This window comes from Zalophus californianus, chromosome 8 (genome assembly GCF_009762305.2).
Source record: "Zalophus californianus isolate mZalCal1 chromosome 8, mZalCal1.pri.v2, whole genome shotgun sequence".
In the NCBI taxonomy this organism is placed as follows: Eukaryota; Metazoa; Chordata; class Mammalia; order Carnivora; family Otariidae; genus Zalophus; species Zalophus californianus.
Window position 1 is genome coordinate 128,661,818 of NC_045602.1, and position 141,468 is coordinate 128,803,285.

Genomic DNA, 141,468 nt, shown 5'->3' on the forward strand with positions numbered 1-141,468 from the left:
TCCCACTCCTCCTTCCCTAGAGCTCCAGATCTGACTCAGCTCACCATTCCCCATGCCAAGAGTGGGGCCTACACACACACAGGAAGCATGGGAATGTTTTTTAATGGATCATCTTCAGCAGTGGTTACCCAGTGTGTTTACCACAAGCAATTATTGAGGGGAGTGTCCTAGTTTGGTTTGTCTAGACATGGGAGTGGAGAATTCAGACACCCAAGAAAGAGAAGTCAATGTAGGTGTGTTGCCTGTCAATAGATCTTAATTAAAATGATATATATTAATATATGTACGATATATATGTATTTATATAACACATAAAATCTATAATATATTACATATTATCATACCTATAAAATCTGTGTGGAGAGCATAAAAATTCTTTTTTTTTTTAATTTTGTACTTAAATTCAATTTAGTTAACAGTGTATTATTAGTTTCAGGTGTAGAATTTAGTGATTCATCAGTGAGCATAAAAATTCTTAAATTCATAGATTTCAGAGCCCTGGAATCTATATGGTATCAACTTGTTCAGAGTTTCACTTATAAACTATATTTTCAGAGTACATGCTTTTGGTTAAAATATAATAGGAAGAAAGTTATTTTTGGCATTTTCTATTATGCAAAATGTTAATGCTTATGTTTGTCAAAGGTATTCTTTCATTTCCTATGCATTCAGTCTTCTACAGTTATCTAAAAAACAAAAATGAATATAGAATTTAAAGAATATAAATAATAAGATTGCTATATAGATATCAATATTTATACTCTAATAACAAAAAATTTAACTTTTCCATTTCTCCCTGTACCTTAAAAAAATTATTCATTAATTAGATGATGAAATAAATCTCTGTGAAGTCATGGGGTGCCTGGGTGGCTCAGTCAGTTAAGTGTGTGCCTTCGGCTCAGCTCGGGTCATGATCTCAGGATCCCAGAATAGAGCCCTGCATCCGGCTCCCTAGTTGGTGGAAGTCTGCTTCTCCTTCTCCCTCTGTCCCTACTCCCTGCTCATGTTATCTCTCTCTCTCTCAAATAAATAAAATCTTTAAAAGAAAAAAAAAAAATCTCTGTGAAGTCATAAAAGCAGAAAAATGTTAGTTTATATCTCCTGGCAAAAATATAACAAAATTGGAAAGGGATACAAAATTTACATAAACACTCAATAAGTAGGAAGTTCTAAAACATTCCCTAAGTAAATCCTGTCTCAAAGCAGAAATTATGGGGGTGCCTGGATGGCTCAGTCAGTAGAGCATGTGAACCTTGGTCCTGGGGTCATGAGTTCAAGCCCCACATTGGTCATAGAGATTACTTAAAAAAAAAAAAAAAAAGAAAGAAAGAAAGGAAAGGAAAGGAAAAAAACATAATGAGAGCATCATGGGTCAAAACTCATGAGATATCCTCAAAGTATGTTGTCAAGCAGGTCATCCCTGTGGTCAGCTTGAGTTTTAAACCCACTGGGGAGCTATGTTTAGAACACACACTTCAGACTTGCCCCACCCACTGGGTGAGGGAGTGGGAGTGGGAGCATTTATCCTCCACTTGCACCGATCATTGGTTGAGGGCTCTTCTGGGAGCATTCACTCCCTAGCACAGCCAGCTTGTGCTGTGTTGAGAGGAAGCCCGTGGGCAGCAGTAGGATCCTCCAAGAAGTTATGAGCAGTCATCAGCAGAGTCTATTATGGGAGAGATCCAAAAAGAAACTCAGATTCCCAAGCCCCTCACCTGAGATCCAGGAGGTCAGAGATAGGCCTGGAATCTGTATTTTTTCACAAACTCTCTGAGAAGTAGCTGTTGCACCCGATTCCACTGAATTCTACAAGCCCAACCTTTTCATTTCTGCCTAGTAATTCTAGTGCCTGTTACCTGCTATGTGGCCAGGGCCAGATTAAAATATTAAAGTTCATAGGCATTGAAAAATTACCCCCAACTCATACATAAATCCATGTGAAACAATACTAAACAGTAAACAGAAATGGAAGATCAACAGAGGTTTTCTTTTTCCCATGGTGTGTTAAGCAGAATAATGGCCTCCCAAAGATGTCCATGTGCTAATCCCTGGATTCTGTAATAGGTTATGTTACAATGACAAGGGGGAATTAAGGTTGCTCATCAGTTGACCTTGAGGGATGGGGGGATCATTCTGGATTATCCAGATGGGCTCAATGTAATCACAAAGCTTCTTGTCAAGGAAAGAAGGAAGGAGAGTCAGAGCCAGAGAAGATGAAATGACCAAAGCAGTGGTTGGAGTGATGCCATCGTTGGCTTTGAAGATGGTGGAAGGGGCCACAAGGTATGGGTTGGGGGCAGCCTCTAGAAGCTGGAAAAGGCAAGAAAGCAGATTCTCCCGTAGTGCCTCTAGAAGGAATGCAGCCCTGCCAACATCTTGAGTTTAGCCCCATAATACTTCTAACCTACAGAACACAAAAATAATAAATTTGTATCGTTTTAGGAAAATTCCCTCCAATATGTCTCTTAATATATATCTCCTACCGGTTCTTCTTCTCTGATTGAACCCTGACTCACATACATAGTAACCGCTTTGATTCCCTTTTAAAAATATATGAAATATCAAATTCATTAAAAGTTTTCATTGGAGCCCCTGTTTTGTTGACAGCTTGAGCGTTTTCTAAGCTCTGGGAAAAGAGTGATGAACAAGACATTAAGTTTCCACACCTGTAAAACTGGGCTAATCAGAGTACCTCCTGGGGTTATTACACAGATTAAATAAGTCACTGGGCATAATGGGCTTGGAGCAATGCCTGGTACAGAGTAAGGGTTCAAGAAATGTTCGGGGGTAGCTAGGTGGCGCAGTCAGTTAAGCACCAACCCTTGGTTTGGGCTCAGGTCATGACCTCGGGGTCGTAGGATTGAGCCCGGTGTCATGCTCCATGCTCAGCACAGGGTCTGCTTGTCCCTCTCCCTCTCCCTTTCCTCCCCCCACCTCATGCTCATGCTCATGCTTTCTCTCTAAAATAAATAAAATCTTAAAAAAGAAAAAAAGAAAAAGAAATGTTAGAAGAGGTAAGGAATGGAAGAAAAGCAGAAGAGAGAGACAATCTCCCTGCTTCCAGGGGGCTTAGATCTGACGGGAGGAAACAGGATGATAAACTTAGAAAGGAAAAAAAAAAAAAAAAAAGGAAGGAAAGTAGAGAGGGAGAAAAGAAGGGGAAAAAATACCCAACCATGATAAGTGCCTTAGAAACACTTAGTTTAACACTTCCTCCCCGGGGTCCGCAGCCCCCCGGGGGGCAAATCCAGCCTACCACCTGCTATCAAATGGCCTGTGAGCTAGGAATAGTTTCTATGTTTTCAAATGGTTGAAAACAAGTATTACAAAAATGACAAGAAACTCAAATCTCAATATCCATAAAGTTTTATGGGAACAAAGTCACTCTTATTTAAATCATCTGAGTTTTCCCACTGCAACAGCAGAGTTGAATTGTTGCAACAGAGATCGGAATGCCCACAAAACCTAAAATATTTACAGTTTGGCTCTTTACAGAAAAAGCATGCTGGCCCTTGCTTTAGACTGAGTGAGTGAGTGGTCAGGGAGGTCCTTCCTGAGGAGGTGACATTTAAGCTGAGACCGGGATGGCAAGAAAGAGGAAGGTTGGGGGTAGGAGGGCAGAAAGAACAGAAAACTAAGGTAAAAGCTTCTCTCTAATCCTATAACAGCCTTCCAAAGAGGGGCTCTGTCAAAAGCGATGATGGGACTCAGGTTCTGAAGGTGCAGTGGTGCCCCAGGGTCACAGAGCCATGGATCCTGAGTTGGGATAGGGAACCAGGCCTGCATGCCCTGTTCCAGCCTCTTTTCGGCCTGGCACGGCACAGGAGCCTAGGAACTGCACGTTGAATGGTTTTATTTGCCTTCCTGGGGGTAATGACCGGGGATTTTAGATTTGTTCCCAGGAATAGGTGAGAAGGGCCTGGGATTTGCCCTCAGGCCTAAGGGCAGGTGTTCTGTGGACTCCTGCTTGGCAGCAGGCCTATGACTATCATGAAACAGGCCCTGATAACAGGATCTATGGCAAGGGCAGTGGGTGAAATGCCAGGTAGAATGGGGCGACCCTCAGAGAAGCCAGGAAGTGGCTTTCATCCTGAGGAGCCCACAACTGGCAGCTTGATAGAAAAAGTCCTACCCCCAGCTCCCAGCGGCCCGACTCCAGCCAGGATCTTCTGAGGCTGGAAGGAGACTGACTCAGACAGAACCCCACTCCCAAGCTTCTACGAGCCAGTTCATCTCTGCCAGGCTCTGTGATAAAGGAGAGAAGTAGGCTGTTGGCCCCACTTTAGAGCCAGAGAAATTGAGGCCATGTTGAGAACAACAGGGGGTACTTGGTAAAAACACAAACTCCACGCCTGAATCCTGGCCTCAACATTTTCCAGTGTGTGATTTCAGGCAAATGGCTTAACTTCTCTGTGCTTCAGTTTATAGATATGATAGTATCTGCCAAAAAAAAAAGTAAGGAATTAAGGAAACAAAAGTTCAGCACCACACCTACAGGAAGAACTCAATAAACATTGGCTGACCCTAAACACATTCTCTGTTAGCTTTGACAACAGCCCTAAGAGATTCTAGAGTGGCAGAGGATTCTGGGTATGAGCCAGACAGATCTGTTCTCCACCCAGTTCTTCAGGGCCAAAACCTTGAACTCATCCTTGACCCTTCTCTTTCCTTTACACACCACAGTCCCTCAGAAAATCCTGCCTTCAATATATACCCAGAAGCCAATCATTCCTGTCATCTTCATGATATCACCTTAATCCAAACTGCCATCAGTTCTCACCCAGATTACTGCAAAAGCCTCCTAGCTGGTCATGGGGCTGCCGACCGCCCAACTCTCCCCAAGCAAGCAAAGGGGTCTTGATAAAAAGTCAGGTCGGAGGACTCCTCTTCTCAAAACCCTGTGTTTCCTAACATGTCTAGCTTTAACTCACTCCTTTATTTATTCAATGATCATTTATTATTGAGTATCTACTATGTGCTATGTGCTGCTCTAGACACTGGAGATAAAACAGAACAAAACAGACAAAAACCTCTGCAGTCAGAAAGTTTACATCCTTCTGAAGGGAGGACAGTAAGCAAATGTAGAAGTAAAACAGATAATATGTTAGGTGTTATGGAGAAAAATAACTCAGGGAAGGTTTTGGATTTTATTTTTATTTTTTATTTAAAGATTTGTATTTATTTATTTGAGAGAGAGAGAGAGAGCACTGGGAGAGGGGCAGACCCCCGCACTGGGCAGGGAGCCTGCCATGAGGCTTGATCCCAGGACCCTGGGATCATGACCTGAGCCAAAGGCAGACACTTAACCAACTGAACCACCTAGGCGCCCGAGGTTTTAGATTTTAAACAGGGTGGTCAGTGAAGGCGTAATGAACAAGGTAAGAGTTAAATAAAAAGTCCCAAAGTGGGAGAAGGTGAGATCCAAGGGGCAACTCACAAGTGGAGTATTCTAGACAAAGCCCTGAGCAGTACAGAGGTGGAAGTGTTCCTGGTGTGTTTCACGCACACAGGGGAAGCCACTGTGACCACAGCGAAAAATGTGCAGGAGCGGGAGAGTGGATTGACCTCAGAGGGGTCAAGGGGGCCGGGTTGTTGAGTCTTGTGGGTTCTCCAAGTCTTTTTTTTTTCTTTTTTTTTCTTTGAGATTAGAAGCCAGTGGAGGTTTTATTTTTTTATTGTTATTATTAGTTTTTTTTTAAGATTTTATTTATTTATTCATGAGAGACAGAGAGAGAGAGAGAGGCAGAGGGAGAAGCAGGATCCCCTCTGAGCAGGGAGCCTGATGCGGGACTCGATCCCAGGACCCTGGGATCATGACCTGAGCTGAAGGCAGACGCTTAACCATCTGAGCCACCCAGGCGCCCGTTATTATTAGTTTTAAAGATTTCTTTTATTTCAGAGATCATGAGGGGAAAGGATGGGAGGGGCAGAAGGAGAAGCCGACTCCCTGCTGAGCCAGGAGCCCCAGGACTATGCGGGGCTCGATTCCAGGACCCTGGGATCATGACCTGAGCTGAAGGCAGACGCTTAACCCGTTTAACCACTGAGCCACCCAGGTGCCCCCCACCCCCCCAGTGGAGGTTTTAATTTAAGTAGGGGAATGACTAGAGTTTTAAAGGATCACTGTGCTGGGCACCTGGCTGCCTCAGTCTGAAGAGCATGCGACTCCTGATCTCAGGGTCTTGAGTTCAAGCCCCATGTTGGGTGTAGAGATTACTTAAATAGATAAAAAACTTTTAAGTTTTTTTAAATTTTTTTTTAAGGATCACTGGGCTCCCCTGTGTGAAAGATCACAGGAAACATCAGCAGAGCCTGTGAGACAGTTTATGGTGTAGGCAGCTACAATAGCTGTTTGAGGTATGATGGCTTGGACCAGGAAGGAGGTAGCAACAGCAGAGGTGATGTCAAACCCACACACCTTACACAAGGTTAGGAGCCCTCCTTATGGGGTCTCCCTTACCCCTACAAGCCTTGTTCCTTCCTGGATCCCAAACCCCACAGACCACGACTAGGCACATACAGGTGTCTAACGAGTATTGGTTGACTACACAGACGAATGAATGAATGATCCAGGCCTAGGTCATCATCACCACCTATTTTATTATCTTTTAAAGATTTATTTTAGAGAAAGAGAGCATGAGCAGGGGGAAGGGCATAAGGAGAGAAGCAGATTCCCAGCTAAATGCAGAGGAGGGCGCGGGGGGGGGGGGGGTGGGCTGGATCTCATGACCCTGAGATCATGACCTGAGCGGAAATCAAGAGTCTAAGGCTTAGCTGACTGAGCCACCCAGGTGCCCCTCATCATCACCTATTTTAATGATAGGCATATAGTCAGAAGTCAGTAAATGCTTACAAATAGAATACTGCACAATTCTGCAAGGCCAGGTGTCTAGTCCTCTTCACAGGGAGGAAAACTGGGGCTGAGACTGGGGACGTGTCCCCTGGGGTCCCTCTACACAGCCTAGGCTAGAAGCTTCCTTCCCAACTTTCCGTGTCAAGTCCTGGACACTGGGCGGAGAGCGTCTGCTCTCAGGGTGAGTCACAGTGACCTCACGGGAGTTCCCCTCAAACCTTCCCCGCCCCGGGCTGGAGAAAAGCCAAAACTCCATAGGGCCAGGAGGTCACCAAGCCCAAGCCGGTCAGGTGTCCTAAAAGTGCCCTGGCCGGGTCCTCCCCCGTTCAGCCCACAGAGACGAAGAGACAGAAGGGCCGCTTGCTCACGGCTGAGGCCCCGCCCCCCGCTTGTCGGCCGGCCCGCTCCTCCAGCGGAAGCCGGAAGCAAAAGCAGTCCCTGCTAGCCCCCGGCTCCGAACTCGGTGGTCTTGGAGGCTCCGCAAGATGTGGGAGAAGATGGCGGAAGAGGAGTGAGTGGGCTTTTCCCGGGCGGCGGAGGCGGCAGGGCTGGGCCCCGGCGGGTGACAGCGAGAGCCTCAGGCCTCCCTCTGGCCCTGAAAGGCGGAGCTCCTTGTGGCTCTTGGCCAGGACTGACCATGCCGGCGCCAGCGAGGAGGGCGGGAGGGACGGGCCTGGGCGCAGCCCGGCCCTGCAGCCTCCTAAGGTCAGATTCTCGTCTAGGGAACCGGCAGGCCGGGGCAGGCATCGAAAGCCGTCCGGCGGAAACCGAAACCCCAATTCCACTTTCCCATTTTTCGGTCTTATGATCAGGGAGAGCTCCGCCGCCTCCTCCAGGAAGTCCCCCCCCCCCCCCCACTGTAACGGTCGTTTTTCGCATCTGTTTCCTCCACGGAGTTTCATTCATTCGTTAACTGTTGGCCATTTACTCTATTCCAGGCCCTGGGCACATAGTAGTGAAGGAGGCCGACCAGGAGCCGCCCTCAGGTAGTTTCCATTCTAGTGGGGAAAGACCCTAAGTAGGCAAGATGATTTCAGAGTGCTAAAAGAAAACGGAAGTGTTAGGATGGGAGAGTCCGTCTAGGAAGAAGTGACGTGCCCGCTGAAACTAATGAGAAGGAGGGATAGGAGAGAGAACAAGCAAATGCAAAAGGCTGGAAGCAAGAAGGAGCTTAGTGTCTTTGAGGGACAGAAGGAAAGGCAGGATGGCTGGAATGTAAAGAGCGAAGGGGCTAGCTGTACAAGATGAGATGAGGGGCGGGGGTGGGCGTCCTGTGTCCCCCAGGTACTTAGCCGGAAGGACCACTCTTTAGTCCGTCTCCGTATCTGCCGGGCACAACCTATTGCATGTTGTAGATGCCGTATCTATGTGAACCGGTTTGTAAAAATTAAAAAGGAATCCCCGTGGTTGAAATCTGACCCCCTCACCTGACATCTTTTCAGATATGTCTCTTGGCTGGCTGGGTGGTCATTTCATTTCGTCTGCTTATTTATTCAGCATATGCTCTATTGCAGACACCAAACTGGGCCTCAGCAACGCAAAGCAAAAGAGGTGGTATGGCCCAGTGATTTCAAGTTTGGTCTCAAACTTGGTTAGCTGAGATATTGGCCAGGTTATGCAACCTATCTGAGCTTCAGTTATTCATGGGTAAAAAAGGGAAAGGAATAGTCCCCACCTCAGGCCTGGTATGCCTATTAAATGAGAGGTTGTATGTTATATAATCCCTGGAGTGAAGCATTTACTCAATAAACATGAGCTGTTACAATCACAATTGCAATGATAGCACTAGTTTACAGTCTGACCCCAAAGTGAGGAGAGAGCGCTGGTGAAGGACATAAGAGGTGGGGTGGGTGCAGTATTACAGAGGAGGTTACATTTGAGCCTTTAGAAATCTGAGGATTTTATAAAGCAGGGTGGGCTGTTCCAACCAGATCAACAATTGGGTAAATTCAGGTGGCTTCTTCAACTTGCTGCTATAATTCAAGGAAAAGAATGTAAACAGGAGAAATAAAGGCGCCAAGTAAATAACAGTGGATCTTGGAACGTGATGAGACTTCAGTTTGTCTCCATTTAAATCCCCCATTAAATGCCAAAGAGCAGGCAGCATTTTGTTTCTGCACTGGCCCTGATACCCCCTTGTTCCTGTCCTCTGAGTGGCTGTGTTCAGAGCACCTGAAACCACTGGTACTCTCCTGCTGTGGCAGGCAGGAATTTTCTGAATCAGTTTCTCTCTGAGGCCTGCCAGTGGTTATAAGACTTGTGAATCCCATCATCCTCTGTGCCAGGTGCTCCTTCTGTTTGTGTATGTGTGTTGATACTCAGGCCCTTTTCCCTTTATCTAATCCTGCTGCTTTTTATGTCCAACAGGTTCCCTAACACAACTCACGAAGGTTTCAATGTCACCCTTCACACTACCCTGGTTGTCACCACGAAACTGGTGCTCCCGACCCCTGCCAAGCCCATTCTCCCTGTGCAAACGGGGGAGCAGGCTCAGCAGGAGGAACAGTCAAGCGGCATGACCATCTTCTTCAGCCTCCTTGTCTTAGGTGAATGTGGAGACACCCTCATTTGCCATCTTGAGTGTCTGTGTGTGCTGTCTATAAGGCCAACCCTGTCTAAGCCACCATTTACTTGATGTCAAGTCTTCCTTTCATTTGGTTTGATGTCAAACACTGAGGGACAATGATCAGTTCATAAGAGGCACTCCTTTTTCTATAAAATCATCGAGCCTAGCAATTTTGAAGTGCTCTTTATATAATATCTTAGATGTCATTTGAAAGAAAGAAGGGATTTTTGACCTAGAAAGAACCTTGAACGTCTTCTAGTTTAATGGATTTCAAACACGTGTGTGTGTGTGTGTGTAGGTGTGTGTGTGTGTGTGTGTGTGTGTGTGTGTGTGTGTGTGTGTGTGTAGGTGTGTAGGTGGTGGTGGGAGCAGGAGGTGGGCTGAGTCAAATAGGAGGGCATCTGACTTTCTGACCAGAGCAGCATTTTGTCTCCTGTTAGGCTTCTGTGTAAATTTTATTTAATTAAAGGTTTTGTTGCTGAGTAAAAGATCAGACACCCCTTTCCTTACCCTCTGTCTCCCATTAACCGTGGTTATGACTTTTACCATGTCTGTATACCACCTATGTTGTTGTTTACTTATGTAATGTTTTTCTTTGAACAGATTCACTCTCAAAAGTCTCGTTTTGTTCAACCTCCTCCAGTCATGGGTGAGAAAATTTAGGCCTAGAGAGATCAAGCAATTGACATGCCTGGTTTCTGGAAGACCAGAGATTAATATTTGGGTTGCCAGACATCAGTCGAGAAGTTTAGGTAAAATGCAATAACTTAGATGCCTCCTAGAGACTGTAGACAACTGTTTTAGACCAAAAAACAAAACAAAACAAAAAGTCGAAACTGCACAACCACTTTGGACCAGCTGACAAAGGAAGAAATAACTTCAAATTTGACCCAAATCCAAACTCTTACTGGATGAGTAAAGTTGGCATAGTTACATTTTCCAGTTTTCTTTTCATGATACTGAGCCGTATTTCTAATTAGATTAGGTCTTTTCAGAGGAATGGGAACTACAACCTGATTGAAAGGCACGAAGCATTTCGCTGATGTCATTGAGGACTTTTTTGAAAACTGGAACTTCTTTCACATTTATATTCAGATTCTGTTAATGGTCAAATAATTTTAATAACCTAATCATTTGATTTAAAATCCCAGGACTCAGCCTTATCTCTCTCAGATCCTAAAAAACTTTTAAATTGGGGGCACCTAGGTGGCTCAGTTGGTTGAACATCCGACCCTTGGTCTCAGGTCTTGAGCTCATGGCTGTGAATTTGAGCCCTGTGCCGGGTTCCGTGCTAGTCGAGTAGCCTGCTTAAAAAACAAAACAGAACAAAAAAACCCATACAACTTTTAAATCGAATACTGCAAAAGTACACAAACCACAAGCGTGCAGTGTCCTATATGGACCTGATATGCTCAAGTAATTGTGTACCTTGTGAATGTAGTTGAATTCTGCTCCTAGGGGATTATTCCGACAAAGACTCTTTTGTTTTTCCTTTTTCCTCTGTGATAGTAGTTGAATATAAACAAAGCAGTTCTTTTCTTGATTAAGAAGTCTTTAGTACCTGACTCCTTAATCCTGAAGGACCAGTATTATTAGCCTTTTTACATTGTTGTCAGCTTGATAAGGTAGACAGCATACAAGACAGGCCTGGAAGAAAACTTTTGTTTTGTAGTCACTTTGTTTCATGGGAAGATAATAAGGCTAAGTCAGACTTTCCAAAGTAATTTTCAGGGTGTGGGGCATTGTAGGTTAGTTTGTGCCAGAAACCACAAAACAGGTTGTTATAGCGCTTTTTAATCCTGGCAAGACCCTGCGCAGTGGTAACAGATCTTTGGGGCCAGAAAGGTCTGAGCTGTATTTATTAGTGCTATATATTTTACTTGGATCGTCTTTTCAAACAGTTCATAAACCTAGAGTCACACTAGTGTCAGGTGGGTTTTGTTTTCGCCTCATCAGACTGTTGGCAGTCTACAAATCAGTATCTCCGCTTTATATGTGTAGGTCAGCATGCAGTAGCAGAATGGAATGCTTTCTTTTTCAATAAATTTGAAGACATTTTTGCTCCTTTCTTGTATGTTATCAACAGTATATTTTATATCTTAGATGTCCAAACAATATACATCTGATAAGGTTAAAAAAAATTACAGTTAATAAGTATCTTGCTAACTCACTAAATACATGAACTGCAGTGAATTGAGGGAAATACTAGTCCATAGTTTATTCTAGACTTCAGGAACTCCTAACCTGGGACACATTTAATCACTTTTGTTTACTGTTTCATTTTTTTTTTTTTTTTTAAGATTTTTATTTATTTGACAGGGAGAAAGACAGCCAGAGAGGGAACACAAGCAGGGGGAGTGGGCAGAGGGAGAAGCAGGCTTACCACAGAGCAGGGAACCTGATGCAGGGCTCCATCCCAGGACCCTGGGATCATGACCTGAGCCGAAGGCAGACACTTAACGACTGAGCCACCCAGGCGCCCCTACTATTTTATTTTTTTTAAGATTTTTTATTGGGGCGCCTGGGTGGCTCAGCCGGTTGGGCGTCTGCCTTTGGCTCAGGTCATGATCTTAGGGTCCTGGAATCGAGCCCAATGTCAGGTTCCCTGCTCAGCGGGGAGCCTGCTTCTCCCTCTCCCTCTGCCTGCTACTCCCCCTGCTTGTTTTCTCTGTCTCTTTATTATTTCAGAGAGAGCACAGAGAGGGGAGGGGCAGAGGGAGAGGGACAAGCAGACTCCCCACTAAGCAGGGAACTCAATGCGGGGCTCAATCCCGGGACCCATGAGATCATGACCTGGGCCGAAGTCAGACACTTAACTGAGCCCCTCAGTTACTGCTTTTGTTTACTATTTTAGTCAAGTCAAATGAAAGTGTAACTTTTATGTCCTATAAGCTTGTGAAAAGATTTCAGTGTATTCCCCTTTTTTGAGGAGGGATGCCAAAACTCTTGTTACTTTTGACTTTAGAAGCTTGAAATCAGTTGATTTACACTTAACCGTTGATGATCTTTGACTCTGCAGAAACAATGGTGAGTCATTTTTTTTGACTTACATTAGAGTTAACAGTTAGCATCATTTGACACATTTTATGGGCCATTAAATTTATGGAGTTATTAAAATTGATATGCCTATGTTTTAATATAGTTTCCATAATTATTACTTCGGCCATGAACATTTAGAAGTATATTAACTTGGAGCGTACCTATCCTCCTTACCACACAGAAGTTTTTGCCCTTCTTTTTTTCCAAGTATACTTGAAAACATGTACTTGTTGGTGTATAGGCGCATATACGTTCATAAGCACATTCACACGTATAAGCACATCTAGCTTGGATTTTGTTTTAATATAAATAGGATCCTATAACTTGCTTTTTCATCTCACAGAATGTCTTGGAGGTCTTTTTCTGTTACTACTCTTTTTTGTATCTACTTCATCTTTTTTCTTTTTTTTTTTAAGATTTTATTTATTTCAGAGAGAGAATGAGAGATAGAAAGCACGAGAGGGAAGAGGGTCAGAGGGAGAAGCAGACTCCCTGCTGAGCAGGAAGCCCGATGTGGGACTCGTTCCCGGGACTCCAGGATCATGACCTGAGCCGAAGGCAGTCGCTTAACCAACTGAGCCACCCAGGCGCCCCATCTTTTTTTCTTTTAAAGAATGTATATTTGTTAAAAGAAACAAAATATATCCCATTTTAACCATTTTACAGTGTATGATTCAGTGGCATTTAGTACACTCACGATGTTGTGCAACCACCACCATTATCTAGTTCCAGAATGTTCTCATCACCCCAAAGGGAGACCCAGTACCCTTTAAAAGCTGTCACTCCCCATCCTCCCCTACCCACAGTCTCTAGTAAACACTATTTTGCTTTCTATTCCTAGGAATTTGCCTACTCCATTTCAGGCAAATAGCATCATACAATATGTGACCTTTTATATCTGGCTTTTTTCAGTTAGCATTGTATCTTCAAGGTTCATCCGTGTTGTAGCGTGTGTTAGAACTGCGTTAATTATTATGGGTGAATAATAATCCACTGTAGATACAGCACATCATGTGTATCCACTCATCAGTTGATGGACATTTGGCTTGTTTCTACGTTTTGGCTATTGTGAATAGTGCTGCCGTCGACATTTGTGAGAAAAGTCAGACGTTATTCTTATTTTGGCGACTGAGGAACAAAGGCAGTTGGGAGGGAGGTGGTGGGTGCCTGTGATTAAGGGCCCAGGGTTGGAATTGGGCTCAACCCTGCAGCACCCACCAGTGATGTGAGATTATGATAATAATTAGTTAAGAGGGGTGTTGGGGGTCAAATGAGACAGTGTTTGGGAAGTGCTCAGTGCACCACCTGGCTCATGGGGAGCCCTCTCCCAGTGGGAGCCCTAGTACCTAGCTGAGGGGCAGGCACCCCATCTTTTGGTCTCTGATGTTCTCATCACCAGACCAAAATATTTACTTTGTCCCCTTTGTATAAGACTCTCACTTCCTTCTCTATTCCAAGAGAACCTATCACATGGAGGCAAAATACATTGTGTCAGCATCTTCTGTTGCAGTTATATTTGCATAAAAGTGGTTTCGTTGACTTCCTTCTCACCATTTCAGGTTTCCCAGTTGATTATTTCAAAAAAAGTTGAAGACGTCTCAGAATCAGATTGATTCAAAAAATGATTGTATGAGGCTTAACAGGTTAGAAAAACATTAGATGTCTGTTGCTCTTTCAGTAAACCCTGGAACACAAACTAGTCCAGGCATATAAAGAAATATGGAGACAATGTTATAAACACTGTGAGTCTGTTTCCGGGTTAAGAAATAAGAGCTTGAAAATATAACTGCAGTTTATTATGTCATTGTCCCTTGTACATTTTCCTGGCAGCACCCCCAGAAGTAACCATGGCTTTGAACTTGGTGTTTATTATTTGAAATTGTGCCATTTTAATAATGTCTTATTTTTTCCCCACAGCTATCTGCATCATATTGGTGCATTTACTGATCCGATACAGATTACATTTCTTGCCAGAGAGTGTTGCTGTTGTTTCTTTAGGTAAGTGCTTATCAGTGATCCTATAAGAAAAGCAGTAACAATAACTTTTTTTTTTTAGTGTCTTCTTAGTGCCAGGAACCACATGAGATGTGGTACGTTCCTGATTTCATTTAAGCCTCACTGCCACTTGCCATGAGGGTGTTATGATCCCATTTTACAGATGAGGACACTGTGGCTTCAGAGACGGGCGATGACCTCCTAGAGATCACATAGATGCCCCTCTGTATAACTTGAAGGCCTTTCTGCTTCTAGAACTACCCTTGGGGCACATTGACCTCTGTTACCAGGCTGTGCAGACACCCAACTCAACTAAGGCGAGTAATTGACACTTAATTCATAGGGTCACTGAATTTTATAGCCAGAAGGGACTCTCACTTTAGGTCTAGGAGTAGGAATGGCTCACTTCCATGTCAGTCAGATCTAAAGTCTTCAGGAGCATTCCATTCTACCTCACTTAATTTCTCTCTTGTTTCCTGCGGCAGTTAATCGTTAAGATAGTTAGCCTCTGTATGTCAACTATAATTCAATAATAAAGAATAAAAGAAAAGATAATTAGCCTCTGTTTAGAGGGAATGAATCGGTGTAATAACAGATGCGAGCTCACATGACAGTTAATTGAAATGGTTAATGAAGGAAGGTATAGGGACCTTATTTTTCAGTAAGTAGTAAAATCAAGACTAAAATGTGGGTGGGAAGGGCGCCTGGGTGGCTCAGTCGTTAAGCATCTGCCTTCGGCTCAGGTCATGATCCCAGGGTCCTGGGATCGAGTCCCACATTGGGTTCCCTGCTCGACAGGAAGACTGCTTCTCCCTCTCCCACTCCCCCTGCTTGTGTCCCTCTCTCGCTATCTCTCTCTCTGTCAAATAAATAAATGAAATCTTTAAAAAAATAAAATAAAACGGGGGGGTGCTTAAGGCATAGTATATAAGCTTTCGCTAAGATCAGCTAAGGCGTTCATGAGTTTATGAAATTGTAGTTACTTTTATTAGATTCCACTTGTCTACTAATGATATTTAATTTTTCCTTATCATTGATGGTCTGTAAGTTAATTTTCTTTGCCTTATAGGTCTTGTTTAGCATATGTAGTAGTACTTTTACAGTATAGCGATGGTTTAGGTTAGCTTTGGAGATGAACATTCAGACTTTGATTCACCTCCTCCTGTACCATCTGCATTCCTACTACCCTGGTTCAGCCCCTCCTGTGTTTTCCCTGGGCCTCACGTTACTACTAAGTGTCAGGTTCTCGCCTGTGAGCTTTTGCATTGCCACCTCATGTAAACCTCATAACCCACCAGTGATGCCACATCTTAAGGAGCTACACCACTGGATAGTACTGATCTTCAGTGAAGAGTTGGAAAACAATTTTTCTCAGAGTTCCCGTTCTTTATTTAGCAGGCTCTAGAGTGGCACATCCTGGTAGATTCGAACAACCTTAGCTAACGAGATAGTCTTTGAGCTCTAAGCATGGGATGATCATTTATTAACATCCCTTTCCTGCTATCAGGCATACTAAAAATAACCTACACAACTAATACCTATTCTGGGACATTCAGTAAAGACTTAAAACATGACTCCAAGGAATGTACAGTTTTGCGGTCAGTTTTCATAGTTTCTTAGAATAAGAACGGTAGTTGGTGTGTATTTAGGTATTCCGTGTGCACATGGAAACGATAGTTCTTATAATTTGGTTTGGAATGTCATGTTCTTCGCTCTGAATGTTTGGGTAACTGCTTGTGTTAGGAGTTACAGCAGACATTGTTTGTTGCCTGCCCAAGGGCCTTTCCCCCTTCTTCCTTGAAAATAGAACCCTAATTTTGATTTTATTTATTTATTTTTTAAAGATTTTATTTACTTATTTGACAGAAATTGATAGCGAGAGCAGGAACACAAGCAGGGGGAGTGGGAGAGGGAGAAGCAGGCTTCCAGCCAAGCAGGGAGCCTGATGTGGGGCTCGATCCCAGGACCCTTGGATCATGACCTGAGCCAAAGGCGGATGCTTAATGACTGAGTTACCCAGGTGCCCTGCTAATTTTGATTTTAAATTTGAAATAACATATCAAAAGGTATCTTGCCACAGTTGCACTCAAAGAAGTCGGGCTCCTCCACGTCAAGACTGGTCTTTATGCCATCATGATAATTCCACTCTGCCATTGATTGGTTGAACGGGGTGAAGGCAGCAAGGCAGTATGAAACCCCGTTCTGGCCTGTGAGACCACGGAGAAGGGCTGAGGTGCACGGCACTCTATCCTCTCTGATAAAAAAAAAAAACTCCCCTACCTTTGATGCTGTCCTGTGAGGATGTGATGCCTGGAGAACTTGTGGACGTCTTGTGATCACTGTGGCTCAGACACAAAAGCCAGAATGCTAAGGATCGCCAAGGGGACAGATGGGAAACCCGGATTCTTGACTGCGTTGTTGGTTTTGTTGAATTGATAGTTCTAAAGCTGCCTGTTATATGAAATAACAAACATCTGTGGTTGAAGCCATTTTTGGGCAGGTGTTCTTTTACTTGCAGCTAAAAGCATCTTAACTGATACAGGACTCTTTTCACTTAAGCAAGAAAATCAGTTAAAATTGATTCAAAGCAAACACATTGGTGGGGGTGGAGTTGTACACCCATTGGCCCATGGAACCGAGAAAGCTACGGGGGGCTCTAACTTCAGACTTAGCTGGATCAAGTCTCCTAGACTCCGTTTTTCTTCATTTCTCAACAGTGCTTCCCTTTGTTTTGGCTTCACTCTCAGGCAGGCTCTCTCCTGAACCTTTCCAGCTTCAGGTGTACTATCCTTACAGTAGCAATCACAGAGGGAAGAGTGACCTCCTCTTCTCCCTGTTTCCACCAGAAGTTGTAGGATGAACTCTGACCTCATGGCCTCCCCAGCCTGGACAGGCAGTGGAATGGTGTTGGGGATTGGCCAAGGCTCTCCATCTACAGGGTTAATTTCTTCACTGATGTAGCAGAAATAACTAGCCTGTACAGCCAGGTCATGGGAGGGTTGATGGAGAGTAAGTCTTGCTTTCAAAACTTCCGTTAGCTAACTCAGGTGATTGGAATGCTAAGAGCAGTTCCAGGGAGAGTGGCAGAGTCCAGAAAGTATTTTTTATTATGTTAGAGGACATTTGGTTAGAATTTGGAAATGTTGACAAAGCTATCAAAATAGTCCTGTATTTCATAAAGCTATGTAAATTGAAGGAGAACTTTTTTTCTCTTACTGGAGCAAAGTGTAACAAAATATTGATATATCCACCATTTCAAGAGTTTCCAAGTTTTGTGCCAACAAAGAATCTAGATGAAGCTGCCAGAGAAAATGGGGTTTTCCTTCTTTCAGGGATAAACTCTCCTGGCCTACCTCTTCTAGCCCAGAGTTGCTTTTCAGTTTGCCGTCATTTAGAGACACGCTTGGCCTTTGATGTTAAACATTCAGAGTTCCTAAGAAATTATTGGTATAGAAAAGGACTATCTGCCCTTTAAAAGCACATTTTCCCCCTCCTATTTTATTGTGTTTTCAGATGAATCTCCAGACTTTTCTCATTCTTTTATAAAAAAGTATCAACATGAAATTTTAAAAGATATTTTCTTGACCCTTCAAAGCTTTTGGATACTTTCTATACTTATGGAATTCTGTAGCTTAGGCCTTTGAAAAAAATTTTTTTTCTCTTTTTTGCACAGAGAGCTATACAGAAACAGAAAAATCCTTTTCATTGACAATTTCAGCTATTTTTATTATGCTTCCTTCTCTTCCAGACCACATGTAGGCATATACATGGAGATTAGATGACTTTACTTGGTTTGAGTTTATATCATTTTTTGTGTTCTTTCGTTTTTACTACTCCTTCCGTATATTAAGTTCATATATTTACTTTTGTTGGTGCTGGTTCACTATATATTTTGGGCTGAAATTTATAAGGTTTAAAAATGAAATAATTGTACTGCCTACTACCCACTGTTGTATGTAGCAAAACAGGAGATTTCTCTCCTCCCCTCCCCTCAGTCATACTTTATTTTAGAGAGAAAAGTCAGAAGGGGTTAAGTAAGTACTGGAAATTTGCCCTATCCGATGCCAGTACTACCAATTAGACAACCCAGATTTGATTGCATCACTGACTAGGGTGCACACAGGAGTGCTCCCTTGTCATAACCTTCTTAATCTGTGCCTTTAGTTTTATAAACTCATTCTTGTTTTGACTAAAGGATTTTAATTTTTTTAATTTAGTGCTCTTTGTGTCATTGGGGGTTTTAAGTGGAAAGTGATGAAAAAATCACTTGGTTCCTGAGTTATTGACGAAAAGTAATTCAGGAAAAAACAGATGTAGTAATGATATTCTAATTGTACTTAAGTTCTAAAAAAAATTTTTCTTTTTTTTTTTTTTTTAGACAAAGTGAGAATCCTAGCTGTAACCATAACAGCTTCTGTTCCTTTTTAGACTATTAAAGTCTAACTAATGCTGACACAGCTTACAGTGTCTCACGAGGAACTCTCTCTGAATCTGAGGTGCTTTGATTTTTCTTTTTCTTTTTTTTTTTTAAGATTTTGTTATTTGAGAGAGAGAATGAGAGAGAGAGCGAGCACATGAGAGAGGGAGAGTCAGAGGGAGAAGCAGACTGAGCAGGGAGCCCGATGCGGTACTCGATCCCAAGACTCCAGGATCATGACCTGAGCTGAAGGCAGTCGCTCAACCAACTGAGCCACCCAGGCACCCCTGCTTTGATTTTTCTTAGAGAAGAAATAGGCATTCGTTTGTTGGTGTTAAGAGTAGCTGTCTTAGAGGCAGAGGCCAAAATTGGTTGTCAAATTGACAAAATGATCACATTAGACTCAGGATTTTCGAGGCCGTCGCATTCCAAGGAAGGGTGCTAGCGCAGACTCTTAGTTCCTGGACACAGGTCAGAGGTGATGAGGTCTCCTTGGAACACCTGTTGCTCTTTTACTGCTGTGAACTCAATGTGTGCTCGGTGTGGAATAACTTCCTCCTTTTTCCTGGAGTCTTGCTTGGATTTCCCTAGTTTTATGATCATCTTCTCTTAGTTGAGCATTTTATCATCCGTAGGTTGGATTTCATATTTAAATCTCCTAGTTATGCCAGAGTAGGGAGATAGGCTAAATTTTAAAACATGAAATGTTATTAAATAATTGTATTCTGACATCTGCATTTTGGGTTGATTTCTTGAATTTCCTCTCTCACCACTTAAATGTTCTCCTCTGTGGTGGAAAAAGGAATAATGTGAGCTACTTTTTTTTTTTTAAAGATTTTCTTTGTTTATTTGAGGGAGCGAGAGCGCACGAGAGGGGGGAGGGTCAAAGAGAGAAGCAGACTCCCCGCCGAGCAGGGAGCCCGATGCGGGACTCGATCCCGGGACTCCAGGATCATGACCTGAGCCGAAGGCAGTCACTTAACCAACTGAGCCACCCAGGCGCCCTAATGTGAGCTACTTTAAAACAAAACATATAAAACAGGCTTTCCCCAGAAAACAAACAGCGCTGAGGTATGGATTCCCATCTTTTAGTTAGAGTATCTTTGAGGTATCTGCTTTCAAATAGGTGGCAGAATCAAGGATTGGATTTTCAAAATTACCTTATGATAATATAACTTGATTCTATAATTACAGCTGCCAAAATGTGCTAAAAATATTTTCAAAACAATCATTTGTGGGTAAAAGAGTATTACATAATTATATTCCTTTTTGCTTCATTATATAGTAGCAGGCCTGTCTCCTCATGACGAACAGGGTCAGTTATCCCTGCCAGTATGGTAACCTGTTTCTAGGCCTGCTGGTCTTTTGGCTCAAGGAGCCCAAAGGGACCAGGCAGCAGCCACTGTAACTCTTACTATGTGAACCCTGGGGTAATGTCACCTTCTGGGAGCCAGGACCTTTCGACCCCCTGAGCCTGAAGTTGCAGCCTAAGGAAGCAGAAGTTCCCCAAGTAGGGATCGCTGGTCCCAGATGAGTCCCTGAGAATGATGTTGAGTGGGGCCACTCCTACTTTTACCCATTGTGTGTTGTCTGTACCCATGCTTACCCCTGCGGATGTACCGCCCTATAATGGCCATTGGTGTTTTGTTTTGTTTAAGATTTTTATTAGAGAGAGCGATCACGTGCGCATAAAGGGGGGAGTGAGGGAGAGGCAGATGGAGAGGGAGAAGCAGACTCCCTGCTGAGCAGGGAGCCCCATGCGGGCTCCATCCCAGGACCCTGGGATCACAACCTGAGCCAAAGGCAGACGCTTAACCAACTGGGCCACCCAGGTGCCTCTGGCTATTGGTTTAAGGAGTAAATTGCATCCTTGGGGGGAGCTCCATTCTTCATAGCATGTCCTCTCCAAGTTGGTGCCTCAGCTTCTCTGAGACCCTCTTACCACTCTGGCTGGCCAGCAGCTTCTGCATGGGGTGGTATGTGGTATAGGACCATGTGGAGTCCGTGGTCACATGCCCACTGCTGCCCCTTCTTTGCCATAAAGGGAGTCTCTTAGTTTGAAAGTGGATCAGGCACTTGTGGGCCCTGGACAGTGGCACTAGCCAAAAGACATACAGCCAGCACACGCGTCAGTCTCAGTCAGGATGAACTACCGCCCTTTCCATTGATGTAATGGAGTTGCCATCCTGTAGCTAGCTGGTCTTCACAAGGGATGGAACCACATCAGGTGATAGGTGTTGGTCTCTGTGGCTGTCCAGTGCTCCACTCGGCAATGGCAGTAGCTCGCACAGCCATGGTGTGAGGGGTTCATGCTGTCGAGCCCCTGCCCAGCTCCCGTCTCTGCCACCATATCTTCTGTGTTCACGAGCCCATTGCACAAACACTGACGTGGCTGAGCCGAGAGGCGGGCTGAATCCTCCATGAACCAAGCTTGGGTTTTTCCTCTTGTCAGCTGGTCATGAAGAACTCCCAACGAGGCGGTATGTAAGGCCATATGTAGGAACCGAGAGAGGTGTTGACATAACAGCCATAGCGGGCACAGAGGCCTGGGGCGCCTGTTCACGCCTGTGTCCTCTAGGCCCACCCAAGCCTGATCTGCAATGTAACACTTTCATCTTACAATGCATTGCTGCTGGGCCCACCTGGCCTTAGAGCTGGGTAGATATGGCAACCTCTCTTAGAAAGGACAGTTCTGAGCACATGAGCACTTGATGTCCTATGCTCAGATACTCTGTCTCTACCAGGGCCCCAGAGCATGCCAGGAGCTCTTTGGGTTTTTATCCTCAGGTGTTTTTCAAATGGTGTATAGTTTCTCTGCTGCAAATGGCAAGACCTTGCTCCAGAACCCCAGAGATCTATGCTGAGCAGCCCTCCTATTGCAGCTTGCCTGAGACATCACACACCATCCCTTTCTACCATAGATACTTCTACTACTGTGTGGTCTTCCACTTGGTACGGCAGAAGCAGCAAAGCTGCTTGAACTGCAGCCCGACCTGCTGCAGGGCCCTTTCTTCTGGGCCCCGCTCAAAACTTTCAGCCTCCTAAACCAGCAAATGGATTGAAGTAGTTTTCTTCAAACCTGGAGGAGGCCTACCAGGCCTTGCGCTTCTTTCTCAGTGGTGGGAGGCGGAACGTGCTTTGCTTGAAGGCATGTTCTGTCATGCTGCAGACCACTTGACCCCTAACAGCTTCCCTGGTGGGCAGGTCCCTGAAACTTTCTATCCTCTGAAGCCTCTGTGTCTCACCAAGACATTGACTCGCCACTTCTTGTCATATCAGATTAACATGATATCCACAGTCTAGTGGACCAATGTGTTGTCCCGGGGAATGTCCATATGGCCTGGGTCCTTTGGGACTAGGTTATGACAGAAAGCAGGAATTAACAGAAGGCGTTTGACTTATTTGGAGCTTCTTTGTAATCTCTAAATAGCCTGGGGAGCTCTGTATTCCAGCAAGGAGGTGGGGGCACTTCTCCCAGCCCAGAGGGTCCACAGGAATCTGGAGGTTCAAGGTGTTCGTGTACATCTCCCCAAGATAACTCCCCCACGTCTCAGAGTCCCACTTCTTCCTTAGCAGGCCTGGCAGGAGAAGGTATAGATGGACCTTCTTGAGTTCAACTTTCTCGGAAGATCTGCCCCTCTGGCGGTTAAGTCCCATGCCTGCTCTTCAGCTCTAGAAGCCCTCCAGCTGCAGGTGATGGGGGTCTACTTACATGTTGCCAAGGAAGCCCTATGACTCTCACCCTTTGCTTTTAGGTTGGTGATTGCCTGAGCCTGGTCATTTTCTCTTTCCAAACATCAGTGGCCCCCGGCAAGCACCACACAATTCCACTGTTCTTGTTTCCCCCACCCCTCTCCAACCCTGCAGATACTGCCTGAGCCACTGCCTCCCACCCATGTGCCCACCTGGCTGGCCACAAGGGAGTTCTAGCAGTCCAGGGCAGTCCCAGGTGAGTGACTGCCAGGACTTTACCACCACGCTGGGGTCCTCATTGCTCACTGGCTGCTGCGTAATCCAACCCCAGAAGCACAGCACCTTTCGAATTTGCTTCCTGGAACCACTCCACTCCTGGAACCAGTGGTCTTAAGCTGGCTGCCTAAAAGCAGAGTCTGAGATGGTTGGGGAACAGATAATTTATGGAGGGGTGCTCTTTATGAATAAATCTGTGAGGAAGGGAGGAAGCCAGACTAGGGGAGGAGAAAGAGCCAAACACCGGGCTGGATCTCAGTTTCAGCCCAGCCAGGGCCTCACTAGGAAGACAATGGAGCAAGAACCCATGCTGTGGTTGTCCCTTTTTAAAGCCAGGGGTTGGACTCCTAATGCCGGCTCAGTGAGTCATTGGCTGTGAACTGGTGCAGAGCGGGCACAACTTCCTGATAAGTGCCTTTGGGCAGCTGAGGGCACTTCCCTGGAGTAGGGGACAGCTGTGAGCACTTAGCAGCCAGCGTTCTCAGCAGCTCACACAGATGGGCCCAGTGAAGGGAGCTGGGCACGCGTCACGGCGTGAGAATGAAAAATGCCTGTAACCTTGACCCAACAATCCCTCTTTCAAGGGTTTTTGCTCTGGATGCCCCCACCCATGGGGAATCGTATTTATTTAGATGGGAATGGCAGTGATAGCAAAAGCCTAGAAAAAAGCCCAGAGACTCAAATTTTCAGAGTATTCTTCTACCTTTTAAGTTTTGAACCATGTGCATCTGTTATATAATCAAATAAAGATAAAATCATTCTTAAACAATTCTGGATCTGCTATTATTCACTAGGTAAGTGATGCTGGGCCTTAGCCTCGGTTTCCTTATTTATAAAGTGTAGTCAACAGGACCTTCACTTCCTAGAGTTGCAGATATCGAGCAGGGTAATACATAGAATTCGTTTAGTATAATGTCTACCTGCTAAGTAATCACTAACTGTTAGCTGGGGCTATTAATATTATCATCTATATTATTATTATTTTTAAGATTTTATTTATTTATTTGAGAGAGAGAGAATGAGAGACAGAGCATGAGAGGGAAGAGATTCAGAGGGAGAAGCAGACTCCCTGCTCAGCAGGGAGCCGGATGTGGGACTCGATCCCGGGACTCCAGGATCATGACCTGAGCCAAAGGCAGTCGCTTAACCAACTGAGCCACCCAGGCGCCCCTATCATCTATATTATTATGGTTTATTGCCTTGCAGGGTAGTTGTGAGAATGAACAAAGATGTGTATATTTTATACATCAGCACAGTGCCTGGACATAAGGGGTGTGTGTATTTTTAACACGGGGCAAATAAATATATATGTACATATGTATCTTTTTTAAGGGAATTAAGATCATGTTCTACATACTGTTTGGCAACCTGATTATCATCCGTAAGACATCTTAAGCATTTTTTCTGTAACATTAATTATCAGGAACATTGCACAGTGATGGTGGTAGAGCAGCAATGCACCCTGGGAGAGATGAGGGTCCTCAGGCTGTAACAGCTGTGCAGACAGGCTGGGGCAGTGCAGTCTGCCTGTCTTAGCATCATGAAGTGGTAGGATGTCCAGTGTCACTTGGTGGCCCTGAGCCATCAGACAGGCCACGTCAACTCTGAGCCTTCCTACCTGAAGTATTCTCTTGAGGATTAGAAATAATTTAAAGTGACAAATCCTGGGAGAAGGGGCTCAACAAATAAATATTAATTGTTCCCGATGTTTTGAATTAATCCAGTGGTGTCCATGGTGAGGTGTGTGCACCAAGATCCATTGGGGGCAGAAGGAAATGTCAGAACTTGAGTTTCTGTTTATTTTTTTTTTTTAAGATTTTATTTATTTATTTGACAGAGAGCGCGAAAGAGCACAAGCAGGGGGAGCAGCAGAGGGAGAGGAAGAAGCAGGCCCCCTTCCGAGCAGGGAGCCTGATGCGGGACTCGATCCCAGGACCCTGGGATCATGACCTGAGCCGAAGGCAGATGCTTAACCATCTGAGCCACCCAGGCGCCCAAGTTTCTATTTATTTTTAATCTCCCTCTTTTACAGTCTCTATTTTGTGTGTACATTTTAAATATATTAATACAGTAGTGCTGTCTTTTAATAAGATAAAAATTTGTAACTCGAAAGTACATGCTTATATTCTTTTTACTGGTAAGAATGTACAAAATTGTATCTAATAGGGCTTTATTTCCATCTGGTGGTTAGTTGTGTGGTATGAATTCCTCCTGTAGAGTAGATTGATTTGACCTAACTTGGAACCTTAGTCTCAAAAGGAAAAGCAGTAGCTTGCCAGTCTCACACTGCATGATATTTAGTCCTAGGATATCTAGAAAGGATTGCTCAAGTAATAATAGTAACAGTAGGAATAGTAACATCACATCGTATTCTACAAAGCTTTCTAGTGCCTCATAAATAATAATATAGAAACAAGCTTAGGCAATAGAATAATTATGATTATAATCAATAGGTATAATAATAGATAATTATAAATAATGATTTTCAAATGCAGCTGCTTCACATGTAATCACAAAAGCATTAACCGTGGTATTATACATTTACAAGGGAAAGAGAAAGTTGAGGTTTTAGTAGAGCAGGAAAACACTAGCTTTAAAAATGAAATCTGAAACCATGAAAAGAGGTTCCGCGTCCCTAGTAATCAGGAATGATTACTGAATGCAGATTAGCTGCAAATGCAAAGTGAAGCAAAGTACAACTTCTTGCCCATCATATGGGGCAGAAATGTTAGTCTGATGATTATCCAGGGTTGGTGAGGATGTGGGAGTGCTCTGGGGCAGCAGTATAACTCGGTGCAACCACTTTGGAGAACAGTTTGGCAGCATTCTCAAGAGAGAAAAATGTTCATGCTGTTCACTGTCTCTGGATATGCCCTCAGGAAACACTCTTACACAAAGAGACGAGAACCAGCATGTTCATTGCAGGACCGCTGTTAACAGCAAACGGTTGGAGACAGCTATCATTTGCGGAACGGTTAAAAAAACTGTGACTTTTTATTTTTTTTTATTTTTATTTTTTTAAAAGTTTTTATTTATTTATTTGAGAGAGAGTGAGAGAGAGAGAGCCCAAGAGGGGGTAGGGTCAGAGGGAGAAGCAGACCCCCCGCTGAGCGGGGAGCCCGATGCAGGGCTCGATCCCTGGACTCCAGGATCATGACCTGAGCCAAAGGCAGTCGCTTAACCAACTGAGCCACCCAGGCGCCCAAAACTGTGACTTTTTAAAAAAATTAAAGTATAATTCACATACCATAAACTTCACAGTTTTAAGGTGTACAATTCAGTGCTTTTCAGTATATTCACAGGACTGTGCAACCATCACCACTATCTAATTACAGAACATTTTCATCACTGCAAAAAGAAACCTCTACCTATTAGCAGTCACTCCCCATTCCCTCCTTCCCCCCTCCCTTGGCAACCACCAACCTACTTCCTGTCTCCGTAGACTTGCCTATTACATACATTTTGTATAAATGGAATTGTACAATCTGCGGCCTTTTTTTATAACAGATTTATTAAGATATAATTCATATATGGGCGCCTGGGTGGCTCAGTTGGTTAAGCGACTGCCTTCGGCTCAGGTCATGATCCCGGAGTCCCGGGATCGAGTCCCACATCGGGCTCCCTGCTCAGTAAGGGAGCCTGCTTCTCCTTCTGACCCTCCCCCCTCTCATGTACTCTCTCTCTCTCATTCTCTCTCAAATAAATAAATACATCTTAAAAAAAAAAAAGATATAATTCATATATGATACAAGTTATCCATTTTAAATGTACTATTCAGTGGGTTTTAGTATATTCAGAGTTGTACAACTATCACAACAGTCGATTTTATTAGAAAATTTTCATCACCCCAAAAAGGAACCCCATTCCCTTGAGCTGTCACCCCCCCAAACCCCTCCTCCCCAGTCCAAGGCAACCATTTCTGTCTCTATAGATTTGCCTCTCCTGCATGTTTTGTACAAATGGGTCACAAAATAGGTGTCTTTTGTGCCTGGCTCCTTTCACTCAACACGTTTTCAAGAGTCATCCACGTTGAGGCATAGATCAGTGCCCCGTTTTTTTTAATTGCCAGGTATTATTCCATTGTGTGAATGTACACTTTGTTTCTCCATTCATCAGTTGATGAACATTTGCGTTGCTCCCACCTTTGGACTACTGTGAATAATGCTGCTAATGAACACCCATATACAAATTTCTGTTATGAGCGTTTGTTTTCTGTGCTGGGTCATATGGTAACTCTCTTTTACTTTTTCAGGAACTGCTAAACAGTTTTCTCACAGTGACTGCATGCATTCCCACCAGCAATGTATGAATAAGGGCTCCTGTTTCTCCATACCCTTGCCCCACTTGCTTTCCTGTCTTTTTATGCTAGCCGTCCTAGGGAGTGTGAAGAGCTATCTCATTGTGGTTTTGATTTGCATTCCCCTAATGATGTTAAGCATCTTTTCATGTGCTTGTTGGCCATTGGTATATCTTCTCTGGGGAAATATCTATTCAATGTGTGGCATTTTTATGCTATGCTGCAGAGCTGTTCAAAGGAATGAGGCAGATCTATATGTAATAATCGCTGAGTGCGTCTCCCAAGATTTAACACTGAGCAAAATAGCAAGTAGTAGAATGATGCATTACCGTACTGTAAATTTTATATAAACACACACTCAGGACGGTGTGGCTAAACATAAACATGTAAGAGGATAGAGAATGATCTGGTAGAATATTTCCCAAACTTAAAAAGATGGTTGGTAACCCCGGGGCAGGAAGAGAAAGAACTAAGGTGGGAGTGGGGGGTGGGATCTCATCAAAAGGGACTTTTGTCGTATTTATAACATTTTACAAAGTACTCACGAGCTATTTGATTAATAAAAAATTGTATTAAAAAGTCCTCAAAATGTATACACCATTTGAAAAGATAAGAAGAGAGAAGCAACTGGGGAACCCTATCTGGAGAGGTTAGAATCGGTGCTTTCATGCCACCTGGCAAGTGAATGGACAACTTCTTTTCCGAAAATAGGTTCATTGACTCTTTACAGCCCAACTCTATTTTGTCTTGGTCTCTTTTTCAAAGTAATCTTATTATTGTTTTAATAATATGTAACAGTTCAAATAGTACTTTGAACTGTTTATAAAGTTTATAAAGGTTTATAAAGTTAAACTTATCTCCTCACCTGAAACGCCCTTCCCCACAGAAGTGAGTCTTCCGTGCACTTCCTTTTCCCGATAAACTTCTCTTCTAGTATCGTCTCCTCGCCCCACCCAACAAAGTGTGTTTCTTCGGCTTTCTGCCTTTCTGGCTTTCTGTTGTCGATGGGGAGAAGCTCCTTCCTCTGTGGTGGGGAGGGAAGGCTTTGTCTTTAAGAGTCTATGACCGTGGTCCTCAGGCTTGCTTTGTATAACCCCCTACAGAGATTGTGATTTAGTAGGTCTGGAGTGCTGCTGGGGTGTCTTTATTTTTATGAAAAGCTCCCATGGTGATTCTGATGAGTCAACAGGGTTAAAAATCATTTATCTAGTGAGTAACAGAGCCATCATAAACTGTCCTCGTGATGCTTCTTTGAGAATTATTTTTGGTAGGTTCTTTATGAGAGAGTAATGAGCCTGTCAGCCTTAAGGAAACATGCCTGAACTCAGATGGTCTGTTTTGTTCCAGGAATTTCACAGAATTTTTACTTTAGGTTATTTTTAGCATTGAGGTTTTATCTCCAACTGAATACTCTGCATAGAGCTGCCATCTGAATCTAAGAAAGCGATCTTGGATTCTTTTTTGAAAATGGTAAGATTATGCAGTATAGGGCAAACTTAGCTCGTGGGCTTTCTGTCATTTCACATTGAAGATGGGCAGATGTAGCAAAACTGACAGGTGTTAAATCTTCTGTGCCCAGCAGACTATCCTTGGGTCTTGTTTTGTCAAGCTTTTTGTTTCCTAGCCGCACCCCACCCCATTGTTGTTGACTTTATTATAGTATGCTTGCCTGAGATGCAACTCAAAACTTCACATTGGTTTCCATTATTAGGTTTTCAGACATAAAACTTGCAGAAATCCATAAAAGCCATTTAAAGACATAGTTTCTCTGGAATAATAAACCTGAGTAATCTTTCTCATATCTTAAATTATGTTCAATTTTATATTTTCTCTTCTAGGTATTCTCATGGGAGCAGTTATAAAAATTATAGAGTTCAAAAAATTGGCAAATTGGAAGGTAGGTTTTCCCACCTGTTGATTTTTGAACATACTTAAAATTTTTATTGGTTGTCCTTAATTTTATAACACTGATGGTTAGTTATGGTGGCTTATCATTACTTGACTCTCAGTGAAGTTTATATTGTCCCATTAATTTTTTAACATTCTACTGGATTAGGGTTGATATCTTTACATCTGACTTTTTTGAAAAAAACGTAAGTCTCACACTGCTTCAAGTTAACCCGGGAGCACTCAGTGTCATGTTTTGTTATTTATTTTAATTTGTATAATCTTAGAATAACCTGCTGCTGTCTGGGGGGAAGTCTCTAATTAGCATTAAACGTCAATCAGTGGTTATTGCTGACAGCTGAAGATAAAACGGATTTGTCCAGCACCGTAGAACTTACAGAATGCTTTCTACACTGTAGCTCATGTTGTCGTCATGAAAACCACATGAGGTAGATTGACCACATATTATCATCACTGTGTTTTTACAGATGAAGAAAGTGACCACAGAGAGGTTGAGACATGTCCAACATCACAGAGCTAGGAAGTGGCTGAGTTGAGCCTTAGGGCCAGATGGGCTGGCCCTGTGTATTCTGTATTCTCTCCACCATACACCATGCTGTCCTCAGTGTGTGGGTGTTCTTACCCTTGTGTTCATATAGTAGTCCTCATGTGGGCATCATCTTGTGGTACAAGGACTAACCGAAACTCAAATTTCAACTTAAACTTGTGCATCCTTGGGGCGCCTGGGTGGCTCAGTCGTTGAGCGTCTGCCTTCGGCTCAGGTCATGATCCCAAGGTCCTGGGATCGAGCCCCGCATCGGGCTCCCTGCTCAGCGGGAAGCCTGCTTCTCCCTCTCCCGCTCCCCCGCTTGTGTTTCCTCTCTCGCTGTCTCTCTCTCTCTCTCTCTGTCAAATAAATAAATTTAAAAAAAAACACACACACAAAAAAACTTATGCATCCATATTGAGTACAGAGATTTTAAAAGTGTGTAACAAAATTGATTGTGTAGAGGGCAGTAAGGTTCATTTCAAAATATTAAAGAATATTTTGTAGCTATAATTTAGCACATTCAAACCCCTCTTATCTTGATTCAGCTCCTGGGTGCTAGGATTAATTTACCTAGGAAACTGTAGAGTGTAAAATTGGCAAAACAAGCCACATGGTCTGACCTAAAACACAATTTGAACTGTTATACTTAATATTCAGGAAATATTGTACATATTAAATGAATTCTCAAAATACACGTTGAGCTCCTCCTATGATAGACCTCCCCTTAGCTGGGGAAGGGACGGGGCAGGCCCCACTGGAGCACATTGTGAATGATCTCTCTGGCCTACTACAACTGGTTAAATTTCATCACCCTCACAGTGGCTAGGTTGTAGGGCAGGGGACACAGACTGTAACCCTTTCTCTATTCCTGCATACAGCCTGATGTGTAGATAAAGCCTGCTAACACATTTTGATTTAAATCAAAATTTAACTGATCCAATTTAAAATCAGTCACTCAAAATTGGACCTGATTTTTAACAATTAAAAATTGTTTTATTTTAAAATATTGTAAATCTATATAAAATGCTGGAAATTTCACATAAAAACCTGAACTTCTAGCTTCCCTTGAAGAAACAGAAACTCTGTTAACATCAGGCCCACGTGCCGCCCCACAGAGATTCAGCAGCTGCTCCTTGGGGGAATGCTGTGTGGCCCGGGGAGCCTGTGAGTTGGTGACCCTTGTTCTGAGCAGTGGGAGCCTAGGGGTGGGGCGGGGAGGTTGTCCTCCAAGTTTTGTATGCTTCAATTTTGTTGAATTTATTTTTCAGTGGACGTTCCTTTCCAAGTTAAATAACAGTAGTATATTTAATGATACAGGCAAGTGAAGCAGAGTTGGGTGGTGAATGTAATTAAGCGCCCAAAGAGCCGTCCAGGCGATCTGGGCTTGACCTCAGAAGAAGGGGGCGGTTTCTAGGCCAGGATACTTGGGCCAGGCTTCCTGGAGGAACAGGTGTTTGTGGAAAGCTGAAGCCGAAAGCAGGACACCTGTTTGGAAACTGGGTGCTGCGGGAAGCAAGAGGAGATCAGAAAAAACAAGGAGCCTGGTGTTCTTTCCGTGCAGTTCTGCTGCCAGACTGTCCCCCTGGGCCTGCCTTCCACCTGTATTGTCATATACTTATGTATTTATTTCTTGAAGCAAGTTGCTTTTTTATGTATATATATTTTTTGTAGCAGTTTTTTTTTTTAAAGGCTTTGGTTGTGGTAAAACATAAAATGTATCATTTTAGCTATTTTTAGGTCTATATTTCAGTGGCTAACTACATCTAACTACATTCACAATGGTGTATAATCATCACATTATCTATTTCCAGAACTGTTTTATCATCCCAGACAGAAGCTCTGCCTAGTAAACTACTCCCCAGTCCCCCCTCCCCACAGTCTATTCTGCCTTTTTTTTTTTTTAGTATTGTCTGTTTTTCAGTAGCCCCCTATTCTACTTTGTATCTTTATGAATTTACCTATTTTAGGTACCTGATGTAAGTGGAAACATTTGTCCTTTTGTGTCTGGTTTATTTTACTCAGCGTGATGTTTTTAAGGTTCATTCATACTGTAGCATGTGTCAGAATTTCCTTCCTTTTGTGGCTGAATAATACTCTTTTGTAGGTATATACCACACTTTGTTTATCCATTCATCTGTTGATGGACCATTTCTACCTTTTGGCTATTGTGGATAATGCTGCTGTGAACACTGGTATATATACTATAGATGTTCATTTTAAAGGAGACATTATAATACCAGGTTATAATACTGTGGGAAACCAATACTGTTTTTATAAATAAATATGATAAAACAAAGTAGTGCAGAGGCCTCCTGAAGCCTCTGAGGTCAAGCTTGTTCTGTTGAAAAGGGAGATCAGCACATTGAAGAGAGGCTTTATACGCCCTCACGCCAGCCTGCAGTGTCTTTGACTTAATTGGGACTGGAAAAGAATCAACGGGGGCTGACTTTCTCAATCTGGGGCATCAGTGGTAAATGACATACTGCTCATGTACCATCTAAAATCACTCATACCATTTTGGGGACGATGTTGCCAGAAGGAACCTAGGATCTTTCTGTAACCCTACTCACTCACTCTAAGGTGAGACATTTCATTTCCTGTGGCTGCCGCAGCAAATTACCAAAACTGGGGGGCTTAAGACCACAGAGATTATTCTTCCATAGTTCTAGAGGCCAGAAATCTGAAATGAAGGTGTTGGCAGGGCCATGTTCCCTCTGGGGAGCAAATCCAGGCTCTAGGGGAGAATCCATCATTGGCTTTTGCTGGTTTTGATGGTCCCAGGTGTTGGTTGGCAATGGCAGTGCAACCCCTTTCTCATCTCTGTCTTCACATGTCCTCCTTCGCCGTGTGTGTCCTTTCCTGTCTCTTGTAAGGACACTGTCATTGGGTTTAGGGCCCACCCTGTTCTAGTATGTTCTCATCTGGATTCTTACATTACACCTTAATTACATCTGTGAAGACCCTGTTTTCACAGTAGGTCACATCTGGGGTTCCAGGTGGACATGAATTAAGCCTGGAGAACACCATGCAACCCGCTACAGGTGGGTTCTCTTTCTTCTCAGGGTGGGGTGGGGGCTTAGTTTCTGAAACCCCCAAAGAATCTATACAGCAGTCCCACTGCACAGATCCTGAGAATAGGTTGCCCCACAAAATAGAGATCGGCCCATTTCTTTTCACATGGTCCCAGTCTGAGTCATGAGCTTGTTGCATGGGCAGTTATTTTAAGATTTAATAAGGCATTTTCAGAAGTCATCATTTGCTTTCTATTTTGAGCCTTTGAATGTTATTTTAGTCTTTATGGTAACAGCTGTACATTTGTAAGAATACACTTAGCCATTCTTTTGAATAGGGATTTTGACAAGAAATCTGACTGTCAAGACTGTGGCATGAAAACTTTCATATGAAAAAGGGCCTAATTAATACTGCAGTTACTAAGTAGGCTTTGTATTACATGCGGCCATTTTGGATTTGAGGACCAATATGAATTTCCCCCCCGTACCTCAACAATTAGAGGTATTAATATACAAAATGAAATTATTATGTCATCCCTCTAAAGATGGCCATATTCTGGCATGGCAAGGGGCTTGCTTGATAGCCATGTCCCAAGTCACAAGGGCATCAGATGGAGAGTATTCCATCATAGTCCCAGATTTAGGAAAATGGCACAGTTGTCTGTGACAGGCAGAGAAAAGGCAGGGCTGTTTTAAACATGTATAGGGTTTACTCTTCCTCCAAGTGGATTGTTTTAGGGCTTACTGTTACTTTTTCCCAGAGAATTTCAATTTGTGGGCTTATTGTTGAAAGTGTCCTATTTTAATTGAAATGTTTTCTGTATTAAAATTAACTTTCTTTCCTTAGTAAAGAATGAAAACCAGGGGCACCTGGGTGGCTCAGTCAGTTAAGCATCCGACTCTTGATTTCGGCTCAGGTCGTGAGATTAAGCCCTACGTCGGGCTCCGTGCTGGGTGTGGAGCCTGCTTAAGATTCTCTTTCTCCCTCTCTCTCTACCCCTCCCCCCTCCCTTTCTATAAAAATTAAAAAAAAAATAAGAGCATATACTGTGTGTTTGGAAGCAGTTCATCCTGTTTCTTATGCTGGTCACCTTTTAAAATCACTTGTCCTACATTTTTTAATGCAGGTTTTATTACGTTTTTTGGTTTCTTCTGCTGCTTGGTTTTATCATCAGGTACTCTTTTAAACATTGCATGTTTCCACTGGGCCTAAGAGAACAATTAATTACTTTTGGCTCTTCACCGATGGATTTATTTCTTAACTACACAAATTTCCATGCTTCTGAAAATACCCATTTTATATTTACAGGAAGAAGAAATGTTTCGTCCAAATATGTTTTTCCTCCTCTTGCTTCCTCCTATTATATTTGAGTCAGGATATTCATTACACAAGGTAAGACTCAGGCATGCATTGGTGCTTTTGGTCTAGGTGGCTGCCCATGTTGGTAAGGCAGGCTTCCGAAAAACTTGGGTGTTGACCTAGCAGTGGAGGCTCTGCGCCGACACCCCGGGGGTGCACGTAGAAGCTGGACTGCACTGCCAGACTTAGGGAGAGGAGCAGACATACCTGGTTTCAGGCAGTGTGGCTTATTAACTAGTGTTTTCCGTAGAGGGTTGTTCTGCCTAGGAAGTGATGGCCAGAGTGATTTTAAGTGGTGTACAGACGATTCATTGATTCCTCTTGTTGGACACAGACTGACACATGTAGGAGCACAGACTGTCCTGGGACGGCAGGGACATGTGCCTCAGGCCTTTTGATTCTCTCAGCTCACCATGTCAGGCCTTTCTCCTCCCTTAGGCCTCTGCCTCCTTCAGTGGGTCCCCTCTCAGTGTTTTGTCCTGGGCCTCAGCTCCCAGCTGATAGCCCCTCACCCCCAGTCTCCCTTTCTTCCTGCCCTTTCCCTGGCCCAGCTTCTCCTTACCAGACTGGAGCCTCATGCTTGTTCCCAGTCCCCCAGCTCCTTCTGGCCCATCACCTAGTCCCACAGTTACTCTGCCTATTCCTGGCTCCTCAGCTTGGAGAGTGGCCTCACTGGCCCCTGCTCACTTCCCTGCTCTGCCCCAGCATTTCTGGTCTCTTTCCTCCAGCTTCCAGTGAGACCCTTTCTGCCTGGGCAGGAGCTTCTCACTTTTAAGCCAGTTTGTATGTATGTGTGTGTGTTTTGGGGCGAGGAGGGTTGGGGATGTCTTTTTCTTGTCCATGAGTTTTCTTTAAGTGTATTTTAAGTTTTAAAATAAAAAGGTGGGGCGCCTGGGTGGCTCAGATGGTTGAGTGTCTGCCTTCGGCTTGGGTCATGATCTCCAGGTCCTGGGATCAAGCCCCACCTTGGGCTCCCTGCTCAGCTGGGAGTCTCCTTCTCCCTCTGCCTCTCCCCCTGTCTTGTGCTCTCTCTGTCTGACATTCTCTCTCAAATAAATAAGTCTTAAGAAAAATAAAACAAAAAGGTGATTCAACTTAAAATATTTGTAATACAGCAGTTATTTTGTGAATGTGATTAAAAATTGTGAAGGTTAGAAGGTGTGGTCTAGCCTCAGAGAGAGGAAAGAGCCTGGACTTTCAGAGAGATGTAGGTCTAATCATGCGCTGCCCCCTACAGGTGTCTTTTGGGTAAAGTAAAAAATTAAAAACAAAACAAAAAACCCTGAAAATCCTACCTCTCAGGTTGTTTGAAGGTTTGCACTAGATGAAAGAATGTTTGCAAAGCATCACCCACCACACTAAATAATTGGTGGTCCTTCTTGTTATTATCTATTATTAATATGACCAGTGTTGTTTTTAATAGCTTATTAAGCTTGAGAGTTAAATTTGTCATGAGAGTTTTGGTCAGAACATACTAATTAAATCTTTAATTTTCCACCTTGATACTAAAGCATAAATATTCTAAAATGTTCAGTCCAGATTTTGTTTAAGCTGTTATTTTATTGTGCATCTATTCAAAGAAAAAGTGAAAAGGAAGTTTAATGTAAAAAAAAATTCCCAAGTCTTATAAATTATTACTGACCTCAGATAATTTAAAAAGAAACAGGCAGGAAGGAATTAAAAGTCAATGTCTTTCACTCCTTCATTTTATAAACAGATACTAAACTATAAGTAGATTGTGAAAATATTTCAAAACAGTGCTGAGATTGATTCAGTTTTTATTTAAAAATATGACACTTTGATTATTGTATTAGAGCATATAGAATTTTTATTTTCTAATTTTTTGGAGGGAGGAGAGAGAAACTTGTTCCAAAATTTGAGGAAAATAATAATTTCTTAGAAAAACATATGTTTGAAGATGGCTTTCCAGCAGAAAACGTGACAGTTTATGTGAAAGGGACTAATGTGAGTTAGAAATGTGAATGCAAAGACTTCTGTCCACTTCTTACCCTCCCCAAAGAAGACAGGAAGTCAACTCTGGGTGTCTTTAATATTGCTGTATTTGTTGATGTAAATTTGGACTTGGAATACAAATTTCAGTAAGATTACCATCCATTAATATGCATTAAATAGGCAACTATTGGTTCTTTAAAATTATTAATGTAATATAAAGAATAGGCCATTAGTTATGTCAAAGAGAGAGAAATTTGCTTTATGTAACAAAGGGAAGTTCTTGAATGTGGTAACTTGAATTTGGGTAAATTTTCAACATCCAGATTAATATTAACCAACTCCATAAATTATATCAGCATTAGATTCTTACAAACAGATCAAGACTTAATTTAATTTTTTTTTTTTAAGATTTTATTTATTCATTTGACAGAGACACAGCAAGAGAGGGAACACAAGCAGGGGGAGTGGGAGAGGAAGAAGCAGGCTTCCCACCGAGCAGGGAGCCCGATGCGGGGCTCGATCCCAGCACCCTGGGATCATGACCTGAGCCGAAGGCAGGTGCTTAACGACAGAGCCACCCAGGCGCCCCTAATTTAATCTATTTTAACAACAAAATAAATCAACTCTTTGCAAAGAAAAGCTCATAGATGAAAGCCTTTAGTTTAGAAAAAAACCAAATAATTGTGTTTGCCCTGAGTTATTTTAAAGTTCTTTGTGTGTGGAAGATTGATATACCAAAGTAATTGAATGTCACGTTATGGGCAGCCAAATCAGATTGCAATGAATGAAGCAAAGCAGCCCCCTGAAGGAGATGGGCTTGGTGGGGCCGCCAGTGTTGAGCTGAGGACACGCTTTTGAAGTGAGCTTTAAAATAGCACTTTCCGGGGCACCTGGCCAGCTCAGTGGAAAGAGTATCTGACTCTTGGTTTCAGCTTGGGTCGTGATCTTGGGGTCTTGAGTTCGAACCCCGGGTCTGGCTCCACTCTCAGTGCAGATTCTGCTTGAGATTCTCTCTCCCTCTCCCTCTGCCCCTCCCGCCGCTTGTGCGTGCATGCCCTCTTTCTCTCTCTCTCTCAAATAAATAAATAAATCTTCAAAAAATAAAATATCAGTTCCTGGGGTATCCGGCTGGTTCAGTCAATAGAGCATGCTACTCTTGATCTCAGGTTTGTGAGTTTGAGCGCCATGTTGGGTTTAGAGATTACTAAAAATAAATAAACTTAAAAAATATATATAGCATAAAATAGCAGTTCCTGTTGTCTATAGCTTGTTAGTTAAGAGAAAAGATGGATTTCCTTGTCTATGCTCACAATTAAGTGTCAAGGGTCCTTGGTGTTGTTCCTAAGTGGAGCCCACAGGATTCTAATAAATAGCTTTTTAAAAATTTTATGGAAATATGAAAGATGTTGCCATAGTACTAGGACTCAAGTATTTTCTCTTAAATGCTGTGAAGTATAGATGGAAATATATTTTATCTGTCATACTTGATGAAGATACTAACAGAGTAAAATAAAATTATTTTTTAAAGATTTTATTTATTTGAGAGAGAGAGAGAGAGAATGAGCAGGAAGAGGGATGGGGAGGAGGAAGAAGCAAGCTCCTCGCTGAGCTGGGAGCCCAACATGGGACTCAATCCCAGGACCCTGAGATCATGACGAGCCGAAAGCAGATGCTTAACCGACTGAGCCACCCAGGTGCCCCTAGAGTAAAATAAAAGTATTTGAAAGTCCTGCACAGCAAACAGGATTTTCTGATTATCTAACCTATTATCTTGACCTTCTTTATAATAATGCACCTTTTCTGGGGCTCCTGGCTGGCTCAGTCAGTGCGGCATGTGACTCTCGATCTCAGGGTTGTGAGTTCAAGCCCCACGTTGGGTATAGAGATTGCATAAAGTCTTTAAAAGAAATTATGTACCTCTTTTTAATTAAATAAAAAATTACAGTTGTGTAAGCGTTGGACTTTGATCAGACATGAAACACGATTAATTCCTTCAGTACCTATTCATTGGGCATCTTCCATCTGATGGGCATTACACCAGTAACTGTGTTATATAAAAGCAGACGAGGTCCTTGTGTGTGTGTGTGTGTCCCTGACCTTGTGCCCCCCACCACCACCACCATTGAGCACATAGCTTAGTGGGAAGGACAGACATCAAATAGTTATATAAATGAATGTAAGCTTTCAGCCCTGTCATGTGCTACCAGGAGAAGGTTATTGTGCATTGAGAGCATAGAATAGGGTCTGACCTGGCTAAGGGATGAGAGCAGGCTTCCCTCAGGAAGAGCCAAACCACCTAAGATCTTAGGACGATTCAAGTTCACCAAGCAAGGGGGAAGAAAGAATGGTCCAAGCCCAGGGAGCATGAAATGTTCGAAGAACCAAAAGCTACCAGTTTGACTAGAACCCAGAAAACAAAGGGGAGGTTAGAGGCCTTCACAGGGGTCCAACCATCCAGTGTTTGGTTGGGTTTTATCTGCGTTCCCAGTGGAAGTGGGGGGTCATAGTGAAGACAGCACAAACCAGGTGGGTAGTCTTTTGCAGAGAATCAAGTGTGTGCAGAGGGCCAGGTGGGGGGTGCGTGCCTTCACTGATTGGACCAGCTTCCCTAAGCAGTTCTCTTATTCTGCTTTTTCCAACAGGGTAACTTCTTTCAAAATATTGGTTCCATCACCCTGTTTGCTGTCTTTGGTACGGCAATTTCCGCTTTTGTAGTAGGTGGAGGAATTTATTTTCTGGGTCAGGTAAGAAAAACATCTTCGAAAAATTCTGAAAATCTTACATTCTTAGAGCTAGTGCAGGGAGGTGGGGTAGGGACACTTCGTGGGGCCTGGGTTTCACATTCAAGGTAAATGCTGTCCTGGAAGGAAATCCAAACTCCTACGAGGAACCGTAAAGGCATGCTGAAGTTGTTTCTAAGTGTCCTCGAAGAGCGTTGGTGTCTGGAATTGAGTGAATCTTCTTCATAATCCCCGAAAGTTTTTGATCTTATTTGCAAACCAATAATTTCTTAAGACAGAATACTAAAAATAAAGCAGGATATATACCCCCAAGGTCTTCAGATTAAAACAGTATCAGTTGTGTTATCAAGCAGACTGAGTCAGGATTAACCACTGTTTCTTAGCAAAAATTTGCATTTTAAAAATCAAACTTGATTCTGAATATGTTCACTCAATTCTAAGCTGTCCATCCATAGAATTATATACTTTGGATTTTCCACCATTGCTAAACCAGTTCCCAGTGTTCTGTACTTTGAGTTCAAATTAATTTGAATTAATTTAAACCAAATCTACCCAGAAAGGTAATATCTATAGTTTTGCATTCTGCATGTCTATGCATGCCATAGTTCTTTTCCTTTATGGGCACTTGCCCCGGTTCTGTAAACTAATAAGTTTGAGATTCAGGCCTCTGGGTGACTGGCAGGCTTCTCGTGTGTGTGTCAGACGTGTTTGCTTCTATGGGCAGCTGTCGGCCAAAGCCCACTGCATTTGATTGTCACTTGGACTGCCGCCTCGGTGGCACCAGGATAAATCTGTCTGTCGTGCACCCTTCTTCACTGCACAGCTTCTAGCATCAAATGGGAATGAACTTAAGAAAACCATACCTAATTTGGCTTGAAAAATGTAGCATTCTGTTCCATACTTTTGTTGTATAATGATTGAATGCATGCTTAAACTAAAACTTAGGAGTTTTCTTTATTTTTCAAGTGGTTTGGGGACTGAAGATTAATGTCCTTATTAGTTACTAATAAAACACTAATGGACATTTTAATCTTCTTGGCTGTTCTCCAGGGGTTTTTTTTTTGTGTCTGTGTGTTTGTGTGTTTTATTTTACAGGCTGATGTAATCTCTAAACTCAACATGACAGACAGGTAAATCTTTAATACTGTCACACCATGTGACTACTTTTCAGACTGGGGATAGTTTTCTCCACATTGATTCCTGGGTGTGGTGTTTCTCTATTCTGTCTCTCTTTTTGCTTTGCTGATGATTTCTGCTGAATTAACTTGTGGCTCTGAAATGAATCAAAACTATATTGTGGGATTTCGAAGATCTCTAGTCAGAGCATTGCTGATTGAAAGACCTGATTTAGTTTAAACTTTGGAGAGAATGACTCTGGTCAGTTAACCACACACTGCATCTTTTATTATCCAGAATCATCTTCAGCTAATTTCTGAGTCTTTTCAGTGGCCACAATGAAAAGTTGTCCTCTTGATAGATTAGGGATGGAGTGGGAAGTGAGGTGTACAGAATCTTCACTCTGGGCTTCCCCTGAAGCAGGCATGGGGTAGGGTGGGGGAAGCAGGCAGGGCCAAGGGCTCTACTGTGGATATCTTGCTCAGTCTGAAGCTACTCGAGTGAGCACTCCGAGCTGCTATCTCAGAACCCAGGCCAGCAACCTAGGCCGCAGTCTCCTGGATAGTACCAGATCTAGTGCTAAACAAGTGCACAAGCAGAGTGCAGCCTGGTTTCCCCTCTCTGAGAAGTCCAGAACGTGTGCAGCCTTGATCCGTGTTCCTTCACCATCGGCGCTTGCTTCTGTGGCCTGGCCAGGGGCTAGAAAGCAAGGCGAGCTCTGGGCCCCGGGTCTCTCCCGTCAGGCCGGCCAGAGCTTTCGGCCTTCAGCAACTTGGGGGCTAGAATCTTGAAGCCCTTTTCATGGGAAATGTGCCTCTGCTACCAGCCAGTCCAATCCCATCTTTCCACCAGGAACATAAATTTTGGAGTTTTTGCTGTAAGGTAGTCCTGATATATAAACAAGTAGCGAAAGTCACATTCCTATTCCATAAGGAGCTGGAGATAAAGCAGAACCGAGGCCCCGCGTTTTGCAGGTATTTGCAAGTGTAAAGAAACGTCCCATACCCAGTCACGTAAAGGAAGATGTCACAGCATTCAGTCCTTCAACCTGTTTTGGGCCAACTGGTTAGAGATACAGAAAATGCTGGATAAATTCTTGTGGACTTGAATCGAACCAGTGTTTATTGGGATGTTTAGGGAGAGAGGAGTAAAAGAATTGTCCCTTAGACAAGCAGGATAGGAGCCAGGTAGGGCCTCTCGCTCTGTGTGCAGACACTTCCTTTCCTGTTAGAAAGGGACCACCCCCTCACAGGGAGTGCTCTGGGGAAATGAGCCAGCAGTCACAAACACACACAGCCACAGAGCCTGGCCGAGCACTTACCAGAGGGCACTGCCCTTTGCGTCTCGGGGTGACCACAGTGGTGACCGGAAGAGTGCACCCTGTCTGAAGGGGACTTCTCAGCTCCACCTAATAATCACTATGTGGGAATATGGGCCCCGAATTACTAAATATTAAAAGAACATTGGGGGGCACCTGGGTGGTTCAGTCGGTTAAACATCTGCTTTTGGCTCAGGTCAGGATCCTCTGGGTCCTGGGATCAAGCCCCGCATCAGGCTCCCTGCTCAGCGGGGAGTCTGCTTCTCCCTCTGCCCCTCCTCTCCCCCTGTCCGTGCTCTCTCTCTCTCTCAAATGAATAAATAAAATCTTTAAAAAAATTTTTTTTTCCGCAAGAGGCCAGGTTTCTAGATTTTAATGGTGAATTTTTCTATTTTTTTTTTAAGATTTTATTTATTTGAGAGAGAGAGAGCATGACAGAGAGAGAGCATGAGCAGGGCGGGGGCAGAGGGAGAGGGAGAAGCAGACTGCCCACTGAACAGGGAGCCCGACATGGGGCTCGATCCCAGGACCCTGAAGGCAGACGCTTAACCGACTGAGCCACCCAGGCGCCCTTGAATTTTCTAGTTTTTAAATGTTGACAAGTGAGTCCGTTTTTCGCCATGTAGGTCAAACCTAAGACCCACAGACCGCTGCACAATAGAAAACATAAAAATAACTTTGTTGCACAGAAGATTTTATCGCGGCCATGGTTCTGTTGGAGAGAGATGTCACTGGTGGGTTCACCTGAGTTATTTCCCCACGCTGGTCTGCTTCCTTTTCACTTGTTGATGTTGCAATCTTTGGAGATGGTAGAATAAATCAGGAAAACACGTTTTTAAGGTGAACTTCTAGCCTCTGGCCTTTTAAAGACCCAGCCACGCAAGTGGGAAGGGGAGCACTGACAGCGCGAGGACGTGACCCCTGAGACTCCGAGCTCTTGATGAGTCGGGTCGTTCATCCGTCAGACCTTTCATGCTCGCTGCCAGGAAGGCTCTGCCCTAATAGAGATCCCTGACCCAAGCTAAATGTGTGCTGTGATTTGTGCAAATCATTTCCCCCCAACTTTTTATTATGAAAACTTCAAACATACAGAAAAGGCAAAGCTTATACAGCGGCTACCCAAATGACCACCACCTGGGTTCTGCGATTACTGTTTCACTGTATTGGCTTTTTTTTTTTTAATTGAAATTCAATTAGCCAACATACAGTACATCATTATCCTGTAGTTTTTGCTTTAACCCAGATCTTTCCATTCATCCATCCCTCTGTCCATTCATCAGTCTGTCTTCTAGTTCCTGCTCTGGTTTCAGTTCAGGTTGCTACAGGGACCATGACAAAGGACATCAGTCAGGCCCATTCTGGCACAAATGAAACCCAACACAAGTAGTTTTGGTTGTGGGGTGGGGGGGGTGGGGAGGGGAGGTTGTTGGCTCAGAAGTGAAGCGTTCCGGAATGACAGCTCCCAGCATGACAGCCCCCGGGGCCCACGCTGCCCAAGAATCTCTCCTCTTGTTGCATCTCTCTGTGCAGTCTTCCCGACTGGCTTCATCCTCGGGCACGCTTGCCCCACACTGGCAGCACCGCCGGCTCTGGGCTCACGGCACCCGCACGTCAGCTATCTATGCCAGAAGGGCCAATTGAATTCCCGAGGACCTGGCGAAATGCCTGGTGAGGGCCCTCTTTGACCAAAGTTGGGTCTCCTGCCCACTTCTAGAGCCCCATGCAACTCTGGGGGGGGGAGGGGAGGTGTGGCTTCCCAAAGGAAAATTGGGGTGCTGTTCCCAAAACGAGGGGTGTGGATGCGGAGCAGAGAGAACTGTGGCTGTCTGCTCTGCCACCCTGTCCTCGGGAATGGAGCCGCGCAAAGTCAGCACCCCACACACAAGCCACTAAGGGCTCCCCGGTTCCTCCTCCCTCGCCTCTCTCTTTTTGGACATTCAGAAAATGCTTTTTAGACATTGTTTTTCCTTGAGGCCCCTGGTGTTTTGCCCCGGGCTGAGGAGAGTGGGAATTAAAGACAAGGAGAAAAGACAAGCTCTGTGTCCAGGGTGCAGCAGGAGGGCCTCGAGGCCCGCTGCCAGCAAAACAGGGCCCCCCAGGTTGGCAGTCCCTCGGTAGTGTTACCGTTCCTTCTCTCCCTCGCCTTCCTCCTCCCCCCACCCTCCTGCCAGCCTTCCACAAATGCCTCTGGGCCAAGCTCAGGACGGATCCTGGGAATATACGCATGACTAAAACGTAGTGCCCGCTCCCTGGGCACTCACAGTGAGGGCGAGAGGCAGGTGACCTGCGACCACTTGTAAGGACAGGGCGGGTGTAGAACTGAGCTCTGAACTGAGACTGTCTTTTGGGGTCTGCTCCTCAGCTTGCGATCCAGAGGCTGTCCTTGAGGTGAGCAGGCTATCTTGCATGGGTTCACATTAATCAAACACAGGGAGCTGCCCTGGAGACCAGAATGCCAGATTATTGACTTAGAGGGTGAACTGTAGCGGGCAAGGCAACCAGGCATCTCCTCCTACTAGCTCTGTTCTCCCTGAGCCCAGACTCACACGATTGTGCAGGGCTGCTGGGGATGGTCCCGTGGACAGAGCCCACCCCCGCCCGGGCAGGAGCACTGACTCTGAGCGAGACGGCCTGTGTTTGGATCCTGGCTCTGCCACTTCTTAGCTGTCTGACCTTCAACAAGTTACTTAACCTCACTGTCCCTCAGTTTTCTTAATGTGATCGGGGTGGTAACAGTAGCACCCCACGTGGGTGCTGTGTGGAGTAATGAGCTACTACACGTAAAGTGCTCAGAACCGTGCCTGGGACGTGGTAAGTGCCATATAAATGTTGGCTCTCATTATTGGCCTCAGTGCCTGAAACATTTTGGGCAATTAATACCTCTTTCTTGGAGGGAATGACGCCTTCCTGGGCACTGGTAGGGGAAGCTGCTGGCCTGTGGGGGGGTTGTCTAGCACCCACGCCACCCACGTCCTTAAAGCACACCAGAGTTGCTGCTGACTGTTGGCACTTTCTGAGACGTCGCAAATCTAAATGGAGGCTACGGCGAGTCGCAGGTGGCACTCTGGTGGCAAGGGGAGAAGCTCCCCCTTGAGCCATCACAGTTCCAGCTGCTCTGACAAAGAAGGCTGGCATGTCTAATGTATTTTAAGCAAAAGTCTCCCCTCCCTCATTGGTCAAATAAAGTGTTGGGACTCACGGTGGAAAACCAGGCCATTTCCATCAACCCGCCTGTGGAGCGGGCCTTGCCCTCCCTCACCACGGTCCACCAGCACGTACCGTAAGCAAGAGAAGAGACACGGTCTCCTGCCCATACGTACACACAGTTCCAGCGTGTACGAACGTGTCAGACCACACGCAGTCTCTGGCTCTGCTGTTTTACTGTGTGGGCCAGGCGATAAGCATCGCAGAGTGACCCCTTCCTTTTCTCTCTTCCTTACAGCTTTGCGTTCGGCTCCCTGATTTCTGCCGTCGACCCGGTGGCCACTATTGCTATTTTCAACGCGCTTCACGTGGACCCGGTGCTCAACATGCTGGTTTTTGGAGAGAGTATTCTCAATGACGCAGTCTCCATTGTCCTGACCAAGTGAGTGTCCTTTCTTCAAGGCCAGCACTTAAAGGTCCTGGTATCAGAGGGACAGATGTTCCCGGGTGGCTGCAGGGACGGCTGCTTGTCCTCTGGGCGGCCGGGTCATGCGCTTCTCCGTCTTTTGTCCTGACAAGCCCTGACGCTGCACCCCAGCGATGCTGTCAAGGCCTGGGCTGATCAGAGGCAAGCCCGCCCTTTAGGACCTACCTTTCAGCAGTGGTTTCAAGTCCAGCTTCTTGTCCACGTCACTGGGGATGCTTATTAACCAGAGCAGTCCCAGGCCCCACCCTCTCAGCTTCTGATTCATGAGGTTCTTCATTAGCTCCTCAAATGAGGAGGGAGCAGCTGGTTGAGGGATGGGTGTGTGGACAGCTTTGGTGCATACGAAAGCAGTAGACAGAGGCCCTGCTCTCCCACGGAGGGGCTGTCGCCCAGCACCTTCCTTTCCACAGCTGTAGAATAAGCCAGCGATACTAACGGGTCCCAGCTGGATATGATATTGTGTGAAAGCTGCTTTGGACCCTGTAAATCTCTTTCAGATGCTCATCGGTATCACTGCCCTTGTTGATAGGATCTGAGAAATGATAGATGAATCCTAAAATGTCAAGAAGCCTTGAGAAAAAGAAATGAATCTAAGGTCATCTCAAATGCATCTGTCTAACGCGGGCTGTTTCCTTGAACTCTGTCTTTTGTGGTGCTCATTAGCATGTATAGGCAGGAGATCCAAACAGTTTTAGCAAAACCAGAGAAGGCACAGACAGTCAAAGCAGTGGGAGGAAAGAGCTCTGGACAGTGTTTCACAAATGAGCTAAGAGAATCTTCGGAGCCGACCTGTGTTCTGCTGAAGAATAGACTTTCCATCATCTGAATACTGACTTGTTTCCTTTGTTGGGGGATTCCTGGCTAAGCATAGCCACTCTGTAGTGGTAGGCATTTTCTTAAAAGCTTTATTATAGACTACATTCAGAATCTTCATGTTGGAGTAAAACAATGTTTTATAGTGGAGGGAACCCAGATTTTGGAAATCAGGCTGACCTGGGTTCAAGTCCCAGTGATGCCACGTACAGCTGTGCGATCCTGGGTTCGCTCCTTTACCTCTCTGAGCCACATGTTTCTCAGCAGTAAAGTGAGGGTGATAATGCCTCAGCCTAGGATTGGATTTGAGGATTGAATAACTACGATAATGTATGAGAAGCATCGGACATTAGTTAATGTTAGTTCCTTTCTTCTTCTACGCCTGTCCCCCAGTTACTGTTTCCTGTGTTTGTTCTAGTTTTGTCCTACTTTTGCAGAGAGAACTTTAATGTTGCTTAATTGCAAGAGGTGATTAGCAGACCTTAAAACAAAAATACTTTAAAATACTTTTGTTATTCTAAAAGTAATACATATATTCTTCATATAAAATTTAGAAAACACAGAGAGAGAGAGAGAGAGAGAGTACATGCATTATTACTACCCGGAGATAATTACAGTTAACAATTTGGAAGTATACATATGTTTTATTTAGCTGGGCTTATACCCCATATACTGTATTATAACTCTTCCATTGAGCAGAGTTGAAAAATAATCTTCCATAACCTCATTTTACTGGTTACAGAGTATTCCTTTCTGTGAGCTTACTGTGATCTGTTTAGCAAGTTCCTCACTATTGGCTTTTTCACGTTTCTCTTGGCAAAAATTTCTATAGCTTTATTAGGCAATTATCATACATCATGCTGTAAGACCTTTTTAAAAATCTGATGGCAATATTTTTTCTTACTTAAGATCTACCCTGAAAGACTTTTTGCTTTCGGGTTTTGACTTTTGTCTCTTGTCCTGGTGCTGCACGTATTGAACATTTGTGATAAAGAATTTTGTCCAAATTGGTGGTGACATCATGAGTTATTTTTATCCATCAGGAGCTCAACTCAACTGCTTTGTCTCTAATTTATTTTGTTTTTAAAAATCTGTCAGCAGTAGGACCTTTTCTGAGCTTCTCCAGGACTCTTTGCCACAAGAAGGTTAAAGATGAGGAGCTATTTTCTTTTGAAAATGAGAAAAGATAGTCACTGTAAACAGCCAAAGTTTCTTCCTGGAAAAGTGCTGCTTTTGAAGGCCAAGATCGCCTGTGATGACAGTTCCCAAAACTGGATCTGTGGGCCGCATGCATATGTAGTGTCCAACCCCCACCTCCACCACTGCTCGTCTACAGGCTGGGGTGGGGCATGATCAAGACTGGCTGTCCACCTTCAGCATCTGGCGAGGGCCCTCCACGTGCCAGACATCACTCAGAGACCAGCTGGACTTGCCAAGGTCAGTCCAAGGTGGGAGAAGGGTGCCCCCAGAGGGCTGAGCGCAGTGCCTGGAGTACAGGAGGGAGACAGCCGCTCTGAGGGATTGGAGTGAGGCTTCTCAGCCAAGCTGTCTTGTGAGACGGTAGGCGTTTGCAGGTTGGAGAGACAGAGGGGGCATGGTAGGCCTGCCTCTTTTGGGGGGCGGGGGAGCAGTATAGGAGGGGGCTGTTGTCAGCCTTCCTTGGTTATTAGGTAGACTCACATCTTGTTTGAGAGTCTACTTCATAAATGATCGCTCCCAAAGCGACCCGACACATTTATCTTTGCAGCTGAATGTGTGAATGAATTATACCCCTTTTTTGATGTTTTCATTTTCGTAAGTGCCAGAAAGCTATCTTCTGTTTCTTCATTAACTTTAATTAAATTAGTTTTAGCTTTGCTTTGTTAGTAGGACAATTTATTCTTATAATAACTGCTATAGAGGAAACCTCTTTTGTCCTCTTGAGCTGCAGTGTAAGCTTATGAAATGGATCCTGAAGCAGCATTTCCTCATGTTCTTTTAAGTGTGAGAAACAAAAAATGTTGAAATTGACCAGGCCAGAAAGAGTCCAGATTCTACTTTCAGTTATCTTGAGTTCAGAAACTGTTGGCCTCTGTCCTGGGTCTGCTGTCAGCCCTTGATGCGACCTCACCAGTCAGTCACTTCCATGGGGCCTCTGCGTGAAAAGAAAGCAGTGGCCCCAACCGGTGGACCAGCCGTGGTGGCTTTAAGGGGTGGGGGCTGGGCACTGTGTGCAGGCAGCCTGCAGATCCATTTGGGAACTGTGGGTAAGCTTAGCCTTCAAAAACACTTGCCCAATGCGAACCCTTATTGGCTCACCGCACTCCCCAAGGTGGGGTGTTAACCTGTGGTCTGCTGGAAAAGTAGGGGATGTAGGAGGTTGTGCATTCAGGTGAGTTTGGAAAACTTCTATGTGAAAAAAGATAGATTTCTTTTTTTGCAGGACTTTTCAGAACGTTTATTATGTTACACTGTGCTGTGAATCGCCCCTGAAAACTTCCAAACTCAAAACTTGGTTATTTGACCAAGCAACCCTTTTGTCAGAGATTGTCCTGCTTTAAAATGATACCAATTCATGAAACGCTGATTAATGAAGCTAAATATTTCTATTGACAATTCTTTGTTTTGTTTACTGATTCAGCAAAAATTTACCGAGTATCTTTGTATACTAGGCTCTGCCTTAGGCCCTGGATGTGTAGCAGTGAACAAGGTGGACACAGGCATGGTCCTCATGAATGACTCATGAGTTGGCACATGCTGTGAAGAAGTCAGGTACCAGGAGAGAGTAGACTATGTGAAGGGGTCAGGGCAGGTGTCCCTGAGGAAGTGACACTGACCCTGGGTTCTGAGGAACAAACTGGGGAGTTAGCTGGGGCCAGGGAGCAGTGAAAGATGACCTACAGAGGGGTGCCCATGACAGTGGAGCCCTTCCTGAATGAGGAGGAGAGAGGGTCACAAGGTATGGCGGACAGAGGGGTCAGGTGTTGCTTTGGCTGGGCTTCCCCCTGAAAAGCAGTAAGAAATTGTTGATAGGTTTGGACAGGCCAGTAACCCGATCAGATTGTGCATTTTATTTTATTTTATTTTAAAGATTTTATTTATGTAACAGAGAGAGAGAGACAGAGAGAGAGGGAACACAAGCAGTGGGAGTGGGAGAGGGAGGAGCAGGGAGCCCGATGCAGGGCTTGATCCCAGGACCCTGAGATCATGACCTGAGCCGAAGGCAGTCGCTTAACCAACTGAGCCACCCAGGCGCCCCAGATTGTGCATTTTAAAGGGATCATCCAGGCCAGTGAGTGGAAGGAAGACAAGGATGTTTGGAAAGAGCGATGAGGCATAAGATCCGGGACAGAGGATGGTAAGGAGAGAGAGGGAGAGAAGTAGATGGATTTGAGAGGTAGTCTGAAGGTAGAATCCGTTAGCAGGAGGATCTTTAATGAGAATCACTCCATTGTCATCGTGTAATGGTTTTCCCTTGGGGGATGAAACCATTAATTGAATTTAATGGCTTCTGACATTTTATTTTGTGTTGTTATCCTGGAAGGAAAGTTCTTTCAGTTCTTCTTCCTAATGCCTCCTAAATCTACTCTCTCAGCCCTTACCCAGTAACATTTCTTCTTTAGGGTTGCTCCATTCTCAAATTTTCTGCCATTGCTTCAATTCCAGGTTTTATCACAGGATCCTCCCCCCTGCCCCCTACTCCCGACTGGAAGCACTCCCCGTGGTTCCCTGGGGCCTTCGGGGTGAAATACCACCTCCTTAGCTTGGTTCATTGCCTTTCACAGGTCCGCCATGGCGGCTGGTCTTGCCTTTCCTCTTGCCACTGTTCTCCGCACCAGAGCCTCCACCCCATCCCATTCCTGGGTTCTAGCCATGCTAAGCTACGTAACTGAATGCTCCCAGAATGTGCTCGGCATTCTTGGGCTCCCTGCCTCTGCATGTGCTATTCCCTCTGCCTGTGCTGTTCCCTCTGCCTGTGCTGTTCCCTCTGCCTGGGACACTTCCCCTCATTTCTTCACCTGTTAACTCTTCTTTTTCTAAATCTGAACCCAGCCCACATGTCAGGAGGAACCTTCCTTGACCACCACCGGGCTGAGTTAGATGCCCACCCTGTGTTTCTGCAGCCCTTTGCCTTACCCCGAGGTGGTCATTTGCTCTCACCTTGTTTGTCTTCCTTCCCAGACAGAAGGAGCCCTTGCAGGGCAGGGACTCTGCTCTCCTCTCTGAATCCGCCCCCCTCCAAAAGCTAACACAGTAGGTGTTAGTTCACAAAGTAGGTGAACAAGTAAGTGACCTAACCCAACGATGGAAGGAATAAAGGACCACATAAGCAAAAAAAAAAAAAAAAATCAGTTTTGAGTTTTAGTTGATTTCTGATAACTTTGTCTATAACATTTTAACTTCTTTCTGTTTTTCTTTTATTTCCTAGCACAGCTGAAGGCTTAACGAGGAAAAATATGTCAGATGTCAGTGGGTGGCAAACATTTTTACAAGCCCTTGGCTACTTCCTCAAAATGTTCTTTGGCTCAGCGGCACTCGGCACCCTCACTGGCTTAATCTCTGCATTAATATCCTTTTAATATGTTGAAGACACATGGCTGAGAAGATTTTCTTAATTATATTCTCCAACCATTTTCCCCTCTTCCTTAAGGGGCCAGTTTTAGTCTAAGGCTGCGTTTGAAGAAGGACCTTTATGTAGTTTTGGTTTGAGGAGCACTTTCACTGAAACCCAAGGACTTTTAGATGTGACGTGTGCAATTTAGGATGTCATTTTTCAGAGCGTCATGGTCACGCACACCATTGGCTCTCAGATCCCACCGTTGGGGGAGCTTCTCACTTGAGAAGATTTTCAGGTTCCCCTGTCTCACTTTTCACAGTCAGAAAACTGGAAATTAATTTCCTCTTAATGACCAAATTGAGAAAGTCTTTACCCCACTGAAAGTGTTTATCTGGGGGACCAGTAAAGAGACTTTCAAAATGAGTCCATCCAAGGTATCCACGCTGATTGCACTGCTCAACGGCCCATACGCTTTTCTCGTCAAGGAGGAACGAGGCTTGTGAGGGCCAATGACACCTTCATTGCTGTAGAAAATTTGTCATGTTTAAAATAGGAACAGGCACCAGACCGTTTTCTGTGGGAGCCCAAGCCTGTGTCTCAGGGAGTTGGCCACCTGGCCCTCCTCCACGAGCAGTTTGTTCCACAGATGGCCGGAAGAGCCACCCTTGCCTGTGACGGGCGTGCTCGTCTGCCGTCCTGTTGAATTTTCCCTTCACCTCCTTTGTCCAGAAGTCTAGAGGCTCTGTTGTTGGCTGACAGCTTCTCATATTGTAGCAATAAACAGAGTGGGAAAGAAAACTTTTCCGAGTTCAGTATTTACCTCCATATTTATCTTTCTCTTGGGGGAGAGGGGATGGAGAAACATTGGCTGTAAGGAAGCCAAGTCGCTGGGCACTGCGAGCCCCAGCATGGGCGTGTGGGCTGTATTTGAATAGAGAGAAGATTCTCCTTTCATAGGAGCATGAGTTTGGAGATCTCCAGGAATATGAAAGGAGGTCCTTCAGTGGGGCACTTTACCCCAGAGTTCTGCACACCCCGTTAGCTGTCTCATCTGATGTTGGAGGAAGCGGGGGCGGAAAGAGTGACACGGCCTTGGAAGGGACCCGGCAGCATGGGCTGTCCTCCGGCTGGCTGTGGCCCCAGCTTTGCCCCCGCAGCCCCGGCACGTTACCAGCCTTCCCAGTCAGCGTTTTTAAGTGAGTTGACTTGGGTGGATTTTAATTTTTCGCCTACTATTTGTCTCAGGAATTTACAGTTGTTAGTGTTTTGTCAGATTCCCTTTCTTAAAACAGCAGTCTCCCTGCAAAGAAAAAGAAAACAACAATGGATCTTCACATGTTACCCTGGGATGTTCCAAAGCCTTTCGGATCCATTGCCTACCGTATGTATTTGGAAGGCAGCAGTTTTGTGACTTTTCTGCATCTCCCATCAACTGTCCCTTGGTTCTTTTTCCTTGACAACTGTTATTTACGTGCTAAAGCATATTGACTTGAGGAAAACGCCTTCCTTGGAGTTTGGCATGATGATCATTTTTGCTTATCTTCCTTATGGGCTTGCAGAAGGAATCTCACTCTCGGGTAAGTGACAGAAACATTAACTTCTGGGGTTGATGGCACGTTGTCTTGCCTTTTGAAAGAGGTTATGTCATTGGGGTCACTTTCAATCACAAGAGACCGTCACAACTCAGAAGAGCTTAAGCAACAAAGGGGATTTACTGGCCCTTTAGGGATACCTCTGAATTTAGACCTGGCTGGATTCAGGGGCTCAAGTATTGTCATGGTTACATTTTCTCTTCGCCCACCCCCCTGTAGCAGAGATCAAAATATCACTTCCAGTGTTGTCTCTTTCCCAGAACAAGGCCTAAAAGGGCCTCCTTCACTCAGAGGATGGGGTCAGACCGCCAAGGGGGGTCAGTCCCCTGGCCTGGCCCTGGGCCGTGACCCCCATTGATCTGCATTCTGTCACGATAGTTTTGCCTACAAATGAAATCACATAGTACATAGACTTTTGTGTCTCCTTTCTTTTAGTTACCATAATGTTGTCGAGAGACATCCATGTTTTTGCACGTGTCAGTACTTTATACATTCTTACTGCACCACATTTTATTCGTTCATTTGAAGGACATTTGGGTTTTTCCAGATTTTAGCTATGAATATGTGTGCATATTTTCATTTATCTTGGGTAAATACCTAAGAGTGAGGTTGCTGGGTCATATGGTAAGTATATATTTATTAGAAACTGCCAAGTGTTTTCCAAAATGACTGGGCCATTTTGCATCCCCACCAGAATGCATGAGACAGTTCTAGCTGCTTCCTTTCCTCATCAACACTTATTTTAATTTTTAAAGGTTTAGCCATTCTCCTAGGTGTGTGGCAATTTGATTTTGATGTACTTTGGTACAGTTCTCTTTATAGTCCACTTGGGGTTCATTGAGCTTCTTGGGTTTATAATTTATGAGGTTATAGCTTTTCACCAAATTGGGGAAATTTTTACCCATTTCTTTAAACACTTTTTTCTGTTCTCCCATCTCTTCTTCTGTTGGGACTCCAGTTACTGAAATTATGATTGACAGCATTCTATCATCCCGTAATACACTTTGCCTTTTTAAATTTTTTCCATCTTTTTTTTTTTCTGTCTCTGCTTTACTTTGGCTCATTTCTCTTGCTCTGACTTTATGTTCACGGATCTTTTCTTCTGCCATGCCCACTCGCCTGTTAGTCCCATCCAGCTTATTTTCCACTTCAAGTGTGTATTATTCGTCCATGGGAGTTCCCTTTAGGCCATTTTTATATCATCCATTTCTCTCCTTACCGTGTTCATGGTTGTCTCTACATTCTTGAGCATCTGGAACATGTTTATAACAGCAGCTCTAACATCCTTATTTGCTAATTCCATCATCTCCGTCAGTTCTAGGTCTTTTTCTGTCAGTTCACTTTTCTTTTGTTCATAGGCCCTATTTTCCTGCCCTTTGCTCGCCTATTAATTTTTCATTGAATGCCAGTCATTGTAAACTTCATTATGTTGTTGAGTACTGGCTTTTATTATATTCTTCATAGAATTTTGGATTTTCTTCTGTCGTGTATCCAAGTTTCTTGGCATCAGTTTAATCCTTTTGAGGTTTACTCTCAGACTTTGTCAGCAGGTCTGGAGTAGCCCTAGGAAGTAATGCAGTGCCCTTCCAAGGACTCTACCTCCTGTCTGCTGCTGTATTACAAGGTCACCCCACTCTGGCCTGTGGGAACACAAACTTCCCAGCCCTGTGTCTGCTTCGGGAATTGTTGGCCTGTTCCTTATTAGTAATCGTCTCCCTAGCCTCTTAGGATCTCACCCCACACGTGTACAGATCAGCACAATGCAAGATTCAAGGGGACACTGTGGTAGCTCTCCAGAGCTCTCTTTCTGTGCAGCCCCCCTTCTCTGGCATTCTGGCTGCTTCAGGTCCCTCGGCTGTCATCTGTCTCCTCTTCTCAGCTAGACTTGACTCTGCTGGGCTGGGGTTTGGAGTTCCCCTCCCTAAGCCTCAGCCCGGAAGCTCTGTCTGAGCAGTAAGCTAGGCCGGGGCCTGGAGCAGGAGTGGCCGCTTTGTTTCCTTTCTGTCAGGAATGTTTCCCTTCTGACAGCCCTACCCTGCAGTACCCAGCGTCAGAGGGAAGTTTCGTTTCATATCTTCGATCAGGTTTTCTAGTTGTTTATGGCAGGATAGCAGTTTGCAGAGCAAAGTGGAAGTCCCCAGTGGTTTGCAATGACTCTGTTGAGCAGAATTCTCCTTCCCCGCAGATGGTTCTCTAGAATTACACGCGGGTACTCGGTGAGCAGATCCTGCCAAGGAGGAAGCAGAGAGGACTCTGGCCATGTTCACTGGAGAACTCTCTGTAAACGTCATGGTTTTGTTTGTTCTTAATTTGATTTGTTCCCAAGCCAGTTCTCTTGGATAATTTCATCCCAGTATCTGCCATCAAGTTCCTTCTCTTATCTTTCCTGAATTTTGGCACTTACATAAACATTACCTTTGAGTCATTTGGCTCTAGCCTGGCTATTTTTACCTCTGTTTTTCTAAATTGTTCCCCACCCCTTTGAGATGAACACTGAGTACCTGGTGGCAAAGATACATTTCATGCATCCATTTGGAATTTGTGATTAAAACCAGGGAGTGTTTTTCTTGTCTTCAGAGCAGCAGTGTTTTCTGTTTGTAGGGTTTCACTTCTTTGAGGGCCTTTGCTAAACATGCCAGTGGACAGTGAGGCCAAAGACAGCACATGCGAGCCAAGAGCATGCTCGGCCACCTCTGGGCAGTTGGCTGGGCTCTGCCCATGTTTGTCTTTGGGATATTTGTCACACAGGGTTTTCAGACAAGGGTAGGATAGTGCTGGGGTGTTGGAGGACCTTCGAGTCCCGCTGTGAGAGTACAGCGGGAAAGGTGGTGTTTGCTACCCCCCTTCCTTTTCCTGCTGTACTTTTCCTGTCGCAAAGGACTGAGTGAGCAGTTACCAAGAACATGGGGCAGGGTGCTGTCCTCCGAATCACGTGTTTAGGACACAGCGGTTAAGGACGCCGGACAGACCAGGGTTTGAATCCCTGCCCCGCCTCTCATTAGCTGTGTGACCTCACACAGTTGACTTAACCACTCTGAGCATCCACTTCCTTCTTATGAAATAGACGTTTAAAAGGGCCACCCCAGGGCCGGTGGTTGAGGGTTAAAGGGAACGATGCGAGTAAGAGTCCTGACAGAGGCATGCTGGGGTGACACGTCCTGCTGGCCCTAACACGCCCAACATGTATTAACAACACCCCCTTTCACTCACAGACATCCTGGTTTCAACAGCAAATTAAATAGTCCCCCTAATTATGAGTTAGTAAGTGTTAGCTATTCTCAGAATCTTTGTTCGAATTCTGTCCGTGTTAACTGGTCTTTTCACTGAGGCCAGTTTCAAGGGCCACTTTGCCCTCTGGCTCTGAAGATTCAGGGTTGACTAGACCCCACCTTTGCCAATTCAGCCAACAGTGGGCTGAGGGAGGGCGATTGGGGCAGAGCGACACACTGTCATGTTGAGTCACAGAGGATGGGACGTAACCTCTGTGTCAGGTGGGGGAGATGCGGGCCAAAGGTAGAGCTTGGTCTGCAGCTCTCCCGAGCTCAGGGGCACAGCCAGGGGTTCCTTTGCAGCCCTGACTGTGGGAGAAAACCTGCAAGCCACTAATGCTAGGAAAGATGAAGTACATTTGGGTCGGTTCTCAGTATGGAATTCTGTGCAGCCACCGAATAAATGAATTTGACCTATTTGTGCTGCCATGGAAAGAACTCTTAAGATATATTGCCAAATTTTAAGGAAAAAAAAAAAACTGGAAAACCATTTATTCATCCATTCAGCAAATACTTACTAAATGTCTACCCTGTGCCAAGAACTGTCCTTGGTACTGGGGCTGTCCTTAGTAAACAAGACCAGATGAGGTTCCCACCTGCCAAAGAAAGATGGCAAGCAAGTAAGCAAACACACACGGTAATTTCAGGTAGTGAAGAAGTGACAGGAAGGAGAGAAATCAGAGCAATGTGACAGTGGCATGGGGGCAGATGCATCATGCAGTAGGGGGTCAAGAAGGTCTCCCCAAACAGGTGGTGCCTGAGCTAAGACCTGTGTGGTGAGAAGGAGCCAGCCAACGGAGGACCTGAGGCAGCAGTGCTGAGCAGTGCTCGGTGTCCAGATCGCCGTGAGGGAGCTTGGCACACTCCAGGAAGAGCAAGAAGGCCAGTGTGGCTAGGACAGAGGGGCAGGGGCCCCGGTCGGCAGGGTTCTATAGGCCCAGGAAGGAATTGGGTTTCTGTTACATGTGCAAAGGTAGGTTAAGTGTTTGAGGCCCTTTAAAAATCCCTCTGCTGGTAATCCATGCTGCATACATAATGTGATCCTCCTATTTTGTGCTTTTTAAAGGCAGATGAGCTTTGTTATAGCTTGGGCAAAGAACTGGCGGCCTATATGGGGAACTGTTAATAGTAAGTAGTTCCCTTGGGGCAAGGCAGTGTGAATGGAGAGTCTCTGACTCTATACCTCTGAGTCTGGGTGTTTTATAGCAAAATAGTTTTATTTTAAGGTAATTAACAAAACTAACTGTGGTTTGATCCAGCCTTCGGGAAGTTCATCATATTTTACCCACAGTAAGGTGCAATACAGTGGAAGTTATACCACAATAGACACCCTTCACCTGCCTTTGGACTTGAGTCTCTATTCATCATCATTGTTTGTAACATTTAAAATAGTGGATTTAACTGAAACTAGAAATGGATTTCCTCCCTTCCTCCCTTCTTTCCTTCCTTCCTTCCTTGATGATGACCATTTTGCTGCACTGTTATCTACTTCCTCAAATGATTTTGCCTTCTAGAAGAAATACATGTGTCAGGGATTCTTCCTTATAGGGCATTTTTAAAAATACCCATGCCTTGGAGCGCCTGGGTGGCTCAGTCGGTTAAGCGTCTACCTTTGGCTCAGGTCCTGATCAAACCCTGCTCAGCAGGGAGTCTGCTTCTCCCTCTCCTTCTACCTCTGCCCCCCACTTGTGCTCTCTCTCTCTCTCTCTCTCTCATAAATAAATAATGTTTAAAGTAAAAGAGGGGCGCCTGGGTGGCTCAGTTGTTGGGCGTCTGCCTTCGGCTCAGGTCATGATCCCAGGGTCCTGGGATCAAGCTCCACATCGGGCTCCCTGCTAGGCGGGAAGCCTGCTTCTCCCTCTCCCACTCCCCCTGCTTGTGTTCCCTCTCACTGTGTGTCTCTCTGTCAAATAAAGAAATAAAATTAAAAAATAAAATAAAAAAATTAAAAATAAAATAAAATATCCATGCCTTTTAGCTCTACAAGTGAGCCTGTTCGCACCATTTACCCATCGGTGTTTTCACAGCCTGTGTGGTGGCAGCTATAGTGGATGAGGGTGGTCTGGGTGGTGGTGAAGCTTGGAGAAGCTACCTTTGCTGAGGGAGGGCTCGTAGGGCAGACACTTGAGCTGTCCCTCAGGCTTTTGCATCCACTGCTGATGCTGCTGACTCTTTGCTTTAGCCCCCAGAACTCAAGAGATGCCCTGACCTCAGACTAGCCTGGGGTAAAGGTGGTGGCTGGCTGTTCGTAGGGTCCAAACTCAGCCTCCAGAGGGCGGTTGTTATCTGTACAGAAAATTTGTTAACATTTGAGTTATTTGCCGTCATTAAAAGCTGGGAGATTTCCCATAAGAAACATTTCTGGCATCTCTCCAAAAGCCGGAAGGAAGACTGGCTGGTCAGCATTTAGGTCTCCCATCCACAGGGCTGCGGGCAGAACTTTATAGGTGGGCTTTTGCCTTCTTCGCCCACATGTTGGTCACCCTTCTTTTTTCTTTATTGTCCGGCTCCTGAAGTTTCTGGGTTTCCAGCCCTGGCCTAGCGCACCAGACTGACCCAGCCAGCCAGACCCCTCCTGCACTGAGCCTGCCCCCTGCTGCAGAGCGCTGAGGCAGGATGCACCGGAGGGTGGGCAGGAAAGCTCCCTGGCACTCCGGCAGTGGGTGCTGGTGTTGAGTCCCGAGGCAACTTTCACTGTCACCTCTGACTTCCCAGAGCTTTCCAGAGAGGTCATTTCGTGTTGGGACTCCTGTGGGCGGGACAACAGTGTTGATGGAAGGCCACTCGTGTCACAGCCTAAATGTGGCTCAGGCACCTCTGGGGTTGACTTTTACATCAAGGTAAGAACTCTAAGGTCTCAGCTTTGCCAGTGACTTGATCACCCTTCTCAAAGCGAACAAGTGAGAGAAAACCCTTTGGAAGTGCAGAAGCTAGGAACTTTTCGCCCTGGACGGTGATGCTAAGGATCAAGTCCATAAAAACTGAAGTGTGTCCATGCTGCTTTTGAGCCTCAGCTTGCTCATCTGGACACCGGGACTAACAGCACCCCCTCATGGAACTGTCGGGGTCGTGAGGCTAAGCCACGTGCAGTGCCCATCACGGGCCTGGGCTGAGCCGGTGTGAGCTGCCCCACTGCCATTCGATGGGGTTCCAGTCTCAGGTTCTGGTCTCTTCCCTTCTGTCTCACATTGCTCTGCCTTCCCTGTATCCTGTGTCAGTGTCAGGAAGGGTCAGCAGTCCGGGGCTGCGGGGGGGGGGGGGGGGGAGTCCCCCCCAGTGCCTGCAGGAGCGTACTGGGAGAACAGCCAGAGGTCCTGGTGTGTGCATTCTTATCTAGCAGAGCAACAGTTCACAACGTTTCATGAGCTATAGTCTTCCCGGTGCCCTCAAGGATCGCAGAAAGCCTGCCCTCTCCTTTCCCTATCCCATCTTGTCAGGTGTGCCCCTGGGAAGCATTGCTGGAATGTTCCTGGCCAGCCTCCTCAGCAGGGAAGAATGAAAGAACACAGGAATTTGCCATTCACACAAGGGGGCGGGCCTGCCCTTGGTGGGGTGGGGCATATCGTTGAGACCTCAAGCTGAGCCCTTGAAATGGCTCCGATGCAGGTGGGTGGTTTTCACCCTTTCCAAATGGAGAGTCAGCCAGGCATCCCTGTCTCTACGAAGTGGCAGGAGTGAGCTACAATTTTGCTTACGAATTTTCGCTTGTAATCCATACATTTTTACAGCTTATTTAATGAGTTTGTAAAAATCTCATCTTCCTTACGTGAAAATGAGGCCCCTTTCCTGCTGCCAAGGCAGGGCAGCATTGAGAGGTAACCAACCCATCTGTGCAAAGCACTTTGGGAGTGATTAGGGGCGGTGGGCCATGCAGAGATCAATCCTGAGTGAGCAGCAGGAAGTGTAGACTCACGTGGAGAGCTTTCAGGAAAAGACACAGATCCTTTTTTAGTCACTCCTCTCTTTATAAGAGGAACTCGTGGTGATTAAGGGAAAATTAAAAAAAAAAAGTAAATAAAAATCCACCCGTTCTCCACATCCAGATTCTTACGCTCCCTTTCTGCCCCAAGAGTGGTTCACCTGCACCCCTTCCATCCGTGGGTGACAGTGACAGCTCGCATCTGCTCAGCCCGGGGCCTGTGGTGGGCAATGTACATGGCTTATCCCTATTACCCTCCTGACGGGTCCGGAGAGGGTGCTGTTAGTCCCACTGCCCAGATGAGAAAGCTGAGGCTTGGAGAGGGAATGAAGCTTGGCCCAAGATCACCCAGCCGGTAAGGAAGCTGCCAGAGACAGGGGCCCCATAGCATTTCTCTGCGGCCTCTGGGAGACCTCAGGTAGTACTTTCTTCCCCTTTCTTTTCCTTTTTCTGAAAACATGTACCACTGTAGGGCCCAGTGACTTGTAGAAAATGTGCGATATTATTTGTGTATCACATAGCAGGTGCTTTTCTGCTCTGTTCATGTCTGTGTGCTTTGCCTCTTTGTCCTTCTCCAGGCATCATGGCCATCCTGTTCTCGGGCATCGTGATGTCACACTACACGCACCATAACCTGTCCCCGGTCACCCAGATCCTCATGCAGCAGACCCTTCGGACCGTGGCCTTCCTGTGCGGTGAGTTCTGCCTCTGTGTGGTCCCGCGCGGGCCTACCCACGGCCCGTCGTTCAGCCACACCCTGTTTTCCCTGGCAGGAGAGGCAGCAGAATTCCTTAGAGCCAGATGCTTCTCTCCCTTGTCCTTTGTTTATTACTCTGGCTTTCAAATTCGATAACATAAACCTAACTCCTGATAACTTTCTGGAACATTGGACTCCTATAATTTTAAGACCAAAAATAATGAGAACTACTAAACATGAACATTGGAGACCGATACATTTTAAACATTGTAAAGTTCGAAAAGGTAAACATTTCCAAAAATGTGTCCCCTGGCACTGGCATCAGTGAGGGTTAGGTGAGACAAGACTCCACAGTCAAACAAGAGTCTGGAAAATCCTGGGGGATACACACTTCCAGTTTGGGGGCTGCAAGAGCACCGTGAGCTGACGCACATTGTGAGTTGCTGAGAAGGGGACAGCGTTACAGCTTTTTCCCAACTTGTCCACAGGCCCCTTTCCCCGAGAGTGGCTCGAGGGGCGTAACTCGCGTGCCTGTGTGCTGGCCCTGTCATTGCTGGACGGGCTCCACCATGGAGACTCTTTCTGTTAAGCAGTTTCAGTGTGAGCTTTTGCTCCCCCACACGCTGCTGTACCCCCCGCCTCCTCCCTGGCTTATACCTGGCGCGAAGGATGCGCTCTCCCACGGCCCCCTTCCGTCGGCCTCCTGGCGGCCGTGCCCTAGCTGCCCTCAGCAGCATCTCCCTGGTGCTGCGGTGCGGTTCATCTCATTTTCCAGCACTGGTTCTGCATTGTCATGCGCTAGGCGACCCGGGTGGGCCGCGCAGAGGCTTCCTTCCGCAGCCAAGGGGGCTCAGGTACCCAGAGGTCAGATGACTTGCCCACAGGCTCATGGCTAAGAAGTGAGTTTGGATTCCAGGTCTGTGTCTTCCTGGTCCAGGGGGTCTTTTTTCCACAGCTCCCCACTCACAAAGTCCTAGCTAAGGTCTCTGAGCCCGACTGTCACAATTAAAGGGATATAAAGCAAAACACCCAACTATTTTGTACCCATCAGACTGGCATGTCTCAGTTTTGCTAATACCCACTTCCAGCACAAGCATATGGGAAGCAGGCCCCGTCGACAGGCGGAGGCCCCGATGCCATCTTTTGTGGCGAGTCATTGCAGCATCAGGCTGGGTTTCAAAGCCGTGTGCTCTTTGACCCAGTAGAGCTACCCTCGGGAACGGAGCCTGGATATTTGCTGTAACTGGTAATATCAGCAGTAGAAACAGCCTCAGTGTCCATTGACACGGGATTTGTTAAATTAGCCATGACATACTGATATGATGGATTTTATGCCACCCGGGAAAAGGATAACATAGATCTGAGTATGTTCTAAACGAGCTGATTTGGAAAAATCACAAAAATGTTTATTAGATAAGAAAAAAATTCAAGGAGAAGGGTGTGTGTACTATCCAGCTTGCAGACTTGTTTTAAAAAGATACATGTTTAGAGAAGAACATGGCTGAAGTGTTTTATTTATTTATTTATTTTTTAATAGGTTTTTTTTTTAAGATTTTATTTATTTGACACACAGAGAGAGATAGCGAGAGAGAGAGAGAGAGAGAGCACAAGCAGGGGGAGTGGCAGGCAGAGGGGAGAAGCAGGCTTCCTGCATGAGCAGGGAGCCCGATGTGGGGCTCGATCCCAGGACTCTGGGATCATGACCTGAGCTGAAGGCAGCGGTTTAACCCACTGAGCCACCCAGGCGCCCCTGAAGTGTTTTAAAACAGCCTCTCTGTTTTATCATGTTCAACTATTTTAAAATACAGTCCTTGTCTCCCTGATTATTAGCCTATTCTGAGGGACGTCACAGTGTTAACAGGGAGCCTAGTGCTAGAAATTCATACAGTGCTTTTACACAAGCACCTGCTTGCCCAGAGAGTAGGTGTCGGACTCTTTCTGACTTGTGGAGTGAAGCCAAGGGTTGGAAATACCCCTCTTCCTGCAGATCCTGTGGGGACAAGCCCGTCTTCCAAATCTGTGGCAGCATCAGATGCGTGAAGTCACTCATTTAGCTTTGGTCGCCCTGGCAAGGAAGTTAACCGAGGGCCCTTTTCACACTAGTTATGTGGTACCTGCAGTCATTTGCTCTGAATTTTTGCCACTTTGCTGCAGTTGGGATCCTTGCTAATGACTGTTCGAGAAATGGGCAGATTCATATATTTATCATCTTCCCCGGTGGGAGAGTATTTACTTGCATGGGTATTTGACAGCTGGATCGTTAAATGAGGAGATTCTGAAAAAGCAAGCACGTGTGGCTCATGTGATAGAAGAAAACGAGCAAATCAAAGCACAGTCTCCATCAAGGCATTGGGTGCTGCAGCAGGATTTTTCAGAAAATAAGCAACGTGTTATAGTGGATTCTGACTCACTGTGAAATGTTGGCTTGCTTTAGTGATCGAGTACCATGTCAGAAGAAAATAGTTGGGGCTGAATAATCCATTCTTTGGTTTGTTTCAGAAACATGTGTGTTTGCATTTCTTGGCCTGTCCATTTTTAGTTTCCCTCACAAGTTTGAAATTTCCTTTGTCATCTGGTGCATAGTAAGTATTTTCCTTGTTTTTTATTTAATTACTTATTGGTAGATCAATAACCACATGTTCTGGATTCATTTATGTAACTGTTAACTGCTCAAGGTCAACAGCTACATAGACACTCTTCTGTTTAAAGTTTCTTTTGTTAAAGAATCACAAACATACGATAAAGGGTAAGTGAATGAATATCCTTGGAAAAGAATGTTTTGCTTCTTTTTAAATTGTAAATGGCCTTAAAGGTTATGGTCTTCTCCAAAAAGTACAAGTTTCTGTGTTTCTATGTTAGATGGTAAAAGCAGCTTTCAGAATTGAACGCATAATTGATCATAACCATGTAAAAACATCATGCGTAAAAAAAAAAAAATGTAAAAAATATAGCACAATGTTCACAGCGATTGTAGAATTGGGGATGACTTCTTTTCGTTTTCTACTTTTTCTGAACAATTTATAATGCACATACTGCTCACTGTGGTTTTCTTCAAATGTGTCCATTTTTGAGTATGACCTTGGACGGTTGTTAAAGTAAAGATTACCAGACCCTTACTTACCTCTCCAGAGGTTCACCCAGAACAGTCATCCCAGGTGATTCTTATCATTCAGAAGGTTTGGGAAACGTACCATTGGACTCGGGGCAGTAAGAGGAGACAAATTAAAAAATTAATTAATTAATTTAAAACAGTAGAACCAAATCTTTTGGGGGAGGGGAATGGAGGGGAATAAATGTTTAGTGTTTAAAGCAAAGGGGCAGTTTCTTCAGGCATCAGATGGAAGTGACATGAATGGCTTCTAACATGTGGGCATTTAGGCTGGTGCTCCCAGGTCTCTCATCCCTCAGTGTAAGCTTGACTTACACTTGACTTGCTGATTCATACTGCAATCCCTAATTTGATCTTTTTTTGTCCTTTTAAAATCCACCGTTAATTTAAGACACATGAGAAGCACGCCTTACTGTTGCTCAATTATCATAATTCATCTTCAATTAACTTTTATTAACCAGTGCCACTTAACAGAAGCCAGCTATTGAGAGGCAGACCTTTTTTTTTTTTTAGCACTGTCACCTACCATGTGCAAACCAGCGACGCCTACCTGTTTGGCCTGTGGGGAAACTGAGGCACAGAGGAGCTAAAGAGCCCTAAGGGAAATGATGTTTCTCCTTGTAGTATGGGTGCTTCCACCTCTCAGTCAGCAGGAGCTCCTTGCTTTTGCTACTGTTACCTGTCCTCCAGACTCAGGTTTCAGGACAAAGAGAATAGCAAAAGTTGTTTACAGAAAGTATAATAGTCTTTAGTGTGCTCACTGGGTCAAAGGGGCCACATTTGGTCAAACCTGAAACACAAGTGAGGGAATCAAAGATAGGATTTCAGTGGGTGAAGCAAGGAGGTGGCTCCCTGTGCCGTGGGCTAGGAGCCAAAGGAAAATGAGAGGATGCTCTGGAGTGGGGGCTCTGTCTCCCCCAAGCACACAGGCAGGCCAGCCCTGCCTCTCCCGGAGACGGCCCCTGCTGTTCAGATGGGTTACCTCAGACTCGCTCAGTGGTCGAGGGCACAGGCTTTGGGGGCTGAATCGGGTTTGGGGCATGGCTCCCCACTTCCTGCCTGGGTCAGCTTGGACCAGTCCCTTAACCTCTCTCTGTCTCCATTTACTTTCCCTAAAATGGAGACAGTAATACCAGTAATAAGAGCATTGCAGGGATCTAAATTTAACAAGATATAATGCATATAAAATGCGTGGCACATTGTCCGATACATAAATGTTAGATGATTGGGAGCCATTGTTAATTTGACCATCCAAGGCAAACAGTCCAAAGCACATTCAATTTGTGCTTCTTAAAAGAATAAACTTAGAGCCTGCTGAATGTACATGTGTATGTTGTGTACATATTACTACGTTAGTTATGGTGAGAACTGAGATGAAAAAAGAGTAAATTAATAAGTAGTTCTAGGTATCCAATTAGATAAGATTTAAACCTTACCTAAAGCTATATTTTGTTAGGCCAAATTTGGGGATGGTTAGGAACCAAAAGCCTTGGCAAGCAATCGGCCAGGCAGGGCGCATGTGACCTCCTTCCAGAACCTACCTACACATTCCTTTTGCTTGGGGAGCAGCATTTACAAGCAGCATTGTGTGTAGGCCCTTCTCAATCATCCCTCCTTTCCGGGGTTGGGGGGGGGGGTTGCTACGGGAGAGGCAGGAACACCTTGTCTGTCTCTCCAGAGCTAGCCCATTGGGAATGATTAGTGCAGGCCCGTCCCACAGTGGAGCACCTTTGGAGGAGTGAGATTGCCCTTAAATTAATCCCTGGACACCTCGGCATGGCCTCTTGGCATTTGGTTTTGTTCTGTCACAGCTTAAAGCTGGCTTTGATACCTTGTTGGTCCTCTCTTCCTGGCTACGGAAACATAATGTACAAGGTGTGATCCTCTCCCAGACTCAGAAACTAGCATCTCCAGCAGCTCGCCCCAGCTGGGCCTCTGCCTCGCACTGTCATTCGTGTCTTTCATGGCCAAGGGGAAGGCTGCACTTGTTACGGGCGTGTCACAAGGTCTGGGTTAGCTTCAACAAGCTTCAGCTTGAAGGCCCGGTGGTCTCTGTCCAAAAGTTTGTCGCTGTTCACAGGTGCTGGTACTGTTTGGCAGAGCAGTGAACATTTTCCCTCTGTCCTACCTCCTGAATTTCTTCCGTGATCATAAAATCACACCGAAGATGATGTTCATCATGTGGTTTAGCGGTAAGTCCACTGTTGAATGAACACTGGAAGGAAAATAGCTCTTATTAAGGGCACACACAGTGTAGAGAGCGTGTGTGGTCTCTGCTGGAGCGCGTTGAAACCAGGCACCCCTCATAAGGCAAAAACCATACCAGCCTCAGGCAAGTCCCTCACAGACAGTGCCCCTCACAGGCTCCGTGCTGCAAGACAAATGGGTAGTGCGCGTCTCTTCTACACATGAGGAAGCCCAGGTTCAAGGGCAAAGGACTTGCTTGGGTTCCTGTGATGACAGGTGGAGCCAAGGTTTCCTGTCCTGTTCGCGCTCCTCTCGACGGACGGGCAGTCCGGGGCAGGACGCGCAGGGGGCAGCCCGCACCTGCCTGTACGTAGTGAGGGGCTCAGAAAAAGGTTCAAGTTTAAACTCTTTCGTGCTACAGACCAGGTTCGGATATGCTTTTCATTCAGAGTTCTGAGAGTTGATTGGGAACATTTTCAGTTTCTGTGCAAATTCCTGTACTCTTTAAAGGATAGGAATGATTTCATCTTTGGCTCCTGACGAACTGGATCCTTAGGCATCTTTAAATTTATTTTTGAGCAATACATCCAGTTCTTTGTACTTTCTTATTTAAATATTATAATTAAAATATTCTGTGTGGGTCGGGGTATAGCAACATGCTTTATAAGCTGTTTTCTATCCAACAGCGTATCTGTACATTTCTCGCAGATTTCTCTCCTCTTTCAAAAGGCCTTGTTTAAAATATATACATATGTATGTGTGTGTGAGGTATGTATGTAATGTTTAGCAAGAGAAACTTCTTTCTCAATCTTTTTTGCCAACGAGAAAAAAAATTTTTTGTAAAGTAGTTGATCCAAGATCTTAAAAATCTCAAAATCTAAGGGATATATCAGATCCTTTACATGGTTGTGAGCAGTTTGGGAGGGGCAGGCATGATAAGAGACCTCTGTGGGGAATGGGGGTGCTGTTTTGAAGTGAAGAGCTGTTGGTCCCAGCTGTTGATGTTCCAGGCCATCCCAGGCTCTCTCTCCACACATGTTCACCCTCTTTCCTGGATCCTCAACCTCTGTCTCTACTGAGACATCATCATTGAAACTCCTGAAGATTCTTCTCTTTCCCGGCAAAAAACCAGCAACTTCAACCATAATCCTTTCCTCACACCCCCTCCAGCTGCTTCCCATCTCCCATTGCAGCCAGACCTCCTTAAGTGGGCTGTCCTCCCCTGTTTTCTCTTCTTCCTCACCTCCTGTTCATGGGCCTGGACTTGGCCTTACCCGGGTCACCTAACAACCTTTTGCAGCCAAGACCTGCACGGGACAGCCCTTGTCCGGTCCACCTCCACGGCTTTGAGCTCCTTCTTCCCACCGACCTGCTTTCTGCCTGGAGACCCTCTTCCCTGGGCCTCCAGGCCATGCTCCTGGTTGCCCTCCTTCCCTTTGGGTCTTCTCAGGTTCCCCTCCTCCTTTACCAACCCCTCAAACACTGGCATCCTCAGGACTCAGCCCCAGACCTGCTTCTGCTCTTTTGTTCTCACAAGCTCACCCATCCCTGTGGCACCAACGTCCATCAAGTTCCCACACTCCCAAAGCTGTTTGCTCTTAGATCTCGATTCGTGTCTAAATCCTCCTTCGACACTGTGAAGATCTCATTGTCTAGGACTGAATTTACCTTCCTTCCCAACCTCTTCTTTGCCCACGTCCCCTTCCACGGGAAACAGAATGTGGGTTACAGCAGAGGCGCGGCTAACTCAGCGCTTGCTGTGTGTACAGCTGTCCTGCGCCGAGCGTTTTGTCCTCCGGCCACCGACCTGGCAGGCCCTGTTTCTGGTCCCGTGTGACAGGTGGAGAGGTGGAGTTGAATCCGTCACTTCGGCCCGAGAGGCCTGGGGGAAAGCAGGGAGCCGGGGGGTGACCCCAGGAGCCAGACTCCAGACCTCACGCCCAGACCACCGTGCAGCACAGCCTCTTGGGACACCCTGCCGTCGTCCGTGCCCTTCCCTTCCCCGGCCACCCCACCTCCCACTCACCCCTGTGGCCTGTTGCTTCCACTCTCCGTGTCTCTCTCAATTCTGTCCCCTTTCTGTGTCCCCGTCTTGGGTGTGCACTGCCGCTGCAGTCAGACCCCCATCCTTCCGTGAGGCTCCAGCCTCCATGTCTCGTCAGACCCTTCGTGTGCCCTGCCCCATTCTCCCCTTCTTCGGGCGCTCACCAGGGCACAAGCCCTTGTCTGGGGTCTCCCACCTGTTCCCTTCTGTGGGGCACCAGGCAAGCCGGGACGTTCCCCAGAAAGTGCTGTTTCCCAGCTCAGTGCAGCCCCTCAGCCCAGCCAGCCGCCACGCAGGGCAGCACAACCAGAAGCAAGGAAGACGCCATGATGCAGCTCTCAGCAGCCTCTGGCCCGCAGCAGAGCAGCGCCGAGCCTGTCGGTGCGGCCAGGAGCTGCTTAAGAGCAGCATCTTCAGAAACAAGGGGCCATTGGATAAATCGCCTTCTTTGCTGTTGCCTGGAACGCTGTGTGGCCCCGGGAGATGCATCCTTTCCTCAGTCTCGCTTCCTCATCTGCATGTGGTGGAGAATGGTAGGCCCTGCTTTACCAGCCGCCCTGTGAAGTTCCAGTGAGATTGTGCACACAGAGCCCTTAGCACCGGGCCTGGCCACACGCACAGGGACGGCTCAGTCTGCACCAGCTGTCGGATTTCTAAAATGTGAGCGTTGGGCTGGACAAGTCCCCAGGCACGCACGCACGCACACACACCTGGTGCTTCATGGCCTGGACGGGTCACCTCATTTGACCTACTCGGCCACCCCGTGAAGTGGAAGTGGATGTGGTCAGACCCCACTTCTCTGCAGCCTGCTTTTCTCACACCCCAGAGCCCCACGGGAGGCGCTCACCCTCCACAGTAGGATGTGTTAGAACATTCGACTGGTGTGAGGCAGGGCTGGGCCCAGGTCCCCAGGGCTCCCAGTCAGTGACGCAGCTCCTCTCACCCCCCTCCCTGCCCCCAGGCCTGCGGGGGGCCATCCCCTACGCCCTGAGCCTGCACCTGGACCTGGAGCCCATGGAGAAGCGGCAGCTCATCGGCACCACCACCATCATCATCGTGCTTTTCACCATCCTGCTGCTGGGCGGCAGCACCATGCCCCTCATCCGCCTCGTGGACATCGAGGACGCCAAGGCGCGCCGCAGGAGCAAGAAGGACGTCAACCTCAGCAAGACCGAGAAGATGGTTGGTGCCGCGGGGGCCCGGGGCGGGGGCAGGGGCTTGGTCTCCACCGCCGCTGGGAAGTGGGGAAATGAGACACGATTTGAGGATCTCGGCACCTACACACACTCAGGAGGAAGTTGAAGTGGAGTTCTGCGGCCCTTTGTGGGTTGTCTGTCCACAGAGGCCGTGGAGTGGGAGCGCGGACCCACGTCAGGCTGTCCTGGCATCACCCTGTGGAAGGTTTTAAAGTCACGTCATCCCCCTCCCCGACAACATTTACTGAGGGCCTCCTGCTGGGGGCCTGAGGAGGGGAAGGTGCTTGCGGTGCCTTCCCCCAAGGACAGACAAGCGAGGTGTCCAGGGCCCAGCTGCAGTGAGCCGGAGGCTCCCAGATCCCTGCCTCCTCCCAGCCACCCTCCTGCCCCTGTGGCTGCCCCTGCCGGGCTGTCTGTCCCGGGCGTCAGCGGCGGTGGTGGCCTCCTTGCCCTGTGTTGACCCTTACTTAGGCCCCCTGTGCTGAGCCAGGCTCCCTGACAGGAGCAGAGGCTGGCCTTGGCCTCTCAGCCCACCTTCCGGCACCGCCCCCGCCCTCCCACCCCCAGTTCTAGAAATGCCTCTTTTTCTAGTTCCCTTATTTGAGGCCATCAGTAACTTTATTCAGTCAAGAAAAGCAGAGAAATCCTCAACCGGAAGACAGTGACGGGGACACAGCCCACTTTCCCACTGGGGAGCTCAGGTCTGGCCGGATCTTGGTCTCGGGCCTCTGTGTGGCCCTGGCCCGTGTCTCAGCCAAGGCCCTGCTGGGAGGAAGCCCTCGGGTGGTCACAGGCGGGTGATCACGGGTGGGGTTGGCTCAGTGGGACCTTCTCACTCTCAGAGGCCCGTCTCCAGTCACCCCCATCCCCCAACTTTCTGTTTTGTTCTTAACAACAGCCCCAGTACAGGTTCTCAGACCTTTCAGAGGGTGGCAGAATCAGTGGAGGGCTCCGGTCTTCCCAGGTCTGGGCTGCGGCCGGAGAGAATTTGCATTTTGAGCAGGTTGCCAGGTGCCGCTGCCCTGCGGGTCCCGCAGCCATGCTTGCTGAAGCCTGGCTCCCACGGAACCAGGATGCTTGCCCAGCGGAAGAGCAGCTGCTATTTAGGGAATGTTTTCTGCGGCATGGGCACTGTGGTTGTGCTCTCCTCGCACCGGTCTCAGGTTGCCCTGATAACCCACAGGAAGCAGGTGCTCTCTGCTCATCCCCATTTTGCAGACGAGAGTGCTGAGGCACAGAGGGGTCACAGACTCCATAGTCTGTGCTCTTCACCACCACGCTCTCCATCAGCACTCTCAAGGTAGAGGTCCCTGGATCGGCAGCATCCCTGGGAACTTGTCGGAAATGCAAATTAGTGGGCCCCATCCCAGACCTGCTGAATCAGAACTCTGCAGGTGGGCCTGGGGGGGGGGCCAGCATTTTGTGGGTTCATAAGCCCTCCAGGTGATTCTCCCCGCCCCCTCCCACACCCTGCACCCGCTCCACCCCCAGGCCCCCAGTGGAGACCACTTAGCTGTGGCTTCAGAGCCGCTCCTCCAGCCGCCAGGCAGATGCTACATTCACACCCTGGTGGCCTTGGGTCGTCCCTGCAGGGCGTGGGGCTTTTCTGGGCCTGGGGCCTGGAGATGTGCTGGCGTTGACCCTGTAAACCGGAGACCTCCTCCCCCTGCAGACCTGCCCTGCCACGGGGTAGCTGCTCTCATTCCTCTCCAGTTCCCCCCAAGATGCCCCCCCCCCCCAACACACACACACACTGACAGGCTGGCCAGCGCCAGCCTGGAGCAGAACCCCAGGTAGTGCAACTGCCAGCAAAAATGACAGAAGGAACCCCCCTTGTTCAGTTTGCTGCGAATGAGATCACCCAGAATGGCAGTTCCCAGTCCTGCCTGCCCATTAGAATCACCTGGAAAGCTTACAAACCAAACCCCAGCCCACAAATAAATTGATTTATTCATAATTCTGATTTATTCCTGGGTATCCATCACGTTTTTATAAACCTTCCCACCTCCCTGTGGGCTCCCAGGAGCTGCTTTGCTGCCCACAGATGCCCTGCACTGATTCGAAAGCACAGTTAGGGTTGGGGACACAGGTGGCTGCTGGGTAGGCGGGGGGGGGGGGGGGCAGTGTGTGTGCCCTGGAAGAGGCCGGCTGACGACCCTCGGACGACCTTCCCTCCCCATACAGGGCAACACCATCGAGTCAGAGCACTTGTCGGAGCTCACGGAGGAGGAGTATGAAGCCCACTACATCAGGCGGCAGGACCTCAAAGGCTTTGTGTGGCTGGACGCCAAGTACCTGAACCCCTTCTTCACGCGGCGGCTAACTCAGGAGGTGGGACACCGGCGCGCACCACATGGCTAGGGGTCCCCGGTCTCCCTCCCCCAGGATCTGCAGGGGCTGACGGGGTGCGTGGGGGTGGGGCCAGCCAGGCTCGGCCTTCTTCCCAGGCTGGCAGCTGGATATGCTGTGGAACTCGGCATCTGCTGTTTTTCCTTCACTGCCGTTTTTAGTGCCGGTTTAATAATAGACTTGTGAACACAGTTGGGTTTTCCTGGATGATAGACGCAGGACATTGATCGGCTACTGAATCTGAGCTGAAAATTTCAAACATGCTGGGGCCTCAGGCAGTGGCCCACGGCTCAGGGCTCGTGTTCCATCCCTCCGGGGACTGCTGGCCTCTGGGCGACAGTGGATGACCCAGTCTCGTCACTTCATTTCCGAGCCCATGTTCCCGCCCCGGCAGTCACGGTTGCTGTCAGCGTGGGAATTTCTCTTGCTTCGCTTCATCCTCCCAACAACCTGTGTCGTAGCTGCAGCTTCTCTCTCACCAGACAGCTGGGGAGACCGAGACCCAGAGAGGTGCAGTAACCCCCCAAGGTCAAACAGCCAAGACACGGCAGAGGTGGGAGCAGAGCCCTGTTTTTTAACATCACACCAGCCAGCCTCCTGCTGCTGTCTCTGAGTGACGCCTCCTGTTCTCTTCACCCCCGTGGAGAAAAATCCCAGCTTGAGCTGGTTGGTTAGCACTTGGAAATTGCCTGTGGCCACGTGCCCCTTGGCCCGTCTCCCCTACACCCCCGCGAGGTACACAGCAGCTCCCCTGTCCCTCGGCCCTGACCCAGACCCACTGACGAGGCCCTGGTTGTGTCTCCTGCTCCAGGACCTCCACCACGGGCGCATCCAGATGAAAACCCTCACCAACAAGTGGTACGAGGAGGTGCGCCAGGGCCCCTCCGGCTCTGAAGACGACGAGCAGGAGCTGCTGTGACGGAGCAGGGCGCCCCGTCCGGCCTCCTCGCGGCTCCCGCGACGGACGCTCGCATGTGGCAGCCTCCTCAGGGGAGATGGAAGCAGGGGGAAGTGAAGGCCGTCCCTGGCTCTCGGAGCCGGCTGTCTACTTCTGAAGTAGGTCATGTCCCCGGGCTGAACGGAGCCAGACCCCTTCTCAGCCCGCAGATCGGAGGGAACAGCTGTCCAGGTACACCTTCCTTCCGCTTCTGCGGCCAGAGTGCAGAGTCCTCTGCTGGACTGAGGGGCCTGAGAAGAGAGGCCATGCCCCGCTGTGGATCCTGCCGTGAGCGGGGCTGCTGGGGAGCTGGGGGAGCTTGCAGCTTCTGCCATTCCCACCCACGGCCTTCATCACGGGAGTGCCTGTTCTAGCAGCGCGAGGAGCCAGCCGCCATTTCCCTTTGGTCATCGAGGTGCCTCTGGTCTCAGCAGCAGCAGTTCTGACCCAAGGGGCGGGCTCGGGAATCTGGGAAACCTCACGCTCCCCTTTGTGATGTTGCTTGAGAAGGAAAAACCGAGTGACCTTTTCCTTTACCTCCGCCTGGGACCTTGCAGGCCATCCCCCTGAGTGACAAGCGGCCACTGCCCTCCTCTGGGAGTAGTGTGAATGTTTACGCTGGTTCGGAGCAGGGGCACACAGGCCCCTTGGAAGCCTGCATCCTTGGGTTTCTCGGGGTGAGCGAGCCTATTCTGTGGGGTGAGCGCGCCCTCTGGAGGGAGAAGCTAGGAGTTACAGGGCTTGCGGAGGCCTGCATCCGCTGTCTGAATTCCGTTTTAATTCATGCCCTCTGACAAAGCAGTGAGAGCCTAGCAGTCACCTCCCCCGCTCAGTGGACCTCCTTGGTCCAGAGGCCCCATTTCCTAATGCCCACTGTTCGCCTGCTGCCACCTTCACTGCTAATCAGCATTTCCTCTTTCCCTGCCCCAGGTCTCTCCCGGCTCGGGTCCCGGCTCCGGTCCCAGCTCGCCAGAGCCCTGGGGCCGGGGCCAGAGTGTGCTCCTCCCCAGCCGCCCCCGCCCAGGACCCGCTCGCAGAGCGTCTGTACGTGCTCTTTCCGTCTCACACGCCCCGTCCCGTCCCTGTGGGCCTGGCCCCGGCTACCTAGGGTGAGGAGCTGCCGGTCATGTCCAGGCGGAGTGGAGTTACTGACTTTCGCCTCCGCTCCTCCCCTGCCCTTAATAAACCTCGTCCCTGCAAGCCACAGGGCCAGTGGCAACTCCCCTAGGTGGCTCGGGGTCGCTGCCTGGGGTGGCTTAATTCGTCACGTGCATGTCCGTGGTTCTCTGGAGGGACGCGGCGGGCCAGCACAGGCCCCGGGCTGACAGCACGTACGTCTCCCATCTGTTCTGCCTCAGGCAGCGTGGCTCTGTCTCTCAGGAAGGACTGATTTCAGAGCCCACCAGGCCAGACCCATTTCCCCGAAGTATGAGGCCGGTCAGGCAGGAAGCACGTGGTTTCCTTTTTATGCATGAAAAGTAAATCTGTACTTGATAGGGTTAAAATATGGTCAGTTGTCTTTTTGTAACCTCCCACTTTAACCCCATAATTTAAGCCAAATAGGAGTATTTTACTCCACCTAAGACCTTCACTTGGAGGAGTAATACCATCCATAATTCTGGTCTCCATCATTTCCTACTTAATTTTAGTGGAAAAGTAAGAGAAGAGGTCAAAGAGGGAGGGAACCTTTGTCCACACCTGGTGAGGTCTTGACTAGAGCGTTCCCCAATCCATAAGTCATTTACCTTCTCCTTTGAAGTTCAGGATCTGAGCTCAGAAGTGTAACTTGCATGGCAAACTCAATAGTTTACCAGAAAATTTGGTGGGGCGGGGGCTATGAATTCACAGATAAAGCAGTGAAAACAGGATCTTTTCAATTCAGACTGCCCCTTGTCACCAGGTCCCACCTGGCCTCCTACTTTTAGCTGAGACCTGAAAATGACCCTGTAGTCGAGTCCCCAAGGTGGAAGGTCCCCAAGGCCTGGCTTAGTGGGCAGGGGGCACCTTTCCTCGCAGGTCCCAGCACCAGCTTGGGTCTCCCGTGAGCCTCTTCTGCCCCCTGCTGAAGGGAAGCTTTGGTGGGCTGGAGCGCATTCCCACGGGGACAGGGGCAACCCGTGTTCCTCAGGTCTGTCTCTTCACCTCTGCCACAGGCAGAGCCCATGGCGATATATTTTTCTAGTGGATTTTTTTCAGGTGTCTTTGCCTGAGAATCAGAAATTTGCTGCTGTCTACCTTAACATACCTAATAATTCTACTATTTGGGGCAATAAATGCCTACTAGATAAAAAAAAAATACTCAGCATAACTACAATTTCCCACAGATTTATTTCCTTCTAGGTCTAGGCCATGGGAGAGCTGTAGCACATAGACCAGGTCATACTTCGGAGGGCAGTGAAGGCTCTGAAGTGTGTGAGCGCCTGTGGGGAAGCTGGACGGCTAGCCAGTGAACTCAGAAGATGTGCTGGTCTTGGGGAGCCATGTGGTGACAAGCCGCACACCCAAGGCTCCCCCTGCAGCCCTGTCGTTGTAGGACTCCTGGGAACAACCATACCCCGAGGCTTGTGGTGTGGGGCGTGACAGGGAAAGGAGCTGGCTTGTCCTAGGTCCCCAGAGATCAGGGTTTAGGCTGGGCTGAGCCAGGGCCAGGCAGAAAGAAGGTGGCTCAGTTCCATGGTCGGGTGCTCAGACACTCAGCCCGAGGGGAGAACAAGAAAACCTCCCGCACCCAGGCCAGCTACCTTGCTTCACAGTGGAAATGCTGGCCAGGCCTTGGCTGACAGAAGGCCAAGGGGCAGGGCCTGGCCCAGAATGGTGGCCGCCCCGGAGTACCCCCCGTCGGCCTAGGGAGGCCCTGGTTTGCCTGCAGATTCCTTGGTGCACAGTGAAGTGTGGAAAGATGGGTGAGCGGGGATCCTCCTGTCCCTGAAACCTATGTCAGAGGTGCCGTCGGCAAGACTTGGCCCTGTGAGGTCTCAGGTCCACCTGCGCACAGGGGCCGGGGCATTTGGCAGGGTCCTCGGCGGCTGGCCACAGCCGCTTCCGCTTTGGTGGAGCGAGTGAGGGTGGCGCAGGGTGGTGGCCGGCTTCCCAGCTAAGTCATGGATGTCACAGGTACAAGCCTCAGAGCTGGGCCGTGCTTCAAGAGCAAGGAAGAATCGGCAGCAATGATCTGCCGTTATTCGGGCTTCAAACGCAGAGAAAGGGCACCCACCGCCCCCCACCCCCCCCCCGCCATTGCCACGTGTCTCCCGCCGGCCGGTGGTGTAGGAAACCCACCCCGACCCATGCTCCCAAGCAGCCCGCGCCCTGAAGCGCTGTGCTCCCAGCGCCTCGGTCTCCAAAGCCCCAGCCAGGACTGTCTTAAACGAAAACGGCCCCAGTGAGAGGATTCCACCCCGGTGCCTGCTGTCTCACGCAAGCGGAGCTGGACGTGCCGGAGCTTCCACTGCCCTTGGCCACGAGACCAAAGAAGGCCGGCTTGACAGTCCCCCCGGGGCCACCCCATTTCTTGGCCCTCCCCGCCCTCTCACCGGTGAGCTGACTGGTCCGTGTGTGAGCCGCCGGGCAAGAGCAAGCGCACCTGTCACCGACATAGGCCCTGCGGAAGAGTCCCTTCTGGAAGCCCCAGGCCTGCTCTGCCGCTCTCCCTCGCGGCCGGGCTCCGAGGTTCGTGGCTCCCCCCAAGGCTGGGACAAGGTCTCCGATGCGGCCCCGGCCAAGCTTGATCTGCTCTTTGTATTCTTCCAAGTGATTTTCTTTGTAAAAATGAAGGGTTGTTTTTTAAGTACTGCTTTTTTATTTGTTTTAAGGACCTTTAGGAAGGTCAGGCTTATTCTCTGTCCTCCCCCATGTAAGTTTTGAGGTGTTGGTTAGGTCCTGGTTCCTGAGAAATGATTTGCTGCTCTTCGGGATGGGGCTTCAGAGGGGCTGGGTCCGGGACAGGGTACCCGCAGCTGCCGTGCTGGAGCCCCCACTTCATTTCACTGGACTCTGCCAAGAATGCAGAAATGACTGGAAAACTGTAATGTCACTGGATACTTATTTAGAAATAAAAGTGAATGCTGCTGGATCAGAGGCAGTTTCTGTGTTTGTTGGTTCAGGTGGCAAATAGCATGGGTCACACACTCCTGGACTCAGCTCTGTGTCACCACCTACCGGACTCGGGGGGGGGGGGGGCATGGGGCGGGGTGGGGCCGCCAGCAGCAGACGTGTTGCCTGAGCCGTGCAGTGGGCTTCGGATCAGGCAGGCCTGGGCCTATTCCTACCCTTGCCCCTTAGTGAGGAGCACGGGAGGCCAAGTGGAAGGGTCTAGCACAGGCCCAGCTTCCAGCCAGCCCACAGCTGCAGCCGCCTGCAGGTGCCAGGAATCCATCCTCCCCAGGACTCCCTGGGCTGCTGGTCTCCTGCTGCCTAGGGTTGCAGATGAGCCCCCATGCGCCCCTGCCAAGCTGTGGAAGCAGGAACACACGGGTCCATCCCCAGGTTCTGAAGCCACACAGCCGCAGGAGTCTCTGGTGGAAGGTGGTGGTGGCATTCTCCGTGGGAAGCCTGCAGCCTCCGTTTAGTTTTACCCCCTCATTCTTCCAAAAGGCATCCAAAGCTGCTTATGGTAACAGGCACAGACAAAAAAAGAAATACATGGAATAGAAAGCGAAAGCAGGTAGGACAGCCTGTCCTGATCCCAGGCCTGGGCCTGATGGCAGGGAAGCCAGTGCTGGCCCTTAGTTCCTTCCAACCCTGCAACTCATCCCATTCCCGTTCCCCCAGCCAAAGAAGGAAGTGGGGAGAATATATCCCACCTGGGACCCTACCTGTACCTGCGCTGCGAAACCAGGTGCCCAGACCGTGCCGGGGTCAGGCAGGGAGCCAGGTGGGGAGCCAAGGCTGGGTGTGAGGGACACGTGGCCTGCCTTCATCGGCTCCCTTTTCCACCTTTGAAGAGACCTGGGTTCAGAGAAAGATTTCTCTACATAATAAAACTTTGTGAGTGTGATGACAGGTGGCAGTGGAACGATGGGGACCCCGGCAGAATCTTCTCAGGCTGCCACTGGCTGCAAGGGACGCTGGGCAATGGAGTCGTGCCAAGCAGACTGTCCTGATAGTAAAAGGAGAATGGATCCCAAGTGGCACCTGCCAGAGGGAACTGGTATTTTTCGTTCACATTTCAACCCTCTTCTCCACTCCTAGAAGAAGCACTCAGGGTGGAGGGGAGCGAGCCAGGGAAGTTTTTCCTTAAAGGCCAGAAAGCTCTGGGAGACAGCCACACACAAAGGTGAGGGCTACATCACGTGCAACAGAAATAACTGGTACGATACAAATTCGTGAAGTGAGACAAACAGATTCCAAAACAATAATATATAACGTTAGCCTCTAACGGTTAATGGTGTGTGTATAAATAGGAAAAAATCTGGAATGACAGGTGCCAAGTTTTAACTTTGGTTCTCTCTGAATGGAAGGATAATGGGTAACTTAAAACATGCTGTTGTTTGTATATATTTTCTGTCCTTCATAAAGCACGGTTATTCAGTGCTCAGAAACACACTGCCTGGTACCTTCATGTTTCATAATGTGATTACACATGAAACCACAGCTGGAGCTGGGCAGTAAGCAGAGAGCTTTGATGGGATAGAGCACTAGTCTGTCGTCTGGTCGGAGTCCACTTTGAAGAGCGTCTGGCAATGCCTAGTAGAGTTAAAGACACCTGTCACCCTTCAACCCAGGAATTCCGCTCCTAGGAGAGCAAGCAGGAGCAGACACTGCCTGCGGACCAAACCCTGCCTCCTACCTGCTCTCTGTACTACCAGAGAGTGAAGAATGGCTTTTTTTTAAGATTTTATTTATTTACTTATTTGACAGAGAGAGACACAGCGAGAGAGGGAACACAAGCAGGGGGAGTGGGAGAGGGAGAAGCAGGCTTCCCGCCGAGCAGGGAGCCCGATGGCAGGGCTCGATCCCAGGACCCTGGGATCATGACCTGAGCCGAAGGCAGATGCGTAACGACTGAGCCACCCAAGCGCCCCAAGAATGGCTTTTAACTTCCCCAAATGGTTGAAAAAAATTTCAAAAGAATATTTCATGACCTGAAAACTACATGAAATTCAAATTTCAATGTCCATAAATAAAGCTTTAAATTTTTTAATTAAAAATTTATGGAAGGGGGCGCCTGGGTGGCTCAGTTGGTTAAGCGTCTGCCTTTGGCTCAGGTCATGATCCCAGGGTCTTGGGATCGAGTCCCCACATGGGGCTCCCTGCTCAGCACGGAGCCTGCTTCTCCCTCTCCTCCCCGCTCATGCTCTCTCTTGCTATCTCTCTCTCAAATAAAAATCTTTTTTAAAAAACGTATGGAAATTTTTTTCTCTCGTTATGTAAGTACCTACATAACTTTTCTTTTTCCTCTTGGCTCCCGAAGCCGAAAATATTCACTACCTAGCCACTTACAGAAGCCTGCCCACCCCTGCCCTAGAAAAATTCTTACACGTTCTTGCACCAGGAGACACCCGTGAGAATATTTGCAGTAGCACCTGATTGGAAACAAGCTAAATGTTCCTCACCAGGAGAGCAGGTAAGCTGTGGCACAGTCACGGAACGTACTCTGTGCAGCAGTGAGCGGGTGGATGAATGTACGAAGCTACAATGAATTATCAACACGGTTAAATCTCAGAACATTGAGAGGCGCGGAGAGCAAGCTGCAGGCAAGTACAGAATGATGAGCACCTATAAAACCACGCAAAACCACAGGAGAGGACGATGCTTTAGGATGCGGACAAGTGCGAAAGAATGAAAAAAGGCTGGAAAGGTCAGCACCGGGAGCAGGGGCTCGTCCAGGGCAGGGAGGGTGAAGAACTGCACTGGAACTGCATTACCCACCCCCCCCCCCGCCCCGGCTTCCCATGTAGCTCGGATGCCTCATTTACTAACGGAGTTAGTTAATCCCACCTGGAAACTTGCAAACAAGAGCCTCAGCTCGGCCCTGCTCTGTGGGGGGTAACTGAGCCTCTCTCCAAGGGGCCATGACTCCCTCCTCTCAGTCAAGATTGGGTCTGGTCATAGGTGGCAAAATTAAAATCAGTAATGGCTTTCCTAGAGTCCTTGAGAACCAGGACTTAACAGAAAAAGATAGATGAGGTTAAGTAAAAATCCTATGGTCCTGGGGCAGGCCCCTGGGTGGCTCAGTTGGTTAAGCAACTGCCTTCGGCTCAGGTCATGATCCCGGGGTCCTGGGATCAAGCCCCGCATCGGGCTCCCTGCTCAGCTGGAAGCCTGCTTCTCCCTCTCTCACTCCCCCTGCTTGTGTTCCCTCTCATGCTCTCTCTCTGTCAATTAAACAAATAAAATCTTTAAAAAAAAAAATCCTATGGTCCTGAATGTTCACTTAAAGTATAAGTATGGGGGCCCCTGGGTGGCTCAGTCGGTTAAATATGTGCCTTCAGCTCAGGTCATGATCCTGGAGTCCTGGGATCCAGTCCCACATTGGGCTCCCTGCTCAGCGGAGAGCCTGCTTCTCCCTCTGCCCCTGACCTGCTCATGCTCTCTCTCTCTCAAATAAATAAAATCTTTTAAAAAAATAATAGAAAATAAGGTATAAGTATGAACTTATATGTATTTTGTTTTTTGAACAATGTAAGCTCTGTTCATTGAAAAGACAGTAACGATAATGTAAAGAACTAAAATACTTAAAATATACTGAAATTAAAATATAGATATGGAACGTACTCTGCTGAAATCAATGAGTTAATACTTTAAAAAAATTAGTCACTGTTGGGGTACTCTGAGGCATCAACTCATTAAGTAAAAATTAAGGCAGAGAGGGGCACCCGGCTGGCTCAGTTGGTAAAGCATGTGACTCCTGATCTCAGGGTTGTGAGTTCAAGCCCCACGCGGCCTAGAGCTTACTAAAAAAAGTAGTAATAAAATAAAGGCAAATAATTAAGGATTTATCTCATTTAAACTACTCCTGGTAGTCAAATAGTAGCTAAAAGAAGTTTCTTTTTTCTTTTAAAAAAATAATTATAAACTTACAGGAAGTTGCAAAAAATAATACAAAAAGGTCCCATGTACCCTGCACCCAGTAATAATGTCTGGCACAAATACAGAACAATATCACAACCGGGAAACTAACATTAGTACAAGCCACAGACCTTGTTCAAATTGTATCCATTTTACATGTGTGAGAGCGCGCGCGCGTGTTTAGTTTATACAATTTTATCACATGTGTAGAGTCACACCACCACAAAGAAGTTTCCTTTTATAGAAGTGTTCCAGTTGCCAAAGGAATACTAGAATTGGAATCTCTACATTTTGCAGCGTCCAATGAAATGGCTGATCTAAGCACCAAACAATAGTCCTAATGGCTGTTAGTATCCCAAAGGGAGAGAATTCAACATCACGTGCCTCCTGATGAAGGAACACAACATCTATGAAGTATTCTTATTCCCCAAAAAATCAAACCCAAATCTGAGCAAGCCTCAAAAGTCAACTACCAAGTGATGTACATTAATAGAATGAAGGACAAAAACCACATGGTTGCCCCAACTGATGCAGGAAAAAAAAGTGTTTAACAAAATTCAACACACTTTCATGATAAAAACACTCAACAAACTAGGAATAGAAATTACCTCAACATAATAAAGGTCACATATGAAAATATATGTGCCACAGCGCACATCATACTCAATGGTGAAAGACTGAAAGCTGTTCCTGTAAGATCAGGAACAAAGCAAGGATGCCCACTCTTGCCACTTGAATTCAACACAGTACTGGAAGTCTTAGCCAGAGAAATTAGGCAAGAAAAAGAAATAAAAGGCATCCAAATTGGAAAGAAAGAAGTAAAACTGGATCTGTTCTCAGATAACATTATCTTATATGTAGAAAACCTTAAAGATTTCTCACACACACACACACACACACACACACACACAAAACCCTGTTAGAACTAACAAATGAATTCAACCAAGTTACAGAATATAAAATTAACACATAAAAAAATCAGTTGCCTTCTATCCATACACAATGAGCAATCTGAAAAGGAAATTATGAAAACAATTCCATTCACAATAGCATCAAAAAGAATAAAATACTTGGAAATAAACTTAACCAAGGAAGCAAAAGACTTGTACACTGAAAACTATAAAACATTACTGTAAGAAATTAAAGAAGACACAAATAAATGCAAAGACATCTTGTGTTCATGGGTTGGAAGACTTAATATTGTAACAACGTCCATACGACCCAAAGCAATCTACCAGTTCAATGCAATCCCTATCAAAGGCCCAATGGCATTTTTGCAGAAATAGAAAAAAACAGTCCTAACATTTATATTGGCTCTCAAGGGCCCCTGAGTAGTTGAAACAATCTTTAAAAGGACAATGTTTGACTCCTTACACTTTCTGATTTCAAAACATATTACATACAAAGCTACGGTATCAAAATACTATAGGACTGGCATAAAGATAGACTTATAGACCAGTGGAACAGAATAGAGCCCAGTAATAAACCCTCACGTATATGGTCAAATGAGCTTCAACAGGGGTGTCGAGAACACACAACAGGGTATGGACAGTCTCAACAAATGGTGGTGGGGAAACTGGATATCCAAACGCAGTTAGAAGTTAGACCCTTACCTTATGCCACATATAAAACATAACTCAAAATGGACTAAAGGCCTAAATGTAAGACCTAAAACTATAAAACTCCTAGAAGAAAACATAGGGAAAAGTTTCAGGACAGGATTTGGCAAGGATTTCTTAGACATGATGCCAAAAGCACAGGTAACAAAAGCAAAAGTAGACAAATGGGACCACGACAACCAACCGTGCCTCAAAAGGAAGCCCCCTCTGCCGCTAAGGCAGCCTCACCCACACCTCCCAGCCCCCACCCCACTCGAGCCACTTTCCCATCCCTCCACCTGCCTCAGCCTCAGTAAGGGGTTCCCCCAAAGCCAACTAGCTGAAGGCTGCCTGTAAACTGAAGATCGTCCAGGCACCGGGACTTCTCAGAAACAAGGTGTTCTCCTGTAAACTGAAGATCGTCCAGGCACCGGGACTTCTCAGAAACAAGGTGTTCTCCTGTGAGTGAATTTCGGTTTCTCTTTCCTTCTCGGCACAGGTCCAGAGAAGGGACTTGTGGGATACCCTGTCTCTGCGGCTCAGGCAGCCTCACCCAGATCCACGTGCTCACCTGGTTCGGGACTGGCCCCACTTACGTATGCCGGTCCCGTCAAGTGGAGATTCCAATTTTCATTTGCCTTTTCGCTTTACATACATCAGCCGGGGTTGCCCAGTGAGCCTGGCTAAAAGCAGAGCCATGCAGCAGGGAAAGCGGTGGGGATCTGGCCATGGCGACAGTGTGGGTCCTGGTGCTGGTGACCGTGGTGCTGGGCTTGGCCGAAGCAGGCCCTGTCCCTACTTCCAAACCCACCACAACCAGGAGGGACTGCCACATGGAGAGGTTCCAATCTCTGTCACCGAGGGAGCTAGGAGCCTTCAAGAAGGCCAAGGATGCCTTAGAGGAGTCGCTTTTGCCCAAGAACTGGAGCTGCAGCTCTCGCCTCTTCCCTAGGACCAGGAACCTGAGGCTGCTGCAGGCCTGGGAGCGCCCCGTGGCCTTGGAGGCTGAGCTAGACTTGACGCTGAAGGTCCTGGGGAACATGGCTGACTCGTCCCTGGGGGTCGTCCTGGACCAGCCCCTCCGCATGCTGCGCCACATCCACTCCGAGCTCCAGGCTTGTGTCCCGGCTCAGCCCACAGCAGGACCCAGACCCCGTGGCCGCCTCCACCACTGGCTGCACCGGCTCCACAAGGCCCCAAATGAGTCCCAGGGCTGCCTCGAGGCCTCCATCACGTTCAACCTCTTCCGCCTCCTCACACAGGACCTGAAATGTGTTGCCAGTGGAGACGTGTGCGTCTGAGAACCTGGACCCACCCTCAGCCCATCTGGGACCCAGACCTTATGTAGGCACCAAGCCTCACCCCTGCCTTAAGTTACTTCCTCTCCATCCCTTATTTATGCAGCCCTGCTCCGTACCCATAAGAAATGTTTATTTTTTTACTTGTGTACAACGTGCAGCAAATAAACAGGAATAAGAAGAAGAAGAAAAAAAGCCACTACTGTGAAGACTGAGAGAAGAGAGGAACGTGTTACACAACAGTGCGGACTGCAATGAGCAAAACACAGCCTCTGGCAAACTTGAAAGGACTAAAAATCCAGCTTAACAAAAACATTTCAAAGGGAAAAAAAGACAAAGTTGGGGTCTCTACACTCTTACAGGGACAGCCTTTAGGGTAAAGATGATGTAAAGATGTATCCACCAATTGCAGCGTGGAGACCTTATTTGAGCCGATAGAGTTTTTAAAATATGGATTTCTATGACAACTGGATTTCAGAACATTGATTGCATACGTATCGCTATTAAACAATTCTAAAAACTTAGACGAGGTAACGGTATGTATGGTGTTTTAAAAGTCCTTGTCTTGGGGCGCCCGGCTGGCTCAGCTGGAAGAGCATGGTGATTCTTGACCGCGGTCGTGAGTTCAAGCCCCGCACTGGATGTAGAGATTGCTTAAATAAATCTTTAAAAACATAAAAGATAAATAAAAGTCCTTGTCTTTTAGATACACATACTGAAATTTCACAAATGAAATAGCTAACTGGAATTTGCTTCAAAGAAATTTATGAGGGAAGTGGATGGATGGGTAGAAAGGAAACCAGGTTGGCTGCAACTTGGTAACTGTTACAAATTGTTGAATCTGGGTTCAGTGTACATGACATTTGTAAATAAAAAGGTTTCTTCAGTGAGAAAATGGGGGAGGGGATGTGGTTTAAGCGAGGTAATAGTTCATTCCTCCTTACACAAAAACTCTGGAGGTAGGCAGGGCAGGCTGGGTACGGTGGCAGCTTCCTAAGCATCCGGTACCTGGCCCCTTCCAACTGCTGCCCCACCCTCCCCTTCACCTGGCTTCGGCCTCCGTCTCACATCGCTGCTCCACTCCAGCCAGCACATTGCAGCCAGGAAGGAGGCTCGGGGTGGGAAGGACAAGATCCTTTGACAGACAGGTCTCGGAAGCCACACAAACCACTTCTCCGTCCCAGCGACCAGACGTAGCCACATAACCACACCTGGCTACGAGAGAGACAGGGAAAGGCAGTCTTTATTCTGGATGGCCATGTGTCTTAAAGAATCAGGGCCAAGGGAGAAAGGGTGAGAGATCAGGGTTCAACTGGGAGCGTCTGCCACAGCCCTCATCCCTCGGAGACTGGTAATCAGGCGTGAGGGGTGCCACGGACAGGCCTCGAGGCTGGCAGCAGAGCCAGGGACAGCTGGTGGGCCTGATGATGTTAACTGTGCTTGTCATTTCCATCCACAGATGAAGCAATCTGCTCCCAAGTCAGCGCTCTGCTTTGGATGCCAAGTGAGGGTCTGGCGTCCTCGGCTCTCCCGGGCCGGGTGCGTGTGTCTCCAGGAAGCCGCCGTGCCCAGCACTGCCATTCCCTATGCTGTAGCTAACAGCAAACCCAACACTTACGTGGGCCTTGGTCTGGCCCGAGGCCTGGATGATTTGTTCGCCAATGCATGAGAATAGAGAAACCTGCTTCCTCTCTCCCCGATAGCTGAGGTACCTTGTAGGGGCCGACCCAGCAGTGGTCACCCTCATGCAGAGACTCTGCAGCTACTGAGAGCCCGGATGTCCTAAACCACAGCTGCTCTTAGACCATGCTCAAGATTTTTGCCATGCGTCCCGCTTTCAGGTCAACCTTCCTTTGAGAAAACACTTCAATTGATTTTTGAAGTCATCTATCATTGCTGTAGATGGAAAGCAGTATGGCCTGCTCCAGGTAGAAGGCAACCGAACACCTCGCTAAGATTCTGCCTGAGGCTCCGTGCCCAACACCTGCTTCCTCTTTGGTCAAGACAAGCTAGCATTAGACGAACTTCCTCCTTAAGGCATCTAAATGGATCAAAAGAATTAAAGATGTAATTAATTTTTGTCATTATGTCCTCCAATGTTATTCAATGCCTGCCAATCACCACCAACAATCATTTCTCCTGGAGTCTGTACTCCCAGTCCTGAGAAGAATGGCTGAACTTTGCACATCTCAGTTTCCCCATCTTTAAGATGGGGATAACACGACCTAGCTTACAGGAGGGCTGACACCGTTACGTGGAATCATGCACGTAAAGTCCCAGCATAACCCAGCTCACAGTGTGAGCTCTCAAATGCAGAATGCCGCTTGTTGTCACGTATCTGTTTTGTGGAGGAGAAAATGTGAGTCCTGTCATTGAAGAATGTGGTTTGAGCAAAACAAAAAAATCCAAGCAACCCAAACTTCAAAAGCAGCAGGGAGGGAGGGACATAAAACCCCAAACACTTGGTTTAATAATGGAAGACACTTTATTATTTTTTAAATCATCTCTCAACATTTCAACTCTTGGTAGAAATCAAATGCAAAACATATGCCTTTTTAAATTAGCATATATTTATCCAGCTCAATCACAGCAACCTCATACAATAAGGTACACACCAAGGACAGGGGCAGAGCATTTTCTCTTCCAGTCTGTGAACACAGTTATCTCCATGATGGCACGTGTGCCGGACTTTCTCTCCCAGGACGAGGTGGGTACTCCTGCTTCTGCCCCCTGGGGGCACAAGTGACCTGGCATCACGGTTGGTGAAGTTCCTGTAGGCTGGAGCAATCTGGGAATGGAAAACTAGCAAACTAGCCCTCTCAGGAGTAAAACAGGCATCGGTACTTCTGAAACGTGGAAAGGAAGAACATCAAAGATGATGACCCCAGAACGGGCTGGTCTTGGTAATAAAGGTGGTGAAATCCAGCTGTATATACACATCAAATATCTACATGTGCTCTACCAGATATGTAAAAAAGAGCCAGAGAAGATTTGGAAAACCTTAAAATCACTCGACTGAGTTGGAAGAACATCAGCAAATTCACAGTGGCCTCAGGATTCAGCCAGATTTAAATTTGTTCAAGCGCTGAATACCTCCTTCTACTACCAGAAAACCCACTGCATGTAAATTCCTATAATATTCTGTACATCACAAACACATATGGCTAAAATATAGTAGTTCACAAGGAAGCGGTTTTATTTTCAAATTCTTGCCCCACTCCTGCTCTGCACCCCAAAAGGAAAATCCAGGGGTCATTCGGAGTTAAAGGGGCCTTCAGGTTTAGAAGCACTGAGGCTTAGCTGAGTATCTCAGGAGACATCCGTTTGATGGGCACAGGCTGACTCGGGCCCACTTTTAGTGCAAAAAAGATCACTGATGTTGCAGAGGAGTCCCAGAAACAGGCAAAGAGCGCTGGGATGGAGGGGCGGGGGGAATCCCATAGGATTTTCCTTCTGAAACAAGACTCAAGACGTTCGGAGTGCGAGGTTCACACGCAGCGAGTGGCAAAGACCAGGCTGTCGACCTGCAGAGCGAGGCTCCTGAAGGTCACTAGGTTATTGTGGTTCCGCAGGCGCACGGACCTCCCGGCCCGCGCTAGCCCCTAAGCGTACGCTGGAGGTAGGTGTATAGAGATTTATTGTAGGGAAGACAGTGGCTCTCCACCGACTCCGGGACATCGTCTGCTCCTCCTTTGCCCCCACACTCTCCGCTCCACCCTCAGGCTGTGGTGTGTGTAGGATACAACACGGAAGGGCATGAGACCCTCCCTTGGAAGACTAAAGAACCCGGGCCGTTTGTATAAATAGCTACATAATTCATGTTTGAACCACTTTGAAACACACGGCAAGTTGAATATTTATTTAAAAATAAATCTCAAAAATATCTATTTACAGTACAGTAAGAGGGGCGTGTGCAAACAACAGAAAGGGGGAACAGTCCACCCTGCCATGGAAGGCCCGCACCTGGATGCGCCAGGGCAAAGTGCACGGACACCACGGGCCGAACCGAGCGGTGGTAACAGGATGCCATTCAGGGACGACTGGACTCTGCCCACCCTTGAGACTTACACAGGCAGAAGTCAGCGGGGTAGGGGAGTCCAGGCGGGGGTCCTTGCGTTTGGGAAGGGGGTGGCCAAAGGATGAGCCATGGGAAGAGGCCCAGTGTGGCAGGAGGGCTCATTTCACAAGCCAACAGGCCTCTAGCTCGGCGCTCCAGGTGGGCATTCGGAGGTGACCTGGAGGGCCCTCCCCAGTCCAAGTTGGCTTTGCAGTGGGAGGGGTGGGTGTGACAGGGGTCTCAGAGATAGAAATCCTCTTCGAAAACAAAACGAACAACGGAACGGGGAGTGGAGAGATTAGCAAAAATGAATCTGAACGGAAGTGCCACCCTCCCCCTCGTCCGGCGATAAAGCAGCCGTCAGTTGAAATATGTGGGCCACCAAGTGAACTCCCACATGGTGCAGCCAAGCCCCGATCCCCTGACACCTACATGGTCAAACGCAGGTCTCGGCTTCTGAGATCAGTACACTAACACTTCTTCCCCGGAGAGGACCAGAGAGTCAGTGGTGTAGCCCTTGGAGCAGGGGTGCAGGGTCCAGTCTATCTATACACGAGATGGGAGAGCTGGGTGGACTTGTAGTTCAGCTGGTTGTTGGGCATGAACTTGTGCAGCTCATTCTTTTTGCAGCAGGGGTCGTAATGGTAGGCGCTGACACAGCCGTCGCAGGAGACTTTTGAACACTGGGTGCAGGTGTTGGTGGCACCCGGGCGGTTGCAGAAGCCGCAGCGGGAGGCGGCTGTGGTGGAGGGCTTGGGTTTTGGGTGAAGGTGCGGCAGCCGCTCGAGGCCCTGAGTCTGGCCCGCGTACTTCTCCCGCAGAGACGACCCATGGGCCAGGCTGTCATGGGCAGAGGCCTTGCCAGGGAAGGCGCCTGGCTTGGGGGCTGGGGGACAGGAGAGCAGGCTGTCGCAGCGCTGGCAGAGGGAGGTGCTGCAGGACAGCCCGCAGCTCTGGCACTTGGACAGGGAGGACTCTTTGGCGGGGGGTGAGCGCTTGTGGTAGAGGGGGTGGGCATCATTTCTGACCAGCCACACGTCCGGCCGCAGGGCGTCCTGCCTCCGGTGCGTAGCCCTAGGCTCCGAGTCTGTGTACAGATCCACGTCATCCTGAGCAGAGAAGTATGTGCCACGCAGCAGGCCGAGGCCGTTGTTGGGGGAGGGGGGTGGCAGGTCATCCGGGCTTCCGTGGGGGGCGCTGGACATGGTCAGGAGCAGGGGGGACGGGCGGATGATCTCATCCTTGAGGTCGTCCCCCAAGTCTGGTGCCACGGGCTCCTTCCGCAGGCTCAACGAGGCCTTCAGGGGTGGCTTCCGGCTCTCCCAGTAGCTGTCGTAGGCGTCCACCGACCTCGAGGGCTTGGTCACCCGAGGCTTGTAGTAGTCCTTAGCCGCCCGCTCGCTGGCTGACTTCTGGAGCGCCACGCGGGCCATGGAGGCCGTCAGGTGCTCCCGGCCCTCAGCCCGCCGCCGGAGGGCCTCCGAGCAGCCCCGCACATCCTCCGTGCTGCTCTTGCGCTCGTTCACCACGTCCAGCTCGGAGTAGCCCTTGTCCTTGACTTGGGAGTGGATTTCCATCATCTGCTCACACTCCACCTTGGCCAGAAAGAGCTCAAAGGAGACCATCTTCACCTGGAGGGTCTCCACGAGTTCTTTGAGTTTGTACGCAGTCCCTAACTCAGGCACATAGCCCATGTAATGCAGGATGGCTTGGATGTCCTCTTCCAGTAATGACGACTTGACATAATAAACGAAGGGGCCCGTGTAGGTCTAGGAGAAGGAGATAGAAAAAGAGAGGCGCGATTTGCTCTCTGAGACACACACGGAGCCAGCTTCAGAGCCCGGCGCCCCCGTGGCGGAGAGGGAGCGCGGGGAGGCAGGATCTCAGCAGCTCCTCACTGCAGCAGGCAGAGGCTAGCTCAGCACATGGTGTGCGGGAATGTGCGGGAAACCGCGCAGCGCTCCCGCCTGGAGCGGAGGGCACAAAGCCACCAGCTTCCCATATGGGGCTCAGCAGCTCTGCTCCATATGAGGAGGAAACAGGGCAAACGGGGATGGAGAGAAGGGATCAGAGTAGAGGCAGAACGCCCAATGAGCAAGGAGAATATTCCTTTCTGGCATCTCTGAGAAGTTCTGAAGAATAATAGTCTGGCTTTGTGGAAACTCTCCCGAGCCATCACTGCCTTCGGCATGATTCAGAGTTCTCTTTCTCTCTTAAATCCATCCTCCACCCTCCTGTCTGTTACCACTTAGTCCAAACCGGCTCTCAGGGTACCCCAACATCCGTGGCAGCCTCCTAACTATTCTCGCTGCCCCACTAGTCTAGTTCCCATACAACAGCCAGAAGGATGCTTTGCAAGCTTCCCAGCCTACTTAGGGTAAATTCAAGCCCTTTGCCCTGGGCTTCAAGGCCCTGCATCACCAGGGTGCTGCCTACCTTTCCAACCTCACAGCTTCAGGTGGGAGCTGCCAGGGGCAGGGACCCAGTAAAGGATGACACTGATCAGACAGCAAGATAGGGAGCCCCGGGGGTTCCTTCTAGTTGTTACGTCAAAGGAGTGTGGAAGACAGGAGGGTCTGCGGGCAGAGGAGGCATGGAATTGGCACAAGCCCTCTCCAGTCGGCCTGGGAGGGAAAGAAGGGGGACCAGCGCAGACGGCCTTTCCCTAGACCTTACCTTGATGCTTCTGAATTCCTTCTTCCACGGGTAGAGGAAGAGGTTGACGCCCACCGTTTCCAGCATGCTGAAGGCGCAGTGCAAAGCCCGCAGGCTGGAGGAGCTTAGTGAGCGCAGGGAGCTCTCCACCACCTCATAGAACTGGATCAGCCGGAATCGATAAAAGGGATCCACCTTGTGTAGGCTGAGCAGGGTCGAGGCTGCCACCCGAAGGTACTCATCGTTGCCAGGCTGCTGCTTGCTGGGGGTGGTGTCCACTCTGCCCTCATGGAACTGCACGTACTTCCGAAATAAGTCATCCTTATATTTTGTATCCATTGAACTGGGTTTCCCCATCTGATCCAGGGAAGGGGGGGGGCTACCTTATCTCCTCCATGGTTTCTGGGTCCGAGGCAGGGACATCGCTAAAAGCACTGACACGTTGCCCACCTGCACTAGGGGCATGCTCTGGAAGGGGAAGAACAAGAAGCACGTCATTCCTCGAAATGGTCCACATACCAGCGTGTGGCTGCTGAGACAAAACGAGAGACAGAACTGGCCTGAGCTACACCGGGCCTCACCAGCCCTTGGCCCCTTTCTGCTCATTCATTCACCACATTTACTGAACAGGACTATGTGCAAAGTTGTCGTGGAAACGAGATAAACAGATCCCTGACTTTGCTGAACTCACGAATGAAGAATATGATTAGGAGCACCTAACCTGGTTTTGTGGGGAGGAGTTGTTTTAAAAAGTCCCCCCACCCCCACCCGGGGCAGTGGTGGTTAGACTTGAAGAATGAGGAGTTTGCCAGGCAAAGAGGTGGGCAGAGAATGTAACAGCAGAGGTGTCACCAAGGAGGAAGGCCCCGAGCTAACACTATCGGTGCTCACCAGGCTCCGGGCACTTATGCACGTGAACGCATTTCATCTTCTTAAACAGCCCTAGGAGATAGGATCCCCATTTTACAGATGTAAAAACTAAGACACAGAAATGTTAAGAAAGTGCACAAAGTTACAGAACCATGAAGAGGCAGAGCTGAGAGCCCAGGCAGCCTGGCTCCAAAGTCCATGCCCTTAACCACCACGCCCTGCTTTTCTGAGGCAGGAAGGAGCTTGGCCTTGGAACAGAAAGAGGGCCAGAGCCGCTGAGGCAGCCAGGGGAAGGGAAGGGAGTGACCAGAGATGAAGCTGCAGGCGCCATCACAACAGGGTCCCGTGCCCCAACGGTACCTTTTACTCAAGGAGGCACGTGAAGCACCCAAAGAGTTCAAAGCTACGAGGGACATGATCATACCACGCCAGCTGCTGACCCCGGGAGAATGTTTTACCTGCCTTTGACAGCCTGCATTCCCCTATTCCTTAAGAGAGGTTTATAGTCCCACTGGGAGAGGACAGAACATTCTGAGCTGCGGTACACCAAATTTATACACTCTTGCTGTCCGCTTGGCCACTGGTTAGTAGGACATGCACAGAGCAAAGCCATGTGGTTGGTGCCACAATGCCGGGAAGAAATCTGGATTCACTGGGGGTACGGTCAGGGCCAGGAGACGCAGCACAGGCATTACCAACAGATCCCAAAGCCAGACTGCCTGGGTGTGAATCTTGGGTCTGCTTCTCTAGGCTACTTGGGTGAATGACTCAGCCTCTGTGCACCTCAGTTTTCTCATCTGAAAATGGGGGCTGATAATAGCACCTACGGTCCAGAACTGGTGGAAGGATTATGTGCCATCAGTATATAAAGCTCTTCACAGAGAACTGGCTCGAAATAAGCCCTTAACACATACCTGCTGCTGCCTTCTGAAGGTGCTATACCCCTGCCACAACGCCACGCATTCTCCAGAAGGTAAGATCAGAGTGGGCAACTACGTCTGCCTAGGAGGCGATGTGCATTTTCAGCCTCACCCCATTCTGACCACAAGCTCCAAGGGCGCAGGGATCCTGACTGAATTCCTCGTTGAGGTAACCTGAGCACAGAGCCAGAGGTGGGGTGTGAGGCGGGTATGTGCTTCACAAGCACCTAAGTGAAGGAGGCTCTCACCGGCTATGGAGACAGCGAGGGACTGAGAAAGAAGCTGCGGGGCGGGACAGCCCTGTGCAGGCCTTTAGCAGATCTGACTTCAGCTCAGGAAGCACCGACGGCCTATAAACCCGGCCGCGATCATGAGGTCAATAAAATCATCCACGTCTCGAGCCACTCGCCGGGCTTCTGCTTTGGGAAGACTCCTGAGGATCTTAGCTATGAGGTGAGGGGTGAGATGTTCGGGAGAAGTGGGGACAGAGAGGCCACCTTCTCCCACCCACCGCCCTGCCAAGGGAGCCTAATGCTTCAGGAACAAATACACTTAAGGAGCACAGGAGGCAAATGTAAGTCCATTAGGATAAAATTCTACCTCCTGACCAAGGTCAAAGGCTTCACATGGTCTCCTCCTACTCCCTTCTCATGGCTGTCTTCCCTTCCCCTCTAAGTCCCACCCACAGGGACCTTTCTGTCTGTTCCTCAAACACACCAAAGCTCATTCCTGTCTCAGGACCTTTGCCCATGTTGTTCCTTTTGGGTGTTCTTCCTCTGATCCTTCCCATAGCTGGCTCACTCTCGTGATTCAGGCCTTAGCTCAAATGTCACCCCTCAGAGGCCTCGCTGGCAACCCCAGCATGGTAACTCCCCCCTTCCCAGTCCCTTGTTATCCCATTATCCTGGGATAATCACCATTTGAAATTATTAACTTTATTTATTCATTTACTAATTTCCTCACTTTGTGCCCCCCATTACCCAGTAAGCTCCACAAAGGCAAGGACCACACCTGTTTTGTTCACCATGGTGCCTAACACACAGCCTGGCACATAGTAGGTGTTTGATAAAACAGGCAAAATGAATGATGCATTCATGATGCCACTCCTTCAGTTTCTCCTTGAGCTCTGCCAAGAATCCTGAGATCAGCTGGAGAGAGAAGGAACAGAGGCTCCATGACATGACATGCTGTAAGTAGCCAGGGTTAGTAAACCCAAGATTCCAAACCTGACTTTCTGTGGCACCTGTGTTCCTCCCCATACCCCATGATTCCTAAGTTCAACAAGTATTTATGCAGCACCTATCTCATGCCAGGCCCTAGGGTGGGTGCAGTGGGGGGATATGGGGTGGGTAGGGAGTGGGTAGGGGGCAGCAGCTGGGAAGTCACAATGCTGCCCTCAATTCTAGTTGAAAGAAGTTATTATCAAAGTATGTATTGCAACCTGAGAGAAGACATCATTGTCCTTGCTAATAAAAACCCTTATGTATTTACAGTTTTTTATTCATCTGAGAGAAACTTCCATCCTGCCCTGGTCCCAGGGACTATTTTTTGGTACATCTGAGAAGAATTTAAACAGAGGGGCATCAAGCCTCCTAAATACTGCTGTGATTTTTCTCCAAGGAAGTCAGCTTTGAGCCTATAGAGGCTGATTTTTTTTTTTTAACAAAGTCAGCCACCCTCAAGCTCAGTGTCTGCTGCTCTGTAATCACACCACAGTCCACACCCTTGTTTGTTGCTGGCACACAATAAACAAGGAAAGGGGATCCAAATAGCCCAACTGGTGCTCCAAGTCCTAAAGTCAAGGATAGGAAACCAATCTATGATGACTCTTGAACCAACACACGTAGGTGAGGAAAAAGGTAAAAGGAAATGAATGCTAAGAGATAATTAAGGAAAGAGAGAAGGGAACGAATAATCACTGAGGTCCTACTACGCACTAAGCACAGGGCCTTCCGCTTTAACTGCATCATCCCATTTAATCCTCACGACAACGCTAGAAGGAAACCAAGGTTCGGCCATGAAACCACCTGCCCAGCGGGAGCTCCTCTGCCCAGTCAGAGCTGGAATTTGAACTTGGGATAGGCCCTGCAGCCTGGGTTTTTTCCCCGTTTATCTCATTCATTTATTGCTACAATCTCCCATTCACCGAGGGATTTGTACATGAGGGCTCTCTGCTAAGGGCTTGATGAAAATCAATGAAACCCACAGGACAGCCCCAAGGTTAAAGAGGAAACTGAGGCTCAATGAGGCCAAATCATCTGTCCTGAGTTACAGGGAAGGAAGAGTGGATCTGAGGTCCGAACCTAAGTCCGATGCCGAAACCTTGACTCAAGCTCTGAACTGCGATGCTTCTAGGCAAAGCTGTCCTGCGGCATCTGCTGGACAGCGCTACTTGAAAGGGCTAGGCTAAGTTAGAACATCCTATGGCAGGGTGAGCAGAGTTGAGTTCTAAAAATTCCTGTAGTAGCAAAATTCACATCTTCCCACACAGAATGGGGCTGGAAGAGCCACAAATCTCTTTATGATGTAAGCTCAGGGGCCAAGGGAAGAGGCTGGCCAGAGACCGGCCAGTGGTGAGGCAGCTGACATCATCCCTCCTGAATACATTTTCTGAGAATACAGGCTGCATTGTAGCTGGTCATAGCTGGTGTCTTTTCTGAGCATAGAGCCAGCAATTTATTCCCAGCACTCTGCAAGAACAACAAAAAAACACGCTCTCTGCAAAAACAGCGTGGTTACAGGAGACTAGACAGCGCAATGACAGAAGCCGTTAATTTCTCCAAGCAACCCAAGGATTGGAACACCATGACGTGCCAGTCTGGTGGGGGAAAAATGGCACTGTGAACATCCCTAACAGCGTCAGGCGGGTGCCCAGAGCCAACAGGCCTGGTCAGCACTTCCTGCACCCACAATCTGGACTCCCTTTGAAAAACAAGTCAATGAAGAGAGATATTATATATACAGTCAGGGAGGTGGTGGCTTTTTAAGGATTATTCTCTTTCTAAAGATTATTTTTTAAGCATCTCAAAGGAAAGCTGTATCTGTTTAAAACCCCACTGAAAGGAACTGAAATGATTTGGGAGTAGCAAAGCACTAGCTTGGCTTTACCTCAGCTGGCCCATTCAAGCAGAAACAGTCCCCAAGCAGCATTTGAAGGCGCCCCTCCCTGCACAGGCAGAAGCTATTTTGGTCCCAGCATTGCCCCAGTCCACAGGTTTACAGATCTCTGGTCTAGCTTCAGCCAGCTCAGAGTTCCCTCAGCCTCCAAACAGCAGCAAGAGGAGAGCAAGCAGTTCAACCCCCTCCACCTCCACACCCGCCACTCCTTTGCACTCATTCCAAATCCGAGGTTCCTGAGACACATCCAAGGCACCTTGCACTGGCTGTGAAACACCACAGGGTCCCCAGACCCCAATCAGATTCCAGAGAAATTCAGAGAGAGGCCTTGCAAACCTCTGAATATAACCTCAGTGGTGCTGAAAACGGGTTTCCTTACTGGCAGCTGCTCTCAGAGGGGCTCTGAAGGAAGCAGTTTCCCCTCCCCGCCGGGGACAGAAGCTGGCGGCTGCTATTCCCAACCTGCTCATTCCTACGGCCTCTGAGGGCCATATCAATTGTGAAAAACATCCCAGTCCCAAACTCTGGCCCTTTCCGGGTTTGTGAATGAATTAACAGCAGCTATCATTTACTGGACGCCTGCTGTATGCCAGAGACAGCGCTTCACAAGCATCATCTCATTTCATCCCCACCACGGCCCTAGCAGGCACGTTCACTCCCATTTAACTAATTGGGCAAATGAGGCTCAGAAGATGAAATGACTTGTCCAAGGTCACACAGTGAGTACAAACCCAGGTCTGCTGCCAGAGACTGGGCTGGGGACCACTGCGCGGTAACTGCCTCACGGTGGAGTCGGGGTGGCCTCCTGCTTGGTTAGTCGCCGAAGGCGGGGTGTTCCTCCTGAGCTGCCCGGAGCCACCCCTGGCCGGTCCCAGGAGTCTGCAAGGCAGCCCTCGGGGGAGTGGGGATCCTGAGGACGAGCTGCGCCCTCGGGATGCCGAAAAGGCGTGGCCGCCCGTCGCCCCCGCCGGCTGCGAGGGGACCCCACTCCCGGGTCGGCCAAGCCCCGCTGAGTCGGGCGCCCCCTCTGCCCTGGGAAGCACCGGACGCCGTTTCCGCCCGCGGCCGCCCCGCACTCACCCCGGCACTGCCTCCGAGGACGCCCCGGCCGAGAGAATCCAGAAGGAGCCCCGGCCGCTCCCCGAGCCGTGCCCGACTGGGCTCTCGTCGCTTCGGCCGGCTGCAGGGCACCGAAGCCAGTAACCCGGGACAAGCGGCGACCCGGAAACACTTGGCTAGGAAGTGACGTCCTTCGGAGGCGGGTCCAAAGAGAGGCCGGGCCGCGGCTGCGCGTTGGGCCGGGGAGAGGCGGATGGTGGTGGGCGGTGGAGGAAGAAGCGGGAGGCCGAAGAATGAGCGGAGGAGTCGCGGAATCCGGCTCTGGGACATGGCGGGCCGCCGCCGCAACTGGGGCTAGACCCGGAAACAAACGGACCGGACGTGACGCACGCCAGCCCCAGGATGGTGGCTGGCCGGGTTGTCATGGCAACCGGTCTGGAGCCGGGCGGCGGAGGCTGGGACTGTGAGTGCAGACTGAGTGATCCCCGGCCTCCGCCTCCCGGACTTGTCCCTTGTCCAGATGATCCGCGAGCGGCGCTCCCAACGGCGCCTGAGCAGGAGCTAACAGTTGGAGCCCTCGCTCCATTTTACAGGCGCAAATGCCGAGGCTTAAAGAGAGCAAGTGAGATCCCCAGCATCATGCGAGATGGAATCTAGCCTTGTGAGGACTGTTGATGTTACTCGCTGTCTTTTAAGAACGGGGCTCCCAGCTTTGCCTTTGCCACTTACTGTGTGGCAAGGTCACTGCGTGACCTTGGGCAAGTTACCTAACCTCTCTGAGCCTCAGCTTTTTCACTTGTAAAATGGAATACTGGTAATACTGCCTGCTCAGATCCATGTGAGAATTAAGTGAGTTAATATATGGAAAATGCTTATTACACTAATTGGCATATAGTAAAGATCTAAATATGTTTTGTTTTTAAAACCTGGTTAAGTCAGAGGAGACGACCTGTCTCTGCCCTCAACTTCCCTGAATGGAAGCCAGCGTTGAGGAAGACCAAGCCAAAATATTGCCTCCTTGTTTTGTGACTTTTCACCAGACATCTGGAGTTACCTTCATGGTCTACACTGGCATCAGTCATGGAGGCTTGTCACCTCACTTCATGGATTTGTCTATACTCCCACCAAACCGTGAGCTCACTGGGGCTCAGCTTTTGTGGTTCACCACTCATTGAATTCTTACTGATTATAAAGTGCCTAACACATACCCAAGACTTTCTCTGGCATATTTGCGATTGGGTCATCATTCTCTCTCTCTCTCTCTCTCTCTCTCTAACTTACCCTAGACATTTATTGAAGACTCAGAGTGGGGCACCTGGGTGGCTCAGTCAGTTAAGCACAGGACTCTTGATTTCACCTCAGGTCCTGATCTCAGAGTCGTGAGATGGAGCCCTGCAGGAAGCTCTGTGCTCAACCCGGAGTCTGTTTGGGATTCTCTCTCTCCCTCTCCCTCTGCCCAGCTCTTGGGTGCTCTCTCTCTCTCTCTCTCTCTTTCTCTCTAATAAGATCTTTAATTAAAAAAAAGACTCAGAGCCCACTCCATGCCATGTTCTCTTCCTCCAACATGCTCTCCTACCCTTCTGGCCTCCGTGCCTCTATATGCTCTTCCCTCACTGTAAATGTTTTCCCCCCCTCACCTCTTCCTTTCCGTGTGCGCGCGCATGCACATATTCATTCATTTTAAGCCTGACACCCCCCAAGACCTGGAACTCCTTACTCATCTGTCTCATCTGTGTTTCCCCTGAGCTCTGCACATGTCTGATCAGGATGTGCCCAACAGATGTTCCTTGATTGCATGATTCTCTCTCTCAGCCTTAGTGTCCCCAGTTACAGCCTGCAGGTCTTGTCTCAGAGGAGTCAGTGACATAATACACAGGGAAGCATTTGGAGAACCAGTAACATGCTATTCAAACTGCAGTGATAACTATATATGTTGCTATTTGAGCATCACTCAAAGCATACACTTTGTGTACTTCATCCTTTATCAGCGCAGGTTTAAGCTCCTCTCTTAATCATCTGCAAATTGAAGGTGTTTATAGGAATTTCAGCTGCGAAAAACTGTCCCATAGAACTCTCTGCCTTGGCAACGACTCAAAACTGTCCTTTGGAAACTGTTACAAGACTGCGTGAGACTGTTAAGAAGCCCCTTACAGCTCTGTGGTTCTGCGGCAGCCAAAAGGGAAATAGATTTTTAAGGAGGCTTTACTAGTAAGAAATACTGGTCACTGAGATGCGGTGACATTATATACCAGAGAGGGCCCAAAGTCTCTGTAGAGAGCCATGTTTCTCATCTTTTAGACAGAGTTGAAGACCTGAGATTTCTCTGCTTCATGATGTGGAATTATAGAAGCATCCTTTTCAGATTTCATTACATAATGATTAGCAGATTATGTAACAGTCATGTGACAATGATTAGGCACCTCTACTTCCTAGGAGCCAACAACACAAAAAATCTACCTCCTTTCTTTTTTTTACTTTTTTATCACAAAAATAATGCATGAATTCCAATGATACAGATGTGTTTAGAACAAAAAATGAAAAAAGCAACTCTCTGACCCAGCAATTTGATTTCTTGGAATCTACCAGATAAACAAGCATAACTACACAGACAGAACTGTTGCATCCTTGTTTGTAATGCAAAAGCAAAAACCAAAAAACATTCTAAATGTCCAACAATAGGGAAATGAAGTATCCATACTCATGACTACTACATATCATTTTAAAAAGATGATGTAAAACTATTTAACTCTGTGAGACATATTGTGGGATGAAAACAGAAAGACATCCCCTGAAATGGAAAACAAAACATCAACCAATACTATATATTTTCTAAAGGTATGTGTATATGTATAAAGTCAACAGGGGACAATAGTGCAAATACATTTATCATTTGTTTTTTAAATCATCCCATCAATACATATGTGATTTTTATTAATATCTTTTCCCCCAATAATCAATAAGCTCTGGGAGGACATAACAGTATCTGTTTTGCTCACAATTATATCAGCACTATCTGCCATATATACACTACCCCACATAAAATAGGAGTTTCAACAGTATTTGTTTCTGTTGGAAATTGTCACTGAATGCCAGGTTTGATGTTAATATTTAATGGACATACCATGAGCAAGATGAATACAGCCCCTGCCCTCAAGGAGTGTATAGTCTCCTTATCAGAAAGAGAATATTAATAAGAGTAGGTGAACTAAAAACCTATAATTCAGGATAGAAGGTGGTAAATGTTAGAAGGGTATAGAGCTTAGAGAATGAAGAAGTGACGGCCAATAGGGCAAACTGGGAACAGCCTCGAGGAGGTGGCATTTGAGGTGGACTTTGAGTGAGTTGGACATATAAGGATGTCCAGCTTTCCTTGCAGCTAGAAAGAAGAAAACAATCAAAAGCAAAGACCAGAAATTAAAACTCCACTGCCTACAAGCATGTAAGGTGGGCATAACTAGGTACTAGAGTACTACCGTCTCATAATATATCGTACCAGATATTAGTAGTAATGTTATCTAGCATAGTACCTGGCTCACAGTAGGCATTCAATATATACTTTAGTGAGGACACCAATATTATTAAAACTTTACTATGTTCCAGCTGATTCTTGCCAAATTCCCTGCTGATCATGATCAGATATTCATATTTCTAAAGAGGAAGGAAGTCCCAATTTTTAAGTGAAATTCCTCAATTGTAAACACCATGTGTAAATATACTTCCTAGTTCTGTCTGCTAAGAGAGCCTACAAAAAAATGACACCCCTCTGACAATAAGCACCTAGCACCCAGATCTTGCTTTCTAACTACCATCCTCCACTAAAAAACCCCAAAGCTTCTTGGAGAAATGACTGATTCTCGGGGTTGGGGCAGGGAAATTACAACATGAGCCTGGACCATCTTATTGAGCCAGAAAGTAAGGATATGCCAAAAGAATGTTGGGACATATCAAGAGGACACAAAAGCCAAATTGGAGGGGTTCCTATTGTCTAAATTTGGAACAATTTGAACATCAAAATAAGTAATAAGTAATGATAGTAATGAATTATAATACTTGGGGTGGGAAAGGAAGAAACCATAACAGGTTTCTAAACTTAACATAACATAACATAACAACAGGAAATACCGTGTTTGCCAGAGGAACGTGTCCAAGGACTATATGTGGCCCCAGGTGCCAGGTCTGACCCCTGCACTAAGGATGGATGAGAAGCAACATGTAGTTTGTCTGGTTAGAGAGATGACTGCACAAGGTGAGCTGAATAGGGGTGATGGGAGATCTGCCCAGTCTCTGAGGACCTTGCAAGTCAGGCGAAGAATCTGGATTTGACTCTGTAAGCACCTAAGAACCAGTGAAGGTCTGTGAGCAGGATGAATGGTGATTAAAACCCTTGCTCTCTAGGCCAGGTGTCTGGTGCTTGGTAGATAAGGATGTGGTACACAAGAAATCAGCATGTAAGGCCCCAAGAAACACGGCACATTGGAACAGAAATGACTCTGCAGCCAGTACACCTGGGTTCAAGTCCCTGGTACTGCATTTCATGGCCCCATGAGTTGGACAAGCCACTCAATCTCTCTTAGCCCCTCTACAAAGCTGGACTCTGGAACCAGAAGGCCTAGATTTGACTTTGCTGCTTCCTGCGTATGACTTTGGACAAAATGACTTAACTTCTCTGTGCCTCAGTTTCTTCATCTTTGAAATGAGAAACATAACAACGGTACCTACTTCCAGACAGGTTATGAGATAGTCCATGTAAGCACTTGACATAGTGAGTGCTCATTAAGCATTATCTATTACCAAGTCTTTTTTATTAAGTGGGATAATGCATGGGAAGAACTTCACGCTGAGAAGTTCCAGTACCTCGAAGGGAGTAAGCCTGCAAGTAATGTTATCCATGATTAAGGTTGTTGCTGTGCAACATGAATTTGCTGGGGGCTAAGAATTCCATCTGCTTCTCAAAACTCAAAATTAAAAAAAAAAAAAACCGCTCAAAATTCATTCAGGTCTCCACTGGCGGACGCAGGACTGGGGGAATTTTGTAACCCCAAAGAAAGCATGTCTAGAAACGAAAGCTGGCATATCCGGATTCTTCACAATCAGTAAGAAAAGCTTCTTGCCCTCTTTTCCTTTAAATATAAACCCAACTTGCCAGTCGCTTCAAAGTCTTTGCATCTGCCACAGGAGCCACCCACAAATCCAAAGGTAACTTAACTGACTTAAGGCTGTTTATTGGGAGATCCTTCTGGCCCAGCCCAGATCCAAGGAGACATAGCTCATGGGGTTGGATGTGGAAGACTCAGCCAGCACTTCATGTGGATGATTGTAAATTGCTAAATTATAAATTGTAAATTGCTCCTGAGAGCAATAACCCAGAGTTTATGAGCTCCAGGTGTTTACTATTCCAGTTCCTTAAAGTATTGGGTCTCAGAGGACTGTTTGCTAGAATCAACCATCTTTGTCCTTTCCTTGAGCAGGCCAGGAAAAACCACAAATAGGTCGTCTTTGTTCCATAGCTACAATAATCCTAAGGCAGGAGGGCAAAGTAGACTGAAGCCAAAAGGCCTGAGTTGAGATCCCAGCTCTGCCACTTTCCAGCTGTGTGACTTTGGACAAGCTATCTAATCTCTCTGGGCCTCAGTTTCCTTATCAGTGAAATGGGACACACAAAGATTCAAAAGTATGGCCTACTATACCTTCAAAATATTAAGGTCTTGAAAGATAAAGGGAGATTGAGGTGCCTAGCTGGCTCAGTCGGTAGAGCATGTGACTTGATCTCAGGGTCATGAGTTTAACCCCCACGTTGGGTATAACGCTTACTTAAAAAAAAAGAAAGATAAAGCGAGACTGATGAACTATTCCAGATTAACAGAGTTTAAAGAACCTTGACAATCAAATGTAATGTGCTATCCCAGATGGGACCTTGAACTGGGGTGAGGGTACACTTAAAAACAACAACAACACTACTTATTTTTATTTAAATAAAGATTATTGAGACAATTGGTTAAATATGAAGAAGGTCTACAGATTAGATAGTGTTATATCAATGTTACCTTCCTTTTGTTATTTATACTGTGGTTTTGTAAGATAATGTCTTTATTCTTTTTTTTTAAGATTTTTTATTTATTTATTTGAGAGAGAGAGAATGAGAGAGAGAGAGCATGAGAGGGAAGAGGGTCAGAGGGAGATCCCTGCCGAGCAGGGAGCCCGATGCGGGACTCGATCCCGGGACTCCAGGATCATGACCTGAGCCGAAGGCAGTCACTTAACCAACTGAGCCACCCAGGCGCCCGATAATGTCTTTATTCTTAGGAAATACACTCTGACAGAAGTATAGGGACATCATGTCTACAACTTATTCTCAAATGTTTGGAGAAAAAGAGCATATGTATGTACAATATATGTAAAAACCAGCCATATGTGGGTATGTGTGTGTGTGTATATATAGAGAGAAATGGAACAATAAAGCAAATGTGATAAAATTGGGGAATCTGGTTGAAGGGGTCTCTGGGAGTTCTTTAAACTATTTTTGCAACTTTTCTGTAAGTCTAAAATTACTTCAAAATAAGAACTTACAAAAAGAATGACCTAAATATAAAATAATACTTTTTCTAATTTCTTAATAATATGAAAACTTTATTGTGCTAACAAAGATATGATTATTATTATTATTTTAAAGATTTTGTTTTTAAGTAATCTTCACACCCAATACAGGGCTTGAACCGACAACCCCAACATCAAGAGCGCATGCTCCACAACTGAGCTAGCCAGGCGCCCCACCAAAGATTTTTTTTTTAAGATTTTATTTATTTATTTGACAGAGAGAGAGAGAGAGCGAGAGCAGGAACACAGGCAGGGGGAGTGGGAGAGGTAGAAGCAGGCTTCCCGCAGAGCAGGGAGCCCGATGCAGGGCTTGATCCCAGGACCCAGGGATCATGACCTGAGCTGAAGGCAGACGCCTAATGACTGAGCCACCCAGGCACCCCTCACCAAAGATATTATTAATATTTTTGTGAGAGGAGTGTGATTGAAAATATTTTATTATTTTTTAAATCTTAGTTCACATTTCTGTGATATGGCCAATTGAGAATATGTTCTTCAGTTTATTTTGATACTTGCTTTTTTAAACTTTTTTTTTAAGATTTTAAACTTTTTTTAATTTTAACTTGGAGAAAAGGCACAAGAATAATACAATGAACTTTGGTATACACCCCTCATCCACATTCCTGGATGTTACTATTTTGCTATATTTGTTTCATCAGTCTCTTTATATTGCCCTGTTGAACTTTTTGAAAGTAAGTTACAGACAGGAAATAAGGTTATCTTTAATACCTCAGTGTATATTGCATAAAAAATGAAGGTATTTTCTTAAATAACTACCTAACAATGATCAAAATAGGAAGTTTAATACTGATAGGATACTATTATTTAATATACAACTCATATTCACATTTACCAATTTACCAATAATATTAATTTTGTTACTTGTTTTTAATGGAACTCCTACCTGGGAAAGCTTCCTTAAAAAGATACAGAGAGGGGCGCCCGGATGGCTCAGTTGGTGAAAGCAACTGACTTTGGCCCTGGTTGTGATCCCAGGATCCTGGGCTCGAGCCCCACATCGGGCTCCCTGCTCAGCGGGAAGCTTGCTTCTTTCTCTCCCACTCCCCCTGCTTGTGTTCCCTCTCACGCTGTCTCTCTCTCTCTCTCTCTGTCAATTAAATAAATAAAATCTTTAAAAAAAAAATACAGAGATCCAAATGAGAGCAGGAGTCTCTGCCTGGGATTACCAAATCAGGATGTACTTTTTCTTTTTTTAATCTCATCTACCAGTCAGAGAGGTTTGTCTTCATGTTGTGGATGCTTGAGGAATTTGTTGTTGTTGTTTGATGTTTTGCTGTGTTATCTTAAATGTAATTATGCCGGAGCCACAAATAGGCAAGTGTAAATATCTGAATAGACATGTTTTTTTTTCCTTACTTAGAAGAACATACTTTTAAAATTTTAATAATAGTAGATAACTTTTATTAAATGTTTAATATTTGCTAGCCTTTGTGGTAAATTCTTTATATGCATTAAGTTTTTTGTCTTTTAATTTTTATTTTGATTTATCATTTGCATACAGTGAAATGCACAGATCTTACAAGTTACAATTCAATGAGTTTTGACAAATGAACACACCATCTCTTTTAAAATACAGAACTTTGGGGTGGCTGGGTGGCTCAGTTGGTAAAGCATCAGCCTCTTGATCTCAGCTCAGGTCTTGATCTCAAGGTCTTGATCTCAGGGTCATGAGTTCAAGCCCCTCCATGCCCAGCGTGGACCCTACTTAAAAAAAATAAATAAATAAGGGGGCGCCTGGGTGGTTCCCTTCGGCTCAGGTCATGATCCCAGGGTCTTGGGATCAAGCCCCGCATCCGGCTCCCTGCTAGGCGGGAAGCCTGCTTCTCCCTCTCCCTCTCTCCCTGCTTGTTTTCCTTCTCTCGTTGTCTCTCTGTCAAATAAATAAAAATTTAAAAATCTTAAAAAATAATAAGTTAATTAATTAATTAATTAAATATAGAATATTTCCAAAGCACCAGAAATTTCCCTCAATGTCCTTTCTAGTTAAGTCTACACCCAGAGACAGTCACTGTTCTTTCTTTCACCATGATTAGTTTTGTCTGGAACTTCATGTAAGTATAATCATATATAAATTTGGGGGTCAGCCACTTTCACTGAGCATATTGTTTTTGGGATTCATCCATATTATAAGTATAATGTACTAATATGTTAATAGTTTGTTCCCGTTTATTGCTGAGTAGCATTCTTTTGTATGAAGATGCCACAATTTACCCATTCACATGTTGATTTAGTTTTGGAGTGTTTTCAGGTTATGTCTATTTGAACATTCTTGTACAAGCTACAACGAGCATTCTTGTACAAATCTTTTTATGGACATATGTTTACCTATCTTTTGGGTAAAATTTGTGAATTTTACCTAAATTTTTTCTTTAGTGAAATTTAGGGTCACAGAATGGACTTTTCAATGGATGATGTTGGAACAACTGGATAGCCAACCGGGGAAAGCTAATGTTGGATCCACCCCTCATACTGCACATGAAAATTAATTCAAGATAGATCATACTCTAAACATAAAAGCTAAAACTACAAAACTTCTAAATGAGCATCATGTTGGAGAATATCTTTGCAACCTTGGGTAGATAAAGATTTTTTTAGGACACAAAGCCCTAACAATAAAAGGGGGGAAAAAGATAGGCTAGACCTTATCAAAATTAGAATTTTCTGCTCCTCAAAAGATGATTAAATTTGCTTCGAAATAATGCATAACATCATGAGTTGATAACTCATAAAGCTGGGCAGTAGCTACATATAGGTGCATCGTTCTATTCGCTCTACTTTTATATAAGTTTAAAATTTTCCATAATAAATATGTTTTAAAGATTTAATTTATTTGACAGAGAGAGATCACAAGTAGGCAGACAGGTAGGCAGAGGGAGAGGGAGAAGCAGGCTCCTGCTGAGCTGCGAGCCCGATGCAATGTGGGGCTCGATCCCAGGACGCTGGGATCATGACCTGAGCCAAAGGCAGACGTTTAACCAACTGAGCCACCCAGGCGCCCCCATAATACAAATTTTTACAATGTGGCATTAAAAAAAAAAAAAAGACACAGCTAAGAAGATAAATAGGCAAGCCACAGACGGGGAAAAAATATTTGCAATGCATATATCTGACAAAGGATTTGTATCTGGAATTTATAAGGTGTCCAAAACTTTGGTGCAATTCTAAGCGGTAGGTCTGAAATAGCTTTAAAGTATTTAAAGCTCAAAATTGCTTGTGTGCTACACATGTGAATAGGTCTATAGCAGCAGAACTTTCTGTGGTGGTGGAGATGTTCTGTATCTGCAGTGTCCAGTACATACCCATGTGGCTATTGAGCTCTGGAAATATGGCTAGTGAGACAGAGGAACTGACTCTTTAGTTTTGTCTTTAAATTTATTTACATTTAAATAACCACAAATTGGATGGCCCAGGCCCAAGGAATAAAGTCTTGAAATCAGAAAACATAAATCAAAGAGTGTATGCTCCCGTAATTTAGATAATTATAGGCAAATTGCCCACTAAGGAGATTGTATTGTCTGTTTCTGCATGATAAATGACAACAAACTTAGTGGCCTAAACAACACATGTTGATTATCTCGGTTTCTGTGGGTGAGGAGTGCCCAGGAGGCCCTCAGGGACTCTTTGTTGCCTGGATGAATGAGTCTACATTGGTAGTAAAAATCAAGTCCGCAAAGCCTTTGAGCAGGATCGATTCCCCACTCCAGGCTCACAGCAGATCTTAGATGATGTGGGCAGCCTGAGAGAGGCTGACCAAAGCTAAAGGAGAGGAAGAGACTGTTGTGGGAAATAGTTTCCTTAAGAACATTGAGAAAGGAAAGTTTCGTTTGTTTAACTCATATCATTAGGTTGATTGTGGCTGAGTATTGAGTGTGGAGATGAGGCCTGGCAATGTATTTGCAAGCTGTGAAGGGACAATGGGGACATTCTCATTGGGAATGCCTAGACAAAAACAGGAAGGGATAGAATATATCCAGGCTAGTCCAGCATTGATGGAGCGGGGAGGGAGGAGGGTGGCATAGGCTAGTGTTTCTCAAAGTATGGCCCCTGGTGCAGCAGCATCAGCCTCACTTAGAATACTGTTAGAAATGCAAATCCTTGGCCGTACCCCCGCTGACCTGCTGCATCAGAAACTCTGGGGGTTGACTCCTATAATTGGGTTTAAGAAACCTTCCAGGTGACTGAGACACAGGTACTCTTAAGTGCACAGGTGCCAAAGCCAGACTACATGTGTTCAAATCCTATCATTTTCCATTACCATTAAAAGTTAATTTAATCTCAAATTAAAAAAAAAGTTAATTTAATCTCTTTGTGCTTCAATTTGCATAGCTGTAAAATGGGGATAATAGAGCCGAAGTCATAGATGGCAATGAAGATTTATTTACGTAGAATGCTTAGACCAATAAGCACAAAAAAGTTCACTATTAATATTTCAATCCTGTCCTTTCGACTCTGTAACTAAGTGTATAAGCTCCTGTAAGTTCATTTCAAGAGACCAAACTGGAGGCAGTCTATCTGAAGCCCGGGTCTGGGGCTCCCCTGCTCCCACCCCAGGGTCTGGCAGCCTCTACAAGGCTAACACAAAGTCTTATAAATACCTGTGGCACACCTCTGCCCCTGCCAAGGCAACTCCATCCCTGGAGGGGAGACAGGGCATATTTGGCTGGGAAGAGATCAGATGCATGAGTGCTTGCCATAGGAACAGGAAAAAGAAACGATAAAATGTATACCCCTTGAGCTGCTGAATATACATGCCAAGTTATTTAATGGTGAAAAGATGCCCACATGGAGAGCTAAATACAATCCTCCTGCATTCAATTAACCTGGTTAACAAACAGGATTTATTTGTCCTGTGTAGACTCCGTACTGTGAGGCCTCTGTGGCCTTTCAGGATGGAAGCTTAATCATTGATTTTCCTGGTCAAGAATACCTGGTTAGAATTGTTAGCAGAGCCTGCCTTTTAACAAGATGTATCTTTTGTTAAATGGGCTGTCCACAAGAGCCAAATTTGGTGCAGTAGAAAGTGGAGAAAGTGGGCATTCCAAATATCTGGGCTCCAGGTCAGGGGGCCTTCTTGTGAGACTGAAGTTTAGACTACCTCGGGAAACCTCAGCTTCCCCATCTCTACAGTGCGGTAGTTGGGACCCATGGCCAGAAGGCAAGTGAACACGGCACTAAGTATGGTGACTCACCGAGGGACACCAGTCTCCCACTTCTGCTTTCACTAGGCTGGCTTCTTTGTGGCCAATAGCCGGTCTTCAACACCTCTAGTAATGGCTAATCTCCTTTTTCAGTGTCAAGAGTATCTGGCATGAATTAATAACGCTGTCTTGTTTCCATTGTATTTTTACAGTGCTCTTAGAAATAAGTGATTTTTTTCCCCTAATAAGTGATTATTTTCTGTTTGTAACTCAGGGAGTGATAGATCTCCCTTTAAAAGTTGTTTGCCTAAAACGAAATTTTTTTTAATGAAATTTGTTTGCCTAAGTTTAAACAAAAGGCAACTCTATTTGGGATGAAATATTACGTAATAGTAATGATTTAAATTGAGGAAACAGTGGCTGAAACACAAAGCCTGCTCCAATTCTATAGGTGTCTGGATCTGACTTCCACATTTTCCAGATTTCCCTCGGCCTCACCCTCCCTCCCATCCGTCCGGGGCGGGGTGGGAGGGAGAGAAGAGAGGGGGACAAGAGGCGTGGCCCACCCACAAGCCCCACACCATCCACGTGCCCTTTCCACAAGCCACGCCCTAAGTGCCCCTCACGGCCCCGGGTCCCGTCCTTGCCCCGCCCCGGCTGGCCTCAAGCCCCGCCCCGAGCGCGCGCGCTAGCCCGCTACCTCGGCCCCGCCCCCCCGGGCTCCTCCTTCTCGGCCGCCGTTGCGCTGCTCTGCGCGGCAGCAAGATGGCGGCGCAACAGCAGGACCGTGAGGGTGGTTCGCAGCTGGCTGGGCCCGCAGCGGAGGCCGACCCGCTGGGCCGCTTCACGTGTCCCGTGTGTTTAGAGGTGTACGAGAAGCCGGTTCAAGTGCCCTGCGGTCACGTGTAAGTGGCGAGCCGGGGTCTGGTCGGGGGCAAACCTATTGGGAGGGGTGCGGCCCGGGCGGGGAGGGTCTGGGGCGGAAGCGCGAGGACCGGGCTAAAGGGCTCTCTTCCCGGGGCCCTCCGGGGCTCCTGAAGGCCGGTGGAAGCCGGCGGGGCGCTCTTCTCCGCCCTACTCCCTTCCAAGTATCCTGCCGTCTGTTGAGCGCCTACTGTATTCCAGGCGCCCTGTCAGGCTCCTCCCCCGGGATAATGGAGTCGCACCCTGCTGCGGATTAGGTAGGGTCTCAAGTCGGCCCTTGGTGGGGCTCCTGGCTGGTTCATTCGGAAGAGCATGTGATTCTTGATCCTGGGGTCGTCAGTTTGAGCCCCACGTTGGGCGTAGAGTTTACTTAAAAAAATAAAGTCGGCCCTTGGACCCTGGACAGCCTCTATCTTCCTTGAATAGTCTGCATTGCTCCTGAAGTATGGTACGTATGGCGTCATGTACCCAGCTCTACCAAGTAATTCGAATGTGCACTGAAGTTGGAAAAATGCTGAACTAACTAAAAGAACAAAAGGGAAGTCTTGATAATAAGATCTCACCAGTCTGCCATTAACTGTGAAAGGGGTTGGGAGTTGCAGATAGCGCTTGTTAGCATTCCTACTTGTGTACGTGGTTTGCTGCATTTTGTTTGAAATTAAGCCTCCAGGGCCTGCATGTTGCTAATACACTGGTTATGACGACTAAAGGAGATGTGTGTGAAAATGACCAGTACAGACCCTGGGCCGGGGTAGATGCAGTGTAAGTTGAGGTTCGAGGGATTTGAATCTAAACCTTGCTTCATCAGGCGCACAGACACCTAAGTTGAAAGAACTGTAGAAAATGTGGCTACTTCTTGCTGCTGGGGGTTAGCTTTTCCTCAGGGGTCTCCCTCAGTGCTTCTCTTGGGCATCATCTTGTCATTGGTTTTAGGATACCTTTATGGAGAGTAGACACAACAGGCACGTGTGGGCCTCACAGGTATTCTTACTCCTATAGCAGTACTGCAGGGGAAGAGGGTTGACAGCCATTTTGCAGGTGAGGAGACTGAGGCTCACATAGGGCAGACTCACCATTGTCTCACTCTTCCCAGATGAACTGCAGGTGTCTCCTTGCCAGCCCAGAGAATAATTTGGCACCTGGCAAGGGCTCCCCAGCCACACTGACTGCTCTTTGCTTCTTCGGATACTCTTAAGTTCTTTCTAGCTTTGGGCTGTTCCCACTTGCAGTTCAGTTAGCGTGGAGCTCTTCTTGCCCCATCTGCACCTCCCCTGACAGGTACCCCAAATTAACTTACCGCCCTTATCACCATCCCTATTTAAATTACTTCCCTGCTTCATTTCTGGCGCTTCCTTCTTCCTTGCAGAGAGCCAGACTTAGGGATCATGAGGGCAGTGACCATATCTGTGTTGCCCCTCTCTGTATCCCCAGTGCCCAGCACAGTGTCTGAGCATCCATCTTCCAGGCTTATATTCAACCCACTAAAATATTTGTAGCCACCATATGCCAGATTCTTGGGTCACAGTAAGAAACAAGGTGATTCTGCCCTCAAAGTTTACAGTCCAATGAATTGATGATAAATTAGGCTAACAAGTGTTCAGACTATTGTGAAAATTCAGTGTGCAGTGGGAGGGTATTATAGGGATCAAACTGGTGTGTTTGGGAGCGATCAGGTAATGGATGGATGACCTAAGAAATTGGTGGTGGAGGCTAGATAGTGTTCTCATTGAGTTGTCTTTTCCTTGGATCAGCCCTCCTTACTACTTTACCTGATTTGGGGTTAATTCACTGGATTTCATTCACCGTTAATATTGATAAAGAGGCTTGACCCAGTCACAATTTACCAACTGAAGAGCAGCAAAAGTTGGGGTTTCCTTGAGCCAGGTGAACCTTTCCTAGGTCAGAGGTCAAGTACTGGGTTTCAAACCTTGGCTCTTTTCTGTACTCACCATACAAATTCCACGTGTTCATCAGTTCAATGCTGATTGAAGACTGATGGATGCACCTCTGTGAGGGCAGCACAAGTCCCCCTTAGCTGCAGCCAAGTGCTTTTTTGCTCAGCCTAGTTAGTGGCAGATTTTTTGCTTTTATGCTTGGAAACCAGCATCATTGTAGCTTTGGCTGGGTGGGGCATTGAGTTTTTATAAAATTTTATTTTAAGCCCTGAATGACTGTGTCCCTCCAATTTAGCGGAATATAGCTGGAGAAAGGCAGGTGGCTGGGAGTCCAAGAGAAGGGACTTTTTACATAGCACTGTAACAGAAAGAAAGGATGGAAGCACTTAGAAGGCTGAACTAGATCAAGGCCTGTGAAATAGGAAAGGGAAACTGAAAGCAAGCCCAAGATACAGGGACTGTTTAAAAGCAGGCTTGCATGTTGGGCATGACTCGGGCACAAGGTGGCTCGTGAATATTTGGTCAGTGAGCTGTATCCTGGTGTGTGCTTGAAGGCTTGAAGCTGCTTTTATCTACCAGCGGGGCTTGGTTTCTCTGGGACCCTCTGCTCTCTTTGGTTCCTCTTGTGATCCGCCTTTGAGAAGAGTTACAACAAATGATGCCCACAGGCCCTCTACCTCTCCAACCTAATCACTTACCCTCTCCCAGTGGTCTACCCATCATGGTCCCTAAGGCCTCCCTTTCTGCCTTTGCACTTGGTATATCATCTCTTTGTGTTCAGTCTGTGTGGCAGTCTCCTTATAGTTTTAGGTCTTAGCTCAAATATTGCCTCCTTAAAGAAGCTCAGTATGATCCATCTCGGCTGATCTCTGCCTTGTTTTATTTCTTCTTATACTTAATCACTATCAGAAATTAACATTTGTGTTTTTCTTCACTTTGGAATATAAGCATCATGAAGACAGGGATTTTGTTTACTTTCCACTATGCTCTCAGTGGTGAATCACTAGGCCCCCTCACTTTCTCTCAGCCTGGTCTATTTTGTGTGGCAGTTAACATCTAGCTTTATGACAGAGGGGAAGAAAATCCTTAGAGATGGTAAAAATTTGTCACATGCACAGGTCAGCCTTGATTAATATATCCTGAGTTCTTCCTTTTTTTTTTTTTTTTTTTTTTTGCTGCTTATTTATTGAAAATAAATGACAGAAAAGTCTGGTCTTGCCTCTGTGCACGTCTCGGGGCCTGGGTCGGGCCCCTGGGGACAAGCATCTTAGTGTCATGCAGTCCAGAAAGCAGCTGCCTGTCCCGGGGTGCGCGTGTGGAGGGCCCAGCTGCCGTGGGCCAGAGGCTCACAGCCACCACCCGGGGCCCTATCCTGAGTTCTTCCTTGCAGGTTTTGTTATCTTGCCTTAAACCTGTCAGGTTGGGTATAAAGCCAGGCTGTTTTCATGCCTTATTGTTCTTTCTCACTATGTACCATATCTCAGCATCACTCCCTACATAGGTTTCAGGATAGAAACTTGGCCTTCTTTGACTTTCCTTTTCCAAATTCAGTAAGTTCCCAAGTACTACTGACTCCTCTGAATCATTTCCTGAATTAATTCTCTGTGGCCTCAGGCCCTCAGAATTCCTTGCCTTAGCCATCTGTTTGGTTTCTACTTCAAGGCTCCTGTCCTTCCTCACATTAAAAAAATAAAAAAAAATTGAAAACCAACAACTCTGTTCATGATAACCTCAGCTATTTTTCTAAAACTCGGACTTGGCCTTGTTGATATCTTTAAACATCTGGGTTCCTACTGTTCATGAGGAAAGGTGTTAAACTTTTATTTCCTTAGGTGCCTCATGAATTTTTAAGTCTAAGTGCCTGGAGTATTCTTAGATTCCTCTGCCAGCTGAGCTCTTTCTTTTAAGGCTCTTTCGTGAATGCTGTCTCTGAAGTCTTACCAGCCTCGTCCTTCTTGGGTCACAGCTGGGTGGTCTTATCTTTGTCTTCTCATAGAGCTTTATATTCACCGCTAAGGATAGCACCTCCTGTTTGTGGTCTGCTGAGGGTCTGCTACACGTATTCCATCCCAGTAATCTCAGAGGCAGCTACTACCATCTCCATTTCACAGAGGAGAAGCTGAGGTTCAGGAAACCCCACCAAGATTCCTCAGTGGCAGGTGCTAATGTTTGCAGATTATGCCACAACACCTTTCACCATGTGTCATGACAGTTTGTGTGTGTTTCTGTTGGTGGACCTGTGTGTTCTTGGCAGGACACTCCCCCTACCCCCTTTCTGGCCTGGGAGGACTCAGTATTTGAATCAGGAACAGGGAACAATATGTTTATAATCCATTATTCATTGATGTCTTTTTAAAAGTTTATCCATTTTTGTTGTCTTGTCTCCACGATGCATGACGCAGGTTCTCTGTATGTCTTGTTCTAGCTTTTGCTCTGCATGCCTGCAGGAATGTCTGAAGCCGAAGAAGCCTGTCTGTGGGGTGTGTCGCAGCGCTCTGGCACCTGGCGTCCGAGCCGCGGAGCTCGAGCGGCAGATTGAGAGCACAGAGACTTCTTGCCATGGCTGCCATAAAAATGTATGTGGAAGTAAAATGGAAGAGTCAGTGTCTTTCTCTGATGAGAGGGGGTAAAACGCAGAGCTGTTGCCACATTGTTTCTCAAGTTAGAGCATGACTAGGTGACTAACAGCACGTGTGCATGCTAGTTATCTGTGGCAATGGCTGTGCCATTTCATTTTAGTGACTGTATTGGTTTTGCCTTTTTTTTTTTTTTGAGTTGGTTTAGTGTGTTATATATTGTAGCTTTGAAAACCATAGAAGTCAGTTACCCTGGTTTTTTCCCTATAAAAGAGCCACTTTTCCAAAGCACTATGCATAATTTCCATTAGAATATAATGATAGGATGCTATTTCTTAATTTTTTTTAACATAAAATGAGATCAGCATCTCAAAAAGGTTAACCTACTGCCATGAGTTTGAGGGGAAATGTTATATAATCTGTATCATAATGGATATCAAGAGTATTTGAACTTTTTAGTACTTGATAGGGAAGAATCATGACATAAAGGTCATTATGAAATGATGTGATTATAAGAGCGATACCTAACATTTGAAATGCATCCATGCTCTTTTGTATAATCATGTTGGACTCAAGTGTATTTATTTCACCATCTATTATAATTATAAAGAAGAAATACTGTTGTCTTACTTTCCAAGAGATAGACCCAACCTTATAGGTTTTGAAATCAGGACTTTGTTAATTTTGGACTGTACAAACATACAAAATAATGTAAGCTTGTTCCCCACTCCAGAGATTACCTCTTTAAAAGTGATTTAATTTAGAAGGCTGCAAAACATTTTCTGCCCTTTGACAAACACAGACGTAAGGTTTTTATAAACAGATATAGGAATTTTACAAAATAGAAGTATACTTTAATTCTAGAGATTTTTCTCATTTTGTAAATTTTTTTCACTTAATGACTTACTAAACAGCCTAACATGTCAGTTTCATTACTTTAACACATTAGTATCAGTGGCCATAGAATGGATATACCTTATCTCCTTCCTTTCAGAGTGATTTAGCACTAGGGGTACAAAGTGGTTATCATTCTGAATAGGGCTATTTCCCATCCCTTTTAATTGGGAGCTCTTTGGTTGGTGACTTGAAGTCAAGTTCTTTAGCTGGAGGTAAGACAGAAAAGAACATTATGGTAAGCTGGAGTTCAAATAACGAAGCTTTCTTTTTTTTATTGTGGTTTCCTTTAATTTCGAAACTCAGGATATTGAAATGAAATCACCCATTACTTTATCTTTATGCATGCATGATGGTTTTTTTTTTTTATACTTCTGACTTTTCTTCATTTTTAAAGATTAATGATTGTATTGTATTTCCGGGTGTCCTATACCTCCAAAAATGTTTATCTTCCTTTTACCTCTCCTCTTCATTCTTTAAACTTTTTCTTTCCTTTTAGAACACCTGCGATGAAGCACTCTCCTCTAGGTTTTCTTTCTCTTTCCATCTTGCAAAGACTAGATTTTATAGGAGAAATAGAACTCAGATTTCTGGTTTTTTAAAGATCATTTGTCACAATCTGGCATCCTGTACTTTAACTAGAATTACTGGTCTTATCTCTTTTACTTAAATGATTATTTTTTACTGCTGCCCATAATGAAACGTGCTTCTTGGCTTGCTGTGAGGAGACTAGTTTAAATGCTATGTAGAAAACTTAAACCTTCCCTGGTTTGAAGTATGTGAGCAGAGAGCATAACTTGAATAAAAGCAAACCTCTAGAAGAGTTACTTTGAGTGGAAGCAGATGTCCTGGGTTGGTCACGTCAGACATCAGCCTTGGTATTAACAAAAACCCTGCAACAAACATGCTTTCAGCCCCGTCAGCATAGCCAGGAGTCTGGTGAGATTGTTTGCCAGGGTGATAATAGATCTGGTTTTCATCTTGACCTTGCTTTGGGACTATGTCGGCCCTGACTAACTTATGGGCTCTGATTCTTCCTGTCCAAGTTCTTCCTATCCAAGATCCGGGCACACGTGGCTACCTGTTCCAAGTACCAGAATTACATCATGGAAGGTGTGAAGGCCACCACCAAGGATGCCTCCCTTCAGCCAAGGTAAATGACTCAAAACACTCCCTCAGGCGGAGGTTATCTTTTGCTATGAAGACAGTGGACACTTTGCATGTTCAAGGGTTTAGTTGTAGGAGTTTGGGAAAATGGAGGTATAATTGTTAATCTGGCTACACCTGATGTCAGTTTTTGTTTTTGGGGTAGAGTGTGGAGGACTCTGTTGCTCACTTCAAGTAATAGCTCTGCTGTTATTTTCAACAGTTGACCTGATTCTGAAGTGATTGTCAGAATCCCTGTCATAACACATTGAACTTTGCTCCTTTTTTGGAGGATACAGTGGTTGAAGTGTGGAAAAGTACTCACAGAGAGCTTTCTTCCTTTTTTCCTGCCTTTCATCTTCCAGGAATGTCCCAAACCGTTACACCTTTCCTTGCCCTTACTGTCCCGAGAAGAACTTTGATCAAGAAGGACTAGTGGAACACTGCAAGTTATTCCATAGCACGGATACCAAATCTGTGGTAAGAGGAACTAGGTTTTGTTGTTTTCCTTTTTATGAAAAAAAGTCAAACTTAGAGAAAAATTAACAGGATTAGTACAGTGAGCTCCTTGTGTACCCTTTACCTAGATTCACAGTCTTATAACATTTTACCATATTTGCCTAATGATACTCCATATGTACATCTTTTTTGCTAATCAGTAATACGTTACAGATGATAGGACTTTTTGCTTCTACTCACTTCAGCATGTATCTCCTTAGAAGAATATTTTTTTACAAAATCACATTTTTTGTGTTTGTCACACTCAGGAAATGTAACATTGGCACAATTTAATATCTAATAGAGAATTCATGTTTAAATTTTAACAATTGTAGGGGTGCTTGCCTGGCTCAGTTGGTAGAACATGTGACTCCTGATCTCAGGGTTGTGAGTTCAAGCCCCAAGTTGGCCAGAGAGATTACTTTAAAAAAAAAAGTGGAATACCTTGAAATTTTAATAATTGCAATATCCTTCATAGCAATATCCTTCTGCCCCCAAATTCTGGATCTTTGTGTTACATGTAGTTGTCACGGCTCTAGGGTTCGGCTTTTCTTTGCCTTACATTACCTTGACATTTTTAAAGAGGACAGACCAGTTGTTTTGTAAGATGTCCTTCAATTTGCATTTGTCTGATTCTTCTTCATTTTATAAGCAGTGTGTCCTCTGGGTGACACATCTGAGGTTATGTGATGTCTGTTGGCGCTGTCGTTGGTAATGTTAACTTGGATCCCTTGATGTCCACGAGGTTTGTCCCCTGTAGAGCTACCATTTTCCTTTTGAGAGTAGTTCATAGTTGTGGAGAAAGAGAATGTATATGAAATTACTAGGAAAGTGCTTATCAGTCTTGACATTTAAGTATCACAGAATGGCACGTAGTTTTCTTTAATGTCTGGATATGATCCATGTCAGCAGTATCACCCTTTCCTTTTTCCCGCCCCCCCCCCCAAATAAGCTGTATGCCCAGTGTGGGGCTTGAACTCACAACCCCGAGATCAGGAGTCACTCACTCCACGGGGAGCCTGGGTGGCTCAGTCGTTAAGCATCTGCCTTCGGCTCAGGTCATGATCCCAGGGTGCTGGGATCGAGCCCTGCATCGGGCTCCCTGCTTGGTGGGGAGTCTGCTTCTCCCTCTCCCAATCCCCCTGCTTGTATTGCCTCTCTCGCTGTCTCTCTCTCTAAATAAAATCTTTAAAAAAAAAAAAAAAAAGAGTCACGCACTCCACTGACTGAGCCAGCCAGGTGCCCCCTTCCCTTTTAATGTCATTGACAGGCTAGGTCTTGATAGAACCTCCTCTGTAGTTCTCTTTCAGTTTTCCCATCTCAGACTGCTCTTTTGAACTGTATACCTAGTTTTATGGGCACGCTTCAGCTCCCTTGCCTTAAAAGGTGGTGCATGGACTTTAGTATTTGAATGAGCTTTTGTGAATAGGATTAGGCCTAGTGGCATTCTTTTTTTTTTTTTTTTTTTTGCAAATTTTAAGATACAGCCGGCCTGTTTGAGAATACCTTAGATCTTCTCTTGACTTTATTGAACTCCTTAGCAAGTCCACATTCTGGTCAGTACAGCCACTTTTTACCCTGGGCTCCCCAAGCTCTTACTGTTGTGCTGTGACAGATTTGACAGATAAATTCCCTCTTGTCCGCTTTTCCCAACTCCCCTCACTAGGGAACTTGGCCCGCGTGGCTCATTGTAAGTCATTTTCAGCCAGGCCCTGTTGCTGCTCGGCACTCCCTGGTGGCTGTTCTGGGGACTCTGTCCATTAAGTTCCTGGCATGACCCCTACTCATCCTTTCCAGGTAACACTGAGTCCTGCTTTTAACTGAGTTCAGAGTATCACGTGTGAATTCCTTTCTTCACTCTTCCTCCTGTCTCAGGAACCCTCTGATTTACCTCTGAGGTCGCAGACTGGCGGTCCATGGGATATGTGTGGCCTATACACATTTTAACTTCCCTTTTAACCTTTAAAAACCAGAAGATTTCTCAGTCTTGATAGTCTACATTTGAGAAACTGAAAGTTCTGGCAAGAGCCAGCTGGCCTACGGGGCGCCTGGGTGGCTCAGTCGTTAAGCGTCTGCCTCCGGCTCGGGTCATGGTCCCAGGGTCCTGGGATTAAGTCCCACATCCGGCTCCGAGCTGCTCAGCGGGAAGCCTGCTTCTCCCTCTCCCACTGCCCCTGCTTGTGTTCCCTCTCTCTCTGTGTCTCTCTGTCAAATAAATAAAGTCTTTAAAAAATAAAATAAAAAATAAAAATTAATGGGGCGCCTGGGTGGCTCAGTTCGTAAGCGTCTGCCTTCAGCTCAGGTCATGATCCCAGGACCCTGAGATCGAGCCCCGCACTGGGCTCCCTGCTCAGCGGAGAGCCTGCTTCTCCCTCTCTCTCTGCCTGCTACTCTGCCTACTTGTGCTCTCTATCTCTGTTAATAAATAAATAAAAATCTTTAAAATAAAGTAAAAAAAAAAAGAGCCAACTGGCCTAGAGTGGTTGCTGCCCCTCTAGATGGGATAGGCTTACACCTGTCCTCCTTTGCTCATGTGCCTTACTAATCTGGTCCCTGTGAGCACTTGAATTTGCAGCCCTTGTTTCTTGTCCTTATCATTCCATTTTGTGTTGAGGAAAAGGCTCCTTTCCAAATCTGACTCTGCCTGAGTCCTCAGACCCATGCAGAGGACTGAGCAGAGGGCCCAGCCCAAAGTAAGACTTATCTCTGCTCCTGCGGCTTACCCTGTCCTGTGTCTTGCCTTTTCTTACCTCAGCTTTGTTTCTCTACCCATGCCTCACTCTTGTTTTCCTTCAGACATGCCCATCTTCCCTGGCTCGTTGGTGGGAGGAATATTCGATCTGTGCTCTCTCTAGATAGTGTTCGGTTGATCTTTTCCCTCGAGCTTGTCATTTTTTAGCTGCTGCTGTCTCTTTGAACCCTTTTCTTTATCCTCTCCAGATTCAGCTTCCACCCCTGCTGATGTCGTATTCTCCATGGTCCCAGCTGACTTCTCGAGCCCTTGCTGTCTGTCACCTCTTTGCAATTTTTTAAAAAGATTTTATTTATTTATTTGACAGAGTGCATGTACAAGCAGGGGAAGCAGCAGAGGGAGAGGGAGAAGCAGGCCTTCTGCTGAGCAGGGAGAGGGAGCCTGATGCGGGGCTCGATCTCAGGACTCTGGGATCATGACCTGAGCCGAAGGAGACACTTAACTGACTGAGCCACCCAGGCGCCCCCGTCTTTGCAATTTTTAAATACGTTTTCTTTGTATGTAGTCAGTTCACATTGTAAAAAGTGTGTCTCTGACCCCTTCCCCTAGTTTTCCGGTTCCCTTCTATACCATTAGTTCCCAGTATTTCTTTATATTCTTGCATTTTATTCTGTGTTTGGATATGATAAATGCATTATGTTGCCATTTGCCATTTTTGTTTAATAGAAATAGACCCAATCTAAAAGTAAACCACACCATGGTGGCTTGCCAGCCTCATGAGATCACTCACAGACTTGATTATTCTCAAAAATAAACAGCCTTACCATTTGATTTTAATATTTGTCTTTCTAACATTTATATCTTTATTATATAGATGACTATTGAAATTTTCTGTAGGCAGATGTCAACCTGAAATGGGCATTGAACCTGCTATTTTTCTGTGATTCCGGAGTGGCTTCACAGTGTGCATTCTTTGGCCACAGTTGGCAAATAAGAGCTATGTTTTGTAAAAAACACCCAAAGCCAAGGTTTCAGCTCTTTCTTCAAGATGTTTTAGGTGTTATTCTTAATAAGTGATCATTCATTGAAAAGGCAAGTGTGCAGAGACACACAAACACCACCCACCCGCCCCCACTGTGCATTTTCTGTTTTAAAGTTTGCCAGATAAGCTTAACTATTTTGGTAATTATGAGAAGGATAATGGATGTTAAGTAAAATGTAGAGACTGGAATTCATTTCCTACCACCATCTTGCCCTGCGGTTTTTAGAAGGGAGTAAATGAAGAAATTTGTGTGCCATCCAAGTTAAGCGGATTGACTATGTTGTAGAGCTGGTTAGCGGCGGAGCGAGTACTGGAACCTGGTGTCCTGGCTCCTAAACCAGTTTTCACTTCAGAACATCAGAACATCAGAAACGGTTCTCTGTTGTGCCCACTGGCATGTCAGTAGAGCTCAGCTGTGTGTGGAAAAATACACAATCATGTAATCCAAAGACGTCTGTAGTTTTCAGATGTCCTTAGGAGATTCTTGTATGTCCCCCTTTTTATGCAAATGACAGCACGTTCTACACACTGAATCAGTGTTCTTGGCATCTGCCCCATATCTGACATGTATATCTGCTTTTTTAATGAGCTTCACAGTTTCCCATTACTTGTCTGTCCCTTATTGATGAACATCAAGGTTGGTCTCAGACCATATCAGGAAGTTAGAGTAAGGACTGGATATTAAATGCTACTAAAGAATTATTGTTGATTGATAGGTGGGACAGTAGTATTGGATATGTAAAGGGAAGTACCTATTTTGAGGACTGTACTGAAATAGTAAAGGGTGAGATATTGTGTCTTATTTTAAAATGCCTCATTTTTTTGCCAAAATGAGTGTGCCAAACTAAAATCTAGGTTTTGGGGATAAGGGATGGGTCACCAAAGCAATATCTACTTTTCTGTAGGTTGGAAATTATGTGGCATGCTAAGTTTTAAAATGCAGCCATAATTTTTTTTTGTAGTGTTCCATGATTCATTGTTTGCGTATAACACCCAGTGCTCCATGCAGTACGTGCCCTCTTTAATACCCATCACCGGGCTTACCCATCCCCCGACTCCCCTCCCCTCTAAAACCCTCGGTTTGTTTCTCAGAGTCCATAGTTTCTCATGGTTCATCTCCCCCTCCGATTTCCCCCCTTCATTTTTCCCTTCCTACTATCTTCTTTTTTTTTTTTTAAACATATAATGTGTTATTTGTTTCAGAGGTACAGGTCTGTGATTCATCAGTCTTGCACAATTCACAGCACTCACCATAGCACATACCCTCCCCAGTGTCCATCACCCAGCCACCCCATCCCTCCCACACCCCACCACTCCAGCAACCCTCAGTTTGTTTCCTGAGATTAAGAGTTTGTCTCCCTCTCTGGTTTCATCTTGTTTCAGTTTTTCCTCCCTTCCCCTATGATCCTCTGTGTTGATCTCAAATTCCTCATATCAGTGAGATCATATGATACTTAAATCTTTCTCTGATTGACTTATTTCGCTTAGCATAATACTCTCTAGTTCCATCCACGTCATTGCAAATGGCAAGATTTTTTTTGATGGCTGCATAATATTCCATTGTAGCTACATACCACATCTTCTGTATCCATATATCTGTTGTTGGACATCTTGGTGCTTTCCATAGTTTGGCTATTGTGGACATTGCTGCTCTAAACATTGGGGTGCAGGTGCCCCTTCGGATTACTACATTTGTATCTTTGGGGTAAATACCCAGTAGTGCAATTGCTGGGTCGTAGGGCAGCTCTATTTTCAACTTTTTGAGGAAGCTCCATACTGTTTTCCAGAGTCGCTGCACCAGCTTGCACTCCCACCAACAGTGTAGGAGGGTTCCCCTTTCTCCACATCCCCGCGAACATCTGTCGTTTCCTGACTTGTTAATTTTAGCCATTCTGACTGGTGTGAGGTGGTATCTTGCTGAGATTTGGATTTGGATTTCTCTGATGCCGAGTGATGTTGAACACTTTTTCATGTGTCTTTTGGACATTTGGATGTCTTCTTTGCAGAAATGTCTGTTCATGTCTTCCCATTTCTTGACTGGATTATTCTTTGGGTGTTCAATTTGCTAAGTTCTTTATAGATTTTGGATACTAGCCCTTTATCTGATACGTCATTTGCAGATATCTTCTCCCATTCTGTCAGTTGTCTTTTGGTTTTGTTGACTGTTACCTTTGCTGTACAAAAGTTTTTTATCTTGATGAAGTCCCAGTAGTTCATTTTTGCCCTTGCTTCCCTTGCCTTCGGCCATGTTTCTAGGAAGAAGTTGCTGCCTGTGTTCTCCTCAAGGATTTTGATGGATTCCTGTCTCACCTTTAGGTCTTTCATCCATTTTGAGTCTATTTTTGTGTGTGGTGTAAGAAAATGGTACAGTTTCATTCTTCTGCATGTGGCTGTCCAATTTTCCCAACAACATTTGTTGAAGAGACTGTCTTTTTTCCATTGGACATTCTTTCCTGCTTTGTCAAAGATTAGTTGACCATTAGAGTTGAGGGTCCATTTCTGGGCTCTCTATTCTGTTCCATTGATCTACGTGTCTGTTTTTTGCCAGTACCATACTGTCTTGATGATTACAGCTTTGTAATAGAGCTTGAAGTCCGGAATTGTGATGCCACCAGCTTTGCTTTTCTTTTTCAACATTCCTCTGGCTATTTGGGGTCTTTTCTGGTTTCCATACAAATTTTAGGATCATTTGTTCCATTTCTTTGAAAAAAGTTGATGGTATTTTGATAGGGATTGCATTAAATGTGTAGATTGCGCTAGGTAGCATAGACATTTTCACAATGTTTGTTCTTCCAGTCCATGAGCATGGAACGTTTTTCCATTTCTTTGTGTCTTCCTCAATTTCTTTCCTGAGTATTCTATAGTTTTCTGAGTACAGATTCTTTGCCTCTTTGGTTAGATTTATTCTTAGGTATCTTATGGTTTTGGGTGCAATTGTAAATGGTATTGACTCCCTAATTTCTCTTTCTTCTGTCTTGTTGGTGTATAGAAATGCCACTGATTTCTGTGGATTGGTTTTATGTCCTGCCACTTGACTGAATTCCTGTATGAGTTCTAGCAGTTTTGGGGTGGAGTCTTTGGGGTTTTCAACATAAAGTATCATATTACCTGCAAAGAGTGAGAGTTTGACTTCTTTGCTGATTCGGATGCCTTTTCTTTCTTTTTGTTGTCTGATGGCTGAGGCTAGGACTTCTAGTACTGTGTTGAATAGCAGTGGTGAGAGTGGACATCCCTGCCGCGTTCTGACCTTAGGGGGAAAGCTCTCAGTTTTTCCCCATTGAGAATGATATTCGCTGTGGGTTTTTCATAGATGTAGCTATAAATTTTTAACACATCTTTGTGTTTATCTATGTTTATAAGATAAAGTCTTAGACCTGGGTTAACTTGGTTAAAGGTTAAGTGCGCTCATAAATCTGATAGTGCTAGAGTGCTCTGTGGTTTTGGTACTATGACCTCATTTTCTCTTTTTTTCCTTTTTTGGCTTCCCAAAATCCCTCTGGTTGTTTTGTCTCTGTTGAAGCCTCTCTTCCTTCAGCTGTTGACGCTCTGTTCTGTCCCCTCTCCATCTACAGAGTCTTTAACTGTTAATGTTTCAGCCCTTCCCATTGGAAGCCACCACCTCTCAGTCTCTGGACCCAACCCACCTTCCAGCCCCACAGCTATAGCTGCCAGCCCGGCCGGCTCCTTCTACCAAGGAGTCTTCTACCATTTCAGACTGATCTCTTGCCAGTCCCTTTTGTCGCCCTATCTTCCTTGTAAATGGTGGGGTTCCATTTCCAAGCCGACCGCTTAGGCCTACTGCTCCCCCTGGCCCAGCTCCTCTCTGTCCATCTATGAATTTTCCATTCTAGCCAGACTGATTGCCTCATTGTAGGCCTATACTGCTATCCCCTGGCCTCTCTGTGCCACTTCCTGTCTTCTGGAGCACCCTTTCATGTTCTCTTTGTCCTTCCAAATACCTCCCAGTCTTCAAGGCCCAAATCGACTTCTTACATGAGGGCTTTTCAGCCTCAGCCCTCTCATCTGAGCATTGACTTTGTAAAAATAGCACAGAAGGCTGTGTTTTACTTCCTCGGGATATGGTTCATCTGTCATTTCCTTGGTTTTCTTTGTGCTTTTGGATCATTTTGTGTGCTGGGTCAGACAGCCAGAGTCTAGGCCCCTACTGAGCTGACACACATCCTGGTCACAGTAAAGGTTCAGAAAAGGGTGGTATGGTGGCTGAAGCCTTTATGCACTCTCATCTCTCATTTGACCCGAGGAGGCTGACAGTGCTTTCTGGGTTATGAATGTACGTATGAAGGAGTGGCCAGGCCCTAAACCAGTGTGTCAGGAAAGCTGCCCTGGAGGAAAGGAGGCCAGATAGAGGTCACAGAGGGCTAATGTCAGCTTTAATGTCAGGTGCCTAAGACCGTGCTTCTTTGTTGAAAGGTTTGCCCGATATGTGCCTCAATGCCCTGGGGAGACCCCAACTACCGCAGCGCCAACTTCATAGAGCACATCCAGCGCCGGCACCAGTTTTCTTACGACACTTTTGTGGTGAGTCTGGAACCCGGGCCCTGATCCTTCCCCTGGGGGAACTCCCTTCTCTTACCTGGAGAACTGTGGGTCCTGTTGTTGAGTTTTGTCCCTGATGTGATGGGCTCCCTGGAACAGCAGCTGTGTGGTCCATGCTGGTGAACCCAGTGAGTGGCCAGAGCCTTTGTTGTGTGGTATTTAAGAAGGTGAACTGGCCAGTCATGTGCAGTGAAACATAGTGAAAGCGTATTTCTGGTTTTTTCCCAAAAAATTTCCCCACTTCCTTTTGGTATGTGTAGTTTTTACCTGTTATAGAACCTGGCTTAGGATCCCAAAGCTCAAATGCTCATGGGGACCAGGCAAGTAATGGCAGTGGTCCTCATGAGGATTTGCAAATTGGACAGTATCTGACCTGTGTTATGCTGCCATCAGCTCCAGTTGATCGTTAGCGTGTGGAGATACAGGGATAGTATTGCCTGTCTCTTCACCTGCCCCAACCCCAAGAAGCTGGAAAGGCAGAATGTCATAGGAAATAATCTCATAATTTTTTTAAAGGACTTCAGGTCAAAGAAAGCACATCCACTCGCCAAAGGTGTTCATCCAGTTGGTATCCTTTCCCTAGAGCTGAGCGGTTTTGAAGGGACCCACTGTTGTTTTGGCATAATAGTAATAGATAAATTTGGCCAACTGCTCCAGGTAAACCGTTTGTTTGTTGATAGATATACGTCATGAGGATTTTAGAGTAGTATTCAGTCTCTCTTTTTTTTTTTTTTTAAGATTTTATTTATTTATTTGAGAGAGAGAATGAGAGAGCACATGAGAGGGGGAGAGAGTCAGAGGGAGAAGCAGACTGCCCGCCGGGCAGGGAGCCCAACGTGCGACCCGATCCCGGGACTCCAGGATCATGACCTGAGCTGAAGGCAGTCGCTTAACCAACCAAGCCACCCAGGCACTCAGTAGTATTCAGTCTTAACGGCTGTATTTCAGGACCTGGGAAGAAAAGCATGACTCTTTCCTAAGTTGTCATAAGAATATTTATTCTCAGTCTAAGAGAGTGTCTGAGGTTCAGACTTCAAAATAACTGTCCTTTTTGTTAGTGCTGTGAAGAGGAATATGATTCCCAAGTTCTACCCAAGTAGATAATTTGGCCTCATTGAATTAAAAAGGCAAGTTTGACTCCAGTGTACTCCCGTTTGAGCACTTGGTCTGTGCCGCTCTCCATGCAGATGCCCTCTGGTCCTCCTAGTGCCTGTGTGAGGGAGCCGTCAGTATTTTCACTGTCAGGATGAGGCAGCAGAGGCACAGAGAGATCCAGCAGTTTGCCCCCAGTTACGTGGCTGGCGTCTCACCCTGGAGCCGGGATCGGTCCTGGGGCGGTCGCCTCTAGAGCCCGTCATCCCTGGGCTGCCCCACTTTTCCTGCTGACCGTGAGGCTTTGTGGCTTTAACTGGTGCTGAGGCCGAGTGTCTGTGTTTCGCCCACAGGATTACGATGTTGATGAAGAGGACATGATGACTCAGGTGTTGCAGCGCTCCATCGTCGATCAGTGAGCAGCCTCTGCTGTCCGTCTCCTGTTCCAGAGCTTCCATTGTGTGTTAGGCTCATACACCTTAAATGTACAACAGACCTGGAAGTGAGCTGTGGTGTTAGGATAGGGTCCCTTCTGACAGAGAAAGAGGTCTCCAGGTCAGAGCCGTCCTTTCCTTTGGGGTCTTCCCTACTGTTCATTCTGTCACATGTCTGGTCTTTGATTGCTCCTCAGCTACTTTCTGGAGCTTCTGCTTCCTCTTCTGGAAGAGAACCCAGCTTCTCCACCTATCCTTGTTTCACACTTGTTCCTCCCATCTAGTGTTCGTCTCTTGAGGTCCTCTGAGCCAGCCAGGACCTTTTCTGGGTCATGAATAGCACAAATGAGACCAGCATCTTCTCTCCTTGTCCCTGAGGTGTGTGTATCCGATTGGTGATGGAGCTCCTTCTGTGCTCTGGAAGTTCTTGTTCATTGGCCCTTAGCAGCAGCTGCCAAAAGCTGGATTACCTCCTGGGAAATATTTCAAAAGACCTGTTGGGGTGAATGTTCTGGGTTTAGCATGATCTGATGCTGGAAGTTTTGATTAATGATATTTTCCTACTACTCCTGCACACCCTTAGAATTAACTGGTTCAGTCTTAAATGCCTGCATGGTGCCTTTTTAGGATAAGGTGTAACCATATATTTTTAGTGAGGGTAAGTGTTTCTAGGTTAGGAAAGTTAAACTGCATTTATCCATAAGTGGGGAGGAGGGTCAGCTAAGAGCAGTGTGAGGACCATAACTTTTTGGTTCTGATTTTCAAACTAATGCCGTATTTTCAAATGACTGAGTCGTGTTTACCTCTCTATTTGGAGCCTGCTTACATTCTTGTCCTTGAAGCATGAGGAGTCCTCAAATGAAAAGGAAGAGGTTTAGAGGCCCCAGTGGATACTATAGTTAATTTATCTTTTATTTGGTAACTTAGATTAAACTGAGTATTGCTTTTCTATCACAGATGGTTTCCACATGTAAATCAGTGTGTGAAAACCTGCCTTCTAAAGCAGAGGTTATAGGAAATCTAGTATCACAGCCTGCTATCTCTTTTTGACAAGACACACTGTTCAGAAGGCAGACATGTCTCCTGTGAGCATTTGTTGATGGAAACTGTCTACTGGAAGCTTGCTTTGTTAATAGCTCAAGAAACTTGAAGTTCACCATGTTTCACGAATATTAATAAATACAAGGCTAAGAGCTGTCGGTCTAATATGTAGGAGCAGAACCTCTGATCGACCAAAAGGCATGTGGCTTTAGGTTTACTTTTTTGTGTCAGACCCTCTCTACACTGAGCATGGAAAGTTTTTCTGGTCAGTGGCTGAGGTTGCAAGTGACAGCGTGCTTTGGGCCTGTGTGTAGTGCTGTTGGGGGCCTCTCCCTCTGCCAGTCGGGGCTGCAGATGCCTGGTAACCAGCAAAGACAGCGCACTTTGGGGGCAAAATAATTTTTTCTAATGTGATATTGCTTGGGAGGGCCCAAATGTTAAGGTCCATGTCTTCACTGTAGTTTCTGGAAAAAGTTCACTCTGACCTCCTGAATTGAGAGGTCTAAGTTTGGAGGGAAATTTGACAAAGCCTTCATTTGAGGGAACGGATGAGAGTGTGTCCATTTCACTGGTGGTACCAAGAAACCGATTTCCTTGTATTAAGTGCACTTCATGTATTTCTAATAAGATGACTTTCCGGAAAGTGAAATTTGTTATGTTCTGGCTTTTAAATGGTGAAATATAAATAAATTTCATAATTTATCCAATTGGCAAGCTGTAATGCCTGTTTTCATTAACCACCTTTTGCTGAAATCTAGGCCTGCGGCGGCTCCAGAAGATTGTTGCTCTTTCTAAGGGGAAGTGCTTGTCTGTCACGAGTCCCATCTGACTCTGATCTTAGCTCTGACACTTCACCAACTGGGCCTAACCAAGCTTGTCCTCTCTGGAAAATGAACACAACCCTCCCTTCTCACAGCTGGGAGCTCTGGTGAGGTGAGAAATGACCATGCTCCTTGAATCAAGGGACACGTGGCTTCGGCTCCATTCTGATGACTTAGCAGCAGCCCTGAGGTGTTGCAGTAAAGTTTTGTGCATTAAGATCCGAGGTCATGGCATGCGTAAGCTCTGCATTCTGCCACTGGCTGTGGGACTTTGGGCAAATACTTTCCCTTTCTGAACCTGATTCTCTACAATGAAATGGGAATAATTTTCTGGCTTCTGGTGTCTTTATAAAGGAGGACGTGTTTAGTGTTTATTAAATAGCTACCATTTATTAATCCTTTACTTGTCAGTTTATGATTATATAGTTGGTGAATGTGTGCCTAGCACCGTGCTGGCACATAAAAGGTGCCTAGTGTAAATAGCCTGTATGCCTGAATATAAGGAAGTCATTCATTTTTTGGCCAAATTGGACATAAGAACTTTTTTTTTTTTAAAGATTATTTATTTATTTATTTGAAAGAGAGAGAATGAGAGAGAGCATGAGAGAGAGCATGAGGGGGGGAGGGTCAGAGGGAGAAGCAGGCTCCCCGCTGAGCAGGGAGCCCGATGCGGGACTCGATCCCGGGACTCCAGGACCATGACCTGAGCCGAAGGCAGTCGCTTAACCAACTGAGCCACCCAGGCACCCCTGGACATAACTTTTATCATTGCAAATGAGCTGCTCAGATGTCTACTTATTTTTAATTACGTGTATTTAAAACAAACGTAGAAGTATTGCTTTTATCTAGGACGTTTCCAGGCATAGCTGCCTTTTAAGGATATAAGGGATTCAAGAAGCAGCACAAGCCTGGCGCGCGCCTGCCACGTTGTGTACGCTCAGTGTGGCACTCAGCTACTAGACTTACCCTGGGCATAGCTATTGCAATCCCAATCCCATGGGAATCCGAGATTTACTACAGCCCAGACTGAACTCAGCATCTCCAGTTTCCTCCCTCCATGCCTCTCCCTCTTCTGTGTCATTCCCTTTTACTGTGGACTTTACCAGTGAGTGCTCGAGCTGGTGATCCAGGAGTCCTCCTGCCCGCCCCCCGCCTTCATACCTCCACCTTTGGCTAAGTTCCAGTTAAGTCCTGCACTCTAGTTGCACATCAGGAAGTCACCATTTGTGCCTCCCTTTCCTCCAGGTCTGACATTACACACGGTGGCTGTCCTTTGAAATTCCTTGTCATCCAAGACAGGTCAGGAAAGTGACGTTTGATCTGAGACCTGAATGAGATAAGGGACAAGCCTGTTGACCAGGTGGGGGAAGAGCATTCCTGGAGGGAACCAGTTCAGAGGCCCTGAGGTGGGAGCGTGTGTGTGACACTGGGCCACTGCAGTGACGGGGCTGTCATGAGGCCGTGCCAGAGGCAGCGTGTCAGCACGGAGGCTGTGGAGGGCAGATCTGGGGCTTTTCTGTAGCTGAGATGGGCGCTTTGGAGGTACTGAGTGACAAGACCTGGCCTGGGTTTAAAGAGGAATCTTCTGGCTGCATGTGGAAGAAGGGTCCACAGTGGGGAAGGTGGAAGCAGAGACCAGGAAGGCGGCGGCCGCAGGAGTCCAGAGGAGAACGGCGAAGTAGTGGCGGTTGTCTGAAGGTGTTTTCTAAAAGAGAAGTGTGAACACGAGGGGTCGAGAACGACACCAGGGTTTGGGGCCTACACGATTTGGTGGGCAGAGGTGCCTTTCTGAATTGGAGGGAAAACTCCAAGAGCGGCAGTTGTGGGGGAATCAGGGATGGAATGGGTGCTTTGAACTTGGGATAAGACTTCCGTGTTCCCTCGTTGCACACAGAGAAAGTGCCAGCTCTCAACTCCAGGATGTGCCTGGCATGCTTTACATAACTAAGAGATTACTCTGATGACGTTTGTTATTTTCATGCCAACTGAGTCCTTAAAATGTGGACCAACTGAGTCCTTAAAATGTGTGAGTAGACAGAATATCTCTGCGTCTGATTTAGATGTATCAAGGAAAAATGAGACATCTGAGTGTTTCATTTGCAGTGGTGAAAGCTCTAACGTTCATTTTGGCCAAAAACACTTCTTCAAATTTCCTTATCGGAGAAGGACGATTTCCTCATACTCAGACATACATGGTATTTCCTGAGCACCTGCTATGTGTCAGCACTGTGCTAGGCACCGGGGATTCACACATTAATCCAGTGTATAATTACAAACTGATTAAGTGTTCATGGTAAGAGATTAATAAATGGTAGCCATTTAATAAATAGTAAATATTCTCACTTTATAAGGGAACCGGAAGCCCAAAGTCCCTGGGCTTACAGTATCATCTAGACCTTTTCTCCCCCTGGTACTTTGCTCTCCTGTGAGTTGAGTGTCTCCTACTGGCTCTTCTCCCAAACAGCATTTGAACATGACTGGGTTTCCTCCACCATCCACTACTGGCCCATAGCTCTCCTTCTTGTTCATACCCAGACGTCCTGAACTGGTTGTTCTCGCGCACTGCTTCACTTTCTGCTACTTCCCAACTTTACCCCTGAACTGCTCCCACGTACGCTTTGTACCCTGCCCCTCACCAAAGACAAGGCCTGTTACTAACTCCAGCAGACACGTTAGTCCTCCGTTTCCATTTTCACCCTATTTAGTGCTCGTGACCCACCCCTCTTTTTAGAAACAGTTGCTTCTGCTGGCTTTTCTGCTGGGACACCATCTGATTTCTCTTCCTATTTCTTTGCCACGTTCCTTTTCCTTGGCAGTTGCCACCTCCTGGTTCCCTTCCCTTAGCTGTTGGAGTTCTTCAGACTCTGCCTTAGACTCCATCTCACCCCACACCCTGTCCCCAGGCAGACTCCCTCCCCCACTCTCCACTCTTCCCTTGGCTTTCCTTACTGTCTGCGTGCTGATGGGCCCAGACCCATAGTTCTAGAGCAGACAGCTCTCTGGAGCTCCAGGCCCACAGAGCCCGCTTCTTCATAGAGCTGTCCATTGCATGACTGAAGGGCATCTTCAGTGCTGCATGGCCCAAACTAACTCATCATCTGCCCTCTTACTACCACACCCCATGCTAGGTCCTTCTCCCACCACTTTAGGGGAGGTGAGGACACCATCCCTCCAGTGGCTCTGGAGTTAGCCCGAGTATCATCTTTAACTCTTTTGTCCCCCCTAGCACCCCATATTACAAAATTGTGCTGATTTTAGCTCCCATATAATGCACTTGTATTTTCTCACTATTGTGCTGATTTTAGCTCCCATATAATGCACTTGTATTTTCTCACTATTGTGCTGATTTTAGTTCGCATATAATGCACTTGTGTTTTCTCATAGCCTACTGCCTACTGCCACCAGCATCTCAAACCCACCATAATCTCACCTGAATTACCACCACAACTTTCCTTCTGGCCTCCAGTGTTCTCTAGCCAACATTCAGTGCATCTTCCACCAAACAGCCAGAAGGATCATATCCTTTAAAACCCTTCAAAGGCTCCAGATACCCTCGGATAAAGCCCCAACACCTGGACATGGCCCTCCAGGCCCCCTGTGCTCTGCCCCTACCTGCCTCTCCAGCTTCAGCTCCTGACACTGGCACTCACTGTGCTCTGATCATATGAGCCTTTTTGCACCTCAGGTGTGTCCTGTCTCCCACCATCCCTCTGGAATATTCGGTGCTGCTGTATTCCCCGCCCCCCCCCCCGCCACTTCCCCCCACTGTTTTTGCCTCCTAGTTGCGGTTTGGATGTCTAGATCAGAATTTCATGTCTGATGTTCCTGGTACTAATCAGGGTATTTATTAAACTCTTCCATAAATACCCCTACTATGGCATAAGTTCCCTGAGGTCAGGATTCTTGTCTTATTTACCTCTGTGACCCCATTGCTCAATATTTGGGTAAAATACAGGACTCCCAGATAATGTTAATTTCAAGCAAACGACAAATAACTTGTTAGTGTAAATATGTGTCTGATATTTCACAGAAGTATAATTTGCTCAAGTCAGGAAATGAATGCCAGGAATACTCATGTTGAAAAGTTACTTGTTTGGAATTCACATTTAACTGGGTGTTGTGTAAAATTTTTTTTTTTAAGATTTTATTTATTGGAGAGAGAGAGGGGGAGAGAGGGAGGGAGGACACAGCAGGAGCATGAGAAGCAGGCTCCCTGCTGAGCGGAGAGCTGGACGTGGGGCTCGATCCCAGGACCCTGGGATCATGACCTGAGCCGAAGGCAGATGCTCAACCAACTAAGCCATCCAGGCGCCCCGGGTGTTGTGTATTTTTATTGGTTAAGTCTGTAAACCCTACTCAGTGTGTATTAGCACAATAAATGTTCTGAACATCTGCTATGTGCTAGGCAGCTCACACCTTCTCATTAAGTTATTATTTGTGCAGTTACTTGTTCTCCCATACTAAGAAGTTACGCTCTTGAAGGCAAGGACTGTGCCCATCTTGTGTGCTTCTGGCCCCAAGTACCTTCAATGAATATTCCTAGCATTGAAATGGAACTTTTGTAAAAGGGGGCTCTTTTACAATGGTACTTCCTTTCTGTTGCCCGGAAGTAGGGGCTTGTGTGGTGGTAGGGGAGAGCCTGAAGGGGGCAGTGTCTCATAGAGCCTGGGACTGGCCCCGCTGTCCGCAGGAAGGCTGGCCCTCAAAGTGGAAGTGCAGGAGTAGAGCCTTGCTGGGCAGAGGGGGCGAGTCTCCGGCTGGCAGGTGAGATAAGATGGCTGCTGCCTGCTGGAAGCCTTATCTGCCCAGGCCCTCGATCTGGTCCCTGGATGCTTTCTTGCCTGTATTCATCTCCTTATCACTTGACCTTCCTTCCTGTCTGCTGAGCATCCCATCGGGGACTCGGCGGGCGCTATGAATACAGGAGTAATGATGATGATAATCCTTCTCATCCCTGGTTCCTGACACAGTGCCCACCCTCAAATAATTTTGATTTAATCCTCTAATTCCTGAAAGGTGATCAAAGCCAGGCACTCAGGTTACTCTGGAAAAGTCAATCTCATTGAATCCTCCTAACCAGCCCTCCAGGAGAGACTCTAAAAGCATTCTCATTACACAGATGAGGAAGTGGAGGCCGCAGAGGAGTAATTTGCTCAAGCAGGGACCCAACGACGTAGTGTTGCGGCGTGGAGGTGTGATCAGATGCATGGTCTCAGGCACGCTGCACAGCCCCCTGTTCCCAGCACCCACACTGCTAGCTCTGATCTCTGCTTTGGTTTCCTTATCATTGGTGAAATGGGGTTAATAAGTGTCTTCCTCATAGAGTTATGGGAACCTAGTTTAATCACGTAAAGCTACAGTATAGGGCCTGGGACAAAGTAAGTGCTTAATGCTTAATAAATGAGCTACCAATGTTACGACCATTTTTTCATCCCTTCCTGAGACCACCCAATGCCTGGCACTTCCTAAGCAGCTAGCAGCTGCAAATATTTGATGACTAAATGCTATTATTAAGTGGGGTGTTTCCCAAACTAGGCCTGAAGACATGAATTACCTGGGAGTCACTTACTATAAAATAGATTCTCAGGCCCTTCCCTTGGAGATTCTGATTGGTAGGCGTGGGTGGGGCCTGGGAGTCTGTATCTTGTAGAAAGAACCTCAGGTAAAATGCATCCTTAGGCTAATTTAGGAAATCCCTATATAATGTAAGGCAGGCTAGTGTTACAACAAACCTCTTGTAGCTTGGGTGGGGCAGCAACTCAGGTGATGTTTAGAATCAGGTGGACAAGCTTAGTCCTTAGAGGTCATAAGACTTTAGCGATACCTTTTCTGATTCTAAAAATCATCTAGGGGCGCCTGGGTGGCTCAGTTGGTTAAGCGTCTGCCTTCTGCCTTCGACTCAGGTCATGATCTCAGGGTCCTGGGATCGAGCCCCACGTCGGGCTCTCTGCTCGGCGGGGAGCCTGCTTCTCCCTCTCCCTCTGCTCCTCCCCCTGCTTGTGTTCTTTCTGTCAAATAAATAAATAAAATCTTTAAAAAAAAGTCATCTAAAGTGTTTGGTCTCAAATGATCTCCCACAAATTATCTACAAAGGAGAAATTAGTGACTTTGTAGTGGAGAAACCTAGCAGACACCTTCACCAAGTGATTAAAGGTAGTAATATTGATAATGGGACAAACCATGGGTCACTTGATGGGATGCACTGAGGACACAGCACCACTTCTGAGGTTCCCAGCAGAAAAACTTTTAATCCTAAGGAATCATCAGGCAAATCATCCAAATTGAGGGACATTCTGCAGAACAGCCAGAACTTTTCCTGTCAAGGTCCAATTAAAGGAGCCTACAGAGGTGTGATGGCTGGTAGCCATGCTACATGATTCCTGTTGGAGCCCTGATAGGTGGGGGTTACCAGAAAGGATGTTGCTGACATTGGAATGTGGACTGTGGAATAAGGAACAGTATTTTATCAATGTTAGATTTCCCAATTTTGACAGTTGTATGTACAGTTACATAAGGGGGATATCCTTGTTCTTAAAAGGTATGCATAGAGGAGTTTAAAAGTAAAGGACATGATGTTTCTTATTCTTAAATGGTTCAGAAAAAAGTGGTGCCTGTGTATAAATATGTAGATAGGACAGGAAATAGGCACAGTATTGAAAATTATAAAGCAGATATGCACAGTGTCAAAAATCATGCTTATTGTTAACAAAAGACATGTAGGACAGAAAAATATAAAGAAGAATGTCGAAACCATTCACCCCACCCCACAGACACCCGGACAACCCATCCCGTCAATAGTGGAATACTTACATGTCCTTGAGTCACCATACTTCTGGCTAAAACTTAAAATGGGCGAATGTTCTACTTGTCTGTAACATGCATTTTCACTCCAAGATGTATCCACCCACATCTTCCCATGTCAGTGTCGTGTTATTTTAATGGCTGCGTGATGCTCCTGGTGAGGATGGACCATACCTTCTTACCAATGGGTATTTAGATTGTTCTAGACTGTGCCAGAGTGAGCATCCTTGCAAATACATTTTGCCTCCTTGTCTGTTTTATAATGCAGAGCTTCTGGATCAAATAGAGCAGGGTTGAGAGAGGCAGAAACAGGGAGACAGAGACAGGCAGAGTCGGGGGAGAAAGAAGCATGCCTGAGGAGACAGAGGGAGCCTGTGTGAGGCGTAGAGGCCCCAGTGGCCTGGCCACAGGAATCCCAGCAGAGAAGTGACTGAGTCACTTTTTGGAACACACCCTACAGATACAGCTGTAGGTAAGGTCAGAGTCCTCGATGCAGGGATTTTTGTGGGACCATTGTTCTTGAGAAGCAACCTAATTGCATGTTGATGGGGCTGGTTATAGATTGTGCTGTGCCCCTTGGAGCCAGGCTCCAAGTAGGGCTGCCAGATTTAGCAAATGAAAATACAGGAAGCCCAGTTAATTCTGAATTTCAGATAAAGAATAAGTCTGTCCCATACAGTCTTAGACTAAAAGTATATTTGTTCTTTATCTGAAATTCTAATTTAATTGGGCATCTGTATTTTTATCTGGAAACCCTGTCTCCAAGATCAGTGAGAGCAGCAAGGTGAAGTCGGGATAGAGGGGTGAGTGTGTGTGTAGACACGTGTGCACGGAGGGCTTCTGAGGTAGCTCTGGAGGTTTTAGCTCCTGACCTGGGTAGCGGTTGTATTTGAGGGGAAGGGACTTGTCTAGGTCCCACAACTCTGGGTGGTAGAACTAGGTGGGGCCCCAGCTTTGTGCTCTGCAGTAATTTGTGTATATGTCTTAAAGTGTTAATATAGGGCGCCTGGGTGGCTCAGTCGGTTAAGCGACTGCCTTCGGCTCAGGTCATGATCCTGGAGTCCCGGGAACGAGTCCTGCGTCGGACTCCCTGCTCAGCGGGGAGTCTGCTTCTCCCTCTGACCCTCTTCCCTCTCGTGCTTTCTCTCTCATTCTCTCTCTCTCAAATAAATAAATAAAATCTTTTAAAAAAAAGTGTTAATATAAATACAAATATTAAAAACATCACGATTTCCTAAACTCCACTTAAACATTTTTGGTTTTAAAAAGTACTGGCAGGGTCCTGGGGTCTGCCTTCCTGAACTATTCTCACATCCTGGAACATTCATCTGCTCCTGGGCTTCTTAATCATGGTGGCCACTGGTCACTGCGGCCTGAATGTCCTCTCAACTTCCCTTCCCCTCTCACCTGCCCATCCTGTGACCTCAGCCTGCAGTCGGTTTGGATCTCAGTCCGCTGACTCACCCTGCGTCCCTTGGGGCTGGTGAGTTGCCTGTTCCTGTCTTCCTCCCTCACCTGTGAGCTCCACAGGGACAGAGACCTTGTTTGTGTCCTGCTGGGTTATCACAATAGCCTAGCCTCCTTGGCCAGCTACCTTCTGTGGCTCACTGTGATTTGGGGGTATCTGACCTCTGAGCCTCAGTTTCCTTATCTATAAAACGGGGCTAATAATCTTGCCTACCACTCAGGGCTTGCTGTGGAATCCACATGGGCCAGTGTGACAGATGGGGGAGTGAGGTGACATTAGTGTCTCTGAGGTGATGCCTGAGCTGAGGCCAGCTCTCGGAAGAGCTGGGGAGGGCGTTCTGGGCAGATGAGCAGTAAGGGCAAAAGCCCTGCTATGGGAAAGAACCTGGGTGAAGAGGAGCAGAAAGAAGGCCAGCAAGGCTGGATGAGCAAGGGGGAGTGTCGGGGTGATAGAGCAGCTTGGGGGCCATAAGCAGGGTTTGGATTTTATTTTGAGTCTGCAGCTAAGAGCTGACTCTGACTTGAGAAAATCATTTGCATTCACTTCCCCTGCTTGGCAATATCTCCCACATGCAAGGTTCAGAGAGGCCGAGGGGTCTACAGGTGTGAAAGGTGGGTGTGGGTGGGGCATAGAGGAGGCTCCTGGGGCTTTTCCTAGAGACAGGTTCAGCCTTCTGCCAGAAAGGTGGAGATAACAGGGTGATAGCAGTTCAGTCCAAGGGGCGAGGCTGCCAAGGCCAAATTAGTGTGCAAGATAGTTTGAGAGAGAGTAGTTTGAAAGATTGTGTGTGTGTGTGTGTGTGTGAGCCCCTGGTGGTGAATGCACAGGGAGTTTAGTGGGGGAGGGTACACTCTGCACCTAGGAGAGATCCCAGGGATGACCTGTCACAGGCCTGGAGCACCAGCTCGGCAGGTGTGGAGCGACGTCTGGCTCCAGGGCATCACTCAGCCCGCATATACCTGCCACCCTTGAGGCCTCAGAAAACTGCCTTTTAACCAGGCTGATCACCTCTTCCTGGTTCCCCGGGATGGTTCCAGAACTCCCCCTTCTTATTGCCCGTATTGAATAGATGAAGAAACTGTCTCAGAGGCAGTCTGGTGGCTGGGTGGTTTTTTGTTTTTTGTTTTCATGAAAAAGTAGTTTATTTGAAATTGTGACATGTGTATCCGAAATAAAACATTCATACCCTCCAGAAAAGGTTAGGAGGCAAAGACGCCTCCTATCCACCCCTGTCCATTTCCCTCCTCAGAGGCAACCAAATTCTTGGGTCACCTTTCACAGATAGTCTGGACCTACACGGTGGATATTATCTTACTTACTTCTGCACAAAAGGCAGCCTATTAGATATACTGTACCCCTGAATTTTTTTCACTTAAAGTCTTGCAGTTCATTCATCCATTCAGCTAATATTTATTAGGCACCTACTATAAAGCAGGTGCTGGTGAGGTGTGCAGGTCACAGTAGTGAATGAGCCAGTTCCTGCCCAGGTGGAGCCATGTAGAGCGGAGAGTTAATATTTAGGTTTTGGAAGCCTCAATAGTGAAGACATTCTGTCCTGGGTGTACATTCTGTACAGAATGTACAGAGGACATTCTGTAACAAGAGAAAACACATTTCCACAAGTTTTTTTATTGACAAAATGTAATATTTAGGGATGCCTGGTGGCTCAGTCGGTAGAGCATGCAACTCTTGATCTGTCAGGGTCCTGAGTTCAAGCCCCATGTTGGGGGTAGAGATTACCTAAATAAACTTTTATGTAAGATTTAGGGGCACCTGGGTGGCTCAGTGGGTTAAGCATCTGCCTTCGGCTCAGGTCATGATCTTAGGGTCCTGGAATCGAGTCCTGGGTCAGGCTCCCTGCTTAGCGGGACGTCTCCTCCCTCTCTTTCTGCCCCCTACCCCCCTTGTGCGCCCTCTCGCCATACCAAGACAAACCTCAGCTTGGATTTGGCCCACGGGCTGTATTTGCCAACCTCTGGTCTAAAGGGCAATCAGCAAAATCTATGTCAGGTAGTGGTGAGTGCAGGGGAGAAAAGTCAAACAGGGAGGGGGGATAAGGAGTCTGAGACTGGAGGAAAGAGGGGTGAGGGATGAAATGGTGCCAGAGAAGGCTTCCCTGAAGAGATGAGGGGGTGAGCCTGGAGGCCATCTTGGAGAACATTTCAGGGAAAAGGGAGCGTCACATGCAAAGTCACTGAAGCTGGACCATGCCCGGTGTATTGCGGGTGATACCTCGTTTGGCTCAGAGGGGCCACAAAGGCCAGACTCTGCAGAGCCTCCTGGTGTAGTGAAAAGAGTGGCTTTTTCTATCAAGAGAGATGGGAGCCAAGGAGGGTTTATGTACACAGATAGGCTTTGACATTTTGACAGCTGTAAAATATTCCATTGATTGGACTGTTAGGTACTATGATGAGCAACTTTTGCTACCCTACTAAAATTAGAGAGGCTAATACTTACACATGATAGAAAAATTCAGACATGGGATGGGGCATGTAGTAAAGCCTCTCCCTCCCAACCCTGCCTGGCAGCCACCCAGATCCCCTTCTCAGAGACAACCACTATTACCAGTTTCTAGTGTCTCCCTCCAGAGGTGGTTTCTGTGTCTCTAAGAAATACCTATATATTTCTCCCTCTTTATAGGCAAATGGTGCATGCTGTTCTGCACCTGTACCTTGAATCCATCACATGTAGAGCTTTCTCCTTTTTGACAGGTGTGTGATATGACTGCACTGTAATGCATCAACTGGTCTCTAGATTGGGCCTTGGCCTGAGTGTAGGAGCATTGAATACCACCTTGGGGTGCTGGAAAGATGCCCATATGAGTGAGGCTCCTGCACAGACCAGGCACACAGCAAGTGCTCAGCAAATTGGAATGAAAAGGGTTCGCGCATCTTCTCTTGGAGTCCCCAACTCTGGGCCACACACAATAGACTTGGACCCCAAAACTCCCTTGAAAGCCATTTATATCCAGGGATGGTGATTTTTGACTCCTTCAGAGGGCCTATGGGGTCAGGCCCAAGGCTGAATCATTGCTTTCAGGCAAGTGCGAGACACTCAAGAGGTTTTGTTTTTTAAATCAAGGAAGGATAAGGGTGGAGGTTGAGCCTTGACTCATTCCTTGAACTTTCTGTAGACAATGTCTTCTTCCTGGTCAAGATTAACTCTTTGATTGATTTGCTCACTGATTAATGATCTAATCAACAGGGGCCAGTTGGCTTAATATACAAAGAGCTCTTCGCAACTAAGAAATTCATCAACTCTGTGACCAAAGGACATGAAGGGATAGTTTGGAATATGGAGAAACAGAAATGGCTTTGGAGCATGTAAAAAACGCTCCACCCCATTCATGTGAAATGCACATTGTGACGAGGAGGTCTCACTTTCCCTTATCAGATGGGCAAAGATAAAAAAGTCAGACAATAACCCTGCCTGGGCCAGGTTTTAAGAAGGGGACCTCACCGCCCTGCTGGTGGAAGTACAATTTATTTTAACCTTTTGGGAGGACATTTGGACAAATGTATCAACATTTTATATAACATACCTTTGACCCAGAGTGCAAAGATGTGTGTACAAGATATTGAAATTGCCACCTTGTTTACAGTAGCAAAAAAACTGTAATCTAACCTAAAGGCTCAGCATGAATCCTCTTGTTAGATAAATGGTGTGATTGTGGCATAATTCATACAGTGGAAGAATCTGTAGTCCTGCAAAAGATTAAGGAAGCTGCGTGTAATGATACGGAATAATTGTCAAGACCTGAATATTGTTACTTGGAAGGAAAAAGCAAAGTGTAGGCTAGCATGTGGGCTCCCATTTGTGGTACATAAAGAAGGCATGTACATATTTATATAATACATATTAATATATAAATAACATATTAATATGTACATGCCTTGTTTCTATAAAGACCATCTCTGGAAGGTCCTAAAAGACACTGGTAAAAATAGTTGCCTTTGGGGAGGGTATCTGGGATGAAGGGAAACTTTCTGCTTTGGATGGTTGTCAGTCACATTTTTAGTTATTGTTTTTACTTTTTTATTTTTATTTTTCTTAAGATTTATTTGAGAGCGCAGTCGAGAGAGAGCTAGCACGAGCTGGGGGCGGAGGGCAAAGGGAGAGGGAGAAGCAGCCTCCTCGCTGAGCAGGGAGTCCGTCTTTGGGGCTCGATACGCTGACCACCCCGCATCATGGCCTGAGCCAAAGGCAGACGCTTAACCCGCTGACCCACCCAGGCGCCTCTATTGTTTTTACTTTTAGTTGGGGGATGGATACCTGTGGAAAATGCAGGCCTATGTTCAAATTTATCTTCCTCTCAGAGGCCATTCCTAGTCACATGACATAGTCCCAAACTGTTCTCCAGGGCAGGTGTACCAGTTTTCACCCCCTTACCGGCGTGTGGGCCCAGCCCCGCACCGGGCGGCCCAGAAGCGGTCTCAGGGAGCACCTCGGCCAGCAGAGGGCGCCGGAGGACCGCGCCCCGGGGCGTGGGGCGGGGAGCGGTCGCCTGGTCGGCGGCTCCGTCGCAGAGGCCGCCCACTTCCGGGAGGACCTGACACCACTGCATCTAAAGTGTCGCCTTCCCCCCTCCACCCCCACCCCGCTACGCAGCGTAGGGGCAGCACCTCGGAGAAATGGTTTGTGGCCCCGGAGCCTCGTTGGAAGCCCGCATCCCCCCACCTCGCGGTCTCCGCCGCTTCCAGGAGGCAGGGGAACGAGGGCGGGGGCAATTCAATCGGAAAGGAGGGGACAGCCCAGATCTGAGAAAGGGTCCTCCCCTGCTCTGTACTCCCTCCCAGGCGCAGGTGCCTGACAAACGAGGAAAACGGAAAGCGGGAGGCCCAGGCCATGGTGTCTGAGCACTATCGTCCCCTGGACTCTACCTATCGGCATCTCCAGGAGATAGGACTTACTCTTAGATTATGGGATTGGACCATGGATCGTTAATCCGTGATACTGTTGATAAACATTTGGGTCGTTTCCAAATTTTTGCTATTAGGAACAAGGGTTCGGTGATTATTCTCCTGTTTCTTCTGAGTTCAGGTCTGGGCAGCAGTTCTCAGCTTTGATGGCTCACTAGAATCACCTGGAGAGTTTTAAAAAACGCTAAAACCGGAGGCCGCCCCCACCCCTACCCAGACTAATTAAATCAGGATGTCTGTGGAGGTGGGGCCCAGGCTTGGGTGTTCCCTAGCAGAATCTAATCTGCGGTCTGGGCTGAGAACCCCTTCGAATAGATTGGCCTAGAAGTAGAATGCTGGGAGGAGGAGAGTCACCTGTTACTAGCTGATGCCAAACTTTTTCAAAGTGGTTGTGCCCATTGACACTCTCCTCAGCATGGGACAAAAGTCCTGCTGCCCTTACACCCTCATCAACACTTGATATTGACCAAATTTTAGCTTTTTTTTTCTTTTGATGGGTGTGAAATGGTATCTCGCTGTGGTTTAATTTACATTTCTCTCATTACTAATGAGGCATTTGGTGAAAATGATGAAACAGACTGAAAAGGAGCCAGCCAGGTGAAGATCTGGGGGAAGAGGGATGGGGGGCAGTGGTGGCTGGCAGGTGCCAAGGTCCTGTGGTGGGAAAGGGCTGGGATGTGGAGGAACACAAAGACGTGTGGTGGGAGATCATTGTGCCTGGAGAGTGGGGAGAGTGGCTCAAGACAAGGTCAGCATAGGTCAGATCAGCTGGGTGGAGGGCTGTGGTGAGGACTTTGGCTTTTAATCTGGGTGAGACAGGAACATAGGAGGGTTTGAGCAGAGAGACACAGTCTTACTCCTCCCTCTGGCTTCGAGTGGAGAATCACATTTTGAAACTAAATAGACACAGGAGGGGGGGATGTTCTTCATAGTGACTGCATATGGCCCACCTCCCCCCACCTTACTTCGACTCACCAACTAGAACACAAGTTAGTGACGCAAACAGACAGTTGTCCCTGCCCACATTCTAGGCGGTGAGTAGGGGCTTACAGGTTTTCATAGTCCTTGCTTCACAGATGGAAACACGCTGGAGGGGACCTATGGATTTATTTCTGTGCCCCCACCCTCACCCCAGGCCTGGCACGGCCCTGTCTGGAGTGGGTGGGCTCACAGCAGAGCTGAGGGTGAGGCTCCAGCTGTCCCTCCCCTGGGCCCACCCCACATTTGATCGGTCAGTGCCCTGCCCCCGCACTGTGGAGCCTGGAGTTAGGTACTTTAGACACAGGATTCCTGACGCCCAGACAGGTGAGAAGACCCACCTCAGCCCCTCCCTTTCCTACTTTTCTCCCACCTGCCCAGAGTGATCTTTCTCAACCAAACTCTAACAGGTCCCTTCTCAGCTGAAAATCCTGTCTTGGCTCCCACTGTCCTTGGGGCAAAGTTCAAACTCCTCTAGGCCCTGGAGGCCCAGCAGATCTGACCTCTCCAGCTTGCCCACCCCACCCCCATCCCTGGGAGCTGCTCTCAATGACTCTAAAGTAGTTACTGATTCTAACCTCGGGCCTTTCCCCTCGGTATTTCTTCACTTCCTCTGGGAAGTTGCCCCGGACCCCCTGTCAGGTGACCCGCTTCTTGACTGTCACAGTGCCCTGTGGCCTCCCCCGCATCAAAGCACACTTCCCTTTGCTTAATTATTGTCTGTTTACTTCGTCTCTCTCCCCCACCAAACGGCGAGCTACCCTTCATTAGAAACCCCGAGTGTTTTGTTCAGGACTGTTACCCCAGCTCCGGGAATAGTGACTGGCACGTAGCGGGTGCTCAGTAAACATTTGCTAAGTGAAGGAACGGATGCCTTTTGCTAGATGATGCCAGATTGCTTTGCAAAAAGGCTGTGGCATTTCACACTGCCAGCAGCCACGTGAAGGTGTTCATTTCCTCGCATCCTCCTCCGAAATGTGTATCGTCCCTCGTCAATCCCA

General features: G+C 46.7%; 4 protein-coding genes across 16 annotated transcripts; 3 read left to right on the forward strand and 1 right to left on the reverse strand.

Moving 5' to 3' along the window:
* The first annotated feature begins 6,777 nt into the window (after positions 1-6,777).
* Positions 6,778-75,424, forward strand: SLC9A8 (solute carrier family 9 member A8). 11 transcript variants are annotated; one of them, XR_003524956.2, is made up of 20 exons: positions 6,789-7,364; positions 7,792-7,839; positions 9,221-9,399; positions 14,376-14,456; positions 28,975-29,033; positions 33,894-33,977; positions 38,540-38,641; positions 39,689-39,768; positions 42,603-42,740; positions 44,515-44,658; positions 46,853-46,953; positions 49,930-50,063; positions 51,525-51,630; positions 59,412-59,528; positions 62,030-62,112; positions 64,720-64,831; positions 67,832-68,052; positions 70,251-70,397; positions 71,227-72,029; positions 72,283-75,424. XR_003524956.2 is itself a non-coding variant. In XM_027624302.2 (19 exons), the coding sequence occupies exons 1-19, from the start codon at positions 7,339-7,341 to the stop codon at positions 71,332-71,334; spliced, it is 2,070 nt and encodes a 689-aa protein (XP_027480103.1). In that variant the 5' UTR covers positions 6,789-7,338; the 3' UTR covers positions 71,335-75,424. The 11 variants fall into 11 exon arrangements, 10 of the variants coding, with proteins under 10 accessions (XP_027480114.1, XP_027480103.1, XP_027480106.1 ...); XM_027624302.2 differs by having other exon boundaries at positions 71,227-75,424; XM_027624304.2 differs by having other exon boundaries at positions 6,791-7,364; positions 39,734-39,768; positions 71,227-75,424.
* A 6,264-nt stretch (positions 75,425-81,688) lies between these two features.
* Positions 81,689-82,261, forward strand: LOC113938196 (interferon lambda-1-like). Its single transcript, XM_027623472.1, has one exon. The coding sequence runs from the start codon at positions 81,689-81,691 to the stop codon at positions 82,259-82,261; it is 573 nt and encodes a 190-aa protein (XP_027479273.1).
* A 2,463-nt stretch (positions 82,262-84,724) lies between these two features.
* Positions 84,725-95,282, reverse strand: SPATA2 (spermatogenesis associated 2). 3 transcript variants are annotated; one of them, XM_027623916.1, is made up of 3 exons: positions 94,958-95,282; positions 88,992-89,438; positions 84,725-88,084 (listed from the first exon to the last, which is right to left on the reverse strand). In XM_027623916.1, exons 2-3 carry the CDS (start codon positions 89,325-89,327, stop codon positions 86,858-86,860), a joined length of 1,563 nt encoding a protein of 520 aa, XP_027479717.1. In that variant the 5' UTR covers positions 89,328-89,438; positions 94,958-95,282; the 3' UTR covers positions 84,725-86,857. The 3 variants fall into 3 exon arrangements, with proteins under 3 accessions (XP_027479717.1, XP_027479718.1, XP_027479720.1); XM_027623917.1 differs by having other exon boundaries at positions 88,992-89,499; XM_027623919.1 differs by having other exon boundaries at positions 88,992-89,502.
* A 12,149-nt stretch (positions 95,283-107,431) lies between these two features.
* RNF114 (ring finger protein 114) lies at positions 107,432-126,187 on the forward strand. The gene is made up of 6 exons (XM_027623332.2): positions 107,432-107,594; positions 111,934-112,084; positions 114,025-114,131; positions 114,490-114,604; positions 122,788-122,895; positions 124,359-126,187. The coding sequence occupies exons 1-6, from the start codon at positions 107,455-107,457 to the stop codon at positions 124,422-124,424; spliced, it is 687 nt and encodes a 228-aa protein (XP_027479133.1). The 5' UTR covers positions 107,432-107,454; the 3' UTR covers positions 124,425-126,187.
* Positions 126,188-141,468: the final 15,281 nt, after the last annotated feature.

Excerpts from the sequence above, each read along its gene's own strand:
- LOC113938196 (XM_027623472.1), top strand. The coding sequence starts at position 81,689 with ATGGCGACAGTGTGGGTCCTGGTGCTGGTGACCGTGGTGCTGGGCTTG.
- RNF114 (XM_027623332.2), top strand. The coding sequence starts at position 107,455 with ATGGCGGCGCAACAGCAGGACCGTGAGGGTGGTTCGCAGCTGGCTGGG. Across the intron at positions 114,605-122,787 it reads GCACGGATACCAAATCTGTG|GTTTGCCCGATATGTGCCTC; the intron begins GTAAGAGGAACT and ends CTTTGTTGAAAG. Across the intron at positions 122,896-124,358 it reads TTTCTTACGACACTTTTGTG|GATTACGATGTTGATGAAGA; the intron begins GTGAGTCTGGAA and ends TTTCGCCCACAG.
- SPATA2 (XM_027623916.1), bottom strand. The coding sequence starts at position 89,327 with ATGGGGAAACCCAGTTCAATGGATACAAAATATAAGGATGACTTATTT. Across the intron at positions 88,085-88,991 it reads AGGAATTCAGAAGCATCAAG|ACCTACACGGGCCCCTTCGT; the intron begins GTAAGGTCTAGG and ends TCCTTCTCCTAG.
- SLC9A8 (XM_027624302.2), top strand. The coding sequence starts at position 7,339 with ATGTGGGAGAAGATGGCGGAAGAGGA. Across the intron at positions 7,840-9,220 it reads CGACCAGGAGCCGCCCTCAG|GTTCCCTAACACAACTCACG; the intron begins GTAGTTTCCATT and ends TATGTCCAACAG. Across the intron at positions 39,769-42,602 it reads AAACTCAACATGACAGACAG|TCTTCCCGACTGGCTTCATC; the intron begins GTAAATCTTTAA and ends CTCTCTGTGCAG.